This window comes from Lethenteron reissneri, chromosome 31 (genome assembly GCF_015708825.2).
Source record: "Lethenteron reissneri isolate LAM-NWPU_2019-01 chromosome 31, ASM1570882v1, whole genome shotgun sequence".
NCBI lineage: Eukaryota > Metazoa > Chordata > Hyperoartia > Petromyzontiformes > Petromyzontidae > Lethenteron > Lethenteron reissneri.
This window is the reverse complement of record NC_083809.1, coordinates 1,387,751-1,490,390: the sequence shown is the minus strand read 5'-3', so window position 1 is coordinate 1,490,390 and position 102,640 is coordinate 1,387,751. Positions and strand designations below refer to the sequence as shown.

At 46.4% G+C, this 102,640-nt stretch overlaps 1 protein-coding gene across 11 annotated transcripts; it reads left to right on the top strand.

The window, feature by feature from the left end:
* Nucleotides 1-14,854: 14,854 nt before the first annotated feature.
* LOC133349639 (fidgetin-like protein 2) lies at nucleotides 14,855-81,662 on the top strand. 11 transcript variants are annotated; one of them, XM_061563242.1, is made up of 5 exons: nucleotides 14,855-15,136; nucleotides 27,975-28,006; nucleotides 31,489-31,564; nucleotides 67,768-68,877; nucleotides 71,706-80,831. In XM_061563242.1, the coding sequence occupies exons 4-5, from the start codon at nucleotides 67,780-67,782 to the stop codon at nucleotides 71,931-71,933; spliced, it is 1,326 nt and encodes a 441-aa protein (XP_061419226.1). In that variant the 5' UTR covers nucleotides 14,855-15,136; nucleotides 27,975-28,006; nucleotides 31,489-31,564; nucleotides 67,768-67,779; the 3' UTR covers nucleotides 71,934-80,831. The 11 variants fall into 11 exon arrangements, 10 of the variants coding, with proteins under 10 accessions (XP_061419226.1, XP_061419228.1, XP_061419225.1 ...); XR_009755972.1 differs by lacking the exons at nucleotides 27,975-28,006; nucleotides 31,489-31,564 and adding an exon at nucleotides 80,916-81,662 and having other exon boundaries at nucleotides 71,706-80,785; XM_061563244.1 differs by lacking the exon at nucleotides 31,489-31,564 and having other exon boundaries at nucleotides 27,979-28,006.
* The last annotated feature ends 20,978 nt before the right edge of the window (nucleotides 81,663-102,640 follow it).

Sequence of the window (102,640 nt, the reverse complement as noted above, 5' to 3'; positions counted from 1 at the left end):
AGACATGCAAAAACTCGAAATACACAGGCGTTAGGAGTTGGGATCAAACCCATGACGTCCTGAATACCAGACGTGGTGGTTAACATCTCTCTGCAATGATTGAATGTGAAACTGAGATAGTTCTACATGGCTCTGTCCCACGGGACAGAACTCGAAAATGCCACGAGAGTCTGAATTCCTCGAGCACGTATGGAAAGCGGATCGAGATTTAAAAAAAATGTAAATATAGAAATGGGCAAGAGCAGGGAGAAGTGAAAGCCAAATGAGGAGCAATAATAGCAATGGGCCTGAAGCTTTCAGTCGGTGCATATTACTGTCGATGACATGGGTTAGAAGCGTGCTGAATGGAGAAGAAATGGAGCAAAAGCTGAGATGTGCACACAGAAGCAAGGAGAGTGCACGCTTGGAATGACACCGTGAGTCTGAGAGAGGAACGCGTGGATCGGGGATATGTCATATCGACTGTGAGAGATGGCTTGGGTAGAATACAACCCTATATGGGAGGATTTGCCGATGGACAAGGCCGGTGAACGAATGGCAGCCAAAGGAGATGACGTGCCCAAGAGGATGATGACCGCAGAGATCGATGCGATAAGCTCGCGTGCAGCAGGGAGATTGGTTGTGGCATCGCAGGACTACGAGATAGCGATGACATGGGGAAGGCCGTCACGTAACGGTGGACACACAGTGGTAGATGATTGTGAATAGATTGCAATGTTAGTGGTTTATTTTGGAGCAAATCAATTGTAAACTTTTGCCATTATCAGGAAATGATTGCGATCGCTGCACGTTCTCCATCCCTTTCATGTTGGCCATCATATCAATGTGCAGACTTTTGCAGTTGGCATATCAGTGGTATCTTCATCCCAAAAAAAGAGACGGCTCTAGCCTCAGATTTATTTATTATAATAATTGTAGCCAATGGCTTCTTGTGATCTGTGGGCTCTTAATGTCTGGCTTAATGAGACGTGCGGCTTTTTAACAATTTCCCACTATGGTTAAAAGCGTTAATGGCATTGGCTCTGTCCGCCTGTCTGCAACACGGGGCCACAATAACATTCGTGAAAGATGACCCAATACAAACCAACATTTATATGAAGGTGTGGTTACTCTTTGCGACTTGTGTCGAAAAATTGGCAAATCGATACAAAAATTTGGCCCAAAACTTGAAAACGCAAACTCGTGTTCAAATAACGATTTGCCGATCTGAAAATGTGTGTTTGCCTTGGACGCTTCCTTACCGCTAATAATTCCTTTTGGGGACAAACACGTGTAGGAAAGCATTACAGCATCCATGAACGTGCACGATTTGCCTTCCCTCGTTTTCTGTTTGCTTCCTGTGCACAGTGTCTCGAAGCAGGGCGCGTATTTAGGTGTCGTATAAAATCCAAAATTATATTAATGAGACGGCGCTGGGCGTGCTCCGCACCGCTCGTAGCGCGAGGCTAATTGCGCCTCGCGTTCGCGGAGCGCGAGGCGTGTGCGTGACGAGCTCCCAAGACGATCCTCACACACCATATTTTCCTGTTTGCGCCCCCACCCTCACCCTCCCAAAAGAAACCGTATCGCATCAACAATCGTTTTTCACACGATGCATACGAAAATTGTCTTATGGTTGTTATTGTTTGACTTGCCATCCCACTGGGATTTTTGCACTCAGCGTTGATATTCGGTGCTTGTTTTCTGGCAGACTTTGCTGGTTTTTCTCCTGGATTTTTCTGTTGCGCGTCGCCACTTTAAGATGTTCTTTGTTCATGTTTTTGTTTGTTGTGTTTGCACCCGAGTCAAAAGCCGCATAGCTCACATGGCTCTACCTAATACATGAAACTGAAATGTGCATATGCTGTAGGCTTTCACGACCAATATTACGATTTATAATTGGTTTATTTTGGGTGAGGTCGTGTGTAACTAAAAAAAAAATGTGCGTCGTAAACCCTCCTCCACCCGACACGGTCAATTAATAAAAGAGTCACGTGAATCAAAGGAGACGGATGTCTTACTGCTTCGGCAGCGCCACCTGTGTTGTTGTTGTTGTTGGAGAGCGGTCTCACAACATCTACACTGGATCCATCTCGAGATGTGAGCTCCCGTTAACAACCTGATGGTGCTGGATGTGGTCTCCAGCGACACGTCTGCAGCCACTTAAACGTCGTTGACATTCCCCTCCAAGGACAACAACAACAACAAAACAACAACAACAACAACAACGCCGGTGGTGTGCTGCTGAAGCAGTACGACATTTGGCAGCTTTGATTCGCGTGATACTTTTATTTAGTGGCCGTGTCGGGTGGAGGAGGGGTTTAACGACACACATTTTTATACGACGACCGAATCCAGAAAAAAAACAATTATGTTACAATCTTTCGATGGGAGTGGCGTGCTCACAAGATCATCTCCCGTCGCGCCATCATCCCATTCCCTGGGCTCTCGACAATTGTTCCAGTAAATTATGTTCCCACTGCTTTAATGCTCTTTTATACTTTTTGTTTTTCATAGAATGTATTTATTTATTTGTGGATCGGGCCCGTGCTATTATGCCACCATTGTGTTCTTCTACGCCACTGTCTTGTTTTTTGTTTATCGCGAGCGCAATTGTTATTTGTAAAATTGCCTGCGATGTATAGCAAAATCACGCTGTGTAAGAAATGCGCTGACTAAACTTTGCTCTGGTCTGCGTCGAGTTCAATTGATCGTTGCTTCCTCATACGTTTGGTGGGAGATTAACGCAGTGTTACGTTAGTTTACACCCACGCGGTCGGTTTTGAAGAACCACAACCTCCGATCGGAGCGACGCTTGGAGAGAGCGTCTGTCTCTATCGCGAGCAAACCTCGTCGCGCAACTGCTCACAACCGGTTGCACAGACGTCCACATCCAAGCGATTCAGTTGCATGCAGCCAAAGTTCAACACCTGATGGCTCATTCCAGGGACCTTGCTCCAGACACCCAGAGCTCAGCTCTAAGTCGCATCCAAACGCATGGCTGCATAAAACAACAAACGGAGCATTCTCGACTGCACGGTTAATGTGTCGCTGCGGAAATGTGTTATGAATTTAAATAGAGCTCATGTGCACCAAAAGACACAATGAGGAGCCTTTCTCATCACAACTGTAAATTAAACACCACACCTCCATGTGAAGTTGTTGCATCCCCAAAAGTATGAATGATTAAACACAACGGCCATACCCTATAGCAACAACAAAATAATCCCATAATGATTAAACTGGAAAATATATTGTTTCTTTTTTACGACTCATTGTGACATTACCAAAGCTCTGCAAGTGCACATTTATGAGTTTGTCCATCGTCACGTGGTAAGAGTTTGTAGATTGTCACGTGGGAGGAGTTTGTAGATTGTCACGTGGTAAGAGTTTGTAGATTGTCACGTGGTAAGAGTTTGTAGATTGTCACGTGGTAAGAGTTAGTAGATTGTCACGTGGTAAGAGTTTGTAGATTGTCACGTGGTAAGAGTTTGTAGATTGTCACGTGAGAGGAGTTTGTAGATTGTCACGTGGGAGGAGTTTGAGGGGTTTCTTTGGGGGGGGGGAGGGTGCAGGGGTGGGAGGGATGAAGATATTCTGGCAAGGCTACGATGCTGCGAGTGTGATGTAGCTTGATGTGTCATGAGCACGCTGCAATGCAATCCATTTTTCCTGCCCAGACAAGAGTGAATTCCTGGTTGTGATAGATACGTAGCTTCTGAATGGAATCGGTCAAGTCCAGTTTCCATTCCACGATTATTTCTATTATATAAACATTTTCACGAATTTACGTCTTTTAGATGTACAAGGCACTCGGTGAGTAGTTACGTGTGTCTGGCGTGCATCAGCGAAATTAAAATGATACCGGGCCAAATAAACGAACAGACATTTTTCAACTGACGAGTTCACGCCGGTCATAACAAATAACTGCGGGCCAAGCGAGTGGCCCCATTGCATTTAACTTCATCCTGACACTTGTGTTTAAGTGGCACTGACTCAGCAACTATTAACATTAACGTGCGTTGTGTCAGGTCGGATTTCATGGCAGCTAAGGTTTAAGCATTGACAGTTATCAGTCGAGCCACATCCATTCCTGAATAGCCACGAGTCGACTAAACTTGAGACCGTGGCTTAGCGGACGCCTTTTCAATGTTTATCTCATCAAACATTCCTGGGTTCATTTTAGCGAGGCACCTCCTCAAATCCCGCATTGAATAATAATAATAAGGAGTACTTATGCAGAATGCAAAGTGGCATATAATTGTATATTAAACAGCTCATTTGTTGAACATTATAATGGTTGCTGTGCCTAGCTAATGTTAAGCATGCTTTTGGAGTACTGGACATTTTATCGTCATATTTGTACATTTTTTATTTTAACAAACAAAATATTAAAATGAGCCTTACTTTTTAAATAGCCTAACTACGTTCTAATTGATAAGGTGGATAAAGTTTCATAAATGTACCATCGATCATAACCGTACTGAAACCCAGAAAAAATATTTTAACAAGCCCTGTGTTTAGAGAGAACTCCGAGCTATCACGTGCCCTAAAAACAATATTCAAAAATACAAATATTGACAAACTCTTACAATTCTCCACTGGGTTTTCAGATTGACAGGTAGGAGAAACAAAAATAACGGGGTCTCATTGTGACAAAATGCTTTATTTTTCGGCGGTTTCGAGCCACAGAGTTTTAAAAAGGAGCGGGAGATAAGGGTGCAAGCGAATGCTTTGTTCGTCCAAATCCTGGCGTTTATGGAAGATTGACACGGAGGCTGTGATCCAGCTTTGCTCAAGATTGATGCGGTGCAATAATCCGAAATCATTGAGCCGCTGATGTATCGCGGCATGTATTTGTCATCGCCGTGCAGCGTGGAAAAAAGGGCAAAAAAAAGCAATTACATAATACCCCGGCAAAGCCGCTGGGGGATGGCTGTCACCACTGCATGCCTTGATAAAGACGCGGATAAGGGCTGCGATTCTCCCTGCTGTCATGTTGAAGTGGTATGAGGCAAGCCTCCCCCCCCCGCCCACCCAGCCAGCCACCCTGTGTTTAATACACACAATTTGCCTGGGCACGCTCATGCCGCACGCCACAGACACGCGGCATCCCCGACTCGATGGAGAGAGGGGCGCTTCTTGAAAGAACGGCGGAGGAGCGACGGTGGCGGCGTGCGATGCACCCCCGGGGTGCGTCTGCTCGCCGCTGGAGGGAATTATTCTTTGAAACGGGGTGTCGGTTCGTTTAAAGAAAGAAAACGGCGACGATTGTCACCGGACGAGTGGACGTGACGGCCGGAGACACGCGCAAGATTTGCGGTGGCACGCGGCCCTCCACCACCACGGCCGATGGTGCGACCTGCAGAGATATTCCACAGCGGCCAAAATGCTCTGACAAGGAATTCGAGCGAAGGTTACGTGCCACAATTAGCCAACCTCTGCAGTCATTATATTCGTAAAATGTCAGCCGTCATAACTGTACAGAGACCACTTGAAATGGCTGTGGCCGAAGGTCCGTCCGCATCATCGCGGGATGAATCGGCCTGTGTTTGGGAGGATTCTATCTGAAGGCGTGCGCTGTGCATTGCCACGCCAGCCAGAAGCCCCCTTTTAGCCGAAACGTTACATTCCTCAATGCACACCTCCTCCCCCACCCTCCCCACCCTTACTTTTTTTTACAGACATACAATCAATTAATTTTCACGCAACATTATTAAACATCCACAGTGACGGATCGCTCCCCGCTGGAGGTGTGGGAACAAATGAAGGGATGTGTGACCGTGTCTCGTGCCAACGACACAAAGCCCCCCCCCACCCCCCCCGACTTCGCTGTCGCACGCTGACCACACGAGAGTAAGCTCCGTCGGAAGGCGAGTGCCGAGCTTGACTGTTTTAAATGGTAAAGAAACTGTTTGACCTTTCGCTCCGCCAAAACAGTAGTTAATTCTCTTGTTATATCTCAGCTTGAATGCTGTGACCTCATTTGGCTTCAAAGGCGCCTTCGCAGTCCCCCGGCTACTGTGTGTGGCACCTTGTAACGCAGCTGCGAGTCTGATTTCGCGTGAGGATATTTCACCCACTGCCGTGACTTTAACTCCACAGTTTACTGCCTCTCACCTGCCCGCTAGTGCTCGAGTTCACTCGGTCGTATTCGTAGGCGCGCGTGTGTGCGATGTGTGTGCGTGTGTGGGATGTGTGCGTGTGTGTGTGCGATGTGTGTTCGTGTGTGGGTGTGTGTGCGTGTGTGGGTGTGTGTGCGTGTGTGGGATGTGTGTGCGTGTGTGGGTGTGTGTGCGTGTGTGGGTGTGTGTGCGTGTGTGGGATGTGTGCGTGTGTGGGTGTGAGTGCGTATGTGGGTGTGTGTGCGTGTGTGGGTGTGTGTGCGCGTGTGTGGGTGTGTGTGCGTGTGTGGGATGTGTGCGTGTGTGGGTGTGCGTGCTTGTGTGTGTGTGTGCGATGTGTGTAATGTGTGCGTGTGTGGGTGTGCGTGCTTGTGTGTGTGCGATGTGTGTAATGTGTGTGCGTGTGTGCGTGTGTGGGATGTGTGTGCGTGTGGGTGTGCGTGCTTGTGTGTGTGTGTGCGATGTGTGTAATGTGTGTGCGTGCGTGTGATCTTTGTCTTTGGCGGGGAGCGGTAGCGTAGCGGTTAGCGCGCTGCACTACGAACCTGGCGACCCGGGTTCAATTCCCGCTCACGGCCAACACCAGTGACGATTACCTGAACCGGTTCTGGGCCTCCCCTAGGTCGACTCAGTCTCAAAATGAGTACCTGGTGCGATTTGTAAACAATGCCACTAGGGAGACAAAGGTGGCCGGGCGTGGTGCTGGCCACCCACCCCCTCGTGTGCCGTGCCGGCCTTCATAGGTGCTCGCTAACAGCACTTGCCCCAACAATCTGTGACAGCCTATCCGGGGGGGACCTTTGTGTAGGGGGCAGCACGGGAACAGACTCAGATGCGACGTGCCACTGACGATGTGCACTACTGGTAATTGAATCCAGGTAGCTAGGATCGTTTCAGTCAAGTGAAGAAGAAAGCAGCAGATTGCTCCGAGTGGATGGAGGTTGAGCCAGAGATCTGTCGTTGGCCAAATTATTAAAAAGGAGAAGATGCAATTGTTGCACTGTGTGCTAACCACTTTGGCACTGCTCGTGTCCTGGGGCTTCTCAACGTAAGCTCCGTCTTCAACGAGCACCAGGTGTGGTGTTGAAATAGTAAGGAGACAAAGGTGGCTATGCATGCTGCTTGGTCACACAACCCAGCCGTGTGCCATGCCGGCCTCAATGATTGCTTGCCAACAGTAATTGCTTCTACAAAGTATAAGGATGATCTGTGGGTCTCTGTGTGTGTGTGGGTGTGTGGACTCATATGGCTTGCCTCCATCTACCAGGTCAGCAAAACTGCCAATGCCTTCATATTAATTGCACCATATTGATGATTAAATATTTTTTACAGCGTTCAAGTTTTTTTTGCCACATCACTGCTAAAATAATATTTCAGGAATTGAATTGGCAGTCATGTAGAAACAATCACTGAAACTATTGTTATCAGCACAATCAACATAATAACACTGCCTTCTACTGTATTGGGATAGTTTCTTATATAAGCGAATATATGTACTGTATCGAGGGGCTTTGTTTATAACCAGGAGAGAACACATTTAGACAACAGGATATATTTCAAGGGCGACCTCGGTAAAAAAAAAATATATACAGAAGAATAAAAGAATGCAGGTGCAATATATGGAGTGGTGGCGCAGTGATTAGCACACTGCTACGAGCCCAGCAACCTGGGATAGATTCCTGGCTACAGCTAACATCAGTGGTGAGGGATACTTACCTTGGTCCTGGCTCCCCCCCCCCAGGCTTTACCATATTTGACCTGCATGGTGTAGTAAAAACAAAAACAACCCCCATGGCTGAGAGGTTTGGGGAGGGCTTCAGCAGTGGATTGACAAAAAGGGCTCATGTTTTTTATTTTTAGTTTTACATGTCAGAGAAAAAATATATAAATGATGTGCAATTTACAATTACAAACGTCAAGGATTAAACAACATGATTCAAATTGACACAACAAAACATTACATTCAAATTAAATCAAAATAGTAGATTGGAGATGACACATTCAAAAGCACAGGCATTCAAAGGTTAATTAAAAAACACTCACGTTCACAACATCTGGGTACTGAATAAAATCGCTTAAGTTTGACTCATGTTTATTCAATGGTGTTTCTTCAGTTTAGGGTGATGACGAGGGAAGCGTACTATTGAAGAGGGATGCAGCATTTTACAATTCGGTCCTTTGATAAGGCTGCTGAATTCTTGGGAGAGCGGTTTGTGTACAAGTGGTCTTTAGACAAAGATTCCTGTAACCAAGTCATCTATTGTTGAGTTCAGTTTAAAAGAGCTGTCCTCAAAATCGCTTCGGAGAAAGGATGAGCACAAATAATGATTCCCCCCCCCCTCCACCCGCCCTAACGAGGTGACATCCTCCACATCCATAATGCACCATTTATCCTAACGCAAGCTATTGACTACGTTATGTCATTTTTATGTAACGCATCTTTGAATATTTACTGTCCGTTCTGTATCTAATGGAACGTAAAACCCTCCACCTCTACTCAATCGCCACCATTCACAAGCATTGCATAGCATGGGATGTTGCTGCATTTTTGGGGAAATCTGTATTGCAATCTTTAACGACACACAAGCTAATAGGATTGTCCGACAGCAAAACCCAAACATTGTTCTCAATTAGTTTGCGCATTGCATATCGTTGCGTTTTTTTTCTGTACATTTTGGCGTTTGTTGTTCAATAAGTTCAAGGCACTGCAGGCGTATATCACGACGGCAAATCCTCAATAATGATGGTTTGAATGAATCAAAATGCTCTAGTAAATGTCAGCCTATTTATTCAGTTAATTTAGAGCACCTTTGCATACTCCCCTCTTGGCCTAATCTTCAAGACTGCTGTAAGCCTATTTTGCGAACATAAAATGTATATATGAATATTGGATTTCCATAAAAATATTAATATATAGCATATATTATTGTAGGTTTCGTGTTGAAGAATATTTTCAATGATTTTGTAGGAGTAAGACTTCCAAACGTAATTAATTTGGATAAGGTTGTTTTCGTTGCTTAGTATTTCCAATAAAATCCCTTGTCTTGATATTATCACAGATAATTTATGGAAATAGTACTTTAAAGAATTAGTATATTGACACGATACAAATCTCACTGAGGTGGTTGTCCACATGGTTTTTTGTCAACCGAAACATCCCATTTAAAAAAGAAAATGTATTAACAATCCGCAGCACTCAAACTCCGAGAAAATAATTATTGTAGAATATTAGGAAATATCGGTAAATGCCAGGAAACAACAGGACATGTTGGGCAGGCCTAGTAAGACGACTCAAGTACATGCAGTCACCCTCGATTTCCCAATTTCTGGCATTCTAATGGACAAATTCCAGATGACACTTCCATGCAGTCACGGTGTGGCTTGCCAAAAAACTTTCAAAAACTTTCCAAACTGCGCGAGCCGTGGCATCGAAATCAATTTCATAGCAAGGTTATAAGCCGTTTAGTGTCCCTGTGCAAAATTTTAACTTTTATTAATTGGAGATTTAATTTGTAATCGTTTACGCGCTCATTAGGCTCGCAATTTAAAATCTTTGGCAGCGCGAGCACGAACCCGCTTACTTAGCATCGCCCGGCTGAAGGTCCCATCAGGTGTGAGCGAGGCCCTGGCATGGACAACACGTTCCCTCCCGTGTGTGACAGCTCAATCCGTTTAGCGCCGACGCGAGGCACCGCCTTCAATAAGCGTGGTTTTGTTTACGTTGCTGCGTTGCCGGTCACGCATTGTGAACCCACATTGCAAACAATGAAAAACAACTGGTTCAAGCAAAGCCCATTACCAAAATTCTGCACCGCGTGTCTTGGATGGCCACACGAGTGCTGACTTAGATGTTTTCTAAACGCAATGTATAATGGTTTCAGTAATAGTAATAATAACAATTTTCTGTCCTTTCATGAATGCCCCAAATGAAGAACTTTCCACGCCGAGGCATTAGTTGTGGTTGGTTCACCATACTTCACCGGGTTTATCAGTGCAGACTGGTGAAGGGGTCTCTCCCAGGATTTGTTCAGATATCACCCACTTCTGATGTTAGCCGTGGACAGGAAATGAACACAGGTCGCTGGGTTTATATATTTGTAAATGTGGGGTGTAACATTACTTTCGAAAAATGAACTACATGAATTATAAAGTAGCCTTGCATCTGAACAGTGGCTGGGTTTTCATATAAAATAAATTTTGTCATGGAGGATTTTTTTGCATCATGATTTGGAAAAAAATTTTTGGGGCTTTGGGATGAGACTTTTCTGTGGAGCAAATGTTCTATAAACTTTACCAAGATTTTAAATAAACACCAGAAGCTCAAACGACCGAAATAAACACACTGACGAGACATTGATACATTGCACAAAATATAAGACTCTAATACGGTACAGTGCCATTGTCGATCTCTTACCGTGATGTTTGTGTTTGGGCTTTCAACGAGCACTTACACAAAAATATATCTGCCACGGCACACGTAGAGGTTTAGTCAACATTGTCAATAGAATGCATGGCTAAGAATCCAAGTTAGATTTTTTTTTAAACATACAGTATGTGGATGGCCGAGCAGTACGCAAACTGCCATGTACGCCAATCATTATCATAATTATTATAGCAGTGGCCTAAGCACGGTGGACCTGGTCCCCGGTGCAATGTGGTTTACCTGTTTAATATCCCTCCTCTTGTGTGGGCTCCTTGGCGCAGTTGCACCGTCTGTATACTCGGAGAGATATGCCACTGCATCATCACCGGCGAACGAATGAAACGCAGTATATCTCTAACCACCCTTTTTGCAATGACCTCTCAAAATATTCGACCACAGCTGGGGTGAGGCTGTTAAGGAAACGTAGGTAACAGCATGGACGCACGCAAACCACCGCATACCTGGAAGGGGTACAATTTGTAATTTGGTTGCGGTAATTTAGAATTTAGACCGTGACATTGACACACAAATGGCTTATTCTTGAGCACCACGCTCACTCACAAGCCAACCACTCAAGCTAACCATATAACCACACATCCATACCGACGCTCACACGCAAACCATCCACACAAGAACAAAATCCGCCCAGGGAAACCCATACAAACCAATCGTACACACACCCATCCATAACCTACTCACCAACAAACCAACCCCAAGCACTCACTCCCACCCACACACCTCAACATACAAACACCCTGACACACACTCTCTTCAAAGATACACACCCCGACTAAAGATGCACACTTCTTATGAACATCATCACGTATCAATCCAAATGTCACACACAGACCCCTGTCCACACACACACCTCCTCACAACCCAATCAACACGCTCCCTCCACACTCCCCAACACACATATACAAAGCCACACACGCACAAATGCATCCTTGCTCCACACACCCGTACGTACACATCCCATATACATCGACACATTCTTCCACGCTACCCTCCATCAACGGATACACACACGACCATCAACACACGCTTCATCCACGCAAAAACAGCCCCATTCATACACCCCATTACACACCATTCCACATATCAACACACACGCGCATACATACACAATCCCTCTATCCACACATACCCCTCGAATTCACACGCAACACCACACACGGACAATCTGCCTATCCGCACATGTTCCACATCCCTGTACATGTTCCACACGACCCCCCTTGCACACCCTTCCACACACACGGACCCTTCGTATCACTCGCACACTCCAAATGTGCACGCGCGTCTTCGCACGCTTGCACACTCTTGCCAACATACACACGTACTACATAGACACGCAACCCAACAACCCACGGGTACATCCATCCCGTACACCAACATCCGCATATGCACACTCGGCACAAACACACCCCTTCACACACACGACGAACACACAACGATCCCCATGTAGCCTCGAACAGACTGTTGGGGCAAGTGCTGTTAGTGAGCATCTATGAAGGGGGTGGGTGGCCAGCCCCATGCCCGGCCGCCTTTGTCTCCCTAGTGATTATGTTGACACCCCGCACCAAGCACTTATTCAAGGCTGAATCGACCCAGGACCGGTTCAGATAATCGTCACCGGCGTTGGCCGTGAGCGGGAATCGAACTCGGTTCCCCAGGTTCGTAGCGCAGCGCTAACCACTCCACCACCGCTCCCAACACACTGCCAAACACACACCCCTCGTACACACCGAACCACGCACAGCCCGCTACACACACAAACACAACCCTCACACACCGACCCACATACCCCGTTCACACACACACACACAGCTCTACCCACACGCATAAACATACACACGCCTCGTACACTCCAATCCACAGACACCCCCACACACACTCTCTCACAAACTACACCCTGCACACACACTCTCACACACTACACCCTGCACACACACTCTCACACACTACACCCCTGCACACACACTCTCACACACTACACCCCTGCACACACACTCTCACACACTACACCCCTGCACACACACTCTCACACACTACACCCCTGCACACACACTCTCACACACTACACCCTGCACACACACTCTCACACACTACACCCCTGCACACACACTCGCACACACTACACCCCCTGCACACACACACACACTACACCCTGCACACACACACTACACCCCCTGCACACACACACACACTACACCCCCTGCACACACACACACTACACCCCCTGCACACACACACACCCTACACCCTGCACACACACACTACCCCCCCTGCACACACACACACTACACCCTGCACACACACACTACACCCCCTGCACACACACACTACACCCCCTGCACACACACTCGCACACACTACACCCCATGCACACACACACTCCACCCCCTGCACACACACACACTCACTACACCCCCTGTACACACACTCACGCACACACACCCCCACACACTACACCCTCTGCACACACGCACACTACACCCCCTGCACACACACACACTCACACTACACACCCTGCACACACACTCACGCACAAACACTACACCCTGCACACACACTCACGCACACTACACCCCCTGCACACACACTCACTACACCCCCTGCACACACACACACTACACCCCCTGCACACACACTCGCACACACTACACCCCATGCACACACACTCACACACACTCCACCCCCTGCACACACACACACTCACTACACCCACTGTACACACACTCACGCACACACACCCCCCACACACTACACCCTCTGCACACACGCACACTACACCCCCTGCACACACACACACACTACACACCCTGCACACACACTCACTACACCCTGCACACACACTGCACACACACTCGCGCACACTACACCCTCTGCACACACACTACACCCCGCACTCACACACACACGCACACTACACCCCCTGCACACACACTCACGCACACCCCCCCCCCCACACACTCACGCACACTACACACCCTGCACACACACACTACACTCTGCACACACACACACCACACCCTCTGCACACACACACTACACCCTGCACACACACACACACTACACCCTGCACACACACACACACTACACCCCGCACACACACACACTACACCCTGCACACACACACTACACCCCCTGCACACACACTCACGCACACACACCCCCCACACACACTCACGCACACTACGCCCCCTGCACACACACAGCCTGCACACACACACACTACACCCTGCACACACACTCACGCACATTACACACCCTGCACACACACACACTACACCCTGCACACACACTCACACTACACCCCGCACACACACACATACTACACCCCGCACACACACACACACTACACCCCCTGCACGCACACACTACACACCGCACACACACTCACACACATGCACACTACACCCCCTGCACACACACTCACGCACACTACAACCCCTGCACACACACCCCCCCCCCCACACACTGCACACACACTACACCCTGCACACACACACACTACACCCTGCACACACACTACACCCTGCACACACACACTACACCCTGCACACACACACACACTACACCCCCTGCACACACACACTACACCCTGCACACACACACTACACCCTGCACACACACACTACACCCTGCACACACACACACTACATTCTGCACACACACTCACGCACACCCGTCGCACACACACACACACTACACCCCGCACACACACACACTACACCCCGCACACACACACTACACTCCCTGCACACACACACACTACACACCGCACACACACTCACACACATGCACACTACACCCCCTGCACACACACTCACACACACTACACCCCCTGCACGCACACACACTACACACCGCACACACACTCACACACATGCACACTACACCCCCTGCACACACACTCACACACACTACACCCCCTGCACGCACACACACTACACACCGCACACACACTCACACACATGCACACTACACCCCCTGCACACACACTCACACACACTACACACCGCACACACACTCACACACATGCACACTACACCCCCTGCACACACACTCACGCACACTACAACCCCTGCACCCCCCCCCCCACACACTACACACTGCACACACACTACACACTACACTCTGCACACCCGTCGCACACCCGCCCACCACGGACCCCGCGCATGCGCCCGGGGCGTGATGATGAGGAGGAGGAGGGGGGGGGTGCCGGTGGAGGAGGAGGAGGAGGCGGCTCGGCGCGGCGCCGAGTGGGGGTGGTGTGGGTGGGTGGGTGAGCGTGCGGGGAGGCGCTCTCTACCCCCCCCCCACCACCACCTCGCTCCCTCCTCTCGCCGCTCCTCGCTCCCTCCTCCTCCTCCTCGCTCGCTCGTTCGCTCCGCGGACATGGCAGGCCGAGCGGGCGGACAGCTTTGAAAAACTTGGCCCGCGTTCAAGACTCTCTCTCTCTCTGTGTGTGTTCGTGCGTGTTCGTGGTCGCGTCCCCTCTCGTGCACCACGAGGAGCCGAGAGCCGCCGTCGTCGTCGTCCTCCTCACGTGGAGCCGCCCGCTCCGGGGCAAGGGGAAGACGGAGGCTGGGACTCGGGAGGCGACGTGAGTTCAACCACTGTACCACCACCACCACTGCTGCTGCTGCTGCTACCACCATCATCATCATCACCGCTCCATTCGTGATGATCACCTCTCTCCTCCTGCTCCATTATCATTATGTGGGCCCAGGAGGTCGACCTGAGTTCACCACTCACTCAACCATCACGCGTTGCCGTCACCACGAGCGGTACACTCTTAACCATCACCGCCTTCTTCCGCCATCGTTACCATCACCAGGAGAGGAGACTGGGACCACGAGCATCGCTTGGGTGCAGGGTTAGAGGAGGCTCGGTAACGACGCGAGTTCCACTGTCTTGAGTTAGACTTCGTCGTGTCCACCTTCTCCATCGCTATCACGATCTGTGGCGAGGAGGTACCTGGGCGATTCTGTGGACGCGGGTTCAGCCACCTCGAGACTCGATCATTATCGTCACGAGCCGCCTCCACCGCCATCTGAGTCCAGGTGGAGATGCTGCGTCTTGGAGATGTTGTTGAGTATCACCTCCAAGCTAGCAACCACAACCACAACCTTGCCCCTACCATCACCCACCACCACCATCACCAGTAACCATCACCATCACCAGTAACCACCACCATCACCCACCACCACCACCATCACCCACCACCATCACCCACCACCATCACCAGTAACCACCCACCACCACCCACCACCACCCATCATCACCCACCACCACCACCACTAACCACCACCATCACCCACCACCATCACCATCACCCACCACCACCACCATCACCCACCACCATCACCAGTAACCACCCCCACCACCATCACCACCCACCATCACCCACCACCACCACTAACCATCACCCACCACCATCAAACACCACCATCACCCACCACCACCACTAACCACCACCAACCACCACCACTAACCACCACCACCATCACCCATCACCATCACCCATCACCATCACCCATCACCATCACCCATCACCATCACCCATCACCATCACCCATCACCACCACTAACCACCACCACCACTAACCACCACAATCACCCACCACTAACCACCACCACCACTAACCACCACCACCACTAACCACCACCATCACCCATCACCATCACCCACCACCATCACCCACCACCATCACCCACCACCCACCACCACCACCACCCACCACCACCATCAACTACCCACCACCATCACCACCACCACCCACAGTCGTCGCCCTCCTGCGCGTCATGAGTTGAAGGCTGCAGGCGACGTTCGTGGCATCACCACCACCCCGAGTGAGACCTCCATCTCCATCCGCCATCCTCATCGTCTTCACCGCCATCATCACCGTCACCATCACCATCACCGTCGTCACCCGGGGGGGGGGGGGAGGCAATGGAGACGGATGCTGACACTAACTAAAGCACGCGAGTTTGAACTCGTGAACTCCTCTCATCGTCCTCGTCAACATCATTACCATCACCCGCATCATCCCGGATCGGAGGGGGGGTTAGGAGCTTGGCAAGAGACGCGAGTTCCACCATGGAACGAGAGACAACTTTGACACTCCGTTATTCAAACATTCTCAATCATCACCATCAACTCTGGTGCCATACGCTACGTAGTCTTCGACTCGATTTGGACGACGACGCGCTTCAACACTCCTCACAAAGCACAACTTGCACGATCTCCCTCATCCAGCACGACATCTCTAGCGCCAGGGGACGATCCATGAGTGACAATTCGATTATCTCCATTCTCGAAATCATCAATAACCCCTCGAAATCATCAATAATCCCTCAACATCATCGCGAGCGTCGTGACCGTCATCACCGGTGTCACCTGTATCGTCACAATGCATCAAGTCATCAACAGCAGCGTCAGATCTCACCTTTATCAGCATCATCATCATCTGTGGGTATCAACATCGCCGTCATTTAAAGCCTCTTCAAACGTTCTTTTCATCATCTGTCGCCTTCACTCGTTTCGCATCTCGTCCCAACGAGAAGTTATTTAAATCGTGACCATTTAAAACTAAATACACAAAACTGTTGAGGAGGTTTGTGTGCCTCGTTCGCGGTTCTTTTTGCGGTGTTTTGTGGAGCTAAACCGTCCACGGAGAGCGAACGGAGGAGGGGGCTTCAGCCTGCAGCCTGCCTCCTCGGTGACGGGGGGGGGGGGTCCCGGCCAGGGTGCTGTACACGGGCGGCGTCGGCCAATGTTAGAAAGGAAAGTCCGTAGGCTTTTAGTTTTGAGTAGGCCGCGGTTCTCAATGCTTTGGGCACCCGCCTGGCAGATGAAAACATTTTTTATAAATTCTGCAAATGTCAAAAACCATTGTGTGAAACATTGCTTTTGTTTCGTGAAATGTTATCTACGTGTGCTGGTTGTTGTTGTTGTTGTACAGTGTTCGCGTTGTCTGTGGTGTGTATTAATACAATGTTGTAATTTTTGTTGTGGTGTTTAAATTATTGTAAATGTATTGTACTTTAATCTAATTTTCATATTAGCCTTCGCCTAACATTGTCAATGTTGTTTTTATACACAGTAGCAATTTACCATCTTCAAAATATCGTCAACAGTTTGTTTAAAATGAATATAAATACCGTATCTTGGCATTGTGACAATCACAGGGGAATATTTCCTATATTAAGCGCTGTCAGTACAGCCTTGTGAATTCGTTTATAATTATTAGATGTGTATACGTAATTTCAGTATTTTCCTAATGTAAGCGCAGTGTAATATTTAAACCTATTAAGCTGTTTAACATTGTGCGATTCGGCGTAGATAGGATAACCATTCGACTCGTATTTTGAAGCTGTTGCTATTTTTGACAAGTTCCATTTCACAAAGCTGCCGTGGACTCGAGACTAAACAGAAACAAGTTGTTGGTGGTATAATAACCACAGACTACTCTTCAGATATTCGTTTCTCTCACGACACACAAAGCCGTGGCACTTGTACATTGTGTACATTGCGATACAAATCGGAAACACGCGTTCCCAACATAACACGTGGTTGAGGTTTCTGGACACAACAACATCAACAGCAGCACATTGATATATCACTGTGCGTATAAAATATTGGGAAATGCGATGGTAAGAAGTGTAAGTATACCCTTAAAAGCAAAAGGCGCTTCGAGTAATGCCTGTTAAAAAAAAGTTTGCAAAGTGAAAAGGTGATTAAGGGGGGAGTAAAGGAGTGGAATGTTATTCATCTGAAGGAAAGCAGATGGTTTTTATTGACGGTGAGCCGTCCCTGCGTGCAATCAATGGGGCCAAACAACGAAGGATAAACCCAAGTCCTTCACGTGAACCCGGCCCAGAACAACCTTTGTGGGCACATGGTATATTCAATACCTCATAACGCCGAACCTTTCCCCCCCGGCGTGGGGGCGAAGCAATGCGTGGCCGCTATTGGTATACAATAATAATAACGATGATGGATGGATAGGTAGAGAGCGAGAGTTCCTTTATTTAAACCAGGTGAGAGCACGTTGAGACAGCTCAATCTCCCGTGCAAGGGAGATCTGAGTACATTGGGATGGTGCAGTGCAGCGCGCGTTTTCTATTTAGTGTTATCAATCATAAGACGGTTAACTCTGTGATGGCGATAATGATAAAGCTTAAACCAGTCAACCATTCGCATAATTTGCCCACTTTCTCAGATGATGGAGATGGTATTTTGTGTTTTTGCAGGAAACTTGTAATAATATCAAAGTTAAGATTGACCATTGCAATATGAGTGAAACCAATCTATGTAATTTTGAGAGATGGGAAATATGGAAATTTGAATTTTTTTTATGTTTCTATTTGTAAGCATGGACTCCAACTACATTAGTGAACATTTTAAGCGTTTTAGCCGTTAACGAACATGGTCAGAATTTACATCTGTCTTGATCGTTTTTACGTGTTGGATGTTTTGTGTAAAACTGAGTATTTTCATTGTATTTAAGATCTACTTGTTTTGCGATTTGGCCATACACAAATATTTTCTGCCTTTATTAATGTAGATGTACTGCTATCTTAAGCAAACTTAATGTTTCCACAGTTTTGTGAACGTTTGCACTAGGGGCATTTTCCATTTAAGTTGCTGCAACATTTTTGCGTGATACTGTATTAAATGTCCAATGAAATAATAATGTATACTATCTGCAGTATTTGTATGCACACTGTATGTCATCATCATAATCACCTTCATAATGAGCAATTCAGAACAGATCTCAATAGGCAATCATCACAAGCACGATTCAATGATATGCATTTACAAAGGAAAACATGCATTGCATATTAAACCCATGAAAGTAAATATTGTAAAACAAGGTAATGCTAAAACGCTTATTAAATATTACACACGTGAAATTAAAAGTCAGAATACACATGAAACAATGATATTACATTAAAGACAATTAATGCCTAAGAAATTGACCATAAATATATATGCTGACTTCCATCATCTGCAACACACATTGTACAATAATTGATATACCAGCAGATAATATATGTTAAGTAGTACACACCTGCACACGTGTAATGCGGTATATAATACTGTGTATGATGGAAAGTCTTGGCGTTGGACAGTGTGTATACACTCGTCAATAGAATTGGTTATGTGGTTTGTCTAAATGTTTACATTACAATATTTAAAATTATTTTAGATCTTAGTCAAAAGTGCTTTATGTAATTATATCTGTTAAAGTATCAAATGTTTAAGTACTTAAGGATGTGAGAGAAATTATAATTCCCCATGTAAAATTAAATGCAGCATTGATGCCATCAATGTTGATTTCGTGGACTGCGATGCGTGCGATTTTTCTGTGTATATGATAGAAGACACTGAAATAATAATTGCGTACTATGATCAGTACTTTCACGTGCAGTCGGTGAATATCTGATCTCTGCTCTAAATAAGGGCCGTTGCCCAAAACATCAGCCTTTTAAATATTTTTTCCTTATAACGAAGTTTCAATTATTGTATGTGTGTACTACTGCCGAAGCTATTTTATTTATTTGTGTTTTTAAAGTTGCATAAATCCCTCTGCTAAAGATGTTGTCAGTGTGTTTTCACATACTTCACTTAATCACTTGTAATGCTATGCTAAACCTACTAAACCAGGACTAGGATATATGAGGCCAGTGTTAATTCACTGCTCATTGCACTACACTTTTGCATTATGTTTGAGATAATGACAATATGTTAATGGTGATTGATGGCGATTCATATCGCTGTTGATGGCGCTATTTTATAATGGTGATGACATTCACGTAAATGTGTTTTGTACAAAATTTTACGCTTCCAGAATAATAATACAACGTATCTGTTTTGTTGTATTTTGGTTTACATATTTATTTTCGAATTGTATCACCGTGTGCATTTTTTTGCTGTGTGCATAGTTGGAAGCATTTTGATGCCTTATATTTGGACTTGAAGATAAACTGTTATTTTCGCCATGAGACTAATTTGTAATGTCACTACTTATAGTGTGACATAAATATTTCGAGTTTATAAGTTTGTTTAAATTACTGGCACAGGGCACATACACATCTGTATTTTTTCTTATTGCGCTTACCTTATCTGTACACTTCAAAAGACAATCTAATATTTTAAGGCACTGCAGTGTTTCAAATGAATGTTTAATAGCAATAAGAAATATATGCGCTAAATAAATAACTGTGTTTGCCCTTGCACACACATGACTCACTCACACTATTTGTCATTAACACTGCCTTGTGAAGGAAACATATAATGTAGTTGGTTGACGTTTCGGCCAATGACCCTAATTCAGACGAGCCCCAGAGCTATTGACTTGAAACATCAACCCTCTATATATAGTTCCGTTATCGGGCAGTAGTCGTGATGAATGTCGTTTTTTGAGTTATGCCTGCGCACCAGGTCTGCCAATGCTGCCCGTGATTTTTTTCTGTTTTAATTTTGCATCAATGTATGGCTCTGCGCTTGCTGCTGTTAATAACTTCTTATACAGTAACGTTAGGCTGCCTCAACACCCGCTGAAAGGAACCTGTCTTCAGAAGGCTAAATCATAGGTGAGCAGCCGTCACCTTTAAAAACGCGTGGGATTTTTGTTCGCACTTTATAAATCGAATCACATGTAGCGCCGTTAAATGGTATTTTTTTTTTACCAAAAACGCTACCAATAATTGAGAGAGATATTCTTGTGTAAAAGATCAGGGTGTTTTTTCTCCTCCCCTAATAATTGTTACTGATATATATAGTACACGGAAGAGCACACGCATACCTTCACTCGCAGAATGATGCTTAACCGTTTGCTCTGGCAGCACTTATACGCGTCAATTAAAAGGGTGGGATAGAATACACTCCTTGAGAGGAGGGAGAAGGCCACCACTGTAAGTGCCTGGGATGGGTGCGCGATGTGGTGGGGGGTGGTGTGCTGGTGGTGGTGTGCTGGTGGGGGGGGGTCTCAGTCGAGCCAATCGATGGAACAGACACGTGTAAAATCGACATCCCTATTCAGCCCGCGGTGGGGGGGCGCTTTAATGAATCGTGCACGTGTGCGTTAATTGTCGAATTGATCGCGATGCCGCCGCCGCCGCACGCTGGCACGCCGCTCCACTCCTCCGCAGCGGTTGGCAGCGTTTGAGAGCTTCCCGGCCGTTTCTTCTTCGTTTAAAAAAAAAAATCTACACACACACACGTCTCTTCTTCAGTAGTTTCAACCCCACGGCGATATTAGCTCGCATGAGGCGGCGAAGCATTAGCCACCGCCTGCCAAGGAGAGGGGTGGAGGAAGGCTTCCCGCTGTCCTGTCTGTGCAGGTGTGGACGGACGGGTTGATGACAGTTTCTGATTTTAAAAATCTGCAGCGTTGGCTCCAACACTCCGTTCTGGGAAAACCTTGTCCTTTAGGTCAGGTAATATGTGCGCGTGTGCGGCTGTGATGGTATGTTTATGTGGAACGCGCGCTCTATATGTGCCTTTGTTATCGCGCCGAAGTTACATTGTCAATGACTAAGTTGAAATGCTTTCATGTTCTGTGACTATTCTCTTTCGTGAGACAGAGTTTTTCACGATATATAAGATACGTGCTTGATTTGCAATCTCATCCACCCTTATTGCATTGAAGCATTTTATGACCCAGTGCAAAAACTGCTTTCAAAGCCTTTGAAATACGATGAATGCGTGCGTATCTTAATCATGAGCTCTTCATCACATGTGCGGCACTTGCAAACTATGCATTTTAGAAAGTGGATTCCTTGATTTGCCTTTCACAAAATTAACTTGACCGTATTTTGCCAACAGATCATTCACAGTTTTTTTTGCTGATTAATATTTCACTTTGCTTGACGGTGCTTTGAGAAGTCTGTAGGGACCACACACACGCGGAATGCGATAAATATGAGCGATTGTTGGCCCTGCCGTCAGGGGCCCCTTACTCGGTTTCCCAGAGACTGATGGATCTTTAATAACAGACTGGCTTCAGTTTTAAAAAAACAATGCATTTTAACCGCTGCCTACTTTACTGTCAATTGCAGTTACGGCTGATAATTCTGATCACTGAAGTACATCGGTCACGATTGTTGTTGGGTCAGTTTACATTTTACTTGATATCAATTTTGTTTGTGTTATTGCACTTTTTGCATTGAAATACTTACAAATTTCATTGGCAAGTATCCCTCCGTTCGTTGATGTTTGTCACAGACTCTGCCTTACTTTAGTTGTTTCCCACTGGCTCTATTATTGAACTAAAATGTAAGTTGGCAATATTCAGCACGGTTATTCCCACTATATTTATTTTGTAAGTGCGCTATTGATTTTTTTTTATTGCTTATAAGATGTCGTTAAGCTGCAGTGAGTCACGGCGAGTTTGCCCCGCTTTGAGTGAGGACGTCGTGTGTATGACGGATGCTGAGAAACGGCTCATTCTTTGAGTGCAAATGAAAATGTAATGTAACCCGTCAGTTTTTTTGGGGGTAGTAGCTGTGTTGGTATTGACCTCTCTGCCTGCGTTGAACTGAATGTTGTTAAAACAGCATTCCCCTATTTATAGGACGCGTGTCGTACCGAGTGTGCTCAAATTCCTTCCACGTGATGGGAGCCATATGCAGCTACAGTGGAGTCAACACGCCGAGCATAACTTAGAAAAGAGAATTCCAAGATCGTGTTGTATTTCGCCTGGTAAATATGCATCTTTAATTTCTTCAACGGATTTTCTACTTTCTAAAATTATTTTGTTGTATTCCTTTGTTGTTCCATGTACTAATGGCAGATGTATGCTTGAAAAGTGCCACAGATTAATAAAAAAAAGATACAACCCGACTATCTTTAGATGAGCCCAAACTAAAGCGCTCATAATGACATTCAAAATCTGTTCATAAATATTTCTGTCCGGAGCTTTGGGTGACCTTTTTGGTAAAATAAAACCGCCGCATGGCTCTGCCACACGAGACGCACGTATGCCCTGCGTTGCATTCACTGGCGTGGCGTGCGTGCAATCCCACCAGGTGCAGCAGCCACTGGGCAGCTAAGTACATACAGCGCTTGGGATGGCACTTTTCAGTTTTCAACTATAAGTGAATCATAAGGTTAAACAACAAAGAAGGAATGTCAATCTAGGCCTAACTTGATGATCAATTCCTCGTGCTGTTGTGCCGCTTGTGCGCCCCGGGCCGCCGCTGAGAGATGTGTTCGCGCCTGGAATTTTGGAGAGCGCGCTCGTGGCAGAAATTCCTTTTCTCCCAACCACTCCGAGTTTAAAGCTGCCATGGGGTTGGGTTCCGATCGGCATGACAGACCATGGCAGCTGAATAATTACGCACGAGCACGCATGAGGTTATTCACCCCCCCCCCCCCTCCTTATAATTCAACCTTTTTTGTTATTATTTCCCGACTTCCGTGTGGCAGTGGTCGTTGCGGGGGTGATGGAAGAAAAAAAAATCAAATGAGAATTTACATAATTCGCTGATTTGATGCAAGGAGTTGTGCCTGCACTAATGCTGTAAGCGATTCTAATGGCGCAGCGTGCACGCTAACTCGGGATTGCGAATGCAGCGGTGTACGCGTGGGCCAGCGATTTATAGGTGCACAAACCTTGGCCGGTCGGATGCATCAGCATTCCCGCACTGTCCGTGAAGGTTCCTGAAGAACGTCTATGAGTCATTGAATCTGTGTCGCTGCTGCAAGCTGGCCTTTTCAATAACTGGCGCATTTGAAATAGAGGACGGTGGAAGCGAATGTTCACGATCGAACAGAAAATGTTTCTAAAATGTTGCCTTCACATCGGGCAACTAAGTCCACATTTGTGCATTTAGGTGGTATTATTGCAAAAATTTCTGTTATGACATTGGTGAATTAAAAAAACCGTGTCAGGTTTTATAGCATACGTTTGTTGGGTGTGCATTGTATATGGCAATGCGGGTGTGCAATGTGGGGAGCTGTAGTGCTGCGCTACGTACCCGGCGATTTGAGTTTGATTCCCGTTCATGGCCAACACCAGTAACGATTATCTGAATCGGTCCTGGGCCTCCCTTAGGTCGACTCAGTCTCAAATGAGTACCTGGTGCGATGTGTAAACATCGCCACTGGGGAAACAAAGGCGGCCGAACGTGGTACTGACCACCAACCCTCTCGTGCGCTGTGCCGGCCTTCAGAGGTGCTCGCTAACAGCACTTGCCCCAACAGTCTCCTAAGGCTATACGGGGGATTTTTGTCTTTTTTTATACAGCCAATAGGAACATTTCTAGACGAAACATTGCAGAAATTGTCAAGTGAAGGGTTCTCTTTTTCGTTTGATTCATGTGCATTACAGTATTTAATAACCACTGATGTTAAACTGTGATGCAATTTGGCGAAGGAGCAAATGCATATTTAAGGACATGCGTGCCGACCGTTTATTTAATCACATTACGTCAGCGTGGAGGAAGTGCTAAGAACTTATAATGTAACCGAAATTGCTGAACATACATTGCCTGCTCAGCCGAGATGCATGTTCAGCGTGCAAGGCCAAATGTGACCTGTGTTTTATATTGCGCTTCATGGGAAGGTGGCTGGGTTATTGTGTGTTTTTGAGGTTCATATGGAGGTTGGTGATGTTTGTTTAAGGTGTATCCACAGTGCATGAAAAGTGTGTTCACGAGGCCATGCCTTGTGGTACACCTTTTGCACATTTTTATGCATTTGCCTGTGTGTGCTGGTCACACAGCTCAAAGATTAACGCAGTATATACACGCGTGTGTGTTTTAAATGTGTGGGGAGCGGTAGTGTAGCGGTTAGCGCGCTGCGCTATGACCCTGGCGACCCAGGTTCGATTCCCGCTCACGGTCAACACCAGTGACGATTATCTGAACCGGTCCTTGGCCTCCCCTAGGTCGACTCAGCCTAAAATGAGTACCTAGTGCAGTGTGTAAATATCTCCACTAGGGAGACAAAGGCGGTCGGGCATGGTGCTGGCCACCCACCCCCTCGTGTACTGCTCCGGCCTTCATAGGTGCTCGCTAACAGCACTTGCCCCTACAGTGTTTTAAGGCTATAAGGGGGATCTTTGTCTTTTCTTTAAATGTGCACCGATGCACGCATGCTCCTCGCATTCTTAGTTGGCACGTGTGAGTACCCCTAGTGTGCATGCGCGCTTGTACACATTTGTATTTGGGTCGTATTTTGTGTGTGTGTATATATATTCGGTCCATTAAATAACATTGTATGGTCGGTCGTGATGTGTGCTTGCATTGGGTATGTGTCTGTGCTCGTGTGCACATGCCTCGTTCTATTTCTGTGCGTACACGTGTGTCTGCGTGTGCTGTTACGGCGCGTGCATGCACACGTGTGTCTTCGAGGTGTGCGTACGCACGAGTGCGTGCGCACGCGCGCACAATTTGTCGTCCGTGTGCACGCGCCTGTGTCCGCTCGTGTGCTCATGTTTGCGTGTATGTGTGTGTGTACGCGTAATATCCTTCTTCCCTTCTGACATATGCTGGCCGGTCTCCTGGGAAATCGGTGGGGCGAGTGCCCGCTGGATTTTTTTACGCGGCTTTGTGATTGCGTGCGCACGGCCTGCTATTGGTTTCAGGGCCTGTGCTCTGGTTTCTGTGCTCCCCCACCCCTTCAAATCTAACAAAGCCTCCTGATTCACCACGCTACAGCAATGCAGTCAGTGTGCTCTCTGACATGTGAAAACACCAATACTTTTGGGAGCCAGATCATAAATACGTTAGGTGCTGCTGCATTCTGTTTAAGGTCTGTGTTGGGGACACTTCCTAAACGTAAAACCATCGCTGCTCAAATAATCGTCCTGATTGCATTAAGAATCGTAAGTTTGTCCATTTTCAATTTGTTGAGGCTCCAGGCTACTCTATAATCAACCACTGATGCGGTTTAATGCAAAGTTACCGCAAAATCAATGCTCAAATAAACCGCTTGTGATATCACTCTTTTTATTTTTGCTGCAATTTGTATGAAGAACTTGTCACTGACAAAAGTGTGCGGTGTTTAGAATGCAAATCGCAACTGAGCGTGGCCTCCCATGGCTGTTTTTTAAGTTGCCTCCTATCGCCCGATGATTGGGACTCAGCTTGCTATTGAAGCGTACGGCTATTTCATTGACTTGTTGGTCAGGTTCATTGGACAATTCGGACAATTTAAAACCTGTCTTTTTGTGAATGATTGTGTGTGGGGGGGAAAAAGCTGTACACTACTAATATAATAAAATAACTAAACCCATTCTTTTTTGTTATTTAAAATTAGTCTTGCTCTCATCATAACTGTTTCGGTTATATTGAATGTTGGTGAAATAAATTGTGTTATTGTTAAATGCAAGTACAGTATTAATTGTTTAACTTAATATATCATTGTTTTTATTATTTTTAAAATATTAAATGAATGAGGTTAAGTCAAACGGTTTTGGAACATTATGTTAAGTTCAGACATTCACAAGTTTTATTCTATATCTATGGTAGTTTCCCAATGGAATGTACTCTGCCACCATGCCAAAGGTGTGGGGCCTAAATTAAACCTAACCCATGCTTGATATGACACTTAGTTTTGTACGCATAAAGCTTTCTTTAAAATTCTTAACCATACCTCTTATGTATAGTTTAATATGGGTGAGCACACGGTCAATTTAAAAGGCTAAAATAATAATTATGAAACAGGAATTTAAAACTTGCCACCCATATCCACATGATGAACTATGGACATTTGGATTGAATCTCAACTGGTGACCAATTAGGGCGTAAAATCCGTTTCCTTTTCATTATTTAAGCACAAGTAACTGCGCAGTCATTAAGGCTTGGCTATCGCACTTTCAGAAGAAAAGCGCACATTGCGTGCGGTAACTTTCGCTGTCTGCACTTGGCAGCGGAGGAGCGGCGTAAGAGGAAGGAGAGTGCATCTAATACTCTTGGTTGGCAGCCAAAGGATCTCATGCAAGACGCAACCTCGTAATACCACAAATACCAGCGCCTGCTCAGCTGTGCAGCTCTGCCTTGCCAAAAAGTAATGTAGTCAGGATCTCCAAAAGCTGGAGTGCAGATGCACACTTAAAAAAACAAACCAAGACACCCGAACAAAAGAGGGAGATGGCGATGATGCGTGGCAGGCCCCGCGGTGTGCAGCATGCTGGCCAAAACGTGCGGCGGTACGAGGGAGCGACGTTTGCGGGCTGCCCGTTATTGTGTAAACATGCCTTGATGGCGATTGGCTAATCCCAACGGAGTCCAGCTATTCCCCTTTGAATCATTAGCCACAGCCATTTGGGGGGCTTGGCCATTAAGGAGCGGACAAAAGATGAATGAGGTAATGTAATACCCAGGGAGGGCGCTGCTGTTGTTTTTTTTCTCTTTTTTTAGGCAAAATACTTCTTTGTTTGCTCTTGCTATCATTCTAATTTTAAATTTTCTTTCTTTTTAAACAGACAGGCTGCCGTTTAAGACATCTGGCGGAACGGTAATGAGCAAAGCAGACTTCTTGCGTGCTCTTGTTTCTGGCGAAGGTTTTCAGAATCTTTTTGACCGCTGCACCGCTTTAACTAAATGGTACACGATATGAGTAAAATATAGCTCGTTATGGACCGGTAATGCATCTCTCCAGGAGTACGATTGGCATGCAGGGAAAATAATGATGTGTCAGTGTTATAAACTAATGCAAGCTTTCATACTGCGAGTGCAATAATGAAATAGGGTTCCATGCCTCTAGCCTTTTATGTTAATAACATATCTTCCCCGCGGAGTGAGCGTTTACTTTGGATTACTAATATTGATGCACATTTGTGCAAGTGTTTATAAATGCATGTGTGCGAGTACACATATATAGTGTTACACTGTGCACTTAGATGGATTTTTATAAAATAATCTATAACGATGGTTCACCGTGACTTCTGGGAAAGTTATTTATTAAATCATTAATACTGTATTGATACATAACCATTAACAGATATGTGCCCGAAGTTCTGTTAACCATTAACCTGTGTCATTTTTCACTCATTGTAAATGTCCATCTTTTTTCACTTTTTCTAAACAAAATCAAATATATGCTGGCAAGCCCTTGAAAGGGATTTGAAGAAATCTGTCAACAAACCACCACGGAAACTTCATTTTTGTCACCGCCTTCACTGTCTTTTGACATATAAATTACAGGAATGAACGATTGCAACCTGCCACTTCTTCCCATAGATTAGATCACAAAAACAACAAAAATGTTCCCAACACCCAAATGGCAACTGATGACACTGTAACACAATGTTTGTTCCTGGGTAGTAAGTGTTATTTCGTAATTGCTTTTGCCTAAAAAGTATAGAAAATGCCTTCATATTCTGTTATTCCCCACAAACTTTGCTTTTGTGACCAGGACAGTGATATTTTGAAATCTACCTATTTTCAATGATAAAACGGGCGAATTTGTGTCTTTTTGTTCACATAAAGTCAGAAAAAGCAACATGAATCAATATTAACGTGTATTTATACTAAAGTAATACAAAAATGACTAGAAAATATTTAGAAATGAGTAGTTTTTCGAGATTTATGATTATACTGTAAATCACTTTCACGAATCAGCCCCCAAATGTAGTCTCCCATCATGTTCTCGTTATACTGTCCTTGGTAGCGGCGTTCAAAGTCCAGTATATCCTAGTGGAAGCGCTCGCCTTGCTCCTCCGAGTACGCTCCCATGTTCTCCTTGAATTTATCAAGATGAGCATCAAGGATATGGACTTTGAGGGACATCCTACAGCCCATTGTGCCGTAGTTCTTGACCAGAGTCTCAACCAGCTCCACGTAGTTTTCGACCTTGTGATTGCCCAGGAAGCCACGAACCACTGCGGCAAAGCTGTTCCAAGCCACTTTCTCCTTACTAGTAAAATTTTTGGGGAATTCATTGCACTGCAGGGTCTTCTGTATCTGTTGTCCGACGAAGACACCAGCTTTGACCTTTGCTCAGACAGCTTAGGGAAAAAGTATTGAAGGTACTTGAAGGCTGCCGACTCCTTATCTACAGCTCTGACAAATTGTTTCACAAGGCCCAATTTGATGTGGAGTGGTGGCATCAGCACCTTTCGGGGGTCTACCAGTGGCTCCCACTTGACGTTGTTCCTCCCCACAGAGAACTCGGTCCGCTGTGACCAGTCCCGCATGTGGTAGTGCACCTTGGTGTCCCTGCTGTCCCAAAGGCAAAAATAGCAGGGAAACTTGGTAAAATCGCCTTGGAGACCCATCAGGAATGCCACCATTTTGAAGTCTCCGATGACCTCCCAGCCGTACTCATCATACTTCAAGGCGTCCAGCAAGGTCTTGATGCTGTTGTAATCCTCTTTGAGGTGCACCGAGTGAGCCAGGGGAAGAGACGGGTACTTGTTACCATTATGGAACAGCACGGCTTTGAGGCTCCTGGAGGAACTGTCAAGTAAGAGGCGCCACTCATTCTGGTTACAGGCGATTCCGATTGCCTCGAACAGACTGGTCACATTGTGGCAGAAGCAGAGCCCATCTTGACAGGTGAAGAAGCTACAAAAAGGTTGGTGACGCTTCCTCTGATCTGCGACTTGCATACTTTCATCCAACAAGTTCCACTGCTTGAGCTTAGACGTCAAAAGCTTGGCATTGGACTTGGTGAGACCAAGATCTCTGATCAAGTCGTTGAGGTCTTTTTGGTTGGGGTAGTATGGGTTTCTCTCCTCAGCTCCACCTCTGAAATTGTCATCTGGATCTACATCTTCCTCGCTCTCTGACTTGCTGCTCTCTTCTAAAGACGGCTGCTCTCTCTCTGGAGGAGTGGGTACGGGGAGCTCATGGCAGTGTGGCACCGGGGCGATGGATGAAGGAAGGTCTAGATACGTGATAGCTGGTGCATTCTTGCGAGTCCGACGTTTGGAAGGGTCCACCATATAGAAGTAGCAGTTGCTTGAGTGGTCAGTGGGTTCCCACCAAATATTGGGATACCGAACTTCATAGCTGTCTTTTCCTGTCTGTACCATCCTACAAAAATGCATTCACTTAAGCCATGACTAATGTGTAAGAGATTCTGGCAACAATTTTCATGTATGATATATGTTTTCAATAACATTGAAAACTGTAAATGAAAAACTTGTACAATTTTAATTTTTTTTACAAATTTTATCACGTAAAATTCCAAGCAATTGTCCATCTTACCTTCCAGAGTTTTTTTGCATTGCTCGCAGGTGAAATGAGGTGCCCAGGGTTTGTCTTGATCTCCGACAGGCATGCCGAAATATGCCTTGTAGGCCTCGCACATCTTAGCAGATGCTTCCACAGAGTAATTTTTCGCTCTTGTCTTGATAAATTGGCCGCATACATACAAAAATGCGTCTGCCGGATGCTTGCAGCCTCTTGATGCCATCTCAGAAAAATGCAGACATGTATCCACTTAGGCAGCTGGAACTAAACTGAACTGGTGGGCTTAAGGCGCCTATATTTATACTACTATTTACGTGACTGGAAAGTTCTAGAATGTTCTAGAAGTTACTCCAAGTTTACTCAGCACTGAATCTATCTGGAATGTTCTGGAAAATAGGTCAATTTCAAAATATCACTCTCCTGGTCACAAAAGCAAAGTTTGTGGGGAATAATAGCAATTTTCTCTACTTTTGAGGCATAAGCAATTAGGAAATAATACTTACCACCCAGGAAAAAAAATGTGTTACACTGTGATCAATCTAGGCTTGCGCGTGGAACGCCTTGTGCGGCCCGTTTCTCGAACTGGGAGCAAAATGGGATTAAAATATTTATGCGGGGATTCGGGGGCGGCGCTGGGTGGTGCACACACTCCCTGCGGTTGATGCAGGAAGGGGGATTTGGTTGGGTACCCAGCTACTTGTGCCAGCGGTTGTGTGTGCGCGTATGTGTTCCTTGCCTACGTGTGTGTGTGTGCGTATGTGTCTACGCGGAGCCGGGACCCCACGGTCTTGTCACGCACAGTGGTTCGGCCACGCACGATGCGTTGCGGACCCGGTGACCTGGGTTCGATTCCAGCTCGTGGATGATAACAGCAGTGGTAAGTGGTGTATTGCAGCCTTTCCTGGGCCTCTCCTTGGTCTACTCGGCCTTAAATGAACGATACCTTGTGCGGTGGATGAACATTGACACCGATGAGACAAAAGTTGTCAGGTGTGTTGCAAAAGGCATCTCGCTCGCAGCACTTTCACCGACAATCTGGGTGGCTGTACCGGATCTTTGTGTGTGTGAGCGTGTGTGTGCATCTGTGTGTGTTTTACCTATTTGATTATTTCTTATTTTTTTTATGTTTTGCGGAGGAGTGGCACGGGTGGGTTGAGGGGAGGTGGAGTGTGGGAGGCGAGTCGGAGAGTACGAAACGAAACCCAAGTCTTCGTTCTCTCTCCTGGTAGCAATTTATTTGCCCTTTGAAGTGGGCCAGCGGCCGTGCTGTGTGTGGGGAAATTATTTTAGCATGTTTGGTGGGAGGCCCCTCTGTAATTCTGCTTTGGGCGGTTTGGCCTGAAAATAGCTTTTTAACCTGCCGACTGCCTTGATAAGAGGATAAAAAAAATGCCGCTCACGAAAATGCAATTGCAACTTATAGTTCTATCGCACAATGTTGTTTGGAACTCTCAACAAATAGACATACTATAGTATTTTGCAATGTAGATAACATAAAGTGGATTTCTTTTCCAGATGTAGGATTAGGCATTTTGTTACAGTTTTTGTTATTTATATTAAGACACCAAACTAACCCAAGAGAAACCACAACTGTCATTGTTTTGATCTTGTGAATAATGGGAACAAAAAGATATATGTTGGTAATGAAGTGTTGCAGTCGAATAATCTCTTATACAATTTATAGACAATTGTGACTGAGTCTCTGTTGTAAATTCTCATGATCTTATAAAATGGCCAGGATGTTGAAAATGCATACAAGTACAGTAGCAAAAACAATCCCAAAACCTGCATCTTCAAATTTGGGCCCCAAAAATTGATCACCAAAAAACTGATTGATTTTATTCATAGGACAGGATAACTACAGTCTTCTGCTAAACACTTACAAATATATGACCCCCATAATCAGCAAACCAAGTAATTCGCCTCCAGTGGAGTGTGACACGAATGCTGATAGAAAGTGGACGAACCCAGCTACCGGTTGCTATTATACTTTCTAGTTAAAGTATAATATATTATTTTTGCTCCCAACCATTTATTATTAATTTGGCAATCAATGTGTCCTGGCTACAGATAACACGCTGTGTCCAGAGCTTGGGCAAGAGTGGTCTTTAGTGGTGCTGCCCTGTCTCGGTGGACATTTATTGCTTGACTGCCTCGCAGCCATCATCATCATCATCGTGCTTGCTTGCTTGCCTGGCGGTGGGGAGTTTGCCTCCCGAGTCTCCGCCTGCCTTTGTGTATTTCTGTAAATATTGTTTTGATTCATTTGCTCATCATGCCGTTTTGTGCCTATTAAGATGCCAGCCGGCATCCTGGTTGGTTAGCAGGTTGTGCTGGTGGCTGTTGTTGTGTTGCATGCTTTTATACTGAGAGTACAGATCAAACCGTGTTCCTGCTAAAATTGATTTTTTCTCTCTCTCCAAAATAACATGTGTACAGCCGGATACATAAAAAAGACTGACATTCCCCCATTTAGTTTTATATACTGTTGAGACATGTGATGTCCGTGAGCACCTATTGAGGCAGGAGAAGCATGAGGGCATGGTGTGGCTAGAACCACGCCCAGTGCCCTTTGTCTCCCGCGTGCTGATGTGAACGCATCGTATAAAGTGCTCATCTTAGGCCAAGACTATGGAGAAGATGCTCACTCTGTTCGCGTGCCACTTTTCATTGATGTGCACGGTCAGGAATTGAGCTCAGACTGCCGGGAACACAGCGCAGCATGCGTGAACCTCATTGCTTCTTCGCCATATACACGTATATGCAGTACCACCACATACGTTCGCACAGTTTTGTCTCCAAGGCAATTGACATTGCAGATCTTCTCAGAACGTTTCAAGTTGTGATGGCAACATCATATTACATGCAGACAGTCTCGTTTTATAATTAACACTTTTTGAAATTGATTCTGAAAGTCCTTTCGCCGAGAAAGATCGCTTCCAGATCAGGGTGCCGATGTGTTGGCAGGGGGCCTTTTACGTAAAGATAATTTGCAGCACCAAAATTATTTTTTGAAAGGCAGTAATGTCACTTTTAAAAATACTTGGGTCAGGCTATGGTATTTCAACAATTTTCTCAACAATGTGGTAACGGCTATTACCTGTATTTATCTCAGCAAATTATAAAATAAATGCTACCTGCAATAAGGATAATATAATTTTAGTTGTATGCATGTCAGTTTCAAATGCATTTCTAACTTTAAAAAAATACAATAATTAAAAACAATGACAGCTATGCGTATCTCATTCTTTCCTCATCAAACGTATCGGACAATGTCATTCAGGTAAACCCTTCCCATTTTGTTTTAGAAAATTGATTTACCGCGCCGAACGGCATTGTAATGAAGGCAATTATGCAAAGCAAAATGCCAGTTTCAGTATTCTTTTTGTATTCCCGAATGCCACTGGGTAACCCTTGTTGCAAGCGTGCCGATACACCTGTACGGAATGTAAATGCGTCCTGCTGCTGTGTGCGGCTTGCCCCTGCGTACGGGAACGCCGCCGCTCCACCGAGGAAGACGGCCGCACGGAGGACATGTGAGAGCCGGTGCAGCCACAGCGAGTGTACTTGTGGTGGCAAGGGGTGACGTCAACACAGTTTGCGCTCCCCAAGCACTCTTCCGTATGTCGATGGTGAACATTTGTGCCGGAGCATCGCGAAACTTCTCGGCAAAAAAAAAAAATTGTGCAAATAATCCGCTTGGGGATGCAGCGCCGTTGTGTATATATGTTCCCCAAACATAAACTACGTTGTGGAGTGTGGTGGCTGCCTTGTCCACGGTCCTCGTAATGCCATCGGATTCTGTTCACGATCCACCACTGTGTATTCTACTTGAGTAAACTCCATATGCGGTATTGGTTGGGAGGCACATACTATATGTTGTAGTAGTCTTCTCATTTTGGTTCAATGCGTTTGTGAAATTTGCCGAGTGTTACAACTTTGCATTCAACATGACAGCTTTAACAGTTAAAAGTGACGATGTCATTTGATCTTGATGTCTTTGATATGACTAGGCATGTAAAAATTCACTCTCGCAGAAATTCCTTGAATTGTTGTGGTTCAGGGTACGGATTCGACCAATGAATCAAGTATTTATTTGGCCATTACGGTGACTGTAGAATGTCTAGTGACTGCGTGGTTTACGTGAACAAATCACGTGTAGTGTAGTAAAGTATGTGAATATAAAATAATTCATTCACACAATTCAGTGCCCCGTGAGTATAAGAATTGCTTTCAACCGACGAATCATTGCACGCTTGGGAATAACCATCTGTGCAGTAATTCAAAATATACCCTCATGTAGTGGTACACTTAGATATAGCGCTCACAGGTAATCGTGATAGTTTTTCTGCCCTAGAGGGGAGGGTACGCTAAACACCTTGTTTGTCATCGGGGAGGGGTTTTATGTGCACTAATGAGGCTGCAATTGAAGTTATAATTCATAAGTCATTTTTACAATCAATTAATATCAATAGACACCGTGGTGTGGGGAAGGCTGGTTAATTTTGGCAAACATTTATTGTACCTCTAAATCAATTGCAATGATCATAACCTGCCTCGCGGTTTATAATATAATGTGTAACGTAAATCGGTGCTATTGTACGATTTCGTATGGAAGAATATAAATGGAGGTTTCCTTGTGAGCGTGTCTTCAATGCCACAGCGTGCATGTCTGCATGCGTGTTTATTTGGAGACAATTTTGGAAAGGCAGTTTCTCTTAGTTGCGAACGTCCTCATTAAAAGTCTGACTTCGACCAGCCCAAGTGCAAAAGATGAATGATAACATTTTTGGCATGGTTGAGTAAAAAAAAAGACTATATTTTCTATATATTTTTTTCCCCTTCAAATATTTCAAATGTGGTCCACAACCCTATCTCTTGAATTGCACTTTAGCCGAGCGCTTGCAGTCCCTGCTGGCTTCTGCAATACCACCATGTTGCTGGGCTGATAGCAGATTTGAACGTGCGGTGCTTTTTTTCTGGCCCTATTCCAAAAAAAGGACCGCCAGACCGCAGTCTCTAGCCAGTTGTATACGCCGCCCGTGGGGGAGGTTATCAACCCCACGATTGTGGACATTTAATTGCCGGTGTAAAACTGGTAAGCTTATGGCGGCCCAATCGGGGAACCGTATCTCCTGTCCAATTCTGGCTTTGATTGGCAGGCTTAATAACAACAATGGCACTCGTAATTGCAGTCGTACTCGTGTTTTATTGAACTATGTAATGTACTATTGCGGTGCATTATACATCGCAATAGTTGGATGGCCATGCATATATCCTGCTACCCAAACCTGCTTTCCACGCTCCTTATACCTGTTGTAAAAAAACGGCATGTGCTGCATCAGGCAGAATTCAAATACCTCTGGTGACGATATACCCGTCGCATACCTTAATGGATGTTTAAAAAAAAAATGCTGAAAATGCACTGAACGTACGAGACGTGCAACAAGTCAGGACAGGATCAAGCAGCTAATGAGAAACCAGTGAGCTACTCGAGTGTCTTGAGAACACGGTTTGTGTATTTTAGTGCTTTGTCCGTGTGCTTGTGTGCGCGCGCACGTGTGAGCGAGCCCGCGTCATTGTGCCTGCGTGTGTTTCCTGGCCAGATTTCTGGAGATTTTTTTTTACTGTTCCTTTTCAGCAGCAAATACGAAGTACAATTTGCAACAAAATGTGTGTGTGTGTTGTCGCATGTTCTAACTTATATGAAAACAAATTAAGCAGGTGTGCTTCCCCCCCACCACGCCTTTCCCAGTTTCAAGGGTATACGTTGTGTTATTAAATTTGCGTTTATTTCTTTATGGTGTCACAGCCACCTTTTGGAGGTCAGTGTGGTTTTACTGCTTTTAACAGAAGACAGGCTCCCAGATGTATATTTGAAGAGAATGGATGGACACATCACGAGCCAATTTAAGCACATTTTCCAGCTGACGTTAAGTACACCTATACCGATGCGTGCATATACTCCGTACGCTCGTGGATTTACACTGGCCTCAGGGATTCTTTTTATGTTTGCGTGGCTGTCTTCAGTGTTTAAAAGGCAGAGGAATTGCATGTGAAATGAGCCGGCTGCTCATCGGAGAGATCCTGCGATGTCCCCAAGGACTGCCTGTGTCTGTGACTGCCCCCTTAAAACCAGATTAGAGGAAGATCCGCTGTAATGTGTGTCAGAGTTAGCCCGCATGCTGCTTGGGTTTTATACAAAAGCGGTGCTGGAGCGTTTTGGTTTTTGATGCGTTTGACATTTGTACAGTGATGTTTTTTGGCTAAAGCACAAGTGCAACAAAATGTGATCACTTTACACCGCTGGGTGTAATGCACCGGGAATTACCATGACGGGATAACTCTTATCTGCTATGATATGGGGGGGGGGTGGGTGGGGGCTTTTTCGCAGATCCTATTTTTTCCGTGGGGTAATAAGCGATTTTACCATTACCCGCATAGTAAAACATTGCGGATAACCTGTGGCTAATAGGATAGACTTTCCCTGTGATTCCTCTTATCCTCAGAAAAATTGCAAGTATTACGAATAATAGGAAAATATGGCCGTGGGTAATAAGAGTTTTCAGGACCCTACAGCTGCCACGGATAATTATAAGAGTCACGGGTAATAGGGCGGAAAGATAAGAGACGTTCTCCTGTTCTGTATTATTACTTGCGATAACGCGTTGTCATGTATTTTGTGTTGTAATGTAAAAATGTTCGTATGAATACAGGCTGATGGGTTGTACACACAGACTACGGAGGCAAGTGCTGTTAGTGATTGCCTATTAAGATCAGCATAGTACCACGCACAGAGAGGTGGATTGTCCAGCATCACACAGGCAGGCCACGGCGCTGGTGTTCGCACACAGCACCAGATACTGAATCCAAGATGGGTTGACCTAGGCCAGGCCATGTTCGCATGCTAACACACACACACATCCATATGTACACTGTGCGCACTACACATTTTACACTACAAATTGTGTTTGCAGATACGTGTCACCATATCTAACTTAGTGTAGCCGGCTATGCGTGTGTCCGGGTATATGTGTACATGTAAAATGAAACATTTATTTAATGCGGAACTAATTATTTTGAATATTACATGAATTTACATTTGGAATTGCAAGTGACATGAAGGCCACTTGGAAGTGGTGTCTAGAATTTATTTTTCAATTTAGTAGAAAATAATCATTATCTTTGATTAAAAACAGATATTGTATATCACCATTTTCACAGAAAACATTGGTCTTATATAGACTCAGCCCTACATATTTTTGTACATAATGGTTAATGCTTGGTATGGGTTTTTCTTCACGTCTCAAAATGTATAACCTTTGCATCGTATAACATTCTCCTTGTAGAAATACTCGACTGAATGCAATGTTCGTCACGACCTGGCAGCAGTTCTTGCAGTGATGCCACAGCTGGTGCTCACGGCACTGTACCATGGAGCCTAAATAAATGTGAAACATCAGACCAAGCAGATTCCTTCGCTGTCGTGAGCTGCTGCTTAATTATGGCACGTACAAACAGGAAATAGGAAGTGTGGCACCGATGACTCGCATGTTTATGGGGGAGGGAGGGGGGGGTTTGCGAACAGAAAGCCGGGTAATTTCAAGCGAGCATTGTGGAGTTAATGGGGGTTTGCGTACAACAGGAAGTGTTGTCACTGTGACATTGCTGACGAGGTCCATTTTCACCCTCACTGGGTGTATCATTCCCCTTGACGCAGAGACCCAATATAGTAAACATAGGGAGGAGACCGTGTTCCTCAATAGCCTATATTTAGCCGAATAAGCGCGGTACACGGCCATTGCTATATTGCCTATATGCAATTTTTGGCTTTCAATAAAATAGAAAAAATGAGCTGATGTACCAATGTGTCACAATGGCAGTTTTAATAATAAAAATGCTGGCATTAAGGTATACCTTGTGGAATTTCCCATTGCCGACTTTGCAAGTTGTTGGAAGAAAATGCTAAATACAATAATTGCACAAGTAACAAAAGTCCCGTCATTGCCCAAGAATTATCTAATAATTGCCGAGTGACTAAAAGGCCATGTAAGAATAGTCTTCCAAACGTAGCCTTTTCACCATAAACACAGTATCGAAATCCCTCACTTGCTCCTTTACCCATTCTAAATTATCACACGCTGGTTGTGCTTCTAATTTGTAAGCAGGAATATACCATATGCGAAACATAAACGTGCGATTTGCAGTGCATGGGTTGATATAGATGTCCACCACGTACACGCGTATGAGCTTGCATTGGGTGCGGTAAGCGCAGCCCCCGATGTGGGGAAGCTGGAAAACGCAACCGCGTTAAATGAGCAGAAATTGGCAGAAATGGGTTAATCCCAATGACTGTGCCAGTGAGCACCTTTCCGCAGCGTGGCAGTCACAGGGCGCGAGGGAGTGTAACTAATAGTGTTACAGACTCGCGTAATCAAACCAGTGTCTGCATCGATACTTTTGATGGCTGACTGGAGACTGGACGGCCTTCTCAAGTACGTCCGAACAAACTACGCTCACTTGTAGAGAAGAGGGGTATTGATTTCTCCCCCCCCCCACCACCATTCTTTTCCCCCCTCTCGCCGTATGCTCGGCTTGCCCCGTTTGTAAAGTGTGAACCCCCTGGTGAAAAACAACTCTTCGTTCCCGGTTTTAAGTGAGACGGTAAAAGGTACATTTCTGTTCTGTTGAACGATTGCGAGTGTTTTTTAGTTGCCGAGTTTATTCATCATTGTGTCGGCGGCCTGCTATGCTCGAGTCGATGGCATCGATTGTCATTTATGGTTATAGGAAAATTGATGTGAAACTCAGCATCATTTAAACAATAGGCATCTTGGTTCGGTTAAGGGAGAATTTTTTTTCTCCCTTCCCTGCTCCCTTTTCATGGTTTTCAAAAGCGGCACGGTCGGTAACTGAGATGGTGTTTATGTTAGAGCGGTGTTTGTTTTCTGTGAGACTTACGCTGCCTTGGGTACTAGTAACGTTGGAAGAACTGACAGCCGAACTGAGCACATCTAATCATCCAAACGCAACGAGCAGATGACTTTTACATGAGGTGTACCACACTTCCAGACCGGGCATTTGAATCGCTGCTCACCCCCCCCCCACCACACCTCTTTTCCACCCCTGCTATTTTTTTGAGATTTCACGCACCACCCGTGAGCGTTGATCTCGGTCGTAGGTTTGTCAAGAAGCTGACGGGAAGTCTGATTTAACGACTTGTTTGGTCGTCTCCTTATGACGGATACTGTTTCACTTTTAGATATCTTACTACCTAAGGCTGTACGCTGTGTCAAAAAGGACTTTTTTTTATTAAGTCATTTGGGTGCGTGTGCACTTGAACTAAAAAGAGAGCTCTGTGAGACAAAGTTTATTTTTGGAGATCTGCCTGCCGCACTGTGTACCTGTTTCTTTATCCCTCACGAAGACTTGTTGTTGTAGCATCGACAGCGCACTGAGGCGGGTGGTTGAGAGACGAGGCTCGGGGTCTGAGACCGCAAGTGGTCACCGCCGATTGACCACATTCTCATCCTGTGTCTGCGTCAGCCTCAATTGAAAATTAAGATTTATCTTCAGATCGCGGTGCTCAAGTCTCTTTACCATCATTGGTCCATATGAGCACTTCCACTGGCTTATTGGTTTCATTTTGAACCCTTTGTGAATTCACTGCTGGATGAAGGTCTTCCCACCCCCATGTCAGTCGTGCGCGTGCTTTTTAGCTGTACTCTACCGCACTGGTCAATGTCGATGTGTTATCACCATTTCCTACGGATATTAGCCGTGGCCTGGAATACAACTCGGGCATTCAGGTTAATAGGGCCTAATAGGGCCATGCGCTAACCATTAAGGGGTATTAGCTTAGTGTAATAATTTGTTCATTGTAAACAATAGTGCTTATATCTTATCCAAGAAAGCCTCACTGAGTCACTAGACGCTCTGCATTGGAATGTTTGTCCAATTTCATCAATTAATATTTAGCATGTGGGAGAAATACAGAGTATGCAGAGACAACCAATGCATATGGGGTCGTGGAACTCAGTACTGCCATCTCCTGGCTGTCCTGCAGCCCTGTACCTGCAACACCTGGCAAACCCGAGTGGTCACCCATTCAAATAATACTCAATCTCAACCCTGCTTAGTTTCCAAGATCTGACAAGATTGGGCACACTTGGGGTGATTTGGTCGTAAGCTTTATTTGTACAAATATTTCGATTTCCTTCTATTTCCACTTCCTTTGGTGGCCCTTTCCCAGAGAAAACAAAATGTAATTCCTTGGACTAAGGAAAACCATTACGTCTTGTCCTAACAGAGTCAGGTGTCAAAATATCTCAAGTAATGAACAGTTGCTGGTGCGGAGTCGTTTTCAATGGGAAGCGTTGCAAATCTCTGCGCAATCTCCTGGGAGGGGCAACTGACCAAGAGGGCTCAAGACGACCGTCTCTCGCACATCGATTTTTGTTCCCCCCCCACCCTTTTTTTTAAACACTTTAACATTCCACCTATGCGAGTGCCGGTTCGTTGGGCCAAGGGGACTTGCGTCTTCTGGGGACGAGGGCACCTTTCGGTCGACATGCGGCATATTTTGTTCTAGCTTTTCGATTGGGATACGGTCAGTACCCAGACGTGGCAGTCGAGATTCTGGCCAATCGGCGGAGCTGTTGTTTCGTGCCTGAAACGCCGCTCCCCCCCCCCACTCCCTGCCTCTTCATCTCTTGCCATTTTTTTCCCCTCTCACCTGAAAAGCACTTGTGTACAATATTTCTGCGACGCAGCCATGTGCCAAACCCCGGCGTACGTACATCCACTTTGCGATGAATACGCAGCTATACCTACTTACATATTATACATATTAAAACAACAATAATATTGACCAATAGCCGATGCATCAGCACAGCCGTGCCCGTTGAGCTAGTCGAGCTGAAAGACAAATTCCCAACACATTGCCGTCAGGAGGACATCCCCATTGATTTCAGTTTTTTTTTTATTTTTTGAGCAGGAAAGTGATATTGCCTTGCCGTGTAGGTTGTACGGTTCGAGAACCCACTTTGACAATCGGCGTATTTTCGTCCACTTGCTCATGCGGCAGTAATGTGGTTTGGCAGAGATTTGTGACAGCTAGTGGTAGCTGTTGCTGCAGATGCTGCACATTAAATTGGCCCTTGCCCAGTCCTGGCGTGTTCTAAACTTAGCGTTTATTTAATTGAACATCACAGTCCGCTTAATTATCTGGCAGCAAGTGGATTTTGAGAGGCAATTAAAAAAAGTTTTTTTAATGTATATTATTCTTTGCTACGTGAGATGTGAAGCACGTGTGTTAGCGGTGCCGTGTGTTCTTATTAACCTTTAGCCTGTAATTAACATACCTTTGTGTTTTATGTATATAACGTCATATTCAAAATTAAATACAGGTAAATTTCGCATGAAAAACGCTAATTGTGCTAATTTTAGGATAGACTTTTGATGGATCATACTTTGTGTCATTTTTATCATTTACACTTCAATGTTTTCAGAAGTGATTAATAATGGTTACCCCTGGCTATAAAAACAAAACCATCTTTACTTCATATACAGTGACGGCTGGAAATGTGGATCTTTGATTTCGTGGCCACAACTAGGCCAGGTACGTTTGCCTAAGTTCACATTTTCAAATGCGTGGCTAAACGAAATGCGCATGCTCATGCAACATTGTTCAGTTTTTTTTAGAAATCGTGGTATGTTTGTATATAAGCGTGTAGCTTAAAACAGCGTGTAACTTTTGGAAATAAATTGTTTACAGAAACCCGAGCATGGATGAACAAAACCCACGTTATGGTAAAAAGTAAAATAAACATAAAACAACAATTGTAAATGGCAAAACATGCCATTCAACACAATTGACAAATAACCACGGCAGTATCATGTTTCTTCTAGTGTAATGTATATGGGTTGTTATATCAGTGTGATATGTCCATTCGAAGAAAAAAAGTTCTCATGTTCGAATTTTTTGTAAAGTAAAATTTAAATCGTGCAAAATCTAGCACCAGACCTACGTTGTAGCTGAGAATGTTTGAAATGTAAATGTACTCGGTAAGAATGTGAGGAAATTCTATCCGTAACAAGTAATAGCTCATTAGGCTTATAATTCAACAAACTGCATTTCGTTAAAACATTTCCTTAAATAAAGCTCATCGTGGTTCTTGGCAGAGAATTTAGAAAATTATTTTTTGACATTACTTTCTGACATTTGTGCGATGATTTAAGAAGGATTATAACAAGTACGTCTTTTAATATCCAAGAAAGCAATGGTGCCCAAATCCCCATCCGTATTAAAAGTTTGTTTAAGATTTTTTTAAATCTCATACTTGACAGTTCAGTCAGATACAGGGAAAGTCACTTCCATTCTTAGTCTCCAGCCTGCCTCACAAGCCTGCGCTGCCCTCAGAACGCTACCTTTAAACGAGATTCAGCACAAGTGATAACAACGTTACGCAGCCCAGAAGGAGTCATGCGTCTTATTGAGAATCCTATCCATTACGCGTATGTATATTATTACGGCAAATAATCTGCCAGCCGACTCGAATTCAAGCCTGCCACCTTCCCGTCTCTGTAATGATATCTCGACGGCCCGCTGAAATGTACGCACAGGAAAACCACTCCCGTGCAGCCAAACAGGCAGATTCTCCCGTAGGCTGTTTTGTCTCCTGCGGATTGGATTAAATTAGAAAACCACCGGTAACAGGACAGTCCATTAGCAGCGGCCACCACAATTTGGATTTTATCCCCCCCCAACCACCTCCTAGCCCTGAACCCCCCCCCCCACCCTCTTCTCCAAACGAGAGCATATCTTGATGGAGGGCTGTTATTTTCCACAGGCAATTTGCTGCACCCTTCACGTCTGCTGTCCTGGCATATTGCCGTTTCATTACGTTTACACAGTACAGTAATTTTATTATTGCGTGGTAGGGAGATTGCTTCAATTTTCTTCACGCTCGCCTGCCCGTTGTCTAATGCGTGCGCGTCTTTTAAATTGACCTATCAATGCAGCGAATGTCAGCGATAAATTACTGAAACTTCGCCAGGAGAGCGCCTGGCTTAATTATCTCGCCACGGCGATTCAGCACTACTTCATTACTGATCGGCTTCTCGCATTAATTATCCTCTGAGGCGGCTCGGCGCGCTTGCCCCGCACGCATGTGCACGCACGCGCTCTGCCTCTTGATGCGACAGTGTGAGGACACTGCAAAATTGCGCCCGTGCGCGCACACACGCGCGTGTGTGTGCGCATGCACACTGACAATTTTTTTTTTTTGCCGGACTTCCAGCCGAGCCCAGCTAGATCGCCCACGCACTAAAGGCCAATGACATAGCGAGCCTGGCTTGTGCAAACTTAAGAAAAATCCGAACTTTGTTTCGGCTCGCGTAAGTTGCGCTGGAAAGTCTCTGGGAGTCTTTGCTCGCAGGGGGAAATTCTCAAACGCTCTGTTGTCTGCCTGCATAGAATGGAAGCTGATGCTGTGTTTTTAATGTTCATGTCTTTATTCGCGATTTTTTTCCCAACCAAATGGAATGAAATGGACTTGTATTCTGTTTTATTATCTTTTTTTTCCCCCACGGGCAAAGTAAATATGTTCAAAAAATGTTTTTTGTTAATAAAGTGTTCAAATTTACATTCTAAATTTGGATGTCATTGTTAGCAATACTTATACATTGTCCATACATTACTATACGTGTCCATTTAGTATAGTCTCATTGGATTCTTAGAACATCTGAAAATAATATTTTTTAAAATGTCACACCACTGCTGGATGAAGGCCTTCTAATGCCATACCGACGATGAGGCGAAGTTGACCTTACTTCACCACGCAATTCCGTGTGGGTTGGTGAGGGGGGTTCGGAGGGGATATATAGTCATGGTTCAGACATTCTGCTCTCACTTGGCTTCAAATGAAGTCAAAGTTACTGACTGACTTGGCAACCAACAACCAATATTTTTTATTTCCCACCGTTTGCCCATTTTCTCGCCACCCAATCTCGAGTATGAGACAGGACTCGTTAGATATCTCGGTCGTGGCCAGTGGTCTCGCATTTGGCGATGCGCAGGTAGGAGCAAGTGTCCTCCTTTAGCCCTTGCAGGTTAATAAGGTTTGGAATGACTAATTACGTCGGTGGGCCTCATCACATGCACTTTCCGCTGGCCGTGGCCCAGAGCAGGTGGCCGGCGCTCACTGCTCCTCGGCGGTGGACGTCATGCGGAGAGAGCTGTTGTTTGTTTACGTGGCCGGGTAGCACCGTAGATATATAGTGTTGCGGGGCTTGTGGGGGTCTTTTTTGTCTCCTTGGATGTATCATAAGTAGGTCCTGGCAAGGGCACCTTGTGTTAGCGTGCTAACGTTACAACAGAGAGCTGAAAGAAATTAATATACGCACACCCTCTGTTTTAATGAGGACTGGTCAGAAAGTTCAGTGAATACGATCGTAAAAAGTGTCCATTGACTTACACAGCCAGAATAAAAATTGCAACACTTTTGATAAATGTCTTCTTAACTCATGAGTAAATAAGATTTCAGTGAAAACAAAGTGATCCTACTAAATGTTTTTGTATTGCTCTTGCGTGGTTTAATAGATAGCCTTAGGTAACCTTTATAACCACGGTATGGCCCATTGGGATGGAGTGGTGGCTTAGTGGTTAGCGCAATGCACTATGAACCCTATGATCCATGTTCCCGGCCATAGCTAACATGCATTGTGAGTGACACCTGAATATGTCTTGGTCCCACCCTCCCCTTGCAATCCTTCACAATTCCACACTGACCAGAGTGGTGAAGTATGGTCGAACAATCTCCATGATTGAAAGGCATGATGGGTTCTTCATCCAGCAGTGTTTTAACAAAGGGATATGAATTATTAAGAGCACGTTGAAACCAGAAGTCGCTTCTTCAGGGCAAGCCTGGGATAAATGTTGTTTTACATGTGGACGGAAATTGGAGTGCCTGGAGAAATCCTACGCTTTCGAGAGAAGATCGCTTAAACTCCGCAATATAAGTCAGCAACCGACTTTCAGTACTGGGAATTACAGGAGCCTTCCTGCCCCCGTTGGTGTAAGTGTTGATTAAAACCAGGAGCTTTAACATAAACCCAACATTGGGCTGGCATGACAAAGCCACTTATATTTCTTCCAAGAATATTATGCTCAAAACATTCCGACTTCCCACGTATATACTGTACGTACACACTGCAGCCCAGACCCTTGTCCCACGTGATGATTTTCTGTTCCGAAACCTCACGTCTCACCTCCGTGGTACCCGATTTGTGAAAGACTCTGTAGAGATGTGGTTTGAGGGGCAACCGGGTGAATTTTTCTGGAAGGGTATTGATTTGCTGCAGAAAAAATAGTGATTGCATTGATGCTGTGGGCGACTCCATTGAAGAATGAAATCATAGGCACGAGTATATGTGTGTGTGGTTTTAATAGTTTGTTTGCAAACACTTTCATCAAATATGTAGTCCGAAAATAAAAAAACGATCATTGAAATTTGAAGGCATAAAAATAACGTTGAACATTTTTTGGAAGGTACAGATAGGCTTTTGCGGAGTCCATACAAAGGCTCTTTATTAGAAATGTTGCTTTTTGTTTGTGTAGGTGAAAGGTATATTTCTGGGAAAAAATGTTTTTTTTTTACTACATCTGGATCTTACGTGCACGTTTGCGGAACAAGTGACAAATTATTGTGATGAAGCACCACTACCTGAAACATTAGTTCCTTATAAATCGTTCCATTTCATGTGTCAGTGAGGGTATAAAATTTGACCTTTACATATATATACACACAGACGCACACAGTACACACCATATACACCGATAGACGTATAAAAACTCTTGGGTAAAATGTTAGCAGGTTTTTGTTTCAAGAGCCTGAGTTTGGCTACACTGTGACCTGCTTGGCAAGCTGCGCGTTGCTTTTTCATCTTGGTTCGGTGTAGCGTGTTTCAGGCTGGTGGGGCTGTTCACTTGCTACTGCTGCTGCTGCCCCAGTCCCTATTTGACGACGACCTGCTTTCTTTCCCTTGTCTTCACATCCCGCTGTCTCTGTCTGTGCACCTCCTCCATGCGTGCTTCTCCCTCCCTCCCGCCCACCCGCTCGCTCGCTCGCATTCTCACCTCTTTGTCGCGCTCGTCCTGTCTGCCTGGCGCGGAGGAATCCGCACGCCGCGCTGATGCCGCTAAATGCATGAGCATCGCGCTCCGTTTGGGGTGGGGAGGCGGCGGTGGTTCGTATCAAATTAGTTTCCCGATGTTTTTCAAAATTGTGTGTTACCCTAAACGCGCACTGTTATTCTCTCACTTTATTACTTATTTTTGTTTAAGACAACTTGGATACTGACAGGATGCGACCCTTTATTTGGCTGTTTTCACATGTAAATTAATAAATAACCGGCGGGTGGAAAAAAAACCTCCAGAAATAATTGCTTAGTGCTCGTATGTGCTGCCAGATGGGCGAGGTCAGGAGGCCCACCGCTAGACAAGCCGAGCGGTCTATATCTTAGCTCGGCGAGTTAGCTCGGCACACTCTTGAACCTACCATGCAGCGCTACACGCTTGCAGATGCTCGCCTCGCATGCTGTTCAGTGCCCAGCTTCTCAAAACACTGCGTCCTGGCAAAACCTTTGCGTCCTAACAACGTCGGGATGATTAGGGTGGTATAGACCGCTGTGATTTTTCTGGTATTTTTCACACAAAGACATCAGGGCTGTGTGCTCGAATATGCTACGGCTGCTGCCTTGTCATTTGGACACCTGAATGAATGGATTTGTCTGAATTTTACTTTCTCCTTTCCGACCTTAAAGGACCGTGCCCATGGCGACGTGGCCGTTTGTAAACAAGAGAGTGCCTTGTTCCTGAGGGTCAGTCCCCATTTGCCGAGAATTGCGTTGGGTGGTGCTCCACTCCTTTGGCAGTGCTGAACCAGTGCTGGAATTTCCCTTTGGCAGAAACTAGTCTATCCATAGGACAACAACTTCCATTTACTCTGCCATTCATGAGCCGCATTTGTGTGTAGTTGATCCTTCCATGCTTAACCAGGATCACAGCTCCAAACCGATGCATGACAGTGAATGGGTTTGTGAATGGACCCCAGAATGGGCTGTTTGAACACCAGTACCCAAGCTACTCCTGCCCCTCTCTGTAAGATGAATTTTCATACTATAGAGAAGGGTTTACACAGGTATGGCCCCAGATTGCTTGTAATTTTCAAGATTGCCATAGTCTTTCTAACCGTCAATTGATTTATTGATCGTGTAAAGTCTGGTGCCCAATTTACAAGGGTTATGCCCATTTGTGCCCTGCTTTTTCTGCAATTGTAGCTATGCATAGATAGCTGTATGACGTCGGGGGCGGGTGAATACGGTCTATAAAATATAAAATACGCAGTGCGCATGCACTGTGGCTGCTCTGACCTCCCTTCCTATGAGCTAAAACTGTTGAGGTTTGAATGGAGTACAACCACCGTTTACAATTCACTGGCTTGTGTTTTTTTACAGTGTCAAGATAATCAACACTTTTGGCGCAGCCTGGTGGTAGCATTTTTATTTTATTTTTAGGCAAGTCATCCGGGACTGCCGAGGAGGTAAAACTGCCCGTCCTAAATAATGCAGATGCCAAGGCGGGTGATCGGGATTGATGGGGCCCAGGAAGAGAGAGAAAAAAATCCACGGCTTGTCATAACTGGAGGCCAACGTACCGTTTAATACGCCTTTAATTTCCAGTGTGTCCGTGGGGGCTTTTGAAGTGCACTGGCCGTGGGGATGTTGTTTGACAATTTTTTTTTGAGATTAATACATCTCATAGTCTGCTGTTTTTAAAAGAACCATTAAACAGATGCATATTAAGCACTCATTTAACATGCTTTTGTATTAAAATGCAGCGGTATAACGTAGCCTGAGAAGCAGAAAAGCTGTTTAGTAAACATTGGCACATGGGTGGAATAAATATTGACCACTATCTTGTTCACCAAACATTCTCCCAGCAGTGATTGGTCTATTTATCCCAGTTCAGGGAATAGGCATTCAGAGCAGGAATTAATGAGCAACATCACGTAATCGAAAATAATTCAGATTCCTTTTTCAATCTACTGCTGGATGAAGGCCTCTGCACGCCGTATCAGTCATGGGGTTCCCTCCCCCCCATACTTTACAACGCTGCGCAGTGCGGGCTACTGAAGGGGGAGGGGGAGCCGGATTGAATGAGATATCACTCACCACTGATGTAATTTGTGGCCAGGAATCAAACTTAGGTCACCAGGATCATATCAGAGTGCGCTAACCCACTGCAACGAAACACACGTCGGTGGAAATGCTCGTGGCCAATCGTGAGCCCTCTGACTCAAAAGCAAACCTCACCCCTTTGGGCCAATCACAATGTGCCGTTGTCTCCTTTGGCGTATCGAGTGCCGCCCCAAAGAGCATTTTTTTCTGGTCCAGCTGTCATCTTGGTGGTGTTTCATTTCCTGCTCCAAATTTGTGGCAACCAAAGAAGTCAATTTCACCATCGGCTTTTTCAGCTGTGGTGGTTTCTGAGCTAAAATTGTGCATCTGATGTTCATTTACGAAAGAAGCGCCTCGACGGGTGATGTGAAATGTCAAGGCTTAATTTTGACATCATTGGTTAACCGCCCGTGTATTTTATAAACATGTGACCACTTATTTGTCTTTAGCGTTGTACGTTGTTAGAAAGATATTGACATAACACCATACTCTCGGGTAAATGTAATCTGGGAAAATAATTTAGTTGTTTCCTTTCACTGTGGATAGAGAGGGAATGAAGATGTACTGTTAAAACATGATATTTTGTGTTTACATATTTCATCACCATCAGCCATACCACGTGCAAATATTAATATATACGGCTCGTGTCGGGGCGAGAGTAAGGTGCGTTTTATTAAATCAAAATAAATGCATAAAATATAAAGTATCTCTGTATGACGGTTAATACTTAATACGTGTGTGTTAATTTAGTGAAGAGCAGGCCCCCACGTATGTCATGGAGCAAGCCTCAACGTCCACACAGCATTTGTGCGCAGCACGCAATGAACGGTAAACGGCGGTACAGCACCGTCGTGGTTGGCGGCGCATGCCGATGGTCAGCCGGCGGCCAGCCGGCTTATTTAAACGTTTTGATGCATCCCGTGCCTTGGCAGGGCAGCAGGGAGACAATCGGTGTGGGGCACCGCGCGTGCCACAAAGCTGCGCCTGCGTCCCCTACGCGCTTCTCCCGTGTCGCGTGTTTAGTCTCGAGCAGCAGATGGTTCCATTCAACGGCGTGTCAGCCCCGCGCTCCGAATGGTACGCTCCAACGTAAACACTGCACGTCGCACGTCTCGTGTAATTCCGTAATTCCACAAGGTTTCGGTGTGGCCTGACCGAACTGGTTTGGGTTTTTAACTCGGAATGTGCCACGTTGATGAGGGGTCACATGGGGTAAATAAAATTTCGAAATAAAAACACACGAAGGGGAAAAAACTTTTTGTACATCGGATTCTAATACCCCCCTGCGGAGTCTTGAAGAATGTTTGGGGTCGTTATTGTGCTGGTGGCTATAACCATGACCAATAAGATGCGTGCCAAAAGGCAACGCTTCTCGCACAATGCAGTGGCTGTGTTTGTGTGCGCACGCTTGTCGCTGGCTTCACATGTCTACGGGTTTCTCTGCTGCTGTGCCCACAGGAGAAGCTCACAGTTGTCATTCAGTATTTGTAAGTAGTTGGTCGTCCCCGTGTCTGTAGATGCACGCTTTCGTGTCTGTAGGTGCGTACGTTACGGCCGTGCAGTGAAAACGTGTAGAAAGGCAACGTTACGGATAATGACCCTTTTTAATGCTTCGCAAGAAGCAGTGTCGTTACGCGAAAACCTCGTGCTTATAAGTGCTACCGACACGCCAGTGACAGCGCGCGCTCGTATGCATGCACACATGGGGACTGTTACTGCCGAAAGTGACGGCGTTAACGATGGCCCCTGTAAAGTATTTTCAGCCCGTGCCCGACACACTTGTTAAGACTGTTCATTGTGCTTGTAGTTGTGTGCGAGCGTAAAAGAATGAATGTGAAAACCGTAGCCCCACGGTGCATTGGCGAGCGCCGCCGGTGTGTCACGGCGATTCGCACGCTGTCGCCCACGCGAGGGGTGGTCAAATAATACTTTACATATATTGTGCTGCGGTCGTGGAGGAGGGGTCACTACCACCACCACCATCCCCCACCCTCCCCGACCCTCCCCACACCACACCAACCGATTCCCCCACCACGACACGAGTACTCGCCTGTCATCGCCCCGAAAACAGCGGCATGTGCTTAAAATTTGTACTGTTCAGTCCAAAGTCCCTTTTTGCAGCTCTGCGTAGCCCAGTGTGTACATAGTCTAACCCGCTGAAACCCACATGAAATTTTGTCACAATCACCATCAATGCGCCTGATCTTATCAGAATCTCAGAAGCTAAGCAAGGGTAGAGACCAGTTAATACTTTACGAGGGTTATGGGAGACTTTGTGACTACTCGGGTGTAGGCTTTGACTGAGGTGTCCTGGAGATGAGATCTATATATTAATGGATTATATCATCGAATCAAACTGTGTGGAGCTTTGATCTTACCCCCTCATTAATGTGGGTTTATTCAGGGGGTTGTGGTTTCCTCCCACTTGCTGTTCATGGGACCCTCCTTAAAATTAGTTTTTAGATTTCGTTGGTTAAGTAAAATGCATTTTAGTGTCGGGTTGATCACTCCTTTGTTTCCCCGATTGTCTCTAAACTCGCTTCCTCAACCATCCGTGCTGTCGATTATCTTCCCCTGTCCAGGCTCGAGATTATCCTGTTTTGCTTTGGCCTGTGTACACCATCTTTAGGATATGGTTACATTTAGGTAATACCGTATGTGTATACATCAAAACTATTGTGTATATACAAGCACAGTGGTTAGTGTGCTGCACTACGAACCCGGTGACCTGATTCCCGCTCACGGCCAACATCGGTGACAAATATTCGAACCTGTCCCGGGCCTCCCCTAAGGTCGACTCAGCCTCAAATGAGTACCTGGTGCGGTGTGTAAACATTGCCACTCGGGAGATAAAGGCAGCTGGGCGTGGTGCTCTCACCACCCACCGCCACGTGTGTCGGCCTTCAACAAGTCTGTTAAGGCTATTGACCTACAAGCTTCAGAATGCTTTAGGAAATGCCTCCAAATGATCTGCGCATACCTGAAGGTCTCTTTTACATTCACCTCCAAAAAAAGGCACACGGATAACGCTTTCCAAGTCGGGTACCATTGACATTTGTCAACAATTGAAAAGGAGTAGCAGTGCCTTCTAGGGTGGCACGCGGTGACAACAACGAGGACGGTGAAATAAAACCTCCCACGAGGTCGCTCTACTTTTCCATTTGCGCCTTGGCTTTAGCTGCCATCTGTCAGGTGAGAGCCCATTGATACAAACGTCTGTTGCAAGAAAGACCGGCTTGTATTCTAAAGGGGTTAACAAGTTTTACTTTTAAAGTATAAACAACCATTTGTTGTACGTTTCTATATTTGAATGATGTAATGGCTGAATATTTAACGGCACGTTGCATTTAGTTGTGCTTGAGTTGAAGGGAGGTTTTGCAAAGCCAACTTGCGCTTATTTAGGAGGCATGTAATCCATGGCATGGGCCTTGGTGCACGGAATGAAATGGGGGTACCCTGTCCCAATTTTTCCCCTTTTTTGTAGCCTTGGCACGTGGGCCTGTCTGCCCATGGGCCCGAGTGCAGTTTCACCACTTGCACACTTGATAGCTATGATATGCCACATAATGAGTCACGCCCCTTGCAATTTAATGATTCGTTATAATTCAGGGCTCACAATTTGATTCAACAATTGCAAGAACTGGATCATCTCTCAAAGAGTACAACTATCCACTGTATGGCCAACATACTGTCAGGGCAAGTGCTGGCACCGCACACGAAGGGCCTAATGTGACTCTCCCCACGCCCGGCCACCTTTGTCTCCCAATATCTGACGTTTAAACATCTCACCAGGCACTTATTTTAAGGCCACGTCGACCTAGGAGTGTCCCAGGACCGGTTCAGATAACCATGTTATCCGGAGCGCGATGCGCTTACCACTATACCACCGCCATACTCTCTCCTAACACACACACACACGGGATTTTTTTTTCTATTTTCCATTTCTTGTGCTGCCTCGCAACCGTTAACGCTTGTGAAAGGTCAAACTGAGACAGCCAGCCTGGTCACGAGGCCCTGCGTGTGCAGAGCACGTGTTGGCATAGCTCTTTCTAAATTGGCCAGAATTTAAATTTTCAATTGCCGGCTGGGAAAGAGAGCGTTTTCCTGTGTTTAAATGTGGTCTCTGTTAGCACATTTGAAGGCGAAGGTAAGCCTTGCAGTAGCTAAACAATTTTTTTTATAAATATAAAGGAGAGCTGTGCTTTCCAAAGTAGAGTTTATGAATAAACCTTGACTTAAAGCTTTCGTGACTGCAGGAATTCATACTCTTTGGGTCTTTCGGTAAAGTCAAGTAGATAGAAGAAAAATAATTTTAAAAATCACGACGTTTCGATCGCAACACAAGCATTCGTCTTCAGGTGAAAAAAAACAGCCTCGGCAGTCCGCCTCGCTGTATTTTTTCACCTGAAGACGATTGCTTGTGTTGCGATCGAAACATCGTGATTTTTAATTATTTCATTATTTTTCTATCTACGTGACTTTACCGAAAGACCCAAAGAGTGTTTATAAATCTACTTTTCTGTCCCCATTTTTTGCATGTTGATTGTGTGTTTTTCTTTCATGCCCTCAATTATTATTCTGTGAGTATTGGCTCCTTGTAAGGGTTTACTTGTCGTTGCTGATCGACCAGTGATCTACTCGAGTTCGACTGTTGTCGTGACCGAGGTTAGTAAATACTACCTCGTCGGAACGTCGGTCACCACCTCGTCATATATAACGAGGTAGTGACCGAGGTTATGAAATACTACCTCGTTATATAACCAACCACTCGCGGACCTGGAAGAAAGTTCACCACTCTTATCAGGGGTGTTCACTCGAACAGCTTGAATGGCAATTTGAACTGCGCCTTCGAAGATATGCGCAAGAACAATAACGCATCACTGCGGACGTGTACATTTGCAGTTGTACAGGTCTCCTCGACAAATGCGAAATTAAAACATTACACACACCCAAGTACATGTGCACACTACAGTTCATTGCAGAGCACAGTACTGTATAATACATTGTTGAGTGTCCTGTATATTACACAGTGTACTGTATAGTACTGTATAGTACACTGGGAAAAGCAAAGGAAGATTTTTTTTGTTTTACCAGCGAGTGCGAATGTTTTACGCGGGGTCGCTAACAACGCAATCGATGTGCATAGGTCGACATCAACACAGGAGGGTGCATTCGTGCAGGTGCGTTCTTGGTAAAGAGGAGGCACCGTCGTTAACGGCATTCTTTATTCGAACGAGATGTTGCTGTATCCACGTTAAATTTTTGTAGGTCGCGAATCGCAACGAGAGGAGTTTTTAGTTTACCCAATGAAATGTCCGTCTTGCACTAAAAAAAACAAGCAGCAGACATTTGTCTCGTGCAGCTCTTACCTGCGTCTAAGTAGATATCATTGGCGGCGTGGCTGCCTTTAGCCAAGAAGGCAACCCACTACGCTGCCTGGCCTTAACCAGAAACCCAGTCACCATTGTTCTCATGAGCGACGTCATGGACAGGTGATTGAATTTACAGAGCAGGGCTTCCACTGCAAGGTTAACGTGTCCTCAATATAGTTGCGTGTAATGTTACAGTGTTGCATATTTCAGAAAACATTTCCCCTCTGCCTCGTGTTTACGAGCGTTGTTTTACCCTCTGTAAAGCAGACTTCTTACTGGCAGTTTAACCTGTGCGGAAGTGTAAGCCTGTGGATGCCATGTGTCTGCTGTTGTATTTTTTGTAATGTCTTAACTTGGTCTCTTTATGGGTACATCATTCCTGCTGGTGTACATTTGTTGCCTTTAAACGTACGGCGGTGTTTTCTTCCCAACGAGAAAATGGCGCTGCTTAAATATGTATTTTCAGGACTAACATAGATGGAACATTTCGGGAGCAATATATTTTTAATCGTAGGGGATAGATTGAACGGTGTTCACAGATGGATATACTTACAGTGAATTATTGATGCTGCACCGTCATTTTGGCTCTCGTAAAATTCTACTTCTCCTCGGGACTCGGTGGCAAGACGAAGCCGTATAATTAGAGAAGCCACTGTTAATAATGTGACTTCACCGCGTATATTAATTTGCACGGTTTGTTACGGCGGTGTTAGTGGTCTCGTTCTCGGACCTGTGAACCAATCATGTTGTAACGTCCTATGAGCGTGTTCATCAAATGTTAATAGCTTCCATACAAGACCATGCGATCGTTGCTAATGGAGGTTTTTTGTATTTAATTGGGAACAAGGTTTAATATACTATGGAAATTAAATGTACCCAAATTAACTTTGCTGAAGCGGCTCACGGTGAATAAATACACTTTGTTTCTGACTATATATGAACAAAAACGGCACGTAAGCAATTAATTTCCCGCTGTGATGTCAAATAGTGCTTCCAGTATTTAGTAGAAGTTGTTGCGGCTATATGCACAAAACAGTACACAAGGACATCTTCAACAGACAGATGTGGCTGCCGTCCTCGTGTAACACAAATAGGGATTATAGTTTAGGCTTGTATTGATCTGTCGAGAAGCCTGGGATGCCAATTGGGATTTGCAGCAGTAAGCGCTAACCGCTCCAGTGGTGAGTGCACGGCCGCGGGAAAAGTTCCGTCCGAGCGTTTGCATGAGAAGAGGAGCAGAGCTGGTTGAGCAGCTGTTACTTTATTTTATTTACACTCGTTTACCCTGGGAAGCCTCACCGAGTCTCAAGGCTTTTTTTCAGGAGGGTCTATCGCAGAATGGGGCGATGTTGCTACGTGTCAATCCCACTTCGGTCATTTGCAGGTACGTTTTCAGCATTGGGGTGTTTGGCCAATACCAGCTACATTGTACGGTTCTTTTAGCTATGAAATGAAACCTGAGAACTGAGAAGAATTCGACAGCCGAACAGAGGGACAACATGCAAACCCCAAACAGAAAGGTGCCCGAGTTTGGAATCAAACTGGTACTGTTTGCTGAGAGGCACATGTGTTGTCACTTTAGCCATCCTGCCATGTATATATGTTGGGTTACGTTAAATGAATATGTTAAGTATGTGCCCTGGCAAGACTGGCAATTTCTGTACAAATGTCTGTCGCAATGAATATTTTCCCTCGATTTATGCTTGTGCAATCTCGCTGCGATGTTTTTTTCTTTTTAAACGAGAGACCTGGGTACCATCGTGATGTAAATAGTTAAGCGTTGTTTTGCTCGGTGTTTATATATGCAAACCAGATGTTCCTTGTGGCCTCCAAGAGGTCATGGCACTGTCAATTGGGTTCATTATATGAAATCTGTTTTGGTTTGTCCATGTAGGGAGTTTTTCTTATGGTACTTTAAATGTATGTTTTAACACCGTAATCTGAGGAGGTAGGCTGTCATATGTGGGCAGTTTTCAGAATGAGAAATAAAATACAATAAGTCACACATCCCTCGTGCACCTACGATGAGAACTAACAACAGGATCTCCATCTACCAGGCTTTTGCCACCCACCTTTTGCAAATCACAAATAAAATCAACTGCTTACGCTCCGTGTAGCAAGGACTATCCTGTTCTACCTTCAAGAGACAGCTTCTTTGGAGGGCTTCGGAAACACATTTTTCATCCTACGGGAGAGCAATACAAGGGAAAGACTGGCCTTCACGATCCAGTTAGGGAGCTGGATAAAAGACTCTCTCGATCACTATTACACCCTTGCAGCAAAAACCCTGCCGGGACCAATAAAGACTCATTCGACAAAGGCGTTGGGAGCGTCGTGCGCTAATGTGTGTAAAGTGCCAATAACGGACATTTGTAAAGCAGCCGCATCGACGCCTGCAAACACATTCATCAGGCATTACCGCCTAGACCCCCTCTGGCTTCGGCCCAAGCGGCGTTTGCAAGAATAGTGGTGCCGTTGGCTATATTGTAAGTAGGGCTGGGACAATTATAGTCGATTAAGTCAATTAATTAAGAATTGTAAATGGGACTGCTTTTTTGTGGTCGATTACTCGGGGCCCCTTTAAAAATGGCATCCGCGCCCACATCCTTGCGGGTAACCCCCTACCCAGCAGGCAGTGCAGCGCCGCTGATGATGCCGATGACGCTATCTAGGCCTGCCCATAGCCTCCCGTCCAGTGGCACACGTGGGAACAGAGGTGACGACTTGTGTCACAATTTCGTGTTGTTATCTAATTTAGTCGAGTGAGAAACCGTTAATCGATTCCATAAATCCTCGAACATATTGTTTGGTGGCAGTGGTGCCCAAGTACAAACAACTCAAGTGCTTACATGCCAATAGGTAACTATGTATGTGCCAATAACAAAAATGTTCATGAAGAAACGTTTTATTTCTTTAATTTATATCAGGGCTCCCATGGTCTAAAGTGCAGTCTCCAACTCTAATCCACTCCATGTCGCTGGTCTCTCTATTTGTATGCTATGAAGAAGGGGAGTGTCTTGAAATATCGTAGATCATATGCTTTTCCTTTCAATGAATGCGAGTTTTTTTTTACTTAAATCATTGGATAGTCCAGCTGTAATTATCCAATCTTTCAATTGAGTCATCCCTGTCTTGAGTCGTATGCCACTGGCACATGGCATGGAGTGCTTACAGATGTCGTGGGTGTCAACAGCTAAAGCGTGAAAAATTATTGTCTCTGCTGCCACGTTGAACCCTGACCTGCTTATCGTGCATTGGCCCTCTCATAGGTTTGACACGATCAATCAAGCTTAGTACGTAAGGTCTTTCGAATTGTTTACGGAGGTTCCAGACAATTTCTCATTAAGAAGTGGCTTTACACTATTGAAGGAAATTTCCATTCGGTTTCATGTCATCTTTCAATTGGTCAGTGTGTTATTGTTACTATGTGGGTCACATTTGTTGAGTTATCATAAACGCCTACGAATTTGTTCTTGGAGGTCCAAGTTTTTTTAAATAAATTCACAGATTCAAGGGGCTAGTGCACACTCTGCAAGGAGCAATGGAGTGTTGTTGGGACGTGTAGTGTGTTCCAGTGACTTCCTCCTGCAGTGCCAGCTCCTGCAAAGAGAGACAGTGCTCCTCCCGTCACTCGCTCACCAGCGATCAGTCACCTCACTATATCACGCTTCTATCGCAACTACCATGGCTAGTGTCTTCGAGAACTTGACTCGTTGATTTCTTGACCCGTATTGAGGACTCTGTCTAGCAGATGGACTGTGTTCAACCACAGCCACCACACTGCAGGTCACACTTCTTCTGCTTCATCCCTCGCACCGTTCCGTTTTGAAATTCGTTCCCAAGCTCGTATAACGTTGATCAATTCAAGAAACGTGTGAGCTCTGATCTATTACAGCTTGAACAGCGCTGATTGTTGCTGCCACTGATGCTTTAGGCCTGTGCTTAGCCAACGACTACAAGGGGGTGGTGACTGCTCCGACACTTTCTGAGCCTCCCTCAGTGGACCATCTTCTGAAGGGGTCTGCATCTATGGAGAGGCCTCTTTCAATGGTTCAAGATTCTTTACAAATCAGCAGTCCGTGCCAAGGAAGAGAGCTGTCATTACTGTGGATGTGAATGCAGACATTTTATTTTTGTTAAAAAATCTTTACGCAAGACCAATATCTTATTGAATGATTGTTTCTAATTGCCTTACATTTGATGACACACTTTCTTTCTTGACAACAGTTAAATGTGTAACCAAGATTGAAATGGATGAAAGGTGCTAAAGGCTATTTGTGCAATAACGAATGGTGTTGTGGCTCATTGAAGGAGCAACATGAATGCACAAATGGCAACAATGTGACTGTTGGTGACAAATATCTTCGTGGCAAACTAAGCACAAATTGTACGGCAATGCATGTTGTGCGGTTTTGTTTAGTAGATAAATAAATAAAGCCATTATTGTAAACATTTTTCACAGACCTTGGATGTATACTTTTGAGGGCCACAGCTTAGTGGAATATGGAATCCATTGGAATTGCATTTGTCATCGTATTCAAAGCAATGTGTTGTAATCAATGCATGCTGTATGTCTGCAGGGAGCATTGTGGGTTTTTAGCAAGTATTCAAACCCAAGGCTGTGACAATGTATTTGGAAATTTAGCCCTCAAAACAGGAATGACGGGCTATGAAAGGGGACGGTATTCATGATTTGCTTGGCTTATGTGGTATATGTTTTCCACTTACTGCAATATTATACCTGTTCAAGGTTTAAAGACGCGTCCTTGAAGACACACACATATACGAATCTGTCTGGCCAACTGCAAAAGAGTGCCAACGCTCTGAGGGCTTGCGCACTCATAACTGTATCTGTTTTTCGATATTTGAAAAACGTGTCGATTTATTGCGGCATAGAGCTTGCAACCTACGTTCGTTATTTATTCAGCGGATGAGTGCTTCACGGACCATAAGCGGTTCGAGCGATTGGACTCTTGTGCTGTATTTACAGAATATTTGTGAGTACATTATAGCACTTTAATTTACTGTAATTTGGCACTTGTGAATTTCTGTGCTTTGCCGCTGACGCTGATGAGCCCCAAATGGATGTATTGCCGTTATTGTATTTACATTAGCCACCTGATTGCTTTGTAACCTTCTCGTGATACTTTGTAGCAGTTCATTGTAGCGTTTTCTGTGTGCGCGTTTTAATTATGGCCACACATTTGCCGCTCGTCATCATTGTCCATTTTACGTCAGTCGATTATTATCGTTGTCCGTGTCAATCTCAGAGTGCTGAGGAGTGTTTATGTGCTGGTGTGTTTTTGTCCGGTTCAAGGCTGATTGGGTTGAAATTTTCACCAATTTCATTTTCAACGGATTGACCACCACCGCATCTTGTACCTGTAATTAATTGATCTGCAGCACAACATCAACTAGTGTCGGCCATCACCGCTCCCAATAGAAGCATGGCTCAGAATGCGGGGCCATCTGCGGCGCGCTCCATCTTCCACGCGAACTTTCTGCGTTACCCAGCTCGCGACGCTGAAGCAAATCCCGATGCGCTGATTTGAAGGTCAGCTAAATCCCTTTCGCAGATCCTCAAAGCGTGTTTTTTTTTTTCATCATGCGTCGAGCAATTTGAGTAGCCTTAATCACCCTTCGGCATCCCACGCAGTCCAAAAAAAATATTATCTCTCAGTGTTGACATTCAGGTGCTGTCTGTGCACCGTCATGCATCCCCATGTGCACTTTCTCGGTTCAGCCCTTCACGCCGTACTATTGATTTTAACAGGCCTCAGGTTTAGCTGACTTTGTACTAATGGCTTGTTTCCCTGCCCGAGATCCATTACGGCAGTCGTTAATGACTTTTCCCCCATTGTGCCCGCCCCCTCGCGTGTGCCGTGCCCGGGCTATTGTTGCGCCAAGGCGCAGGTTTGGCCCTTGCTTTTTGTGCGAAAGGAGGAAACGTTCCATTGATCACGTTAAACATTAATACTTGTTCGCGTGTGACTATGGATCATGGGATCATGTAAAATGAAACTATCTCCACGCCGCGGCATCTTAGGTCATTCAAGACTTGTTAGGAATAAGGCGTAATTTTAAATGTAGTCGTGGATATTATCAACCGTTCGCTCCGTGCACATTGATAACCTTTAAGTTAATGTAAATTCGAATGAGTTTTAATATCGTGCACAGCTACTTAATTGCATGCACTTTTAGCTTAACATGGAGACCTTTTTACGTGTAGGTTGAGTTTAAGTAGACAAATACAAATGTGGTAAATAACTTAGTTTAATAGCAAATGCATTTGGCGTTTTTTTATTTGTAAAATTTATTCAATAAAGTCATATGCGTGATTCAAAAACCAAGTAAATTGAAAACTATTTTGGTAAATGTGCAAAGTGATTTGAGAAAGTGTCCCATTTCTCACAATTGCAATCCTAATAGCGGTTTTTAAAATCATAAATCACCAGCATTTGTCGCATCATTATCATTATTTCACCTCGACGTTGAGCTCCGTGGAGGAGTAAATAAACGCCATGGAATAATTTTAGCCCACAGCCTCGCCGTGGAACATAGAGATCTGAAAACAATTCCTGTCGCTAATGACTGCAATTGGTGACATTGAGGAGGGCCTTGGTGGCTTCATTGCGTTTTGTGCGACGAGCGATACTGGGGGTGCGGGAATGCTGTTGGGGGCGTTGGGGGGGAGCTTTGGGTTTTTTTCCCCCTCCTCCCTCGGTCTTGTCCCCCCCACTCCTCCTCCTCTACCCCACCCCCGCGGCTCCCCAGGTCCACGTCGACGTCCGTGTTTGCCCATTGGTACGAGCTCGCCCGCGGCGCGCTAATGGCGCGCCAATTAGCTGTGCGCGTCCTCCCAGGCCCTAATTGCCAGCTCGGGCCGCCGCCGCCAAGCCCAAAGATTGCTACCCGCGGCCGCGGCGCGACACACGCACGCGCGTAATAAATGACTGCACCCCACGAAGACGGCTGGTTCAAACTGTAATTACCGCATTGACAGATAATGCAGCGACACAGATCTTTTGTTCTGCGTTTAGCCCAAGAAAAACAGTTTACCTTGAGGTGCGCGCCTCCTGAAGAGGCTTGGCTTGCGCGTCAACCAGCCGGTGCGAATTTCTACTGCCCCCCCTCCCTCCACCCCCATCATCGCCCACCGTGTATTTAATTCCGAGACTGTAAAAATTGATTTTTGTCGTGATAAATTAATTAAATGCATCGTTACGGTTACTTGCTGGCAATAAAAGCCATTGTGCTTGATGAAATACCTTAATTACAAAGTGTAGATTGGCATTTTTAATTTATTGCTGTTAAGTGGTTGCTGGAATGGTGCTTGGCGCAGGGCGGGGGGGCGGATGGGAGCAAAGTCTGCGCGGTTTCTGAAAATAAGCAGGTGGTTTTGCAAGCAGCCAGCAGCAGCAGAAGCCACTGCCATTAGTACATTACATCGCAGCACTGTGACATTGAGAGGTCAGCCCTTAATGATGGCGTCAAAACAAAATGTCCAGTGTCCATCACATTTGTAAAGTGTCACCCCGAGGTGTATGGTAAAGTCAACGCTTTAAGACGTTTGTGCTGCACATATACACACACACACTCGCGGGCATGCGCTCCTAATGTGTGTGTGTGTGCATGCTCAGTTGAACACGTAGGCTTTCGCCGACCAATATTATTCGTAATGAAGGTTTTTTGGTGATGACGTCCTGCTGCTGCTGCTCTATTTAACACGGGATGCAGGTGGATTGCTTCACTATTCTGGCAAATCGCCGATGATTCTGGATGATGTAATTACCAGCGAAACGTCACGGCACTACTCAAATTGTAAATGTTGTGGGTTTATTCTCCAACACACCGGTGGGCGGAAGTGGTAACTATTTGGCGTTTTGTTTACGCGACAATCCCCCTCACTGATTGGCTGTGTCGGGTGGTGGAGGGTCACGACACATTTATACTTACACGACCTAACCCAAAAATCTGTATTACGTGTGTATGCTGTTAATTTTTCAGCAGCTTTGAAATATAATCTTGCCTGTGGCCCCTTTGAGTAGAATTACTGTACTTGTATCTACCCTACAACATATTAGCCACGCGAATTTCTATTAATGCGTTGCCCTGTATGTGTGTGCGAGCGGTGTGTGATGAAAAACCAACTCCCGTCTCAGTGGATCAGTCTCGGATATGTTAACGCAGTTGTGTTGCTTTTCAGGTGAGGGTTGCACCGTTTGAAAGTGATGCAGGAGGGCTCGTGTTTACCCAACGTAACTGCTCAAACAAACTCATCGTCTCTGGCAGAGAGGCCCGTGAGGCTTTCTTCCCTCGTCGTGCGTTTGTGTTGTTTGAAGTTGGAGCGCTTTAAACAAATGAATGTTAGCTGGCCACGAGTTCCTGCCAGTCTTGACCCGTGTTATTGCCTGTTAAGCTGCCTGTACAGTTGTTATGGGCTGGTCTGATCAGATCCAGCCGATAAATGTTAAAGTGACATTTGAAGCTAATGGGGGGTCCGTCACTCTTGCCGACACGTTATAGCGGAAGCCATCCCTGTGCTTAATAGTCCGTAAGAGGCCAAAAGCGGCGGTATGATGTACGGAGCGTATTATGCGTGGCCCTGTGGGATCTGCCGCTTTTGAAATAGGTCATATAAAGAGACCTCCTCAAATAGTGTCTCAATGCCAGAGCCGTGTTTGTATTCTTTGGAGTTTAGGCAGTGAAGTTCCGACTTGTGTTTGATGTGCTCTGCCGCTCTAAAGGCTGCTGCTGCGCGTTGTGGAGGAGCGGCCCTGCGCTGGAAAGGGCTGAAAGGAGCCCAACAGAGAGGCGAGACCTACAAAGGGGGGGAGAGGATTTATTAATTGTGAAATCTCCATCCGGCATCCGTCCAATTTGCTGGATTGCCGACCCAACAGGCTTTTAAATGCGTAACCCAAGTGCATTAACGTGCCACATGACAACCTTTCTTAAAACAAATGGGTTTTTTAGATTTTTGATTGTTTCACTTTTGCACACTTTCCCAGTATGGCAAGTGCTTTAATGTGTACATGTCTATAATGAGTACTGTGTTGCTTGATATTCCGCACATATTAGAGCGTGTGTGTGTGCCCTGTCACCGTCTCTTATATACCACATGTCTGGTGAGTCAACTGAGTCTTACCGTACATAATGCACTTGTACTAATGTTTGCCTATTTGCGCGATGTTTAGGTTGAACATACTTGAGTGTAAACATGTATTTAATGTAAATAGCTTAAAAAAGCGATTTGTTTTTATCGTGCGCAAAGTGCGAACAATATTTTGAAATGTGACACATTTTATTAATCCTGAAAAAAAAACATTGAAAGTGTTTTACTAAAAAGATTGCATAATATAATAATAGGCCGTATTAATGCTTGCTTTACAACAAAAATCTACACTCCCCTGCGGTCATCCGGCATATAAACGGCAGTGTCCTTGCCATTGCAAGTTCTTCGTGGCGAGGGGTATTTGCAATGTATCTATCTTAACCGCTGTAAGCACAAAGTAATTTTGTTTCATTTTTAAACGTATTCATGCAAAAAATTCAAATAGAACCGGTTTTCATTGTCTTAAATGAGGATTCTAAAGCACTTCGTCCCAATTAGTGAATTAATTGTCCTGTAGTTCTACCGCTGTTATTCAGTATTTCATTTGAGACGTAAATGTGGAACAACAACACACGTTTGCCCGGCACTGATTAGCGTCCCTTCATACCACTGCCAGGCTGATTTAGCTGGGCCAACTCTGCAAACTTTTACATTGCAGTACTCGCGACCGCTTTGCCTTCGCGCAAATTAAAATTCCGCTGAAACAAAAGAGATCGCCAAACGTTATTGTTAACCGCAAGAACAATATACATTTTCGGCGAAACAAAAGCCAGCGGCCAAGTTGCGCGTGTAAAACAAAACAAAAAACCGGGACAGAATTTTAAAGAGGCGAGCGCGTTAATTTATTTCTCGGCTCCTGCTGCGGGAGGCCTCAATCAGGCGACCCGGCACCGCTGCTAGTGCGACCGTCATTTGCATGTCAAAGCGCTCGGCCCATTGTTTGTGAGACAGTATTCAAATCGCATTAATTGGAGGGCCTGGTTTATTCTGTCGAGAATAATTAAAGCCGTTGAGATAATTCCGCAGTTTTTTTATTGTATACATCTATATAGTATCATCATTAGAATTTTTAATTGCTGTGGATTTTTCCCCCCCATCCATAGACATTGCAAAGATAACCATTTAAGTTTGCCGCCAGTTAGTTTTACTGGATATTGATACGTTAATAGGATAACGCGTGTGTCCTTGTTAATTTCAATTACGTTTTTAACAATTAGCACGTATCTATTTCTAGGTATATGGCCTACCTCAATGGTCCTTGAACTGACCTAGATTGCTGTGGTAATCTGCACACACGTACTATGAACAACTGTTGGTTTCAACAGAATGTAATCACTCGTCTCGTTCCCTCGCAGTAAAGTGAATATATTTACATTCCCATAAAAAAAGGCTTTTAAGTAAATAACAGAAGCGACTTTTTTTCCTTCGCGTTTTCCTGACAATGTAACGCGATAGGTAAATGGGTGATTGAAATGTTCGCCAGTCCTGAACGTTGGCAGCGTTGGATACGTCCACCAGCTCGTGGCTGTGGATATTTGAAGACAATATCTGCTGTCAGGACTCTTAAGACGCACTGACTTATTAAAAGGTTACATCGAGTTTCGTGAAACGCTGAAGTTTGAAAAAGCTGACATTTCGGCCAACGGACCTTTTATATTTACCGTGCCAGGTGTCATCTTTGAAATCGCGTGCCTTTGTTTCCCCCCCCCCCGCACCTATTTCCCAGAGCTCTCGTGTATATCCAATATAAAATGCTAACACTCGCAGTACGTGACAGCGGCTCATTACGAATCAAAAGGGGCCGTCGGTGTGAATGGAGAGTTCAACCTGCTCTTCCGGTTGCGGCCCACGGATGTTCACGCGTGGCTACCCTTTCCCGCGAGTGGCCCGTTTGATCTACAAAGGGGGGAGGCGTCCACTTTCAGCGGCCGCGTAGCGGCCGTGCCTCGCGCATTCAAGGCAATTTGTAGCACGAGCGGGTTCTGTTACGCTGACGTACGTCGCCGGCTTTGAGAATGAAACGGAATCGATTGTGTAACGGGGGGGGGGGGGGGGGCATAAGTGGGCATTGTTTACGCGTGCCTTATGCAAAGTGGCGGAATTGATGGAGCTGATCAAAAGACGCACGCGTGTGTCCCACTGTTTCCCGCTGCTGTCCGACGACTTGGAAACGAAAGAGTGTGGATTCCCGCTGCACGAGCGTGTTTCGGGTGAGCTTTTCAGCTTTTCATGGAGCTGCTGTGTTTAAGAACCAAACGTAGAGTACAGCGCCAGCGCACTGATGCGTGAATGCATAACGTACGGCTTTGATTTTAGTTTTTCTTACGTATTCACATACATATGTGAATACAGTGTCTACAAGGACCACATATACATGTTAAATATTTACATTTATTCGGGGAAGTGAAAACATTTGAGATTCAGGTTTCGATGAAAATATTGCACCAACAAAATGTTATGCTTATGTTGATTAAAGCTACATATTGAAGATTTGAAATTACAATATTAATTGTTTTTACTTTTATAGCCATATTCTCAGAATGTTTTGACAACGGCTTATATATACATAGTTATCACTTGGACAATGCTTTGTCCTTACCCATGACGCTCAATCTCATCGCCGGCGTTGATTGCGCTTTTAATAAAGTCGGCAATCAGCGCGGTATTTTTGTGGAAGCTGCTTCATTAATGAGCGATATCTGAACTGATTCTTACCTCGCACCTTCAACCCACAGTGACCAGCGTGGCAAAGTATGGTCAAACAACCCCCATGACCGACATGGCTTGGGGGGGGGGGGGGTTTCATCCAGCAGCGGATGGACAAAGGGCCGTAAATTATTATTCATTATACCTTAAAATGTAACGCCAAATCATCGTGGACTATTTCTGCTGCATTGATTAAAAAGCCCTTGTCATCATTAGCACATTGCTGGAGAACGGTGAAGCACGCATGCTCTGTGCCGCCAGATGCTGTGACATATGTAAGTGTCTCCGAGAGATGCCAGCCTCTCGGTGGCTGAGTTGGATGGACACTTCGGTCACATCCTAATGAGATGCTTGTCTGATCAGAGCATGCAAAGTTTCCAGCGCACACAGCTTGCATGTTTACGCGTGACATTAAATACCATATTAACTATTCCCGAGGGTTTCTCGTAAACATGCGGCGAAGAGTGCACGCTGAGCATTGGCGACGCCAGGACATTGGCGAATGAAGAAGATGTAAATGTTCCTAGCATTCAGGCTTTTTTGGTATTTTCCCCGCCGAAGGAAGGCATTGTGTCGGCGCGCGTGCGTGTGTGCCAAGTAAAAAAAACGGGAGCGTGATTTAAATGCAAAGCCTGGCCGCAGGGCTCGTCATTGTGTTCAAATTGTGTCAAATACACCGGAGACCCGCGTAATGTATAATTTGGCATGCCGGCGTCTGTTTCGTATCGAGCCTGCCGCGTTGATAGCAATATCAGGCGAAGCGCACAAACGCACGCCCGCCGTGGCTGCAAGACGACAAGGAGAGAGAAATCCACCCGATAGGTTTTGTGAGGACCTTTTAAGCCAGTTCGTTCACTCAACTGTAAATCCTTCCTCTGTCATTTTAATTCCCTTGTTATTTGTTTGGTTCGTATGAATTGTTTGCAGTGGTTCACGTTTGTATTTTCTTCCGTTGTTGGTCTTTGTTGCTTCGTGTCTAAATATACACGTGCACTTACGTGTGCAGCATTGCATTGCTTCGGGGCTCTTCACTAAACAACGTGAGTTATCTCTGCATATAAGTTCACAAAATATACATCTGTGTTGCAAGCTTCTTGCTGAAACTCCTACAGAGGTGACAGAATATTGACAAATGTGCTCTCGTTGGAGCTGGAATGACAGTCCGAAGGTCATAGGACAATTATATTTGTTGGTTGACCTTTTATGACTTCAATGAGTAAAAATGTTTGTATAAGAAATGCATAGGGTTGTTAAACTTCTTGTATTAAAACAACACATCTTCATAAACAACTTGGTTCTCATTACAGCAATATTTTACCATTGTGGCATGGACTCGTTATCAATATAATCAATATCGTACTAATCGTCGACAGCAATGGTCAGAAAACGGTGGAGTGGTGGTGCAATGGTTAGCGCACTGCGCTATGAACGCGGTGATCAGAATTAGATTCCCAGCCACGGCTAACGTCAGCAGTGAGTGCTATCCGAACCGGTCCTGGTCCATCCCCTTCACCATTCTACGCTGACTAGTGCGGTAAAGTATGGCCACATAACCCCAGGCATCCTTGTTGTTAATGTTTACGTGAATAAGGGTGACAACCATTAATGAATGCAACCTCAAGAGCCGTGTGTTGCTGTGTGCGCCAGGTTCCTTAGAAGATGCAGTGGACACCCGAGCATCCGCACCAGCACCTGAGCCCCTGGCAGGCGGCGGCCGTGCCCCCTCCGGTGCAGATGCCCGTGGCGGTGCCGCCGCACCCGCCGCCCATACAGCGGTTGGACCTGTCGGGCGTGCCGCTCCCTGGCCACAAGAGCGCCGCGGCGGCCGCGGCAGCCGCGGCGGCCGCGGCGGCCGAAGCGTACCAGGTGCACCTGCAGCGCGGTCACTCGACGTACTCGTGGGCCAACGACGACATCTCGGAACTCACCGCCTCCAACCTGCTGAAGCGCTACGCCGAGAAGTACTCCGTGGGCGGCATGGACGGCTACCCGGACGGCGCCGCCAACAACGGGCAGAAGCCCGAGCCCGGCGAGCAGCCCTGGTCGGGCATCTACGCCATCAACCCGGCCGTGCCGGACCTCATCCGGAGCACGTCTAGCACGCCGCTGCCCTCCGGCGGGGACGCTCCGCCGGGCTCGCTGGCGGAGCAGCCGGGTTACGCCTCGCAGTCGGGCGGCGTGTCGCGGCTGAGCCCGGCGCCTCCGCCCTCCGCTGGCAGCGCCGTGCCGGTGAGCAGCGCCGCCGTAGCGGCTGCGGTGGCGGCGGCGCGCGACTACGCGCCGGCCTACGGCTCGAACGGTGGCGGCGGCAGCAGCAACGGCGGCTACCTCTCCGCGCCGGCAGGCTACCCGCAGTGCGGGCCCGTGCCGGCGTACGCCGCGATGCCCAGCCCCGTGTACGGCTACTCGCCGTCACCGTACCTGGCGCAGCAGGCGGCGGCGGGGGTCGCCTACCCGCACCCGCACCACCACCACCATCACCACCACCACCAGTCCGGCTCGGGGGCCTTCGTCCCGCCGCCGCCACCGCCGCCACCGCCTCCTGGGATTTTTTCGCACGCGGCCGGGCCCGGCTACGCGGGGTACCCTGGCCACACGGCTAGCTTCGCGTCGGAGCCCGGCACTAGGAAAGCCTTCTACCCGGGCCGCGATGGGGACCTGGATTACGGAGGCTACCGGTCTCAGCAGCCGCAGCAACAGCAGAGGGACACGCCCAGCCCGCTGTACCACTCGTCCGACGGCCCCACGTCCATGCAGGTGTGTACGCGGTGCCGGCGCACGGAGCACCTTCTCTGCCGCTGGCCTGAATGCAACAGCGTCTTGGGCTGTTCCGTGCATGCGATTTAAAGGCGCGTTATTCACAAGAGAGTATTCACAATTGTTATTTACCATTTAATCAAGGCAATGTATTTCTGTAATAACCAGATAGGACTTTTGGGGTGGAACAGGGATGAAGTGGTCAGCACATTACACAAGGATCTCGGTGACCTGGGTTTGATTCCCTGCTATGGCTAACATGAGTGGCGAGAGATATATGAAGCGGTCCAGGGCCCCATCCTCATTCATGAAACCCCACTGACCAGTATGGTGAAGTATCGTAAAACAACCCCCATGATCAACTTCACATGGGGAGGCCTTCATCTAGCAGTGGATTGCCTTCGTGCTGAACATTATAATTCGATCATTAATTATGAAGGGCCCATTGAGATGAAGGATTTATTTTTGGGAAGAGTATAACCTGGGAATTTATGATTCAGAATCAACATTCTCGTGTCCCACAACGATTCTTGGCAGCTTATTGTGACCTCTGGCAAATGTGTATGTTCACGAATGTTTCTTTAAACATGAGCCTCATGCCACAATCTGATTTTAATGATAATTTTAATTTGTTCAGATCCAACAAGGACATCTTTGCCACCCGTCACAGTTGGGAGTTAAACTTTCGTCATTGAAATGAGACGATCTTTACCATTGCGTCATCGTCATTGGTGACATTGGTGGTGGCTCTGATGGGGATGATGACGTAACCATTGGTTGCCCCAAGCCCTGTGCATTAATACCCCACGTGTGTTTTTTCTCTCTGTAATTCCGCCCCATTTCTGTTTGTGTATTTAAATTAAAATTCAATTTCATTGAAATTGACGTCGTATTGTTTGGGGGTGTGCGTCTTTGACTTTGCGCTAAATATAACGAGAGGGCCATATTGCATTGTTGAGGCCCATGATTTTTGAACAGGGAATGGTACTTAACCCATTCACCTGTCGCTCTCCGAGATGACATTAAGCAGTGTAATGGGAGATTTACATTTGTCCTTTCCGGAGCATGTCTGTGGTGTGGATGTTGATCACCACGAAGTGTGTGGGGTTTTGGGCACTTGTAGTGACTAAAATCTTTATCCCTAAAACGTGACAGACATCCTGTTTATAATATCAGAATCTTTGAGATTGGAGGAATCCGATGAGCTATGAAGCTCTTCTTCACAGATGTACAGTAGGTTAAAAGATGTCTCGTAGATCAAGGGATGTCCCGTGGGGAACCCAAACAACCAAAACACGATTATGTGTTTGAATCTACTCCTGAAAATTTACATATATTTTTTAATTACAGTGCTATGAGTTTGGCATTCTCACTTTGAATCCCAGCCATGGCTAAGATCAGTAGTGAGTGTTATCTGAACTTTTTCTGACCGCTCATTGTACTATCCCGATCTGACCAGCATGGTGAAGTATCGTTAAACAGCTCCTATAACTTTTACACAGCATGATTGAATTGGCCAAGGGCTGAAAATGTATTGTTTTATATTCCTTGAAATACAATACATATTCTATTCAAAATGAACACTCTTTACTCTAGCAACTGCACACATATGTGTTTGTGTGTGTATATATGTATAGTATACGTATCTTTCACTAATTAAAAAGGCATGATGATACTTAAATAGGTGATTGAATAATTGCCAAGCGTAAAGAGCTCATGGCAGGTTCAGCCTGGCTAAGAGTTGCCCACTTTGTTCTGCGTTGAAACCTAAAACTCACGACTGCCCAAACCCACCCAGTGCGCCGAGCCTTGACTAGAAAGTACATTCAGTAAATTAGTGACACCTTGTTTTGCTATATTAAACTAAATGAGATTAAGTTGTGGGATTATTGCCACCCAATGTTACACGGGGGGGGGAGTGTGTGTCACCGAGATGGCTTTTGATGTAAAGTTTCTCTTGTGTTTCTTGTTTAACCCTACCTCGCCCCTTCCCCCAATCCGGCTAATTGATGCCACTCAGTGAGTGATGCCTTGACAGTGGAAAGCAATCTTGAAAGCTGCCAATCCCAGCGATTGTTCCTGACTCTTGCCCAATTGTAGCTCAGCAGACGACATCAAAGGAATTGTCCTGCTGCCCAGTCAGCACGTTCATTCTGGTGATCCCTCACATGGGCAGTCCGGACCGCTTGGTAAGACCCCCATCAGAGTTTGAATTGCTCATATGTCAATCAAATAATTTCCTCTATTTAATCACAGGTTAGCATTCATTATTATACCTTTTTATATGTGTATGGTGGCCTTGGCAGCTCGTATAGAATAAATAAGAGTTAATATTTATTGTCTGTAGTTTAGTTGAAAGTAATTTTACAAATTGGGTCATGACATTGGGCACCGTATGACTTCAGCTTGTGAATCGGCTTCTTCGTTAAGCTCCACTTAACAAAAAAACACACTACATTTTGCCACATTAATACGTGGCAGCATTTCTTGTGCAGCGACTACGACAGTAATAAATCCTTCCATGCCTGCGGGAATTAACTCGCAGTTTTCTAGTCAAGTTCCACTTTACAAAACCACGCCGATATTTTTCCCATCGTAATATGCGGTGGCACTATCACGGTGGCAGCTATGACAGTAGTAAAACTGCCTAATGTGTGTACCAGCTGGCTTGGTGCAGGCTCACCTGCTTGATGAACACCTTGGTGTCCCAGCCCAGCCACGCATTGCTTGCAGCAAAACCAGGGCGTTGGATCGGTTTCATTGTTCGCGCAGTGACATGAAACACAAGTTTTTTCCCCTACCTGGCGTGTTTGTGGGCATTCATTCAGATGCGTGGCACGGACTATGGTGAGGCTGCATCAGGAGTGCCGAGCCTGGGCTTCCAGCCGGTGAAGCCGCACGACAGCTTAGAGCAGCACCACAAGTACGGCGGCAGCTCTGTCACCGGAGGTGGCGGCACCAACGGCGGGCGTGGCCCCACCGCGCCCACGCCGACGTATCGTTCCGCAGAGCAGACTGTCGGGGTGGTGGGGCCTGGCATCTCCTTGGAAAATTGACAGTCTTGAAGAAAAATATTTCATCCCCGGTGCGATCTCGCCCAGTGCGGTGGCAACAGGAATTTAAAGAAAAATTTGTCCCGGGTGGGTGTGGGAAGTTATTGTTGTGCTGTTGCTCGAATGACCGTCCGTCTAAAAAAAGATTTTAAAGAGAACAACGTGGACGTGGGAAGAATTGGATCGACTAGCGCTGGGTGCATGTTTCATCTGAGAGTTTAGAAAAGGATGCATCGCAATCGCATTTCCAGTTCCTGCGAAAAGTTCTTCTGAGCGTGCAACCAGGCGCTCGATTGAAATGCTACATCACGGGCATTTTTGTTTCATTATCAGAGTTTACCCGTAAATTGTCTCACATTCTTTGACGCAAGGCGTGTGACATTCATGCGGCTTGGCGAGTGTATGAAGCGGGATTTTGCATTTACACCATTCATCTGTGGATGTCTCGCACACTGCCAATTTATCATTCGCACAGTGGCGGTAAGTTTGCAAGTGACTCTGCCCCCACGCAAGATGAAAAGACTCCAAGAAATACGAGCGATTCTCTTTGTGGTCTCTACTGCAGCCAATTCCCGTCAAAGCTTGAGCTTGTGACTACCTCACAATGATTGCTGTACATTAGATGCATCCTTTCGTGCATTGTCACGAAAGATCTTTATGCTATATTTATTGGCAGCAGATGGAATACATTGTGGTAATTCTTTTCGATAGAAAAAGTGTTCACCCAAAAGAGAGCAAATGTTAAATATACTTTGCCAAAGTCTTAACAAGGAACGAATTGCGATATTTCTCCAGTGATGGGCCCAGCAAATGTAGCCCATGGAAGCTCCGCTCTGCCCGATGCAGGGTTTAACGGGAAAACACTTTATGTTTTACCACTTACCTCCTCTCGTTACCTGCCAGATTTATTACTGTCGAGCAAAAAAACGTCGCTACGTTTAATTCTGAAGTACAGCCTTAGAAGAATAATGCACATTGTCTTACCGTTAAGAAGCTGCTTTGTGTGTTTTGCGTGCTATGTTTTGCATCGAGTGCTGATGACTCTCATCTTTTGAAGGATCTTGGTCATTTTTTATAATTTTATTTTTCAGTCGTGCAGAAATTTACAAATGCTGCACCCCTTATTACGATAATAAACAATAAGAAACATACCCCGCGATGAAATAAAAGCAACAACTGTGTCTACCTAAATGCTCGTCGGACTGAAACCAAGAACCTGAAGTCTCAACAACGGCAAAAGCGAAAGAGGAAAAAGACAAAAATCAATTTTAGAAAAATGTAAAAATAATGGAAATTGTGCATCATTTTACTGTAACTTGGGACGTGCCCAAATGAAGCACTGCCGTTGCTGCCCGTGCCCTTGAATGTGGTTCGTTTTTTGTGGCGACGTGAGGCCGACTGCTGCGTGCAAACCGGGACTGAGAGCAGCAGCCATTTGCTTGTGTATGTGAGGTGTGTTGTCCCTGTTCTGCGGGGGAGGGGTGGGTGGGTGGTCGATGGCAGGGGCTTGGGCACGAGTGTGGTTGGCTGGGGTCGTGGGGGCGGAATGGGGTTGCCTCGGCAAAGTGTGGCAGATATAAGGCGATAAAACGAGAAGAAAATGGGGGGGGGGGGAATAGCGAAACGAAAGAAGTTGCAACTTTTAAAATATTAAAAGACAAAAAAAAGTGTTTTGGCGAAGCTCAAAATTTTGGAAAGAAAAAACACTTTGAAATTGAACCAAAAAATTTGCGAATATAGCTTTCTTGGCCATAGAGGCACTGTGCGTGCGATGCACGCCACTTTGCGTGCGGTGGTGTTCAGTGTTGTAGTGTTTTGGTTTTGCTGTGTTATTTTTTGGCTGAAAGTGAAAAGTTGCGAGCTCAGACTGACCTATCCGTATACCACATGCCAAAAATATCGTGTGACCTATACACAAATTTACAGTGAAGATTAACACCAGTGGGGATTGAATTTCAAAGGCAAGACCAGGATTCGGGTTTAAATGTTTAATTGCACAACACTGCACATTTCGGCATGAAGTGAATGGGAAGCATGCAAAAGTTTGTTTTATTGTGTTTGAAACACGATTGCAGCAATGTTGTACCATCTGTAAGCTGTGCTTTCTGTCTTTGGTATGACCTAACAGTATTTAAAATACCTTTTTTTAAATCGGGTACTTAATTGTACATTTTACTACGAACCTTGTTCCTTTTGGGCATATAATTGTGGACCCCACAAAAAAGGAAAATAACAGAATCGGATAAAAATACGACCGAACAAAAAAAACGTGGGCAACTATATGGAAATTAGCAGAGCGAAGTGGTATGCAGGATGCATGCATATTTATCAGTGCTAAAATTGTGCTTCTGGGAAATCATTCCCAAGAACCATTCCCTAAAACCATGATGAATTTTACATTTGTCCATCGGGCTGCGGTGTCGGCGACGAAAGGCAATGGGGCGCGATGCTCGGCCGAGAGAGGTGTAGCCTATGCTGATGAGAGGAGCACGCACAGCAACAACTGGACTGCGGGAGTCCGCGGGAGGCATTTCTCATAGAGCGGCTGTGAATGAATGCATCGGGCCTGCCGCCACTCAAACTGCGGCCTCCGCCGCCGCCGCCACCACAAAAGAATTCCACCTGGACATATTTCTGTGCACTGGCAATTACACAGACACCAGGCAGGGAGCTCAGCTCTTTTGTAATGGACCAACATATTTCTGAAACGCACTTGAACCCACTTAATATACTTATTTGGCTTTTTCTCACGAACAAAGAAAAGTATGGTGTCTTGGCTTGCGATGGCTTGTGTTGGGGTGCTCGGAATGCCAACTTTTGTTTTTATGCTACACATACGTTTTGATATATTCCAGCATTTATTTCCTTTAAATTCCACCTTTGGCTTCTTTCATTTAGATATAAGTTTTCATTAATCCTTCATGCATGGCCGAGCGATAGTGTTTGCATAAAGTTAACATATTAAACAGAAAAATGTAGCTTTATGTATTCATTGGTCATCCCATAAACCTAGCCTGAATTCACTCATTTTTTTAATATTTGCAAGCCAAGGCTCAATTTATGAATAACGTTCGAGCATAAAATGTGCAGTTTCAAAATGATTCTCAGCATTGTGTCTGCTGGAATTATTTTTTCATTCTTGCAAATGCAGTATGGATATTTAGTCGTGAATATTTAATAATGCTCAGCTCTAAATATGTTGTCCCCGTGGCGGTTTTATTAACAATTTATTGACTATGAACAGCAGGAATGCATAATGTATTTGCTTCTCAATTAGCACTGGTTTAGGCAGTGGAGGCGTGCACCCGAATGTTCGCGTCTCGTTGGCAATTCCCAACAACAAAAAAATATTTGGCAAAGATAATCCATCTCTAATTAAATTGTTTCCACTTTGTAGACGAATGGTACTCGCTGATATTATTTTTAGATTTTTCAAGCCATTTAAAATAATTTAGTGTCCACAACATGCCCCAGCAAACTCTGGGGGTCCATCCCTTGGCATCCCGCATCCCCACACAGCTTGCAAGAGCGACGCCTCACAGACGACTGCCACCGTTGAACAAGTTGGCCATTTCGGCCTCTACACATTTGCATGATCGTCATTTTGCCTCTGCAAATATGGTTAATTTCCTTAAACGTGGAGTCCGCTTGGCAGTCGCAGCGTGTGGTTGGGTCGACTACTACGCCTTGTGTGTGTCTGCCGAATTTGGCGCGTGCCCTTGCTGCAGATGGTATACCGTTGCTGCTTTTACCATCCATCCACCCGTTGCTGGTTAGCAACAAACTGCTTTTTTATTTGCGCTGGGAGGGGGTTAGCGGTAATTGGTAATTTGGTCTTTTGCTGCATGTTGAGAGTACAACCATGTGAAATATTAACGATATTAAGTGTTAAAACTATTGCTCATGCGCCGGTCACGAAAAAAAAGAAATCAACAACAAACGACAAATTGTTCTCAAATATCACTCAGGAAAGCAATTTTTAAACACTTAATATACCTCAAGTCGAATGTTTAATTTCGTTATTTGTTTTTCTCTCATCATTGCTCCGGGCACTGTGTAGTAGTCCTGTAGGTGTTTCGCGGTTCTGTATTTCTCCCTCGTGGGTCTGCTCTGCACATCCAGCGCCCACTCGTCGCTTTTGACCACGGACGGAAAAGAAGACAAAAATGAAACGGTGTTAAATGTCAGAGAGAGAAAAACGACAAACAAAAATTGCAAAAACTGAGAACGGGCGCAGAGGGACACTGATTGTGTTTGCTGGTGGAGGAAGCGACCGTGCGGCGCAGGGCTCCGTGAGTGCGCAGTGCTGCGTGCACGGCGAGGCAGTGGTGCTGGTGCAGTGGTGGTGCGGTCACATTCCATTGCGCTAATCCGTCTGCAGCACGCCAGCTCAAGCAGAAAGTTGCGCGCCCACAACAACGGACCTTCCGCATCACAAATTTTCACGACCGTTGAGGTTTTTGTCTTTTAACTAATTTATTATTTTTTTAAGGTTTTTTTTTCTCTCTTGTTTGGCCGCAGAACAAAGGCAACGAACAAAAAAAAAACTTCCCACCAATGCATTCTCAATAAATAATAAGCAGTGCTTTCCCATTACCTACCAGCATTTTTTAAGGAAAACATACAATATCGCCGTTCAAACTTGAGTTGGTGCACGTGAATACTATCTAATGCCAACCTTTAAAGCGTCGCTCGATGCAAGGTACAAATGCATATCCCGTGGATTGCGAGCTGTTTACGCTGAACATTCATTCTTGGGCTCTTCTGAACAACAAGGCAGCAGTATGGTCAGCAGACCAGGCAAGCACAGGGTCACACCGCCATGATGCCCACATTACGATAATTGTTTGTGTTTTAGGAAAATCGAATTGAAGCTTTTTTTTTTTGGCCCACAGAACGGTCTTCACCTTTGGCTTTAGACCTCTGACCCTGCCCCCTCTTCCCCCATTTTACCCTTTCCATCCTTCACCGAGCTGGCTTGCGGGCAAGTTGAGAATATGGAACACTTAAGTAGACGTCTAGATTCCAAAAAATGAAGTCCAGTTTGTTTTTTTTGGGAAGGGGGAGGGGTTTCTTTCCTCGCTCTTTGATTGGTAAACTCAACTCATTCTGGGAGGAATTTTGACATCCACGAGCAATACATGTTCATCTTTCAACTTACAAATACTGACACACGTTTAAAACCAATTAGATCACGTTTTAATTCATTCACAATAATGTCGATGCTCCACAACGTTACTTTCATGATATTCTTACAAAACATGTTCCCTTTCTTTTTTGTGTTACTTTGTTTTGCATATGTCTCTGCAGAGAGGCCGTCCTGGGTTTCGCCTGCTGCAGTCAGAACAAATTGGATACAGTTTATAGCACTTGCATGAATCGAAATTGACCAAACGTAGCCCTTGGCAGGCTTACGTGAAACACGCGTAGTCGCTTGGCTTCGACCGCTACGACCAAGCCAGACCCTTCACCGAGGCCCCCCCGTTCGCGTGGCGCGCGGTGCGCCGCTGATCCGCGGTGCGCGTGATCGCCCCGTCGGCCTTCACCCGAGCTCACTCCGCAGAGGTGACGCTTCTAACGCGAGAATCTCGGCGGCGCTGCCTCCACGGGAATCCGATTCCAGGATGGCGGGGCCGGGGCTGGCGGCGTTAGCGGGACGCTCGCAAGGGGTCGAGCTCGGCCGTCCCTTGCAACGTAGCGAATTTGGCGTAACAGAAAGCTGGGAAATTGTGGAGACGTGTTGGCTGTCTGAGGATGTGACCTTTGTGCAGCTGACCACCAACACTCGGCTTGCAAAACTTTGTAACCATAGCTCGACTTCACAACTCCCAAAACGCCTTACAAGCGGATTCCGTCAAATTGTACGTGGGCATCGTACGTACTCCCTGAGTGTGCCCCCATATGCATCGCACAGAGTTCTACATGTGGAAATTAAAATAGCGGCTCTATGAAATAGTTAACTGCTGAAACATCGTCTTGTGTTTTGTTAGCATAATTTGAATTCCCACATGCATCATTTGTTTTGTCTTCAAACCTAGAGGGGAATAAAAGACGAAGAAGGCAACAATAGTAGCGACGCGCACATTAATTATAAAGTAGAAAAACAGCGGCGCCTCCGCAGTTAAGTGTTGCCCACATTCATCTGGCCCCGAGCACCCGCACCCAGCTCGCGATGAGATCGCCAGCAGCAGCAGCAGCTTGTGCAGTAACCCACAGCAGCAGCTTGTGCAGCTTGTGCAGTAACCCACAGCCAAGGCCCTCTGTGCCGCACGGCTCCCTCCCATTGCCCGCGCTTTCTCGCCTTGCTCCACAAGCCTCGTCTCGTTCACTCTCCCCAATCGCCCCCATCCACCCCCTACACCACCACCACCACCCCACCCGCTCATTGTATGACCTCCTTAAAAGCGCTGAATGCACAGACAGTTGATTGACGTCTGGTAAGGAGTACCGGGTGGTGAAAGCGAGGACGTGAGGTCTGCAGAGCGAGACGCGCAGTTCCCGCACAGACCTCAACTCTTTTTTTTCATTTTCCTCCGACCGCTTAAGTTGCTATTTTAATGCAATTGAATTGAATTCTATCTTCTCCCCCCCCCCCCCCCCCCTCAATTTGTCCTGTTATATATACGCACATATACAGATCTGCGCCCACTGGGAGAGCACTTGTCATTTTGTGAATTTCTTAGAGCAAGAGCTAGTTCGAATGGGTTATTAAAAGGTTCGTCTTCGGAAGACTTTCTAAGCCGAGTCGGGAGCTTTGGAAAGCTGCTGTCAGGCTAAAATGTTTGTTTCTGAATCAGCTTGTGGTCACTATCGCTGAACAACATTACGGCATGAACGTCACAAATGAAAGCTCAAATATTGTTCAAAAAGAACTCCATGGATTCCTCGTTGAGTCGTTTTTGTTCGTCTCCCAAACACCTAATGGGTGCCTTTGATTGATGGTCACGGGGGAGAAAGCTTTAGAGCTCGGATAATTAGTAATGGAAACACATTGCTGGCTGCAGCAATGTCTGGCTAATGCACCTTACCCTATCTTCTGAAGCTCGCTTGGCACTGCATAAGAACACAGAAAGTCGCGTAGAATATAGTTCAGCACTCCTTTTACATTTCAGAAGTTAAATTAGAAACCCTTGTCACCGTGTGTGTCGGTGCACTTTGAGCAAGTCACAATTTCTTGTTTGTATCGTGGCAACTGAAATAGATGGATGGCATTCATATTACGTTCATTCTCCCCAATCACCCCCATCCATAGCTAATTCTTTTTCCATTAGAGTCCCGTCCCTTACAACGTTTCTTGGTCGTAATCAAAACAACATTTGGTGCGCAGAGTCACTTCTGCGTGTGCATGAGGACCCAAGTATCTGATTGGATTTGTCAGCTTATTAATTGCATGCCCCTTATCAAAATGCTGTTAGAAAACAAAGCCATGTTTAATTGGACAACTCGCTGATGGGTGAGCTTTTAAATTGTAGTGTGCCGACTTTCGTATCGCCGGACGCACTCGGCACTTAAAACCATCATCTCTCGCCTTCCGCAAGCGCTGCGTTACTTTTTGCCGAACGTTTTTCTTCTCGGCACGAGAGAGGTTGTTTTTCTTTCTCCCCCGTAAATCGTACTAATGGTAAATTAATCAAATATCGCTTCGTCTTCAGGAACGAGCGCGCGTGTTTGTTTGAGGATCCAAATGAAAAGAGGGAATTTTGAGGGGTTTTTTTTGCCCCTTTCCTGATTTTTTTTTCTTCTTCCATCCGTCCGATTGAGCGGTGTTTTTTTGTTGTTGCGAGCGGTGCGTTGACAAATGCAACGGTTTGGGGGGGGGGTGCAAGAGAAGCGAGGTGTGTCGTCCCGACTTAACCAGGCCCTGCCTCACTGCCGTACCGCGTTATGCGTCATGTTTTGTGGTGGTGTTGTATTTATTTTACAGCTTTCCTTTTATCGTTTGTTGTATGTATAGCCGTTACAAAAAAAAACTACGTGAAAATCATCACACAAAAAAAGAAAACCTGTACATTTGAAGAACAAAAAAAAGAGAAAATTTAAGTCTACCTCAAAAAGACTGGTACAGTAGTAATACTGTCTCAGCAGTGTTAATAAAGTTTTCAAAATGTGCATTCTTTAGTATGTGTAGTGCGCGTAGGTCATAGCTAAGACGTAGGGCGCTAGAGTTATTCCTCAATATGATAAGCGTGTCCTTTTTTGTGGGTCAACCAAATTTTGTTGGTAAAAGCTTTAAAATGTTGTCACCTCACTAGCAAATCACTTTTCGGCTGTGTCTGTGTTGGAAACAGGACCGCGGCGCAAGCAATGTTCCTTTTGTTTTGTTATTTCGGAAAGTTTCTTTTGTTGTTGCTTTTGAACGTTTCGTAAATAAATAACCGTTGAGCTTGTTTTTGTACAAATCGCAGATAATTGATTAATGTTGACGTACGCCGCGATCGAGTGTGTTCGGGATGACGAGCGGCGCATCGTGCCACACGAGGTGGGGGAGAACGTGTTCGCTTGAACTGCTGTACAGAGTATCCAAATCTTGCGATTCTCATATTTTGACGTCTGTAAAAGATCGTAGTCGTGAGACCAATGGGGGGGGGGGGGGGGGTATCCGTGTTCTCTTTGCGGGGGTGTGTGGCGGGGGGGGGGGTCCTGACCTCGATTCAAAATAAAACGCCCGATCAGTGTTTTAACAGAGAATAGTAGACCACAAAGCAAGACAGATATGAATTGAACAAGGTCATCTCCAGTCGTGTTTAGATTGTTTGTTTCCAGAATGTAGTTAATTCGCTTCCACATCTCATTGGGTTTTCATGTGATGGCACTTATTGACATGGCCACTGCATTGCACGTGAAGTAAAAAAAAAGTACAATTAATGACTGTCTTCTTGGTTCTTTCGGTAAAGTCACGTAGAAGGGAAGTAATAAAATAATAAAAATAAAACATAATGTTTTTTATTATTTTATTACTTCCCTTCTACGTGACTTTACCGAAAGAACCAAGAAGATGAATCCATGCAGTCACGAAAGCTTTAAATCGAAAAATTAATGACTGAATTACAAAATTAAACCACTAATCCAAACTGAAATCGGAAAACACTTCCAACACAGTTACTAGCCAAAAATGAGACACTGTCTGCTGAAATGTTTAATTTGACTCATAATTGCGCATTGCTTCATGGTGATGGGTTTCGTTGGAGTTTGCCGCTTTGGCAGTCTCTCTCTCTCTATATGATGCCATGGAATAGCTGTGAAGTCGAATGTGGTCATAGGCTCTGTTCTTAAACGATGTCTGCTTTATAGGCCGTGGATCTCCGATTCTGTTCTAATGTCGTTTCTGTGCTATGGCGTGACATTTAAACTGTTGGGTAACTTTAAGTCGCGCGAGTTGCCAACTTTTGTTTGGCTCTACATCAGAGACTAAATTATTTAGTATTTTCAAAATCTCTAACCCCCCCGCCCCTTCTTTATTTTCTCCTTTTACGATCGGTGACATTTTACAGTTAAGATTACTTTTTTTCTTTGTTTCGAATCCTCCCACCTCCGCCCCCCTCCCCTTTCTTCCCCGTAGATGAAAACTAGTTTCCTTAGAACCCCGTGTATCAAATGACACAAGATTTGTGGCTTGAGAGATTTTTATGAGATACAAAATAACTTTATTGTATTTTTTGTTGTATATTTCCATGTTTTTTGAACATGGAAAAGGAGGCAAAAAACATACCTCAAATAAAACGGTCAGAATTTGTCCGTACGCTAATCTCGTCTCTCCTTTGCTGTGTAAACGTCTGCCCCCCCCCCCCCCCCCGCTGCTTGCATCGCCAAGACGATGAGAGTTCGATTGCTACGCTCACACAAGCCGGCCAAAGGCATTCACCATTCATCACAAACTATATTCTATGTTTAAAAACATTGTTACTCTGGTAACGTGCAAATGGCTTTGAGCCTACAGGTAAAAACAAAAACTTGGCAACCTTTTGGTATAAAAGTAAACTATATCCATGACCTTCATTAACCTCCAGTTTACGAAGGGGCAGGGTAAGTGGAATTGTGCTCCACTCCACTCCACTCTTGCACCTGATGGCTCTGCTTTGCCTTGAGCGTGCTTGCACGTCTTTGTGCTGCCATTTCTCTGCTAAAATTACTCGCATATTTATTTCCTTTTGTCATTTTTCCCGATTGGGGTTCTCCACACAGCTGGCATTGGGACTTTGTGAGCGAGTTCTGCCCTGTCGCGCTTGCTGAGGATGTGCTGTGTTTTCAAGTGAACTGTTTGTCCTGAATGTATGCAAGCACACTCTCTTGCGTATTCCAAGGTTCCCCCTTGCCCAACCTCCGCCCTCTACACAATCCGTCAGCCCTCGTAGCTGTCGAATGGCAAGTATTGTGCATTTGTCGCTATGTTGCTCTTACACACGTTCATCTCTTTAGAATTAAAATTTGGATTTTTTTTAGTTGTTTTGTTTTTGTCCAGCTTATTTTTGCAACACGGGCTTCCAAGTTTGACAATCGACATCTGCGTTTGGTATTGGCGGAGCTGCCGCTTTGGCACACTGCACTTGCAATCTCGAGGTCCCAGGGCGGCAGCTGGAACAATTGTCAAGGTTATTACATCTCCCCGCCTCTATCCATCCAGCATTGTGATCGGGTACAGCACAGTGAGTCAATTGGCAGCGCGTGTGTGGCGGAGTGAAGTGTTGGTACTTGCATCTCCTGCAAGAAGTCTGGCCAGCATGGAAGAGAAGGCCAAACACCCACTAGAGGGGCATTGCAAAGCTCTCTCTGCTGGAGGCCCAATGTTGGCATGAGCAGGCCAGGCGGCTGCCCATTTGCCATGATTCTTTGAGGGTCATATGCACAACACAGCCCACCCCCCCCCCCCCCCCCCAATTGGCCTGGGATTGTAAAAGAAAAAATTAAAGGGTGGAATGAATTGTTCCTCTCTCATGTTCACGATCTTATTTGGAGTAGTACTTGCTTTAACTTGTGGCTTGCAGGCCAAGTCAAATTTCCCACTGTATTCAGGAGATTTGGATTCTTCCTCCTAGCTGAATAAATTGTAACATTGCACATCATTAAAGCTCTGTGTTTGGAAGGTCATTTGGACCTAAGAGTAAATAAACAAATGAACATTTTCTAAAGCTTTGCTTACAAGTCACTGGGTGGCTCAAAAGAGCCATTACCGGAGCAAGACGACCAAGCGTGCACCTCTGAGACATCTCGGCCTCCAGCCCCAGGGGCAGAAAAATGAGAAAATAAACATCAGTCCACAAGGGCCCTCGTATGCAACAAAAGAACTAATAAGCATTTTTTTCCCTCTCCTAATGTGGTCACACTCGCCACTCACGAGTCCAGGCAGCCACAGGTGCAGAGCAGAGCGTGGACCGGCGGTCCCTGTGGATGAGGATCTGCAAGAAGGGGTATTGTTCTTATTGGGCCAACAAAAAAAGTCGGAAGTGCTTGATGAAGCGAGACGTATTCTCGACAGTTCGTGCGTCTACTCCCTTTATTAACTTAAAGCAATGCAAATTCGTTTCGTTTGTTTTTTTACAAATTGCGTGGCCTGTGTTTTGTTGGTGGCGCAGTTAAGATCGGGGAATGTCACTTGCCACCTTTAAAAATAAAAATAAACACGTCTACTGCCGTTGCCATACGAAACCTGTGGGACTTGCTTGGCACCACTCCTGCAAAGGAACAAAGAGGCAGGTTCACGGGTACAGAACTTCACTTTCGCTGCCAACTTGAGTTGGAGCGGTGGCGCAGCGATTCCGGCGCTGTGCTATGAACCAAGTGACCCGAGTTCGATGCCGAGCCACGGCTCGCAGATCAGCGGGCGGGTGACAGCTGAACTGGTCCTGCGACCATTCACCCCACCCCCATTCATAAACCCGCAATGACCAGCGCGGTGAAGTATGGTCAAACAGCCCCCATGACTGACGTGGTGTGGAGAGGCCTTCATCCAGCAGATTAACTGGGCTAAACATGTATATACAATTTACTGTTAATAATATACAGGCTAAAGAGAGGACATAATCATCTAACGTAACAAAATCATAATCTAACAACAACCCATTGCTGGATGAAGGCCTCCAGAAGCCACCATCTCGCCTTGCGGTCCTGCAACACAATCATCGTGAAGACACCGCCGCCCTACACGATCAACGTCACCGCATTTCATCAGGAGATAATTTTGCCGTTCCACATGAGATTTTAACAAAATGCCCGGTATGTTTTGTTGTTGTTGGGCTGTTAGCTTGGGGCTGGCAGAAGTGGGGGGAAGTGGGGGGAGGTGGTGTGGGTGATGGTTGCAAGGTGGGACGGGGGTGTGGGTGTGACCTGCGCGAGGCCGCGGTGCGGTGGCGTTGGCTTGGGGGGTCTTGTGTGCACCAGGCCCCCTCAAGGCACCGGGGCCTAAGCTGGGTCAGGGGGTGCTGGGGCAGTGTGGAGGTGGGGGTAGGGTTCGGTGTTGGGAGGACAGAGATAATCACAACCATCTGTGGCCCGGCTCACGTAACACAAGCCACATTTCATCGGCTCTCTGGATTGACCACTCATCACAGGAGAGAGAAAATGAGAATTTTCATGCGTACTTGGGAGTCCACAACCACAGCACCCCCACCCCACCGACATCACCAACACAGAAACCGCTTCTATTTTACAGCTCACGTGAAGAAACAAAGAACTCCAAGCACATTTCATTGCCACTCCGGATTTGCCACGTGAAGAGAGTGAACGAGCAATATATATAAAAAAAATATTGTTTTAAACTTATGTCAATTTCTCGCTCTCGGAAAATACAATGTGGGCTTTATGTTTACTGAAAAGAGATGTGACTTCAAAGTTTGCATTTGATGCTTCATATATGGCATGTGTAGTATGTCACGAAAATTAATTCCTAAAACTTACAGTGTCCTAATGGGGGAATCTGGACTGGTTAGTTGCACGTTGTTCATGCGGAGCCCTTTGTCAATTCACTGTAGGTCGGGGGCCCTCTCCACACCGCGGGGGCTATTTGACCATACTTCACCATGCTCGTGCCGCCTCACTCGCCTGATTCTTGCGGTAAACTTTACACTAAATGTGTATTTCGCCTGACTGGCCTTGCGCCGTGTTTTACGAGCATGGCCCCTGGCGGTTCCGTTTCCCTGGGCTCGGTCTTCTTCGCGTAGCGTGGGACACCGCCACACACCATACACCATACACACCACACACACCATACATCATACACACACACCACACACCATACACACGACACACACACCATACACCATACACACCACACACACACCATACATCATACACACACCACACACACACACCATACATCATACACACATACCACACACCACACACACACCATACACACCATACACACCACACACACCATACATCATACACACACACCACACACAGACACCACACACACCACACACACACACCATACATCATACACACACACACACCATACACACCACACACATCATACACACACCCCACACACCACACACACACCATACATCATACACACACACACCATACACCACACACACCACACACACACACACCACACACCACACACACCACACGCACCATACATCATACACACACACCACACACACCACACACACACCACACACACCATACATCATACACACACACCACACACACACCATACATCATACACACACACACACCATACACCACACACACCACACACACCACACACACACACAACACATACACCACACACACACACCACACACACACACGCGCGCCCCGCTCATCAAACTCCTATTGCCGCCGTCCCCCGCAAACAATTCTCTCGCCGTTTTTAAAGTCGCCCGTGCGTCGTCCTCCTACCTCCCGTCCTCCCGCCCGCGTCTCTCCCCATCCCCACGCGGCTCTAACTCGAGCGAGAGAAGAAGGCGACGAGCAGCAGCAGAGAGAGAGCGGAGGAGGAGGAAGGGGGGGGGGGCGACCTCGGGGCTCGATGAGTGCGCGCGCGCGCCCCTTTGTGTGCGCGCGACACGACGACGCGCCCGCGGCACTTTAGGCTCACGGTCACTGAGGCTCTTGAATGCGCCGCGGATTTTTTTTTCTTCTTTTCTTTTCTCTCTGTCCGTTAACTTGGCTCGGCCGTCCGGAACGCGTTATCACCTGGTCATCGCCACGCACACGTGGGGGGTGGGGGGGGGGGTCTCCCGCCCCGCGTGGCTCTTTTCTCGTGGAGGTGCGGAGGGCGTGGAGGTGAATCGGTGGGGGGGGGGGGGCCGTGCAGGGGCTGCGTTTGCGAGATCTCTCCGCATTTGTGCCGATGTCCGATGCTGGGCGCTCAGCAACACCTTGAGACAAATTGTCTCGTTTGAATTCTTTTAAGTCGTCCCTTGGTTCTCGGGTGGCGTTTTGATCACCGAGCTGTTGATGCCCTCCGATTTATGTTCTTGTAGTTTTCGATGTGTTCCATGTTTCGTTTGCAACTTTCGTACTAAATTTTGACTTACAACTTTCGTGACTGCTGGAATTCATATTCTTGGGTTCTTTCGGTAAAGTCACGTAGATAGAAAATAACAATGATAATAAAGTGAATAAAAAATTAAAACGAAGAAGTTCCGATCGCAACACAAGCGATCGTCATCAGGAAAAGACAAACTGTTTATAAAGTTTAAAAATGGGCATAGCCCAAGTGTCAGCAGCATGGGCGGGGCAGCTGATGTTGATGTGAGTGTTGGTGGTGGTGGGAAGCGATGGTGGTCAGTTTACACCGATTAAATGGATGGTGGTGGGAGTCAGGTTTTAGGTAGGCATCAGTATGGGTGGCTTTCCTGTAGACAGAGTGGCTCATTGAGCCATCTGGTCTCTTTTTGATTAGGACATCCAAGAAAGGTAGCATGCCATCCTTTTCTACTTCTGTGGTGAATTTGATGGCTGGGTGTATGGAATTGATGTGGTTGAGGAATTGGGTATAGAGCTGGTCGGCCATGTGGCCATATGACAAACGTGTCATCCACGTACCTCTTCCACAAGGACGGGGCGTAGAGTGGATATCTGGATGGCGTCTGTCTCAAAATATTCCATGAAAACATTGGCTACAACCAGAGATAAGGAGAACCCATTTGGGTGCCTTCAGTTTGTAGAATGTTCCATTCCAGGTGAAGTATGTTTTGATGAGGCAGTGTCTCACCAGGGCCCGGTACATCAGCATTCAATCCTTGTTGGACCAAATCTTCAATTATTGTAATGCTATTGGGCACAGAAACTTTTGTGAACAAAGAAACTACATCGAAACTAACGAGCACACCGTTTGTTCTGTTCAATTAATGAAGCTGAATCAGTAATGATGCTGTTCGCTTTTTGTAACGAGGCTGTTGGTGGGATTTCTATTATTTTTGTGTAGCGACCAATCATTAAGTAGGTCCTGAATTTTGTTATGGTATGTGGTTTTGTCCATGACTGTGGCATTGCCCTCATCGGCTGAGAGGATGACGATATCATCCCTCTTTTTCAATTGAGATAACTCAAAACGCTCCTCCTTACTGATGTTGCTGACTGGTATCTGAGTGCTTTTGATGGTCGCAGCGATTTGAGATCTTGCCACGTCTGCAGCGATGTGTCCCAACACTTTAAGGGCGACATCGACCTGGGCAATGATGTCATCCACTGGTATGTGTTTGGGGGTGACTGCGAGGTTCAACCCTTTAGCCAGAACCGATTTTAGACCATCGGAAATGTAACTATTACTCATTTATAACAACCTTGTCAACGTCTAACTTTGTAATGTGTGGATCTGGTTAGTTCTTGGAGAGGAGGTTGAACTATGAAATATGTTTATCTTTACATTTAGCTGACATTGTCGCGGCTGATGAAGCAGTCATGTTATCTACATGGTCCCAATCAGATGTAGTCATTTTTTACGTCAATGTTAAGTGTGATTTCAAGAGTGTCTTGTCCACATGATTTAGTTCAGTACGGAGCAGTCTAATTCTCTCTGAGATCAGGGCCAAGCCAGCCCTGCACAAAATTCGTTTGGCATTGGGAGACGTAACAGCAGCAGTGTCTCTGTGTCTCTCTGTCATGTTTTATCGTGGTTTCAGGTTGCTTGTTTGATCTTCGCTTTTTTGTTATACTTTACCTCCCAACTAGGCATACTTATTAGTACATCACAGGATCGTGAGAACTGGCAGCTTGGGAAGCCTTCATCCAGCAGTGGACTGGCCACGTTTGCTGATAATGATGAGAATGTGTACCTGTTGCTCAAGCCGCTTCAGCAAAAAGCAAACACGGTGTGCACGGGGAAAATAAACACGCGGACGAAATACTGAAAATGTGCAGGCTGCAGGAGATCAAATGCACACGGGGTCAGATGGCGACAAAATATCTCATTATTCATAGGAATATATTTGTAATATATACAAGCACAATTAGCCAGAACTCACCGCATTCCTCAGCAGCACTGCCCGAAAGAGGGAAATATACACACAATACACGACGCTTCTCTGCTCTGAAAACAGGGCCGTTACCCAAATCGTCTCCGTGCTACGACGACGAAGAAGAGCCATTCCCCGCACAGAGCCACCTGTTATGTCTCACAGTATTCCTCCTATTCATATTCCTGGTTCTTTCGGTAAAGTCACGTAGAAGGGAAATAATAAAAATACAAATATAAAAAATATAAAAATATTGTTTTATGATTTTTTTGTTTTAGAATGTTTTGTTTTATATTTGTATTACTTTATTATTTCCCTTCTACGTGACTTTACCGAAAGAATCAATAATATGAATCCCTGCAGTCACGAAAGCTTTAAATCAGACAGTATTCCTCCTGCTTTTGGCAATGTTATTGAGGAGCGGCGTTGAGTCTTCCTTACTCAGCCCCGTGAGTTACCCGGGTACCAGGTTGCGGTGGTTACCATCTGTCTCGCAGCATGCCTTCCCCAATCGCAACAACAGCAACAACAAAATCACAGGGGCTGCGGGCATCCGAGTAACAAAGTCACCATCCATTTCTCAGCCAAGAGGGGGGTGTTCCTTGTTATTTTTTTAGGTGTGGGAGGTGGGGGTGGCGATGTCTGCAGTGTTGCTTCCTCTGCGAGCTGGAATGCCGCTTTGATTCTGGTGTGGAATGATGACCACACGCTGTCTTCGTGCCGCCCGAAGAATTCCACGAAACCCTCTGCGGTCAGAGGAGAAGTTCTTCGAAGATGATGATCCAAGTGGAAACAAACGCGCGCCCGAGCGAGCGGCCGGCTCGGAGCGAGCGGCTCGGACCGGAGTTACGCTGGTGGCATCCACGGACTTGTATACCGCTGGAATGTTAAGTGTGCACGTGTGTGTGTGCGTGTGTACGTGTGTGTGCACGTGTGTGTGCACGTGTGTGTGTGCGTGTGTGTGCGTGTGTGCGTGTGTGTGCGCGTGTGTGTGCGTGTGTGTGTGTGTACGTGTGTGTACGTGTGTGTGTGTACGTGTGTGTACGTGTGTGCGTGTGTACGTGTGTGTGCGTGTGTGTGTGTGCGTGTGTACGCGTGTGTGCGTGTGTGTGCGCGCGTGTGCGCGTGTGTGTGTGTGCGTGTGTGCGTGTGTGTGCGCGTGTGTGTGCGTGTGTGCGTGTGTGTGCGCGTGTGTGTGTGTGCGTGTGTGCGTGTGTGTGCGCGTGTGTGTGCGTGTGTGTGTGTGTACGTGTGTGTGTACGTGTGTGTGTGTACGTGTGTGTGTGTACGTGTGTGTGTGTGTACGTGTGCGTGTGTACGTGTGTGTGTGTGTGTACGTGTGTGTGTGTACGCGTGTGTGCGTGTGTGTGCGCGCGTGTGCGCGTGTGTGTGTGTGCGTGTGTACGCGTGTGTACGTGTGTGTGCGCGCGTGTGCGCGTGTGTGTGTGTGCGTGTGTGCGTGTGTGTGCGCGTGTGTGTACGTGTGTGTGTGTGTACGTGTGTGTGTGTACGTGTGTGTGTGTACGTGTGCGCAGAGACGGAGAGCGATGGGCCCAGTGGCTATCGCACTGCACCATGAACCTGGCACAATGCGTCAGAATCTCTGACACGGCTGTCATCATCGGTAGCGGGTGATATCACAAATGTGTCGGGGCCCTCTCCCCCTAGGTTGATTCAGCCCTAAATGAGTGTCCCTGGTGCAGTGTGCTCAGCGTTGTTACTGGAAGGACAACGGCGTCTTGGGGCGTGGTGCAGACTACCACCTCCACCTCGTGTGTCATGCAGACATTGATACTGGTAGCAACCCACTGGTCCCACCAGCCCACAGGGGATTATTGTGTCCGTCCGTCGTGCAGGGAGGGGCTGGGTGGGGAGGGGCTGGGTGGAAAGGGTGGGGAGGGGCTGGGTGGGGAGGAGAGGGGAGGGTGGGGAGGGGCTGGGTGGGGAGGGTGGGGCTGGGTGGGGGGTGGGAGGAGTGGGGCTGAGTGGGGAGTGGCTGGGTGGGGGGTGGGAGGGGTGGGGAGGGTGGGGCTGGGTGGGGCTGGGTGGGGAGGGGCTGGGTGGGGCTGGGTGGGGGGGTGGGAGGGGTGGGGCTGGGTGGGGAGGGGCTGGTCACCCCGTGGTGCCCTTATAAAACTCAACGTTTCACCTACTCACGCCGGCTTGTGCCCGCCCTCACAGTCGGACATATTTGCGGAATACCCCACGCCGCCGTTGACCCTGCAGGCCATTGACCGAGCAACCCAACGTTCCTAGCAGCTCCCTCCAGCAGGAGGGACGTGTTTTGTGCTCGCTGACTGCACTTGCTGCAACCGTGTTGAAGGCTGCATGGCTTGCTGTGTGTGCACGTTGTGTGTTGAGTTATCGCAGAGGTGGGATGTGGTGGCCTGGCTCTGACCATGACAATCCTTTCGTCAGATTTCTTGTTACCGAATGGCTCCCCATTCTGCAGGTCTCTATGAGTGACGTGAACATTTTTACGTGAAAAATTGTCTCCCTGAAGCAAATGCTTTAGAAAAATAAGTTCACGCCAATTTGTATTGAGATCGTCTTCATTGGTTTTCGTAAAATTGTTGGTGATGTCGCGTGTGGCAATCGAGTCTCATACATCAACAGAACGAACTTTAAATACCACTACAATGTCAACATGTCGTCATACGGTCACCCAATCGACGGAATTTCCCTGTAACTAGACGTAGAAATGCGATGTAGGTGACGTTAAATTGTGCATTTATGTAGGGGAGGAATCAAACAATGCACGGTCTGCGGTTCGAACGTCCATTCCATGCTGCTGATTAAGGTGGTGTGCACGGATCGTCGTCCACGCTGTACTGTTTTACTGTACTGTTCACACTGTAGTGCACTGTTTTACTGTACTGTTCACACTGTATTCTACTATTTTACTGTACTGTTCACACTGTAGTCTACTGTTTTACTGTATTGTTCACACTGGAGTGTACTGTTTTACTGTACTGTTCACACTGTAGTGCACTGTTTTACTGTACTGTTCACACTGTAGTCTACTGTTTTACTGTACTGTTCACACTGTAGTGCACTGTTTTACTGTACTGTTCACACTGTAGTCTACTGTTTTACTGTACTGTTCACACTGTAGTGCACTGTTTTACTGTACTGTTCACACTGTAGTGCACTGTTTTACCGTACTGTTCACACTGTAGTGCACTGTTTTACTGTACTGTTCACACTGTAGTCTACTGTTTTACTGTACTGTTCACACTGTAGTGCACTGTTTTACTGTACTGTTCACACTGTAGTCTACTGTTTTACTGTACTGTTCACACTGTAGTGCACTGTTTTACTGTACTGTTCACACTGTAGTGCACTGTTTTACTGTACTGTTCACACTGTAGTGCACTGTTTTACTGTACTGTTCACACTGTAGTGCACTGTTTTACTGTACTGTTCACACTGTAGTGCACTGTTATACTGTACTGTTCACACTGTAGTGCACTGTTTTACTGTACTGTCCACACTGTAGTCTACTGTTTTACTGTACTGTTCACACTGTAGTGCACTGTTTTACTGTACTGTTCACACTGTAGTGCACTGTTTTACTGTACTGTTCACACTGTAGTGCACTGTTTTACTGTACTGTTCACACTGTAGTCTACTGTTTTACTGTGAAAGTAAAAGTAAGTCATGATGGCCGAGGCCATGAAATAAGTGATACAAGTAGGAACAACAGTTCCACACTGCCCACCAGGGATTATTTGTCTGTCTGTCGTGCATAGCCCCTCCCAAACATGTAGTACGCTCCCGGATTGGTTGAAGTGCGTCACGTGACCGCGAGCTTTTTGTCGTGCACGAATGCGCTGTCCAACCAAGTTCCTACCTGCCCACTCGGAAGGAACGTGTGTTGGCACGTGGAGTGAGAGGAACTGCAAGACCCGACCATGCCCGGCTCGTTCTCGCTGAGCTGCGTCGGCTTCTTGGTCGCTGAACGAATGCGTTGTCAGGTCGCACGGATTGCACACAAAGTGCTCGCCACACAGGAACGACAATACCTGGCTGGAGTTCCTCAAGGGGCATAAAGCATCTTCTTGACATTCTTGCAGCGGCAGTAGCAGCGGATTTTGGCTAACCATGGAACAAAGGCGGTCACTGCAGCGCGCGCTTTCAGATGCGCGTTTGCGGCCGTCTGGAACGCTCTTCCTTTCGATATTAGGAAGCCACTGGAGCTGTGCACTTTTAAATCATCGTCCAGATTAACACACTCATCGCTTTACAACTGATGTTTGTGTTTAGTTTGGTTGGCTACTTTAACTCCTCTTCGCTCCACGGATGGCTACGTACAATGCGCACGAAGTTCAACATTCATGGTGCTCGTGATAGCAGAAGTGTCATGAGAAAGTAAAGCAATTACAATGCCTCCTAACGCGCCAATCATCACAGTGTCTTGTAGTATTTTTTTATTTCGTGATTTATTGAGAATTGTTTTCTCAAAGTCATCGATTTGACCATTAAGTATGCGCTTAAACAAAGGTTTGCTGCATTAATAAGTGAGATGTTTGCACGTAGTACGAAATCCCGTCCGGTAATTGCAGCACAATAATTTACCTCTGGTATTTGTTTCTGTTTTTAGGGCATAGGGATTAATCTGGTTTCACTATTCATTTGTGCGCGTAGTCAGTGCTGCTCCAGCAGGCTTACACAATAACATGCTAATGGTAAGATGCGAGACGTGAGTTTGTGATTGTCGCAGAGAGGAAAGAAAGATATCGACATTTTTGCCGGCAGTCAATCTGATTTTCCCACTCAGTGACCGTGAAACACCCGGTTATAGTAACGAAGCTGTTATTTATTGTGCGAATTACACACTGCCTGCCTCTCATCGGCCGTGGTCTATCCACTGCTAGACCACGGCATGTGGTGTATCATGACCGAGGAGCAGCATCCAAGCCGTCTCGTCTTCGCGGCAGCGGGCACTGGTCAGGATGTGGCACCGTGGAAGGGCGCCTTGCACGGAGGTAATGAATCGTGTGCGTCGTCCGGAGACGTCTCACTTTATGACACGTGCAGGACACGCCGGCTCATTGTCGCATAATCACGCGATCACGAACACAGGCATGCAACATTGCCGAATCATTTTTGGTTGTGATGCTGCGGTCGTTGTGAACGTGAGCAGGTTTGCTGCGTTTCGTTGTTTTTCCCAGACCGCTGTTTTGCGTTTGAATGTATTTTTGTGATTAATGAGAATTACAGAGCCACGCATTATCATGTGAGCGTTCCACGATTGATCTCAATATCGGCATTCGGCTTTTGTGAGTGAGCACCACGTGCTTGGGTGCGTGTGCATCTGTGTTGGGACGCCCTGCGTACGTACGGGTTGTCTTCCCTTGAGAGATGCGAAGCTCCATCAGGACAACATCTTCTCTGGCTCACACACAACAAAAACAACATTGAGACTCACCAGCCTCGGCTCCGGGCTGCACGGTCTCAGATTCGACTGCACAGGGAGTTCGCGGAGACACGGGAGGTTTCTGAAAGGCACCGCAGATAGAGCACAGCTGACACTGTGTGATCGTGCACACTCCTGGAGCCAGAACAAACTCACGCCCCCACACCCCACTTCCCGTTTCCCACTGCTGAAAGCTCAGCACCCTTCCAAATCCCTACAGTCGAGCCAAACGAATGTTGGAACAATATTGGGCGCAAGTGGTGGCGTATTCTTGAAAGTTTGCACCAACCCCTGTATGCCCACACAGCTCCCGTGTGGCTGGATAAAGGAGGCTTCATTGTGACGTGGGCTAGAGAAGTGGGCACAGGAAGAGAGCGGGAGGCGAGCGAGTGTGATGACGGCTGCCGCTGCCTGCGGTCGTGTCCACACCGGCCGGGTGCACGACTGTGCTGATGCCAGCCAAACACATCTGGGTCCGTCCCGTGGCCTCTCATCAGCAGGTCCTCGGTGGAGGAGGACATCGAGCCGGCAAGCTGGCTCCGGGGAGACGTCACTGGCATGTAACGGTGGATGGCAAATTTGTTGCCGTGATTTTTCATCGATGTCGGTTGACGTGGAGGCGCTGTGCGGATTGTGACATCTCACAACGCTGCACATTTACACAATTGCGTTGTCATATTCTTGGTTTTTTCGGTAAAGTCACGTAAAAGGGAAATGATAAAATAATAGAAATATAAAACAATAAAAATTCTCACGACGTTTCAACTGCAACACAAGCAATCATCATCAGGTGTGAGAATTTGTATTGTTTTATATTTATATTATTTTATTATTTCCCTTCTACGTGACTTTACCGAAAGCACCAAGAACATGAATCCCTGCAGTCACGAAAGAAGCTTTCAATCAAAATGTGCGTTTGTCGTTGACGAAGTGTCGGCACTGCGGTGCTTGAGCCACCGAGCGCTGGGCCTCTGCCAGTCTCGATCCGCATCGCGCCGATCATTGATCCGCCACGGCCTTCCCACGCATTTGGGACGAGGGGCAATCAACGATCGGCCCGCGGACTCGGATAACCGCGATTAAAAATACCGCAGCCAGCACTCTCGCGCCGCACATCAACTTTCATTTCGCAAGTTTTCCCGTGCATGAAAATTGGGCGCGATATTGACACCGCCTTGCGTATCGATGTGCGGCCCGTCGGTGTATTACACAGCGCCGGGATCTGCTGAATATTAAGGATGAGCGCTGTGGTCAATACGGTCCCGGTGACTTTGACAGCTTGTTACTGGTATTGACATGGGCGATAGAATTACAGAATTACATTATTTGTTTATATTCATGCCCCCCCCCCCCCTCCGTCTATCTCACTGTACCGATAACGCCGCCACATCAACGTAAGTGAACGTTGTGCCGTACGCGGTGCAGCTGTTTAATCCCCCAGAAATGTAATTTACACAAAATATTCATTTCCCAGCGAATAGTTCCGTGGTTATTTCATGGTGCAATGTTTGAGCACACCCTCATTTTCACATGTCTGTATATACTCTACCATTTCATTGTGGATATTTACGATACATCGACAATGATGTATCGTAAATAGCGATTAGCGCATTGCACCGTGAGCCCAACGACCTGAGTTTGAATCCCAACCCCATGCAGTGTCAATAGCGATCGACATCTGAACCGGTCCTGTGACCTTCACCGTTCGCCAACCTGCACCGAGCGACGTGGTGAGGTTGTGGTCAAATAAGCCTCGTGACCGACACACTTAGGGCGGCCTTCATCCACCAGTGACTTGAGAAAGGGCTCTAAATTATAATCATTGTTATCGCCACCACCAAGTATAAAAACATAAATAAGCACACGATGCAGCAGTGTACACCGTCCCGATACATCTGATTTGCTACGTCAATAAAATTGGCCAAACATCCCATGTGGCAGGATTTTTGTTGAAAAGGTCTTGAGACTCGGTGAGACTTTGCTGGATAAATAATTGGTGTTCTTATTTCGCCTCGATAGGGATAACAGACATTTAAGGTCGCTGTGATGCTATTTTTTTGGACACTGTCCTTTATTTAACCTTATGGGCTGAAGGAGTCCCAGGTACTCGTATTTGTGGTAAATTTTCATCTGTAAGCTATTTAGACAGAAAAAAAAACACAACAGCCCACTCATTTGGAATATTTTCTAACAGCATGGTTGTAATGTTTTTGTACACAGCGAAGCATTTCATTCAAAATCGCGAACGTCCTTAACATCATCATCATCATTGTCATCAGCATTAATCAGGAACAGTATTGTGCCTCTGTCATGAATATCCCTACATAATTGGCAAGGTAATCGTCAATCAATTATATCAATCACCATTCATCATCATTACAGTTAACACTTAATTATCATAATCATCGGCATGCATTATCCTAATCATACCCATCCAATGTGTTACACATTGGATTGCTCTACACCCCCCCACCACCACCACCATAGATTAATTTGTGAAATTCGTCCACCGGATGAATTGTAAAGTATGAGCGCGGTAGAAGCCTTAATAGCAAAACAAACAAGCCGCAGGAGAAAAAAAACCTTGCGGTTGATTTCTCTAAAATGCATGCAAATTGCCCGGCTTGTTGTCTTAAATCACAGCAGGAGCCCCATCTCGAGGATTAATTTACAGACAAGAACTCGGCCAAATTGAACCACACCTTGTGTGCGTTTCTTTCGCAGGGTAATCAACGCCGCGCAGAGGCATATAGATACAACTTGCGTACCTAACTCATTTATCACACGTAATGATACTCGAGTCCACCCTTTACGTATGGTTTGATATATTGAGTCCTCAAAATGTAATTGCGCATAGCGTCGCTTGAATAATTGAAGAGTAACCTCCAACGCAGTAATTATTTGCAGTGGCGATCCACGTCAGTCCACATTAGCGAGGTAAGCGCCGGGCCACTCGCTATTGAATGTATATCGCATGCAAGCGGTGCACATTGAGGACCCCCCCCCCCCTCACGCAAAGACAAAGATCCCCCGTGTAGCCTACGCAGCCTGTTGGGGCAAGTGCTGTTAGCGAGCACCAGCGAAGGTCGGCACGGTACACGAGGGGGTGGGTGGCCAGCACCATGTCCGACCGCCTTTGTCTCCCCGGTGGTGATGTTTATACACCGCACCAGGTACTCATTTGAGGCTGTCGACATAGGGGAGGACCGTTAAGATGGATGTGTGTTGAACTTCTTTCGCACCGTACGTAACCAACCGTGCTAATCGGAGGTCCGGGAGTAAGGGACAACTAACAAAACACAACGAGCGGTTCTCAATAAATGAGTTTTCAATCAAGAGAATCGTCATCGGTGTTGGCCGTGAGCGGGAATCAAACTGGGGGGGGGGCGGGTTGGCAGCGTGGCGCTGACGGCACCGAGGGACACGGACGCGTCAGCAGAGCACGTCGACGAGACGCGCTCGCGGAGACTCGCGGAGACTCGATCGCGTGCGGAGACTTCGCGCACGCGAGCGGCGCGAGCGGCGCGGAGACACTCGCAGGGACGCACAGACGGCGTATCGGCGAGGTTAATGAAATGAAGGTGGCGTCGACCGCTGGATCCTTCGATGACAGCCGCTCTCACGCCTCCCCCGATTGATTGGCATTGGCAGTTGCCAATACAGATCGAGGTTTCGCCATCTCATCAAATAATCATCAACATCGTCGCGGCACTCCTCCTCCTCCTCCTGCGGCCACCTCGTTCACCCCAGCGTGCTGGGCGCGCTCGCCATTGTCATCGTCGTCATTTTGAGCAGAGGTGCCGTGGTGGTGGTCACAAGGCACCCCCATTCGACGTGACCTCCAGCTCCTCTTGGCTTGTGGGGGAGGGGCGGGGGCTCTAGTAGAGGTGTTTTGTGGGGGGCCAACGTAGCGCTGATTCACAGCGCTAAGCAGCCGCGTGAACGTGTTGCGGTGCAGAGTCCGCCGCGCCTACCCTGGGTCATCGGCATGTGTGTGTGGTCATCGTCGTTGTGGCACAGGGTGATGGCTTCTGCATCTCACGTCGTCATATTCGCTGGCACTCGTCGATAAATTGGTCGCCACGAGGAACAGACAGCGAAGCTGTTTTGTGAACTTTCGTAATATAAAAAAAATGGTTCGAAAAATATGTATTGGATTGTGGAGACAAGCTGCATTTTTGTTGTGCTGAGTGGCCAATACCGCGATGCTTTTTTGGCTGCTGCTGCTGAATTTGCCATCTCGTTTTCCACCGTCACTCTCTTTCTCGCCGCGCATGCACTCACCGAATCAAGAACTCCATTATTAAAATAAGCAGCACAAGACCACACTTGAGAACACATTCTTTTAAAATAAAATGAAATCCCCTCCTCTTTATCCCTTCCGCAAGATGTCTCAGGAACGTGCGTCCTGGAATTCCATGCTCATCAGCTTGCCGAGTTGATCAGCATCATTTCTGGTGGGGGCGTTTGATGAAGTGGGTTTAGTTTTTTTTTTTGCTCGCTCCCTTGTTAATGTATAATTCATTGGCAAAGGTTAGTTTTGGAAAGTGGTGGGAGTAGTGAGCAGCGTCCAATTTGCAATCATAAACTTTTTGGCCGTCAATTCCGTTGTAATGTTGAACGACGTCTCGTGGCTGCTTCGAGGGGCTTCGCGAGGCGTTTGGAGAGGCGCCCGGGCGCGTTTAGAAATCTTGTGCGGAAACTCTCTTCCGCGCAAAGAACAACTCGTGCGGCAGCCACGGCTAATGGGGATCCGTGTACCTCGTCACGCGCGCCGGTCCCGCGAGCGACACCACAGTACGAACGTCTCGACAACGCATCTCGGCCACGGACGTGTGCTCGGCGGTAGGCAGCGGCAGGAATATATTTAATTCAGAGCGCATTAGCTGGCCGGCCGACGCAGCGTTGTGAATTTTTCATACACTAAATAGATGCTAAGCCATTCCAAAAAACAGCGGATTGCGAAAACTCGATCTCTCCACTTTCATCGCAACCGCCCACTTGATGATTTTTAGCCGTGGGGGGGGGGGGGGTAGCGTGTGATGAGCATGCTCGCTGGTCTAGCGACGAGCCCCAACTCGTTAGTGGGATGCGGGCAGCATTTAAAGCCATCGAGGGCAGCGCCGGTTGTGAGTTTTGAGGCTGATCAAGGCCATCACGTGGGGGCGGTTCCGCTCGTGATACGCGGCCCCGTTGTGCGCGGGACGCCGTTGCCTCGGTCCATCGGTCCGTTCGGCGCTCGGATTCACACGGATCGGAAACCCCAATTGAGAAATGCGACCACTTTCTTCAACATTTTAATTCGGTATTGCTGAATTGCTATATAAGAAGAGTAAATCATTTTGTAAGCGAATTCAAGTGCTGCAATAGTTCAGGCACTGATGTCAAGTATTTTTCTCCAGATAATTAAGATGTGGGTATAAGTGTGGAGATAAGTTTTTGCCGGTTTTGAAAGGCATTTGAAACAAATTGGGAACCAACACTCAAAGAAAGAAGGCGAAAGTGATCTGCTAATGTCAACTCTATTACTGTGGTTCCAGAGACTATTTTCTTGCCACAGAAATATAGATAATTTAACTCGAAGATTTACAAACTGTAATTAAGGTATTTGGTTTTTCCCACATGGATTCGTCTGCCTGTGCAGCAGGTAGGATTTTAGGCGGCTTTAAAAAAAATAGAACCCGAGTTCAATTCCAAACCACGGTTGATATCTGTGGTGAGTGATATCTGACCCGTTCTCAGGCCTTTCCTTCTAAACTAAACTGCAAACTCAACTATTTGTTTTATTATTTTACCAGACAAGGCCCACTGAGCTACATAGCTCTTTTTAAGAAGCGACCTGGCCACAAATGATATCCCAACGAAGTGGCTTATCACTTGGGAATTTATTACAACCAAATACTCTGTACCAAATTCTCTGTACCAAATACCTCACCAACTGGCACTGACACGCATGGCAGAGAATACTCAAACAACCCCCGTGACCAGCACAGTGTGGGGAGGCCTTCATCCAGCAGTGGATGGACAAAGGAAGGGCTCTCTGTTAATATTATAATTTATACGTGTACCCTCAAGCACAGGTGGTGGTAACATTCACAGCGAGGATTGAGGTGCCTGCGATGAGGTGCTCGCGATGGTTATTTTCAAATAAAAATGTACGTTTGAATTTGAATGAAAAATTAGAGGCAAGAATGTAAAGACTTGTTTCCATCAGGTGATGTTTTTTTTTTGCTGTAAAACACAGGCATTCCTTCAGAAGCAGGAAGGCTGCATATATGAATACTAAGCACGTTGCCTTTTTAATGTGTGCTGGGGCGACGCACGGCGAATCGAGAATGCTTGACACTAATAACGGGTGTGATTTGAATGATAAATAATAATTTCCCAGATAGAACATTATATGTATATAAAACACACACGCACGCGCACGCGCGCGCGCACGAGCGGGGAAGTGACTAAGTTATCGTGGACAGCCCCGGCTCCTCGCCGCGCGCGCTGAGTCGCTCCGTCTCCTCCCGAGCGGCCCGCGCGTTCTTGCAATTCGAAAATTGTGGCGACGCTCTCAAGGAGTGGCAACAACAAGTAGAGAAGCCACGGGCGAGGTGGGTGCCCGCCTGGCACCGGGAGCTTGCTGCACCGCGAGAGACGGTGTTGGCGAGTGTCTGCCGGGTGGCCAGCGTGCGTGTGGACGCGCGGTTGTGTGGCTGTTGTTTTTTTCTTCTTCGTCAAATTGAAATCCAATGCTTATGCCCGACCACTTTCCGCAGCATGCGCTTTTAGTTTTGCAGACGGCGTGGTTTGATTAACGGGCAAAAGAGAAAGAAAGCACATTTGCCTTGCAAATTAGCGACCTCCAGCCTGGGCCGTGTCATGCACGGGACGGTGCATGCTGATGCGAGTGAGCGGCGAGCGAGCGGCGAGGCTGGGCGCGGGTTGTTTTAGGCGGAGGGAGGTGGGGGGGGGGGTGGTGGCTGGGGAGTGTTTTACAAAAACCAACAACCCAACCGGCCATCCCACCGCCACCACCACCACCAACCACCTCGACTGCAGGTTCTGGGCTGTGTGCTGCTGGCCCCGTCTCGAATGTCAAGCAGTTGCCAAGTCACGACGTCTTCGCCGTGTAATGTAAAGACGTGTGACGTCTAATAATGCGTTCTGTGAGTGGGTGGTTGGCCTCGCGGGGTGTGCGAGGTGGTGTGCGGTGGGATGGTGGTGTGTGTGCGGTGGTGTGTGTGTAGTGAGATGGTGGTGTGTGTGTGTGTGGGATGGTGGTGTGTGTGCGGTGGTGTGTGTGTAGTGGGGTGGTGGTGTGTGTGTGTGTGTAGTGTTGTGTGTGTAGTGAGATGGTGGTGTGTGTGTGTGAGATGGTGTGTGTGTGGGATGGTGGTGTGTGTGTGTGTGCAGTAGGATGGTGTTGTGTGTGTGTGTGGTGGTGGTGTGTAGTGTGGAGCGGTAGTGCAGCGGTTAGCGCGCTGCGCTATGAACCCGGCGACACGGGTTCGATTCCCACTCACGGTCAACACCCAGTGACGATTATCTGAACCGGTCCTGGGCCTACCCTAGGTCGACTCAACCTCAAATGAGTACCTGGTGCGGTGTGTGAACATCGCCACTGGGGATACAAAGGCGGTCGGGCGTGGTGCTGGCCACCCACCCCCTCGTGTACCGTTGCGGCCTTCATAGGTGCTCGCTAACAGCACTTGCCCCTACAGTCTGCTAAGGCTATATGGGGAATCTTTATCTTTGTAGTGGGATGGTGGTGTGTGTGAGATGGTGGTGTGTGTGGGATGGTGGTGGTGTGTGTGTGTGTGCGGTGTGTGTGTGCGGTGTGTGTGTGCGGTGTGTACGGTGGATGTGTATGGGATGGTGGTGTGTGTGTGTGGTGTGTGGGTGTGCAGTAGGATGGTGGGGTGTGTGAGACGACGCGTCTGTGTGTGGATTTGGTGGTTTGCGAACAGCGTGTTGTCTTTAGTTTGTTGTCCTTCCCCCGCATCTCCGATTAGCGGGTTGGCTACGTACGGTGCGAAAGAAGTTCAACATACTTACTGCGCTAGGATACCCGACAACCTGTGTTTGATTCCCAAACACTGCCAATGTCAGTGGCGAGAGATATTAAAACTAAAACTTTTCAAGGTCGACTAAAATCCTAAGGTCAACTAAACGAATACCTGGTGCGATGTGTAAACGTTGCCACTAGAGAGACAAAGGCGGCCCGGTGTGGTGCAACAACATCATGGTCACCCCCCCCCCCCCCCCACACTGACCCTGCTCGGGTTGCAGAGCCTCAACGCTTGCAAGAAGTAGAGACAGCAGCAGCCACCCACCCCAGCGAGGGGCTGATGTGCCATCTGCCGAGGAGGTGCAAAGCGAGATCCAGAGCCCGAGATAGCACCGGGCTAGGATGACCTCCCAAGCGAACTGCTGCTGCTGCTGCTGAGGGAGGGTGGCAATCTGCCTCACGTGACATCATTACAACTTCATGGGCCCAAGGACAGCTTCTGCGGAATTGGAGTGATGCCTTGTTGATCCTCCTTTTTAAGAAGGAGGGTGGGTGGGGGCGCACTGATTGTAACAACTACCAGGGCATCTCCCTCCTCGGCATGCTGGAAAAGGTCCTGGCAAGGATTATTGAAAATCGTCTTTCCAGACAAGACGTGGTTTGCATCCTGGGCGGTCCTGCGCAGATGTTGCATTCTCTCTCCGTCTGTTACAGCAGCAGCAGAGGAATAGGGGATTTGAAGGGACCTACACCTCTGCTTTATTGACTTGGTCAAGGCCTATGATATCAACAAGAGGCCAGGGATTTGGATGGTCCTTCATGCCATCCGTTGTTCTGACCCTCTGCTCATAATCATTTAAGACCTGCATGATGGTGGGCACGC

Coding starts and splice junctions, on each gene's coding strand:
- LOC133349639 (XM_061563247.1), top strand. CDS start 67,780: ATGCAGTGGACACCCGAGCATCCGCACCAGCACCTGAGCCCCTGGCAG. Junction 68,878..71,705: donor ACGGCCCCACGTCCATGCAG/GTGTGTACGCGG, acceptor GCATTCATTCAG/ATGCGTGGCACGGACTATGG.